The sequence below is a fragment of the Bos grunniens genome, chromosome 1, assembly GCF_055505025.1.
Source record: "Bos grunniens cultivar Pamir isolate PY7600 chromosome 1, Bosgru_T2T1.0, whole genome shotgun sequence".
Taxonomy (NCBI): Eukaryota; Metazoa; Chordata; class Mammalia; order Artiodactyla; family Bovidae; genus Bos; species Bos grunniens.
Window position 1 is genome coordinate 99,643,795 of NC_141165.1, and position 134,450 is coordinate 99,778,244.

At 38.6% G+C, this 134,450-nt stretch overlaps 2 protein-coding genes and 2 pseudogenes across 14 annotated transcripts; 3 read left to right on the forward strand and 1 right to left on the reverse strand.

Moving 5' to 3' along the window:
- The first annotated feature begins 20,533 nt into the window (after positions 1-20,533).
- On the forward strand, positions 20,534-84,670 carry CD200R1 (CD200 receptor 1). Of its 9 annotated transcripts, none has more exons than XR_015165643.1 (10): positions 20,540-20,872; positions 42,449-42,529; positions 51,192-51,248; positions 55,338-55,655; positions 55,775-56,026; positions 59,508-59,613; positions 60,161-60,206; positions 61,393-61,495; positions 77,156-77,388; positions 84,096-84,670. XR_015165643.1 is itself a non-coding variant. In XM_086406436.1 (10 exons), exons 4-10 carry the CDS (start codon positions 51,209-51,211, stop codon positions 63,025-63,027), a joined length of 873 nt encoding a protein of 290 aa, XP_086262562.1. In that variant the 5' UTR covers positions 20,575-20,872; positions 42,449-42,529; positions 50,435-50,510; positions 51,192-51,208; the 3' UTR covers positions 63,028-63,411. The 9 variants fall into 9 exon arrangements, 6 of the variants coding, with proteins under 6 accessions (XP_086262529.1, XP_086262522.1, XP_086262540.1 ...); XM_086406436.1 differs by lacking the exons at positions 77,156-77,388; positions 84,096-84,670 and adding exons at positions 50,435-50,510; positions 63,020-63,411 and having other exon boundaries at positions 20,575-20,872; XM_086406425.1 differs by lacking the exon at positions 77,156-77,388 and adding an exon at positions 50,435-50,510 and having other exon boundaries at positions 20,583-20,872.
- LOC147380000 (protein CRIPTO3-like) lies at positions 72,434-72,995 on the reverse strand (annotated as a pseudogene).
- Positions 84,671-93,413: 8,743 nt separating the features above from the next.
- Positions 93,414-94,396, forward strand: LOC147380001 (histone H3-like centromeric protein A pseudogene; annotated as a pseudogene). Its single transcript, XR_015165659.1, has one exon. The product of XR_015165659.1 is annotated as a histone H3-like centromeric protein A pseudogene (transcript).
- An 8,050-nt stretch (positions 94,397-102,446) lies between these two features.
- On the forward strand, positions 102,447-130,765 carry LOC147380002 (cell surface glycoprotein CD200 receptor 1-like). 4 transcript variants are annotated; one of them, XM_086406470.1, is made up of 6 exons: positions 102,447-102,687; positions 114,919-114,978; positions 117,871-118,188; positions 118,304-118,555; positions 129,677-129,800; positions 130,188-130,765. In XM_086406470.1, exons 1-6 carry the CDS (start codon positions 102,654-102,656, stop codon positions 130,198-130,200), a joined length of 801 nt encoding a protein of 266 aa, XP_086262596.1. In that variant the 5' UTR covers positions 102,447-102,653; the 3' UTR covers positions 130,201-130,765. The 4 variants fall into 4 exon arrangements, with proteins under 4 accessions (XP_086262596.1, XP_086262605.1, XP_086262612.1 ...); XM_086406479.1 differs by lacking the exon at positions 114,919-114,978 and having other exon boundaries at positions 102,533-102,687; XM_086406486.1 differs by lacking the exons at positions 129,677-129,800; positions 130,188-130,765 and adding an exon at positions 121,642-121,781 and having other exon boundaries at positions 102,533-102,687.
- The last annotated feature ends 3,685 nt before the right edge of the window (positions 130,766-134,450 follow it).

The following is a 134,450-nucleotide window of genomic DNA, read 5'->3' on the forward strand; positions in this document are numbered from 1 at the left end:
GTGTCATTTCATTTTTAACCTTGGGATCCCAGGTGTGGAAATAAGCCCAAGCGTGAAAGACTTTTGCTAATTCTTATAAGGGTTTGAGAGGTATTCTAGGAAGCCTGCATGGGGCATTCATTGCCATGAGGCCTGCTAGTCAGAGGGAGAAAGCTAGAAACAGGAGGAATTGGCATAAGGGAAATAATTCCATTGTGGAGCTGCAATGGAAATCTTAGGGTACACAAGGAATTGTTAGGGGAAACACTGACTGAAACCACCGCCTGACCAGGCACCAGAGTAACTATTTGCATGAGTTATTTTATGATAGGAGAGCCTGATAAGGAACATGGAACTAACAAGAATTCATCAACTGGAAGAATTCCGGTAAAGTCAAAGTCAGTAGGAGACACCAGCCCATATGTCCTATCCTCCCAGGAGCCTTCTCAGTGAAATCTGTCTTGGCTGGGTGATGCATGGGCCACCAGGAAGAACCCTGAGTCAGAATGATTGGCCAGAGACAATCTAGAAACTAATCTCATCACCATAAAACCTGAGATTGTGAGCCACGTGACAGAACAGTCCTCCTAGCTCACTTGCCCTTCTGCTTTCCACAGGGTGCACCTTCCCAATAAAATCTCTCCCAATAAAATCTCTTGCTTTGTCAGCACATGTGTCCTCCGACAATTCATTTCCGAGTATTTGACAAGAGCCCACCCTTAGGCCCTGAAAGGGGTCCTCCTTTCTGCAACAGAATTCTCAAAGTCCAGGAATGTCAGACCAAATCAATGTTGATGGGGATCCAGTCTGGCAGATGGATGTTGCAACAGTATTCCCTGTTTTCTGGCAACATTCTGTCTCTGATTGTGGGCAGTACCTTGCCAGGTGGTCTGTCTGGCTGAAGTAGTACCCTGGCTAACAGTTTTGAACTGTGAGTCAGAATCAAACTTCCTGGCTAGGCAGGGTGTCATATGATTCAGAAGAGGATTTAAGTCCTTGTGGGGAAAAGGAGAGTGGACTAAGAAACCAAGCAGCTACTTAGTCAGCAGATTGCAGAGACATAACTAGGATGTGAGAAAGGGCTTGAATTGACCTAGAGGCATCCCAGAGAACTGTGGAAAACCCACCCTTGATCTAGTTCCACAGCACAGAGGTCAAGACATACTCACTAAACTGTGGTAGCCCAGCGAAAGAGAAGTCAAAGTGTTAGTTCCTTAGTCATGTCTGACTCTGCAATCCCATGGACTGTAGCCCACCAGGTTCCTCTGTCCATGGAGTTCTCCAGGCAAGAATACTGGGGTAGGGAGTGATTCCCTTCTCCAGGGGATCTTCCTGACCCAGGGATTGAACCCAGGTCTCCTGCCTTGGGTGTGGATTCTTTACCATCTGAGCCACCAGAGAAGCCCATGGTAGCCCAGGGAAGTTGATAAATGAGGCCTGTATTCATGGTCTGTACTGTTCTATACTCTTTCCTGTGTAATACTGTAGTGTAAATTATTTGACACTGAGAGTGATAAGGCACCCCTGCTCAATTCCATCATTTGTTCATTCATCAAATATTCATGCTAAGCACTGTACTAAGTGCTGGAGATATAAGACGGAGTAAACAAAACAGAAAAGTTTCTGTTCTCATATGCTATAATCTTGAGATAGTAAGATAAGTAAATACAGGGTATTATTGTTGTTGTTTAGTGGCTAAATCATGTCTAGCTCTTTTGCAACCCATGGACTGTCCCACCAAGCTCCTCTGTCCATGAGATTTCCCAGACAAGAATACTGGAGTGGGTTGCCATTTCCTTTTCCAGGGGGATCTTCCCAACCAGGGATCAAACCCTTGTCTTCTTCTTTGCAGGTGGATTCTTTAAGCCACCAGAGAAGCCCAGAGGGTATATTAGATAGTGATAAATGCTTAGGAAAAAGCTAAAGCTGGGTAGGGAGGTTAGATGTGTATGTGTGTAGAGGCATAAGAATATTGCCATTTTAGTGTGATCTTCACTGAGAAGGTGATATTTGAACACCGATGTTAAGGAAGTAAGGAAATAACCACGTGATTTCTTGGGGGAAGTATTCCAAGTGAAAGTGTGAAAGCTCAGAGGCAGGAGTATGTATGACTTGTTTACAACAGTGAGGGGGCCAATGTGGCCAGGATGTAGTGAAAAGATGATGCTGGCAGTGACTCCAGCTATTACTTTCAAACTTTGGCTTTGATACAGAGAGTTAAAGTGAATGTATGTATAAGAAACTTTAGCTGGTTGGCATCCCTTGTGTAGAGAGGAAACACCCCATTCTAATGGGGTTATCACTAACAACTCCACACTTCTGATCACAGGAGGTGGGATTTGGCCATAGATACACCGTGTGTGTTATGACAATAATGATTATTTGAGTAATGTGCAGGCAATCCCAACTGAGCCGGTCATTATGTTAAAGTTGGACAGGCAGCTGGCTCTGCCATTGAGCCTCATGTTATAATGCTGGAATTGAGGCCAACACTCATGATGGCTGCTCTCCACTGCTATGTGAAAGATGCCTACAGTGCTTTAAGAGGGAATGAAGCTGACACAGAAAAAAAACAGTACTGAGAGATGGAGATGGAGTTGGCATGATTCCTGATGACCTATGTTGAATATCATGTTCTCTGTCCCTCTGCTCTCCAATCACACAAGTCAATACGTTCCTCTCCTTGTTTTTACTGAAACTGATTTGACTTGGATGTGATGGCAGCCATGAGTCCTGTTTAACAGAGTATTTTAAGATGATATGTGGTTCCTTGTGTAAATCCAGAGCCATCAGACTACCATGCATGATAGTTTGGGTGCTCTATGTAAATTTCAATCTATTCTAGAGGAGTCATGATGAAGCTTTAGGCTTAGAGTGCCTGTGCCTGCCTACAGGTTAAGTCAGTTCAGTCGCTTAGTCATGTCCGACTCTGCAACCCCAAGAACTGCAGCACACCAGGCTTCCCTGTCCATCACCAACTCCCGGAGGTGACCGTGCAGGGGAAGCAGGCCAAACTATTACCCTCCCTTGAAGTAACAGCTGAACTTTAGGAGTCTTAAGAATCTCCCTTCCACTCATGGTATTTCCTCATCCAGTGGTTACTAATGATCTTTGGTAAAGGTCAGTAATCTGGTTATGTTGTGAAAATTAACAGAGTTCAGGATGTGTTTATGGTCATCCTGAAAAAAAAGTACCTTCTGTTTGACAGTTTAGGAGGTAGTTCACCACAAAGTTAACAAGATTTTACTGTTTAATGTGACTTGGGAAGGTAGTACATACTTAACACACACTCCTTAGAATCGGCCTTTATTACTAAAACCAATCTGACTGAAATGCTATCATGTTTATCTAAAAAGAATGGAAAGAACATAGGCAGAACAGTGGGAGGGTCTTACCATTAGGACAGGATCGTCTCAATTTTTCCTTCAGGATGTCTCTCTATAATGAATGGCCATTGGATCCAGAGTGATCTCAATTTATGTCCAGGTCCTGTAAGTGTTAAGTTTAGGGAATCCATCCAAGATATGAAGGCAAACACTGTAGGCAGAATCTGTGACATCAGAGAATTAGTAAGCATAGAATATATACATAGGTTAACTCTTATTCTAGGCTAGAAATGGTTTGAAAGCTCTAGCAGAAGCAAGGACAGTGATTCTAGAAAAACTTCTAAACATACACAGACAGAATGGATTAGGTTGCAGTGTCCAATTTACACAAGACCTTTCCCCACCATACTTCTCCCCTTGTTTTAAACAATAGTAATTAACATTTATTGTTTGACTGTCATGCCAGGAATTGATCTAGGTGCCAGGAATCAAATAGAAAAACATGCTTACAATCTAATTTGGATCTCAAACTCTTGTATTAGGAAGATGTTAATTTATGATGTTATACTCTCATTATATGAATGAGAGTAACATGGAAGAACTTTCTACATGTAACTTAAGTTGGTTGAATTATAATAACTACTGTCTGAGTGAATGCTATAAGTTAAAAATGCATTTAATTATTTAAACAATATTTATGTGTAACAGCTGATTAAAAAATTATGTTGACAAAAATTTATGGCACACATATGTAACATGATGTATGATTTGCCCACCTAATTCCCTAAAGGAAAGGAAAGTGAAGTTGCTCAGTCATGTCCGACTCTTTGCAACCCCATGGACTGTAGCCTACCAGGCTCCTTCATCCGTGGAATTTTCCAGGCAAGAGTACTGGAGTGGGCTTTCCTTCTCCAAGGGATCTTCCTGACCCAGGGATCGAATCCAGGTCTCCTGCACTGCAGTCAGATGCTTTACCATCTGAGTCACCAGGGAATCCCTCAAAGCATAACCTAATTCCCTAATTAGGTTATAAATTGTTATTCTTGAAATTTATTATTTGACCATCATTCAAGAAACGTACTTCCTATAGTCCTTTTCTTTGGGAGCTCATCGAATCATTTCGTTTCAGTTTGTATTCCATTAATATATCTCTAGAGAATGCCTCTAACAGAGATATATATTTTTTTCCTTCAGAGAAGCTTTTTGAGCTTTTTTTTTTTTTTTTAAGGTTTTGCCTATTGTACTCACAGATCTCTCTAGAGAGATTTGTAGATTAAATATCTACACAGACCATGATCATGTGTAGGAGGTGAGTTCTTAGAATGATTTGGGTTTGGAGGAGGAGGAGTATAGAGCTTCACTTCCTTCAAGGTTGTTTTTTTCAATAAAAACGGTTACTTTAGGTAGTCAGTTGTTCTCACTTGTAACTTCGTGTTTGATCTCTCTGCCATACTAGTGCTTTTAAAATATATTAGAACTCTACTCAACTTGTGTTTTTATATTATTCAGTTTTTGTTGTTGGAAAAAAGCATTTTGCTGTTCTCACAGATTATTGACTATATTTTAAACCTTATTACCTATTAGGCAAGATCATTTTGATGGGCAAGTTTACATTGTAGTATGCCTCTAATTTTTATCTTCGTTGTCTTACTGGAAGTAAATGGTGTGTTCTCTGGCATCCTGAGTAGATTAGAAGACTTTCAAGAGGCAGAGACGTTGAGAGAGATTCAGATAGTTTAATTCACTCTCAGGTAGATTGTGTCAGGGGTTCCCAAGACCATTCCCCAAATTTGATGATTCCCTAGATAGGCTCATGGGACTCAACATATGGGTGTACTCGTGGCTATGATTTATCCCAGTGAAAGAATATGAAGCAAAATTGGCAAAGAGAAAGACACTCAAGGTGAAATCTGGAGGAAACCAGTCATAAATTTCTACAAGTCCTCTCCCAGGGGAGTTGCACAGGAAGCAATTAATTCTGCCAGCAGTGAGCCATAAAACACGTGTCACCTGTCCACCAGGAACATTCGACTGAACCTAGGACTCCAGTGTTTTATGCTAGGCCGGTCATACTGGCACATAGTGCTCATGTGACTGTGGTCACTGAAATTCCAGACTCACAGAAGAAAAGCAGATCTTCAGCATAAACCATATTGTTCTTACAGTCAGTTTAGGTATAGTGAGCTCTTGTTATCATTCAGGGAAATTTTCTGAATCAATTTCTCAGATGGCAACCATATAATAAAGCCTTTTTAAGGACAGCAGTCATAATCTCCTATTTTAACTCTTTTCTGCACATAAATTAAAAGGTAAGAAAGTTGTTTTTAAGTGAGGATTTTCTTATCTGCACTTATGAGATTGTATGCTTGTAGAAAAGCTATACTCCAGGTTCTGCTCTAAATACAAATTATTTTTCTGGAGATTTTTGAGAAAGGTGGGATAAACGTGCTCTAGTTAATTTAGTGAAACATAGCAAAACTAGAACTCTTTATACTGAAGGAGGTTATAATCAACATTGCTGTGCCATCTACTTGTCATAAAGTATGAGGACCCTAAGACCAGTGCAGTGAACATTAGTAATTGAATTAGTGATTGAACAGCAGAGCCTAGGGTGACGGAATGAATCCTGGGCTATTTAGCTGCAGTTGAGTGCAATTAGGTTCTGGACTAGTCCCTCTAACCTCCTTACTCTCCTTCATAAGCTGAACAACAAGTTGAAAAAAAAAAAAAGTTTTGTGATTACTTTTAGAAGGATGCTTGGGGTAAAGGTATGAGGCAGTTACCTGATAGGCAGATCTCATGAATGGAGGGCATAGAAGGAATGGCTGAGCCTAGAATGTAATGCAAGATGGTTTTATACTGTGGGGTACCCCTTTACTGCCCAAACTACTACAAGCTAGGGCCTAGTTCACTCTTCTCCCCCTGTATCTGTTATTTGCCAATGTAACTAACTGATTTTACCATGATAATATGAGCTTACAAACTTGCATTACAAACCCACAAGCCAAAAAAAAAAAAAAAAAAAGATAAAAGTAAAAACGAAATTATCTTCAGGTAATCAGTGAACATATCTGGTGGACAAAGAATTTAAAATAAAACCAGTGAATATTCACAGAGAGATAAGGGAGAACATGAAAAACATGAAACAGGAAGCTTCAAAGAAGAACCAGTTGGAGATACTGGATGTTGTTGCTGTTTAGTTACCAAGTTGTGTCTGACTCTTTGCGACCCCATGGACTGCAGCATGCAGGGCCTCCCTGTCCTTCACGGATCACTCCTCACCCTTCATGCATCACTGCCTTGTCGTGACGAAGGGGCTTACATAACTCAGTTGGAGCTATGAGCCATGCTGTGTAGGGCCACCCAAGACGGACGGGTCATAGTGGCGAGCTCTGACAAAACATGGTTCACTGGAGGAAGGAATGGCAAACCACTCCAATATTCTTGTCGTGAGAACCCCATTAACTGTATAAAAAGGCAAAAAGAGATACTGGATAAGGATTTATTATTTTCAAGTAAAGATCTCAATGGATAGACTTGGTAATGAGTACCAGAATGAATAGAAACCTCCCCGCCCCCGCCCAAAATGGTGAACTGGATAATCAAGTTAAAGAAGAGTCTAGGAAAGCACTGGAAAAACACAATAAAATGAAACATAAAAAAATTAAGAGCTAAAGTGGGATAGAGGAGGAAATGCTGGTCTCAATATTATTGGAGTGACTGTAAAATAAATGGAGGAAAGTTAGTATTTAAAAAAATAACCATTTAAAAACTTCCAGAATGAAAGATGTAAAACCTCTGTTTGAAAGGGCTCAAATAACAGAATAGATGAAAGAAATGTTATACTTAGTCATATTAAGTTTATATTTTAGAGCACTAAGTGCAAAAAACAAATGTTAGAAATTTCCGGAGGATAAATGCAGATCAACTACCAAGTCATAAGAGAGGGACTAAATTTTCTGAGTAGCAGCATTTTTAAGAAAATAATAAAGTAGCATTCTTAAAGCATTGGAGAAAATTAACATCAAGCTCAGTATGTTTTATTGTTGACTAAATAAGCAATGACCCACAAGAGCATATTTTAACTACTCAAAGCTAAAACTAGTCTAGATCACTTCGTCTTGAAGTGCAGCTACAAGAAGAGTTTGTTATCCACTGGATGAGACAAAAAGCATGTGTAGGAATGTAAATGAATACATGGCTTCTTTTTTTATTTGAATAAAATCTTGTTAGAAAAAAAAAAAAAAAAGGAAGCTGTGCTAAACTGTATGCTTAGTAATGCAGATGATTTACACTCTGGCACAAAGTTCCTTTTTAAAAATATCAAAACTGATATCAAACAGTTTGCTGACTAGTGCTGGTTCAGGGACCATATTTTGAGTAGCCTGTTTGCAGGTGATGTTATGGGGTGGGTGTGGGGTGGAAGTGCACAAGACCATTGGAAAATGAACAGAAGCTTGGATATTTGTCTTAGCTTTGTGGTGGAGAGAAGTTTTAGATATTGATAAACTTTAAAACTTTATAGAAAAAATAAGCATAGATATGAATCTTGTTAAGTTGGGTTATCTACTATAAAAATAAAAATAGGATGTAGATTTTTCAAAATAGAATAAGAAAATTGAATTCTAATGGAAGTATTAGAAAAAGATAAATAAATTTTAAAGGCATAATAAACAGTAACTGGAAATAAGATGGCTGAAATAAGATCTAATATCACAGCAATATAATAAATGTAAATAGTTTAAACTAGCTCATAAAGGATGCTCTATTGGTACACAACAAAAAACAAATTCAATAAAAATACAAGGCTCAAATTCATTAGATAATTCTGTATGTTGTCTTTGAGACAAAGTTTAAAATAAAATATGTAGCATTTTAACTTCTTTTAAACTATTGGAAGCAGCAGATGGGGTGGGGCCAAGCCAGGAGGCAGCTAAGGTGATTAATATCTTGAATATGAGGAACTTAGGTATATCAACAAAGAATATAGTTAACTCAAGTAGAAAGAGAAAAGGTTAGGCAAAGCATATAAACCATCAGTTTCCAGTTCAGCCATTCAGTCGTGTCTGACTCTTTGCTACCCCATAGACTGCAACACGCCAGGCCTCCCTGTCCATCACCAACTCCCGGAGTTTACCGAAACTCATGTCCATCAATTCAGTGATGCTGTCCAACCATCTCACCCTCTGTCGTCCCCTTCTCCTCCCACCTTCAGTCTTTCACAGCATCGGGGTCTTTTCAAATGAGTCAGTTCTTTGCATGAGGTGGCCAATGTATTGGAGTTTCAGCTTCAGCATTAGTCCTTCCAATGAATATTCAGGACTGATTTCCTTTAGGATGGACTAGTTGGACCTCCTTGCAGTCCAAGGGACTCTCAAGACTCTTCTCCAACACCACAGCTCTAAAGCATCAATTCTTTGGTGCTCAGCTTTCTTTATAGTCCAACTCTCACATCCATACATGACTACTGGAAAAACCATAGCTTTGACTAGACGGACCTTACTGAGGGGGAAAACTGAGCTGTATGGAAACAAGAAAAGGGTTTATGACATAATTACACAATGGCTTATGAGTTACATAAGTTTTCTGACTCTTACAAACATATATAGACTGGCAAGAGAAGATTCAGACTTACATAATAGTAATTGAATTTGACCATCTCTGATATTTTACCAACATTTGCCCTTATACAAATCATAGGTTTAGAGTTAAACTTTTTAAAACTTATTATTTATTTATTTTTTGTTGCACTGGTTCTTTGCTGCTGAGCACAGGTTTGCTCCAGCTTCCGCTAGCCGGGGTTACTCTTCATTGCGGTGCACGGGCTTCTACTGCAGTGGCTTCTCTTGTTGCAGAGCACAGACTCTAGGTGCACAGACTTCAGTAGTTTCAGCATGAAGGCTCTAGAGCACAGGCTCAGTTGCTGAGGTGTGCGGGCTTAGTTACTCCATAGCATGTAGGATCTTCCCAGACCAGGGATGGAACCTGTGTCCCCTGCATTGGCAGGTGGACTCTTATGCCCTGTACCACCACAGGGAAGTCCAAAAAGCTTTTTTTTGTTTGTTTGTTTTGAAGTTCTACTTGTTAAGGTAGGAGGATAAAACATACTTTATTTAACAATTTGTTACCTTAATTTATAACTTCAAAATATTTAGACATGTGCTATGTGGACCTCCATCTGTACTGTCATGGGAGCCCCCCAGATATTAGGAGTGGACCTGATAAAGGAGGAAGAATATCTGTTACGGAAGATTATACAAGCATCAGTTCAGTTCAGTCGCTCAGTCGTGTCCGACTCTTTGCGACCCCATGAATCGCAGCACACCAGGCCTCCCTGTCCATCACCAACTCCTGGAGTTCACCCAGACTCACGTCCATTGAGTCAGTGATGCCATCCAGCCATTTCATCCTCTGTCATCCTCTTCTCCTGCCCCCAACTCCTCCCAGCATCAGTGGTGGTTAAATGGTATATTAATTTTCTACTGTTGCTGTAACACAATACCACACACTGTGTGGCTTAAGCCAATTTTTGTCTTACAAATTTATTGCCTTACAATTCTCAAAGTCAGAAATCTGAAATGGCTTTAACTGGGTGGGCTGAAATCAAGGTGTCAGCAAGGCTGTGTTCTTTCTAGAAGGTCCAGAGGAGAATCTGCCTCTTTGTCTTGCCTAGTTTCTATAGGCAACCTACAATCCTTGGCTTTTATCTCCTTTCTGCATCTTCAAAGCCAGCAGAGTAACATCTTTCATCTCTCTGACACTGACTTGCTTCCCTCCTTTCGCTTATAAGGGTACTTGTGATTATATTGAACCCAAATAGATAATCCAAAATAATTTCCTCATTTTAAACTCATTAACTTAATCACTTTAGCCATGTTCTTTTTGCCATAAGAAACTTATTCACATGTCCTAAGGATTAGGACGGACCTGTTGGTGTGGGGGCCGGGGGTGTGTGTGCATTTCTCTGTCTATAACAAATGAAGAGTGGGAACGGGAAGACAGGCAGAAATTGAAGCACTTGAAGGAATAGTTTCGCTTTTTACTTTATATAATTTTATACTACTGTTTAAGTTGCTTTAGTAAAGAAGATACTACTTTTATGGGCTTCCCTGATAGCTCAGTTGGTAAAGAATACACCTGCAATGCAAGAGACCCCTGGTTCAATTCCTCAGTTGGGAAGATCCTCTGGATAAGGGACAGGCTACCCACTCCAGTATTCTGGCCTGGAGAATTCCATGGACTGAGAAGCCCATGGGGTCACAAAGACCGAGTGACTTTCACTTCACTTATTACTTTTATAAGGATAACCATTAAAAATACATTTTGCTCCCTCTTCCATTTTTTGTTTCTTTTTATAGAAAGTATATTTTATATTATGTGTCTCTTTGACCTGTAGAAGCATTATTTCAAAAGACCTCTTAAAATCATTGTGTTTAATCCCATTTAATAGAGATACAAACTGGTATACATAAAGCATAACTGAGTTACCTAAATATTTGTACTTGAATAAAGGGACAATCTTTTGGAAGAATAATAACAATGGAGTAAGAGACTATATATGATTTTTAAAAAGGTGTCTTTCAACATATCACTTCCCTCAAATGAGTTCCAATCTGTGTATTGAGTCTTATTCTCAATAACACTGATATCCCAGGGGTCAAAGAGTTGATATTTGCTTCCAAATGCATCCAAGTTAAAATTTAAGTAAACTGTTGTTGTCGTTTAGTCACCAGATTACCCAATGACATTTTCCTGGAAAAGCTTAACTTTTCTAGCAGTAATAATACGTACATGCTAAGTCACTTCAGTCGTGTCTGACTCTGTGCCCCTCTAAGGACTGCAACCCGCCAGGCTCCTCTGTCCATGGGATTCCCCAGGCAAGAATACTGGAGTGGGTTGCTATGCCCTCCTCCAGGGGATCTTCCCCACCCAGGGATTGAACCTGTGTCTCTTCTGTGTCCTGTATTGGCAGGTGGGTTCTTTACCACCAGCTCCACCTGGGAAGCCCAGCAGTATTAATAGCTTCTCTTTTTTTCCTGATCTTCTCAAGTCATCAAAACAAATTTCATCAGTCATAAAATGTGTTATTAAAAGACAAGATTAATTTGGACAAAGGTAAAAGCAGCCTACCCTTCACATCTCTGCCCACCTCCCTTCTCTCAAGAGTATCAATATCCTCCAAGATGTTCTAATGGTCAGGGTTTCCTCCCTCTGAATGGAGGTGTCTTAGGATAGATATTGTGATGATCATTTACTTCAGAAGACGGAAGCATGGCTGCTATGTTCCCACTGCCGTTGGTTCTGAGGTTCTTGTTTTGAAAAATCAGGGTTTAGCTCATTCCTGATTCATTCAAGATTGGTGCATCACCAGCAGGAATTCAGTCATAATTGGCTTAGGACAAATTTGTTAGAATCAGGGCACTATTTCTTATAGGTTTGATTGGCTTATCATATTAAGCTAAGTAAAATATAGAAACATTAAACCAAAAAGATCTTATCTACTTCCTTTTTTCAATACAGAGTATTCAACATCTAAACAGTCTCATAATCTTTTTTCCACCCTAAAGGTGAGATGATCATAAAATCTTTAGAAAATTCCCCTAGACATACTTTCAAATCATATTAAACTACTTCAAAATTGTTGGCAGCTTATTAAATAAGATGAATTAAAGCATACAAGAAAGAAATGTCACTAGCAGGAAAATAATCACAGAAACATAATTTAGACAGATGTTAATATAGCATCGGAGAAGGCAATGGTATCCCACTCCAGTACTCTTGCCTGGAAAATCCTATGGGTGGAGGAGCCTGGCAGGCTGCAGTCCATGGGGTAGCTAAGAGTCGGACACGACTGAGTGACTTCACTTTCACTTTTCACTTTCACGCATTGGAGGAGGAAATGGCAACCCACTTCAGTGTTCTTGCCTGGAGAATCCCAGGGACGGAGAAGCCTGGTGGGCTGCCGTCTATGGGGTCTCACAGAGTCGGATACGACTGAAGTGACTTTGCAGTAATATAGCATAAATTCTTTCAAGGAAAAATAATGTAGGACTTATGACTTAAAATTCTTAAATTTGATGTATGGAATATCTGAGCTTTTATGTTTCATTAATATATTTCTACAAGTGACCAAAATAAACAAAAATTTTAATAGAGCAGATTGCAGAAAGTTGTGATAAAATGGAGCAGTTTCCACATGCAAGGGTTCTTCAGCTTCAGGTATCTATTTATATTTTTCCTGCTGCCCACATGTTAAAGCAAAAAAACCCCACATTTTTGAATTAAGAACTTTAGGCTCTCTCTCTCTTTTTCTGATACAATGCAGTGGAGATTGGTGGAATGGCCAAGATAGAAAATATTTTAAAGGAGGAACCAAAAAGATGTGCTAATGGATTGTGAGCGATAAGGAAAAATTAATAATCAAAGGATGGGACTTCTGTATCAGGTAATGGCAGACAGAAATTTAGACTGACCTTCCCACTGAAGACAAGCAGAAAAGCCAGAAGTAATAACATCTGTTGGAAGGCATCAGAGAACTCACAAGGTGATGAAGAATTACCTGGTCAAGATCCCAAAAAGAAAGAAATACAGATTATTGAGGCTAGCACTCCTGACTACTTTTCCCTTGGTGATATTTGTTGATCTTGAAGAGCTGGCTGAAAAATTAAGTAGAATTGTGATGGTTTCTTGGGGAAGGAGAGGTAGGGAGACAGAAAAAAATAAAACCATTCCTCACATAGGTTGCAACCCAGCTTTCAGGCACCTGGTGGACTAGAGAATCTGTCCTTAACATTGGGTTAAGATGATGCCAGATTACTAATGTTTAGATTCCTTGGGAGAAGTAAATGAGAATCTACTCTAGAGAAAGGTAAAATTGTACAGGGTCTCAAATTATTTCTACAGTTTGGAAAACAAAACTCATTGCTTGACACATGAGTAAACTCAGCATCACAGAAAGAGACAATAGAAAATAGAGATATACTCTTAGCCACCGTGGGGCTTCCCAGGTGGCTCAGTGATTAAAGAATCTGCCTGCAATGAAGGAAATGCAAGAGATGAGGGTTAGAGGGTCCATCCCTGGGTTGGGAAGATCTGGAGTAGGAAATGGCAACCCACTCTTGTATTCTTGCCTGGAGAATAACATGGACAGAGGAGCCTGGCAGGTTACAGTCCATAGAGTCACAAAGAGTGGACGTGACTGAGCACACACTGGCATTCTCAAATACTTTATCCTTTTTACGCTCAAAGAGACAAAAGACAAAATCAAAAGTTTGGTGGAAAACTAGAAATTTTAAAAAATGACAGCAGATTTGAAGAAAAAGAATCCAATAAACATTTCAGAACATGAAGAAAAATGCAGCAACCAAAAACTAAGCAGCAGAACTGAAGTCTGAACCCAGGAAATTCAATTTTAGGGACAAGAATCTTAGCAACTACTCTCAAAATTAGGAAAAAAAGTTGTTAACATTCTTAAACTTCCAAATTTAACAAGAGTTTAACTAACATAAACTACTTTCTGATTAATCATTGAAAACATACCATCTTATAAAAGATAGGCAATATGGTCAAATATGTGGTTTCAGAATACACGTTTTAAGCCACTGATATAATAAACTATGATCAACAGAACATTTGTTATTTCCTTAGAAATGTTTCACTGAAAATTGAATGAAATTGTAGACAGTAACTGGCTTCTATGATTGATACACTTTTCATAGTTTATATGGTTCAGCTTCCCTGGTGGCTCAGACGGTAAAGCATCTGCCTGCAATGCGGGAGACCTGGGTTCAATCCTTGGGTCAAGAAGATCCCCTGGAGAAAGAAATGGCAACCCACTTCAGTACTCTTGCCTGGAAAATTCCATGGACTGAGGAGCCTGGTAGGCTACAGTCCATGGGGTCTCAAAGAGTTGGACACGACTGAGTGACTTCACTTTCACTTTACCAGAAATTTGCACTGAAGTGATTTATTAATTTAATACTGTCTAGAACATTTAAGGAGAAGGCAACGGCAACTCACTCCAGTACTCTTGCCTGGAAAATCCCATGGATGGAGCCTGGTAGGCTGCGGTCCATGGGGTCGCTAAATCGGGCACGACTGAGCGATTTCACTTTCACTTTCATGCATTGGAGAAGGAAATGGCACCCACTCCAGTGTTCTTGCCTGGAGAATCCCAGGGACGGGGGAGCCTGGTGGGCTGCCGTCTATGGGGTCGCACAGAGTCGGACATGACTGAAGCGACTTAGCAGCAGCAGCAGCAGAACATTTAAGGTGACCCCATTTGGCTCAGTCTAAAGATTTTATTTTTAAAAGTTCCTGATTCTTCTCAGAACTTGTAGACCCTTTGACCTATTTCACTATATTGTTTATTCAACAAATTAATAGGGACAAATAATAACATTTGTAATATCTTCCAATAAATAATAATTTCAAAGGCCCACTTTAAGCAACAACTGACCAAATCTTTAATTTGTCTTCATTTTTCTTTTCTGGGGCTTCCCTGATGGCTCAGATGGTAAAGAGTCTGCCTGCAACGTGGGAAACCTGGGTTTGATCCCTTGGTTGGGAAGATCCCCTGGAGAAGGGGATGACTACCCACTCCAGTATTTGTGCCTGGAGAATTCTATGGACAGAGGAGTCTGGTGGGCTACAGTCCATGGGATCACAAAGAGTTGGATGAAACTGAGCAACTAACACTTTCACTTTTCCTTTTCTAGGAGTCAACTTAAAATTCTCCTGCCTAGAATTTCAAATAGCTCTGCACCAGAAACATTGTGTTCCCCGCTGAAGAGCCACTCTCTTCATTTTTTGGTCCTTTGGCCCTGCCAGAGACCACATCCATGGGGTCCATTATTTTTTGACTCTCTCTCAGGCCCCACAAATGTGGAGGCCAACAGATCTGTGGGAGCCAGAGAATTAGATGAGGAAATTTGTCTCCTTAATCTCTGTCTTCCTGGTCCTGACCAGCTGCCACCTCCAACCAAAGGTCCAGCTTCAGGCATCAGGGGCTCTCAGATCTGACCAGTAAAATACACGTGTGTAAGAGACTGAGTATGCCAACCCGGTGGTGTTTCTGCAGCAAAACTTTTGACTGTTTCCAGGGATCAAATCTTGACCTGACAATGAATTTTAGTTTTCAAAAATGCCCCAGTCTGGTGATTAGGGTAAATGGCAAAGCTGTAAGAGGTAGCTATAAAATAAAGAGACTAATTCTCTTTTAGGATCCCTAACTTTGAAGTCAGTGCTTCTGAAAGAGTTCCAAATGTGTTGTGAGTAGGGGAAAGAGGGTTAGAATGCATGCCTTAGATCAAAGGGGGCAAATTTGAGTAATGGTAATAATTTGACAGAACAGAACCTTGTTAAAATAGAGTTAATTGTTGAATATGAAAAAACGTTCCTATTCCTTTTTGACTAGGGCACTTTGGAGATCAGATAATACTTGTCTTTTTTCAAATACTTTGCCTGGATGTTGGGTTTATTTATATATTCACTTTTGGGGGCTTTTCTCTAGTTTTGGCAAGTGGAGGCTATCTCTAGTTTTGGTGCATGGGCTTCTCACTGTAGTGGCTTCTCTCATTGCAGAGCATGGTTTCTAGGATGCACAGGCTTCAGTAGGTGCTGCTCATGCGCTCAGTAGTTGCGGTTCCCAAGCTCTAGAGCACAAGCTCACTAGTTTTTTTACACGGGCTTAGTTACTCCATGGCATGTGGGATCTTCCCCGATCAGGGATCAAACCCATATCTCCTGCATTTGTAGGCGGATTCTTTACCACTAAGCCACCAGAGAAGCCCCTGGATATTGGTTTTTAGACAAAGTATGACTCAACTTTTCATTCTTTTCTGTTCATTTCTGTATTCTTCTGGACTTCCCCTTCTCAGTTGTCACTCATAGATGAAAATAATATAACTTCCTCTAAAGGTTTTTTGCTTTTCTGAGAACTGTCAGGTATACAGAAGTTGCCAAAATCATCACCAAAGATTCATCAAAGGGTGCATGAGGGGAGTTAGGAGATGCAAACACTGGCCAAGGGGCTGGTCAGGAGTTTGAAAGGATAGGAAAATGGGTTGAGCTGTCCCTTCCCTTTCTAATGCCACAGGAAAGGGATATTTCTCTGGACAGCACTTATCCCCTTGCCCCATGTCCAATCTCTCTTTGGGAAATGGAGTAACATGTTAGCATGTTAATATACTTCATAATCAAAATCTGAAAGTAACTTCCTGAATTTGCTAGTAAGTTTATAAAAACATTAGTTTAAGTTTTACCACCAGGGGGCAGCAGAGAGTGATCTTACTGCAAATAGTGATTAGAGACAGCAGTTTCTCTCCTCTGTCTCTCTCCCTCCCCTCCTCTCTTGCTCCATAAGTCCATCTTTCTCTCCCTCTCTCCAAAACAGACAAACTGTGAAGTTGTAAGAGTGCCCAAATGGAAGAAAGAGTGAGTGAACAGATGAACAGATTTAGAAAGTGTGACAAGTATGGGAGATGTATTAGAGTTAAGACAGGGTCAAAAAATAGGTAGTAAAGTAATTTGCTGCATAATTAAAAGACAGATTTGGAATGAGATTTCTTGGGCTTGAATCCTATTTCCATCACTTGTTAGCTGTGTGATTGGATATTTAGCCTCTCTGGCTCGAGTTTCCCCAGCTGTAAAATGGGGATAATAATGATTTTACTTCATAGGGTTGTTGAGATGGTTAAATGAGGCCATATTATAAAATGCTTAGAACAGGACCATGACTATTTACTATGGACATGACCAGTGAAGTCTAGCATCGATATTTTAACAAAATATAAGAATATAAGATATGGTTATTAATTTCTCTGTTCTGGTTTTACTTGCTTATTTGATATCACATACAATTTATTTTCAATTATTTCTAAATTTTTTTTGTGCAATTTATGAACTTATTTTGAAAAATAATAATTAACTCTTATCTTTGTTTTGTCTAACTTTTAAAGGAGAATTATGGAGGTATAGCATCAACTTTATGGTGGAAGTTTTCAAGGTAAATATTAATGACATAGTCAAATGTAAAAAGTAGAAATACATGTTTTGTTAGGCTCTTTTAAGTTACTCATCAGTAATGATTTAGTGATTATGCATGGAAGAAGATCCAGGACTTCAGATAGGTCTTCAGAGCAGGATCAGGGAAGATTGCAGAGAAGTGAATTAGAGAATAGGGAAATAGGATGTGGCTAGGAGAACAGCCATTTTATGCAATCATATGTTGAATTACAGTGCCTCTGTCATAACCATGAGGGCGGGGAGGAAATAAAATAAGGAGTGGAGTGTTGTAGAGTTTGAATTATTTTAAATTCTTCACATTGGGCATTGTTCTTTATACTCCATGAAATAGTTATATTAGCACCTGGGTAGTGGTAGGACAGGGTAAACTGGGGGACTTGGGACTAAGTGTTTAGTAGCACATTTGAGTTTGTGTGTACACGTGTATATACACATGCAAAGGGAAGGGCCCACATATCTAAGCCAGAATGTTCACAGAGAGTAAAAATGACAAGGCAAGTAAGTATTGGCCCATTTCTGCAAGGATGCACATCCAGAAACTTCAGCTAAGGAAGGAAGGGCAGGCAGGGACTTCAATTCTAGGCAGTCAAGACTCAAATCCAAGGGGCAAAAGAGCAGGCAATGGAGAACAGGTGTCAGAAATAAAAGGCTATTAGAATCTGTGCAGTAAATATTCAAGATCCATGCAAAGCCATTATATAATGGAGAGGGGTATTAAGGGCAAGATGAGAACATCTTAACTGGTTTTAGTTGTGGGCTAAGCATGACTCTGACATTGGAGACAAAGAGATATACACCTTCCTAGAAGAAGTTTACTTCAAAAGCATTTATAGGTGGATAAATCATTTTTTAAATAACTCAACAGTACAAATTTGGGGGCATTATGTCTTAAAGCAGCTCTAACTTGCCAAAGCTTACTAGGCCTTTTGTTTTGGCCACTGTAACATTAACCAGCATGACATTGTTCTGTTTGTCTCTTGCGTGCACCGATTCATAGTTAGTATTAAAGAGGAGTTGGAAGACTGCTGGAGTAAAAGGTTTGAGTTTCTGGCTTGAGGGGTATGTTTTTCTTGATCTTTCCATCTTTTGCTTTGCTTTTTGGGACCCCAGGGGCACACCTAATGAGAATCTGTGTCCTTTATATTTTTCAGGGATGTGCATATACTAGACAAGCACAGATTTCTCTTATTCTATTGATTTTCATGGCATATCTTTAGTGTATGGTTGTGCTAACAAGCTCTTAGTCTATTATTTTGCATAAGAGGTCAAAGTGGGAGCTGAGGGGTTAGGTGAATAGGATTTTGGGATGGAAGGGATATAAGAGTGGGGAGAGAGGGTCTCATCCCTCCAAATCTATTCTGAGAATTTTATGAGATTCTTTATTCTGAGAATTCTATGGCTTTTCACACCCCTCACTTGACTCTTAAAACGCTGATTGTACATTGTGGTCAGATCTGAGATGAGTGCGTCTTTAAAGTTGTTGCCTGAAATTTCAAACCAGAGGAGTTAAAGTGGAAAGAATGGAGGGCTGGCAAACATGAAATATGAGTTTTACTCCCCACTGTGTCACCAAGTCAGTTTGGGACCTCAGGCAGATCATGTAACCCTTTTGTGCCTGGTTTTGGCTGTGTCATCGAAAAGGCATTAAAATGAATGATCATCAAGAATTTTTGCTGACCTGAGAAAATGCTCATGTCAATATAATATTAAATGGGAAAGGAAGGTAATAGACTCGATTAAGAAACTTGTCTAGTATCATCCAGCCGAGATTCAATCCAATGCCTCTTCTAGTAGTCCAAGTTTGCAAACACCTGATTTCACTGCCTTAATCAAACTGACTCACCGGAAGAAAAGCTTGAGAAGGGGCAGAGAGGAAGTGTATATATATATATATATATATATATATATATATTACTGTTTGGCAAGAGGCAAGATGGAACCGCTAGCTTCAAAAAAAATGCATGTTGTTTAATTTAATTTTTTCCTGTTTGCAATGGTTTCTTCCCCTTCCTGGAGAGTTTTGCCTTGCAGTAGGGAACTCTTAGCACAGAGAAGAGTTTTTTCCTCCTAAACGTAATCTAAATACATATGATTAGTAACATTAAGACAGTTTTCATTTTTATTTTTTTTGGCAAATCTAAATTTCAAATGTGTGGCAACTAAAGATGAGTTTTTATTTGTAGTTTGATTCATATGACACATTCTAGCTCTTCAAACATGAAAGTGAATGGAAATAAATACCAAATTGTGATAGACAGAATAATGCTCCCCTACAAGATATCCCTCACAGCTTAGTTGCTAAAGAATCTGCCTACAATGCAGGAGACCTGGGTTCGATTCCTGAGTTGGGAAGATCCCCTGGAGAAGGAAATGGCAATCCACTCCAGTATTCTGGCCTGGAAAACCCCATACACAGAGAAGCCTGGCGGGCTACAGTCCATGGGGTCGCAAGAGTTGGACATGACTTAGCGACTTAACCACCACCACCATACTATACCACTACCACAAGATATCCATGTCCTAACCTCTGAAACTTGTAGATGTGTAGCCTTACACAGGAAATGGGACTTTGCAGATGTGGTTAAGGATTTTGAGATGGGGAGGTGATCGTGGATCACAAAGGTCTCTATAAAAGGGAGGCTGGAGAGTTACAATCAGAGAAGATGTAGCAAAGAACACTGGTGGGAATTATGCAGCCACGAGACTCAGAGTCTAAGTGGCCCCTAGGCAAAGAACAGATTCTCTCAGGTGTCTAGAAAGAATGCAGCCTTGCCAATACCTAGATATTATCTGTATGGGATCTATTTTGAACTTCAGACCTCTAGAACTATAAGGTGATTAATTTGTGTTGTTTTAAGCCACTCAGTTTGTGGTAACTTATTACAGTAGTAATAGGAAAGTAACACATTTATGACGCTTCTAGAGTTGTGTGCGACTCCCAAAATCACACAAGAATTTTCAAGCAAAAATCTTTTATTTCAAGCTTGGTTACTAAGACTGTACACCTCTTCAACCTGGAGATAACTTTTAAAATTACGATGACTGGGAAATTTACAGGGATGGGCCAAATATAGATAAATATCTTGTTTTACCTTTTAAACCAAGTTTGTCTTGGACACGTTCAGTGCCTTACTGTAGGGTTTATCTGTGTATAGCAGAAGTGAGAGAAGGACCAATGAGCTGAAAGATAACTCAATCAATCCGCTTCCTCTGTCTTTGCTTCAGTGCTTCATACAGGAAATCTATTGCTGTGTCAAGTTCCAGAGAAGTTTCTTCTGTTCCAAGTTACTAATCTGGCTGAAACACATAGAGGTGAAGGAAGGGGCTAGGAGGAAAGAAGTGCTGAGCTGCTAATGGGCTAAGAAGATCCAGCACGGAAGAGTCAATCAGACAGAGCCTCACCATGTCCACAGCTCCTTTTACACCTGTGTGGACGAACAGTGCTGAGTGAAGGGCAGAAAATAAGGAAACAGAAATGCCCTGCACTTGGATAACTTCTGATCTTCAGCTACGACTAATTTTGACTCTCTTCTTTGTTGCAGGTGAGTTTGAATTTTCTTTGGGAGGGTGACAGGAGAATGACAGGTGAGAAACGTGGTCACAGCTTTTCCTGCGCTCTCTTTGCCTTTCTTATGGGGGCAGAGCACAGCAAATACAATCAGAGTTATGGGGGAGGGGAGAGTTTCCTCCTAGATTAACTTCACTTTATTTTTCTTACTTTCCCCTTTGTCTCGCTTATTTTATTTTTCATCCTACTACACTATACGTATATCTTTACTTTACCCCACTGCCTACTTCCTCATGCCCCCAACACGTTTTTAGGGCGAGGCAGAATAAATTACTTTCTAGTAGCAATCCAAGTCACCTGATGAAAGCGGAATTCTTTTTGTCTCTTCTTAAACCACTTAAATAATAATCCCAATCTATTTATGTCTGTATTGTTAACAGTATAAATTAGGAAAGTTTATTGCTGTCTTGTCACTTTCGATGACCAGGCACTTTTAAAAATATAACACATTCAGAAGTTTGGTGTTGTGTCTGTGATGTAGGTCTGCATTTATTTTAATATGTGTGGGCTGTCAGAAACTCTTTCTGGATTAGAAGACACACTCTTCAACATCTAGGTTCCTGCAAGAGTTGTGGAGAAATTGGGGCTGTTGTGGGGGTGTCCTGGTTTCACTACTGAGGGTTGGTAGGAGTTGATGTAGGAGGGAGTTTTCAGGTTTCACTTTTAGTTGATGGGAGCAGTTGCAAGGAAACATTTGGTTTAAAATTTTATAGTTTAGTAATTCAAAGAGAAAAATTTATTTTTTTCTCATATAAAGGATTTTAAAATACTGCCCGTCTTCCAGGAAAACATCTACTTTTCCTCATGTAGGTGAGCACATGTAAAGTAACTGTGCTGTATCACTGAGCTTTTCTGGGGAGTGCTTTCACATAATTTTTCTCCTTTGATCAGCACAGCAACCCGGCGAAGTAGACATAGAAGACATTTTTCCACCTTACAAAGAAACTGAGGTATAGAGAGTTGAAATTTGTCCCAGTTTATACTACTAGTATATGACAGTCATACCTAGTACTAATATACATTTGTAAGCAACACTAAACATCTGAATAGGCAGTTTTCCTCAATACTTAGTCTTTATGCTTCTCACTAACAAGCACCATTAAGTCAATAGGTAGTTATAAACTGAATGGAGTATTTACTCATTTAAAAAAAATCAAATCAGCTGAATCTTTCAGTAGTTGAGATCTTGTTGTAGAAAGTTTTTATAGAAACCTGTACAATACCCAATTTGGCTGGGAATGTCAGCTAGACAATGAGTTATTTATGTTAAGCTGCAATGTGATTTTGGGGTAAAAGAAAAAAAATCATGATTAAAACATAATCGATAATTTTGAATTTGATAGTTTAAAGGTTTGGATTTTAAAACTATTTCTAACCACAGCTAGGATATACTACCAATGTCAAATCCCTGAGATTTGTGCTTCTATAATTATAGTGTTATCAGAATATTTAAGAGAAAGATATGGAAAAGCAAATTATATTTTGTGCAGTGATTTGACATGATAAATTCACCATGAAATAATTCAGAATAATGATATGCAAAGCCCTTGGGGCATGAGTTTATATCTTTATTACTAATACTGCTTTGTTATTAATACTGCCAAACAGAAATAACTCACTTTATTAGACAAAACAAACTCACAAAGAAGAGAGCTAATGACTTCTCTGAACATGCCATTAAAGAACACATGTATACCTGTGGCGGATTCATTTTGATATTTGGCAAAACTAATACAATTATGTAAAGTTTAAAAATAAAATTAAATTAAAAAATAAATAAATAAATAAATGCCAAAAAAAGAGGAAAGTAAATTTAATATTTTCCTCAATCCAATATGTCTAAAGTACTACCATTTAAACATAAAATCAATATAAATTAAAAAAAAATTATTTACTTTTTTGTTTACTTATTTGTTTTTAAATTCAAGTAATGTGGTAGTTGATGGATAAGATTTATTAAGAAAGTGTCTGAGAGGGAAAAATAAAAACAATGCTAATCATCCATTGCAGAGAAAAGCTCTCTAGCCTTGTATCTAGTATCCTTCCCTCAAACTCCCTTTACCGCACGCCACGTCTTTCTTTTTATTTTATACTATTGTCTTCTAGATTTTTTCTTGTGTTCAGATTATATTTTGATGTCCGCATCAAAATGACTCTTTTCTTTTATAAAAGTCGCTAATATTTAGATTATGAGTTACTGAAAAGAAATCCTCCTTTTTTTTTTTTCTTCTTTGGGCTAATTTTAACCATTTATCATTATCTTCCAGTAGGGGGCAGGCATTCACAAGAGGAGATAAAAATCAAGGGAGGGTTGAGTGGCAGCTTTGGCAGGCTTGCAAAAGATGGAAAAAGAGATTAAAAGCAATGTGGAAAGAAGGTGTTTGTCCTCATTGATTTCAGTCTTCCTTTTCTAATTTGCAATAGCTATGAATGTACACATTTTAGTAATTTTTAGGTGTGGTATCCTTTAAACATCCATGCTTAAGCAATTAATAAATGGTCAATACTGAAATCAGATTGGTTGTATTCTTTGCAGCCAAAGATGGAAAAGCTCTGTACAGTTAGCAAAAACAAGACCTGGAGCTGACTATGGCTCAGAATATCAACTCCTTATTGCAAAATTCAGGCTTAAATTGAAGACAGTAGGGAAAAACACTAGGTCATTCAGGTATGACCTAAATCAAATCCCTTATGATTACACAGTGGAGGTGATGAATAGATTCAATGGATTATGTCTGGTGGACAGTGCCTGAAGAACTATGGACAGAGGTTCATAACATTGTGCAGTAGTTAGTGACTGAAATCATTCTAAAGAAAAAAGAAATGCAAAAAAGGCAAAGTGGTTGTCTGAGGAGGCTTTACAAACAGCTGAAAAAAGAAGAGAAATGAAAAGCAAGGGAGAAAGGAAAGATATACCCAACTGAATGCAGAGTTCCAGAGAATATCAAGGAGAGATAAGAAGACCTTCTTATGTTCACTTCTTATGTGAACAATGCAAAGAAATAGAGGAAAACAATATAATGGGAAAGACTAAAGATCTCTTCAAGAAAATTGGAGACATCAAGGGATCATTTCATACAATGATGGGCACAATGAAGGACAGAAACAGTAAGGACCTAACAGAAGCAGAAGAGATTAAAAAGAGGTGGCAAGAATACACACAAAAAAGAACTGCACAAAAAAGGTCTTAATGACCCAGATAACCATGATGGTGTGGTCACTCACCTAGACCCAGACATCCTGAGTGTGAAGAAGTCAAGTGGCCTTAGGAAGCATTACTATGAACGCAGATAGTGGAGCTGATGGAATTCCAGTTGAGCTATTTCAAATCCTAAAAGATGATGCTGTTTAAGTGCTGCTCTCAATATGTCAGCAAATTTGGAAAACTCAGCAGTGGCCACAGGAAAAGGTCAGTTTTCATTTCAATCCCAAAGAAAGGCAGTGCCAAAGAATGTTCAAACTACCATACAGTTGAGCTCATTTTGCATGTTAATAAGGTTATGCTTAAAATCCTGCAAGCTAGGCTTTGGTAGTACGTGACCTGAGAACTTCCGGATGTACAAGTTGGGTTTAGAAAAGGCGGAGGAAACAAAGATCAAATTGCCAATATTTGTTGGACCATAGAGAAAGCAAGGGAATTCGAGAAAAACATCTGCTTCATTGACTATGCTAAAGCTTTTGGCTGTGTGGATCACAACAAACTGGAAAATTCTTAAAGAGATGGGAATTTCAGACCACCTTACCTGCCTCCTGAGAAACCTGGATACTTTGGCCACCTGATGCAAAGAGCTGACTCATTAGAAAAGACCCTGAGGCTGTGAAAAATTGAAGGCAGAAGGAGAGGCTGATAGAGGGTGAGATGGTTGGCATCATCGATTCAATGGACATGAGTTTGAGCAAACTCCAGGATACAGGGAAGGAGGGGAAGCCTGGCATGCTGCAGTCCACGGGGTTGCTAAGAGTTGGACATGACTGAGCGACTGAACAACATCAACAAATCCTTTTGGCATCTGCAGATTTTGGTGTCTGCAGAATCTCTTATTTTGCCCCTCATACTGATAATTTGTGTCTTCTCTTTGTCAATCTGGTTAGAGGTTATTGATTGCATATATAATGTGTGTGTGTGTGTGTGTGTGTGTGTGTGTGTGTGTGGAGAGAGAGAGAGAAAGAGAGAATAGGGCCTAAAAATTATTTGCCACCTACATTCGAGAGATCAAGCTAAAATGAAACACATGGAGAACATTTTAAATCAGTCAATCTTGAAATGGTGTTGGAGTTATTGAAGGCTTTCTGGAGGAGAAGGGTCTTGAATGATAGGTTTGGATAGATGGGGAAAGAAAGATAGGAATTGGGAGGAGCAGGTGTGCAGCATGATTAAAGGCAGATGATTCAGGGAGAGAAAGCACTGTAGCTTGATGTAACAGAGATTGTTATATGATCTCAGGAAATAAGGCTGCATTTCAGGCATCCTTAATCAGTAAACAAAGGAACTTGGAAACTGTAACTTTTGGGGGAAATAATAAAATAAAATTTTGGAAAAAAAATGTGGCAGCAGTATCTCATTGAGTGGGAGTGGTACTTGGTAAAGCTTTATTTTGAAGCAGGGGCAAGGGTTCTTACCCTTGAGTTTCCATTTTAGGAAGGTCCATGGTATCACTGAGAGTCATTGGTGGCTAAGAAGGGAAGTTTCTTTGCAGAGGAAGATGTTAAATTCAATCTAGAGATGGCAAACACACAGGATGAAAATCTCTATTGGTACTTGGAAGTATAGCACAATCCAGGCTTCGTGAATTATTCATGGTGGAGGATCCCACAAAAAGAGTACACATTGAGATAAAAATGGCAGAATAAGCTCTAGAGATTTTTGGATTTGGGTCCTAGGAATGATAATTATTTCTTCTTCTTTATAACAGAAAATAAGATCTGAGAAGATGTGGGAAAAGAGACACTGTAGTATAGATGGAATGCTTCACTTTAAAAAAGAGGACAGAAGCTCTTCTGAAATTGCAGACTAAGATGAGAAGTTGTATGTAGAGATGCTAATAGGTTGAGGATAGAAATAAGGAAATGGGAACAAATCAGAGAATTCCACAGTAGGTAAATTCCTTTCCAACAAAGTCATGAGTATTTCAGTTAATGGTGCTAGTTAATAAAATAACTCGGTTGTCATTTGGCTTTCTGCTGTATCTGAAAAATCAATCTGTACAGTGATTAAGAATGTAGTAACCATGGATATACTTTTGCTTCTTCCCCTTGTTGTCATCAATACAGATTTGAAAATTCCTAAATAGGATTAGGGAGCAGATCTGTGGCTACAAAATGACTTGGGACTGTGTGATGCTAATTGCTCCTAAGAATCAAACCATTACTTTTTTAAATAGTTATAAACTTTAAAAGTTGAGTTTTGAGCAGAGAAAGTTTATTAGTGAGGACTCTTGGAAGCAGCAGCTGGAAAATAGGGCAACGCAGCAGAGGGGAAAAGGCCAGCAATCCCAATCATGACACCCTCATCTGACTGCATGTGAATTTCTGGAGTTAGAGTGGCTCCAGAGAGGCTCTGCATTGAATCAGAATGTCTTATGGGCCTCATTCTCCAAATCAGTCAACAGATATGGACTGCTCTGGGTAAAGTCTGACTTTGCTTGGGATAACTGAGATGATTTCTGAAGGTGTGAGAACTGAAGGCCGTCTGCTGACAGTGCTCCTAACAGCAGGAGCAAAAAGTCATTCCTAAAATAGGATTCTGGGTACACGTACTATCTCCACCATAGCTGCTGTTTCAAATATTCTTCATCCCTTCCTGAATTTCTGAGTTTCTGTGTGATGCTATTTCCCTTCAACCTAAGTAACTTCTATTATCCTCACTAATAGTGTAGTCCTGCTGGCGAGGAGTTCTCTTGGTTTCCTTTTATCTGAATATGCTTCATTCTTGCATATTTATTCTTGCATATTTTTGCTGGATACAGAATTCTGGTTGACTTTTTTTTCTTTCATCACTTTAAAAATGTTGCTTTACCATTTCTGATGAAAAGTTGGCAGACACTCAAAACACTGTTCCTCTTACTCTAATGTGTCATGTTTTTTCCTGGCCACTTTCAAGATTTTTTCTGTTAGTTCTCACCACTTATAATGTGTCTACGTATGGTTACTTTTATATTTATCCTGCTTGAGGATTACTGAAATTGTTGAATCTGTAAATTTATGCTTCTTGGTAAATTTAGGGAAATTTTTAATCACTATTTTCTCCAAATATTTATCTACCAGCTTTCTAAGTTAGACGTTCTGCTACTTCATTGAAGGCCTTTGTGGCTAACATAGGTTTGTTGTTTTTTTTTTTTCTTCCAGTTATTTTTTTTTTCTCTCTGCTCTTCAGATTGGATAACTTCTATTGATATATTTTTAAGTTTGCTAACACTTTCTTCTCTCATTTCTATTCTTCTGTTAAGGTCATCTTATATTTTTCTATTTTATAGTTTCCATTTATTTTGTAACTTGTTTCTTTCCTTTCTGTTGAGGTTTTTCTGTTTCTTCATTCATTGTGAGCCTATTTTCTTTCATATCACTGAGAATAGTTTAATCTCTACTTTATGGTACTTGTCTGATAATTGCAATATGTGGGTCAATTTGAGGTTGATCTCCCTTTAATGTTTTTTTTTTTTTTTCCCCTCCTAAAAATGGGTCACAATTTCCTGGTTCTCTGTACAGTGAGTAAATTTATTTATATTGTGACTATTACATCTTAGAGGACTATATTCTATTACTTTGTTGATTTTTTTTTTTTTTTCAGAAAACATTGAACTTGGTGGAACTCAAACTAAAAACTCTCTTTTGGACAATATTTTAAATCACAGTGCTTTTACCTTTAGTTGGTTGGCGTAAGTGTGCCCTGCCATGTGGGACTTGGGATTAGCCAGAGATGTGCATACAGTTTATATAAGGAATTTGAACTCTCTCTTTCTGCCTCTCTCAATTTCAAGAGCCCAAGGTTGCCCCGAAATCTATCTTTTTGTTCTTCAGAAAAACTGTGGATTTTTTTTCCTCTTAGAGTTTTAGCTGTCCAGTGTCCTGCCAACTGCAGTATTTCCTGGGACTAGAAGTGATAAATATGGGAACCTTTCCTTCTTTCAAGATTGATACCCCTCAAGAATCTCACTTTTTCTACTTTCCCGTGGCTTCAGATAGCTTTTATACTTTGTCAGAATTTGCGGTTGTTATTGTGTTGAAGCTTATAGGGCCATAAGCCAACTGGAACTTTCTTCGTCTGTCTTTTTAATATCATTGTGATTTTTTAAATATCATTGTGTTTTTATGAACTGATATTGATTTGGTTGGCTGTATTGTCTTAGATGTTGAAATTGAATGTTCAGTTCAGTTCAGTTCAGTCTCTCAGTTGCGTCTGGCTCTTTGTGACCCCATGGACTGCAGCACGCCAGGCTTCCCTGTCTATCACCAGCTCTCAGAATTTAATCAGACCCATGTCCATCAAGTCGGTGATGCCGTCCAACCATCTCATCCTCTGTCGTCCCCTTCTTCTCCTGCCGTCAATCCCTCCCAGCATCAGGGCCTTTTCCAGTGAGGCAGCTCTTCGCATCAGGTGGCCTTTTTGCTTTCTAAATTTCCTCCATGCATTGACTATTTTGTTACCTTTCATTTTTCTAAAAAAAATCTCACTCCCCTTCCCCCCATTTTCTAGATTCTTATGAATCTCTGTATTCAATTTAAAGATCTATAATGAGATATAATTTAAATCACTAGCTATGTCATCTTTAAGAACTTACTTGCCCTCCCGACCTTAAACCGTAATTTCCTTATTTGTGGAATAAAAGAAATGCCTGACAATATTAAGAAGTATTGAACTTTCAAACAGGAAGGATTTTAGAAACCTTCAAATTAAATTCTTTCATTTTATACATGAGCAAATAAAGCCCAGAAATGTTTAAGGAATTACTAAAGACATTACTCAGCTTTTTAGTGCATGAGCTGAGCTTGGAACTCCTCCATAGCAACAAAAAATAGAGGGGAAAACAGATGTGGCAAGTATATGTGGGAAAATCCATGATTTTTTGGTGTGATATACTTGAAATAACAGCAAGCATTTGAGTGGTGAGAAACAGTGGCATAAGGACTGAGATTCTTGTTTAGGAAAAATAAGTCAAGGCTCACAACACGGACTAGCTTTTTCTGTCAATCAGTAGGTAAGGAGGTGTCTGCCGTGTGTCAGACACAATGTTCTGTTGCAGAAACATAGATCTTGCTCTCACAGAGCTTAGAATCTGTTAGGAAAGGTAGACATTAAATTAATCATCACAAATAATTTCATAAAATAAAATGAGTAAAGAGAAATATAGGGTGACATGGCAATGTGTAATTGGTAAGCCTGATCTGTTCTGAAGATCAGGGAAAACTGCTCTTTGGAAGCGAGGTTTAAAATAAAGAAGAGCATAAAACAGCCAGGCAAGGAAAGTTGAGGGGATGAATATTCCAGAAAGTCAAACAGCCTATATGAAGGCCGAGGGAGCTAAACTGTGACTGAAGTGATAAAACAAGGAGAAATCAACTGTGCTGAGGCCCAATTCAAGTTCTGGAGGTGGGGAATGATGGTGAAAGAGGAGCAGGTGAGACCTGGGGAAATACCTTTACAAAAGTGCCTGAGGATACAGGTAGGCTTGTGGAGAAGGAGACAGATAGGGAGAAGCATACGGTGGTGATAGAGGTGCAGGAAGGAAGGGGTTTTAGTTGTTCCCTTGCTCAGTTGTGTCTGACTCTTCGTGGCCCCACCCCATGGACTGCAGCACACCAGACTTCCGTGTCCTCCACCATCTCCCAGAGTTTGCTCAAACTCATGTACATTGAGTTGGTGATGCCATCCAACCATCTCGTCTTCTGTCGTCCCCCCTTCTCCTCCTGCCTTCAATCTTTTCCAGCATCAGGGTCTTTTCTAATGAGTTAGCTCTTCATATCAGGTGGCCAAAGTATTGGAGCTTCAGCATTAGTCCTTCCAATGAATATTCAGGACTGATTTCCTTTATGACTGACTGGTTTGATCTCTTTGCTATCCAAGGGAGTCTCAAAAGTCTTCTCCAACACCACAGTTCAAAAGCATCAATTCTTTGGTGCTAAGTCTTCTTTATGGTCCAACTCTCACATCCATACATGACTACGGGAGAAACCATAGCTTTGACTATACAGACCTTTGTTGGCAAAGTAATGTCTCTGCTTTTTAATATGCTGTCTAGATTTGTCATAGCTTTTTTCCCAAAGAGCAAACAGCTTTTAATTTCATGGCTGCAGAAGAGGAAAGTGGTTAATACTGCTACTGCTGCTAAGTCACTTCAGTCACGCCTGACTCTGTGTGACCCCATAGATGGCAGCCCACCAGGCTCCCCCGTCCCTGGGATTCTCCAGGCAAGAACACTGGAGTGGGTTGCCATTTCCTTCTCCAATGCATGAAAGTGAAAAGTGAAAGTGAAGTCACTCAGTCGTGCCCGACTCTTAGCGACCCCATGGACCGCAGCCTACCAGACTCCTCCATCCATGGGATTTTCCAGGCAAGAGTACTGGAGTGGGGTGCCATTGCCTTCTCTGAAAATGGTTAATAGCATCAAAATATGCCAAGCAGTCCAGGAGCATAAGCACTGAAGAAAGGCCTAAAGGTTGACTGTAAAGGGCCTGATGACGTTCAAAATTGTGGCCTGAATGGAAGGACGTAGGAGCCACAAGATTGCTAACCTTGAGAAGGGCATGGGTGGATAGGAAATGGAGGCTGTGGGCTCACACCACTAATTCTAGAAGTTTGGTAGCAAAGAAAAGAGACAGGATCACAGCTAAAAGGAGAAAGCAGAATCTGATTTTTTTTTTTTTCCTGTCAACAGAGGGGAGCCTAAGTGTGTTCAAAGGGTGTTCTCACATAAAGTTTTAAGTTGCTTAGTGATTTTTCTTTGTCCTTGCCATTTTGTTAATTTACCATGGAATACTATGCCATCTTTCCCTATGGTTTATGAATCTGCCTGCAATGCAGGGAATGCAATTTCAATCCCTGGGTTGGGAAGATCTCCTGCAGGAGGAAATGGCAACCCACTCCAGTATTCTTGTCTGGAAAATCCCATGGACAGAGGAGCTTGGTAGGCTATAGTCCATGGGGTCGAAAAGAGTGGAACACGACTGAGCACACATGAGCTATCTATTACATAATTTGAGAATGTCTGGTCTTATGATTTATTTTTGTGATATTGACACTTTTGGAAAAAAAAATGTTCATGTAGTAAGTAGTGAGTGGTAGGTTCAAAATAATTAAGTCTAGTTGTTTTCATTCTCCAAAAAAAAAAAAAATCATTGTATCTGCCCTTTACTGACTCTCTCTTAGACGTTACTCAGAGGTTGTTCTGAGCCAATAATTTGAAGTTAGTTTCCAGACAGAGTCACCCACAGGGCCTAAAATATTAAAGATGCAGTGATGCTATCTGAAGCCTAAATGCAAATTTCAGGGCATCTGGACTTTCACAAATTTTTGTAGGTGATTCTGATGGGAGCCAAGATTAAGAACACCATTTCAGGTCTTTCTTCATCACCTAAACTATCCCCATTGTCCCAGCTCTACAGGCTGCTCACCTTCAGATTTACCCTTCGTCCAATGTGGAATTTAACTTCCGCAAATGTTAAGGTTTCTGAGAGCCAGCACCTTGCCTTATTCATTCTACTATTCCTAAAGCTCTGCACAGCTACCTGACACTGAGTAGGTATACTCAGAAAGTGTTTGTCCACCTGCGTGTTTGTGTCTGCTCAGTTTCTCAGTCGGGTCCAACTCTGTTATGCCATGGACTGTAGCCCACCAGGCTCCTCTGTCCATGGGATTTCCCAGGCAAGAATACTGGAGTGGGTTACCATTCCCTCCACCAGGGGATCTTCCTGACCCAGGGATCAAACCTGTGTCTCTTGGGTCTCCTGCATTGGCAGGTGGAGTCTTTACCACTGCACCACTCAGGAGGCCCAGGTATACTCAGAAAATGTTTGTCAGCCTAAACTTCCTCAAAATGTCTCTGGTATCTGTAACCACTCTTGCCCTTTATGCTTCGCTCTGAAGAACCAAGTGTCAGCCTCTTCAAAAGCAAACCTTCATTTTGCATTTGTCTCATCCCCTCCCACAGCCTCTAGGATCCTGCCTGCCAGTTAGCCTCCTCCACTCTTGTAACTGCTAGCGCTGCCTCTGTCTACAAATACGCTGTACAACTCAAATACCCACTAGAAAAGTCCTTCTAGTTTCAGACATTGCCCCATCTCTCTCTTTCAGATTTGACATGAAAGGATAAAGTTACTGTCTCATTCTCTGATACTTTCAGGGTAAAAATTCTTGAAAGAGCAAGTCTACAGTTGTTGACAGTTGCTTCTGCTTGGGCCCTTGCCATTGTTCTCTATTGCCTCTGTACTGACACTACTACTCTCTTACAGCTCTTAATGGTCTCTGAATTTTGTTAGCAAATCATAATGTCTCTTACTCCTTACTTTAAAATTTTTCATATATGACTTGGCCTTGATTACTTGTGTCTTGAAAACTTCTCTTTCCCTGGTTTCAAGACCCCACATTTACCTTCTACTTTTCTTCATTGTTTCTGCTAACTTTACTTCCTTCATTAGATCCCTAATTTTAAATGTTTCAAGACTCTCAATTTGGCCTTGTCTTTAATTTCCACATCAAAGACAGTGATGTGGCAGTCCATGGGCTGGATCTGGCTTAGAGACACTTTTGACTGGCTCATGTAATATTTTTGAAATTTTGAATTAGCTGCCAATATTTTTAAATTGGGAGAATTTACCCAAACTCCCTGAGATGGTATCTAGGATTGCTGTGAGGATTGAGTTAAACTATATATATAAAGCACTTAATACTATGTCTGAATTTGACAAACATTCAAAAAATTATATCATAATTATCATTTTACAGTTTCCAAAGCTCTTTTATAGATATTACTTCATAACTTATTTAATTGGCCCCTACAGACCAACTTTTTGTTTTTTTCTAAGAATTATAAACTATATAAGCATTAATATCCTAGAATATAAGGTGTTTTTTGGAGATATTGTGGGTTTGGTTCCAGACCACCACAATAAAGTAGATATCACAATAAACTGGGACACACAAATTTTTGGTTTCCCAGTGCATGTAAAAGTTTTGTCTAAAGAAAAAAATTATGTCTACGCTATACTGTGACTTCCCTGCTGGCTTATCAGTAAAGAATCTACTGGTAATGCAGGAGACATAAGCATTGTGGGTTTGATCCCTGGGTCAGAAAGATCTCCTGAAGAAGGGAATGGCACCCTACTCCAACATTCTTGCCTGGGAAATCCCATGGACAGAGGAGCCTGGCAGGCTACAGTCCATAGAGGTCACAGAAGAGTTGGACACAGCCGAGAGGCTAAATAACAACACTACACTGTAGTGTATAAGTGTGCAATAGCATTATGTATAAATAACAATGTATACACCTTAATTAAAAAATACTTTACTACTAAAAATTGTTAACCATCATCTCACAACACAGGGTTTCCATAAACCTGCAATTTGTAAAAAACATAGTAAAGTGAAGCGCAGTAAAATATGGTATGCCCATATCTTTGTATATCTGATATGTGTATATATTCACTATCTATTCACCAAAAACACTGACCCTTGTGATCACTGATACACATTTGTACAACATCTACCTTGAGTAGGGAACAAATTTGTTTTCATTACCTAGTTTTGGACTGTGTGATGGTAATTGCCTGAAAAAAAGTTAGCCCAACAATATGACTTTTATTAATACTGTGTCCTACTAAAATGATGCAGACTTTGTGACTATTGTCACATACACAAAAATTAGTCCCAGCAATATGGTTTTTATTAGCACTGTTTCCTATCCATATTTTTTCCCAAGTGGCTAGTTAGTTCCCTCAGTATCATTTACCAATGATATAATCATTCTTCCCCTTAGGAATTTGAATGCCTATTCCTATCAGATATTAAATTCCCATAAATGTAGATAGAGCAACTGTTTCAGAGAGTAATCTGTGCAATATTACAGAGGTAATAAATGGAAATTTATTTAACATTAGCCAAAAGGCTAGTTGATTTTGTTACTCTAATTGTGGTGTTTTTTTCTAGTTTTGTCTCTGCTAAAACTTTGGGTTTCTACTCAATGTTTTGTTTACCGAACAGTTAATTAGGTGTTGTGTGCTACTAAGTTAATGTATTTTAAAATGTAAATAACGTTCATAAATTAAAGTATAAGAACACAAATTAGATGTATTGTGTTACCAGGATCAGCTTTTGACATTGTTATTCCATCTTCCCAATTGTTATTCGATCTTCCCAAGCCAGAGATGGAACCCAGGTCTCCCATGTTGCAGGCAGATTCTTTACCAGCTGAGCCACAAAAGAAGCCCAAATCTCTTATTTTACATTTCAGTTTCTTTCCTTTTTGGAAGCAAGGATCATGATAATTGAAATATTAAGCCATGAGACACATAAAGGAGATAGTTTTCATTTTAAAAGACATTTCATTTTTTTTTTAATTTTAAATTTTATTTTATTTTTAAACTTTACAAAATTGTATTTGTTTTGCCGAATATCAAAATGAATCCGCCACAGGTATACATGTGTTCCTGGCAAGCATTTGTTTTTCTTTTCTGTTCTCCTTCCATAGGAAAATACACTTGTCTCAGGAAAAAGATCTGAAATCATTATGGAAGATTAGATTAATAGCAAAAGCTGAAACATTTTTTTTTTTTAGCTCCAGTCTTTCTTCAGATCTTATTCCCTCCAGATACACATTCTCTGCATATAAAAGTACTTCTATTTGGACTGCTCTGTTTCTCATTCTCTTTCTTATTATCAGTATCTTGTTCATTGGGTCTTGTATCAATTACCTCTTGCTGCATAATAAACTACCCGCAGACAAATATTTATTCTCTCACAGTGACCCAAGAGTGAGTGAGAGAGAAACCATGAGGGTAGAAGCCGTAGTCTTTTTCTAACTTAATCTTGGCACTGACATTCTATCATTTCTGCTGCATCGCATTTGTTAGAAGTGAGTGAAGTCTCTCAGTCGTGTCTGACTCTTTGCGACCCAGTGGACTGTAGCCCACCAGGCTCCTCTGTCCATGGGATTTTCCAGGCAAGCGTATTGGAGTGGGTTGCCATTTCCTTCTCCAGAGGATCTTCCTAACCCAGGGATCGAACCCAGGTCTCCTGCATTGTAAGCAAGACGCTTTACCGTCTGAGCCACCAGGGAAGTCCTATCCAGCCCACGTGCAAGAGGAGAGGATTTATAAAGACACAATTACCAAGAAAGTAGGGACCATCTTAGAGGCTGCCTATCACCTCAGTACTACTATAAGTTACTCAAAGTACATTTTATATACTTTTCACTTATTGCTATTACAGTTTCATATACTTGTGTGATTATTTGGTTACTGTGTATTATTCCTATTGGATTGAAAGCTCCATGATACAGGCATTTATTAAGGCTTAGCTATTGTAACTGAATAAATAAGTATTATTAATGCAGCTTCCAGCTTCCCTCCACCAGTCCAAAAGCTCTAATACATGTGATAGGTGGTCACTCAGACACCATCTCAGTGAAAACTAGTAGTGAAAGACTGATCATCATCTTAGGAGGCAGAAAAAAAGAGCTCATTTCCTTTACGTGCAATATTTCTCATAAAATTACTGCATTACTTTTCAGGTAGCTTTAGTAGAGAAAAAAATAACATGAGTCTGTTATTCCAACTGTTGTTTTGTTTTGTCTCTCCATTACTGTTTGCTATTTAGAAAATAACAAAATGTGGGGGGAAATTGGCTATGCTTTCAATTATTCCTACAGGGTGGTAGTACTTTTAAATTATATATCAGAAATAAAATGGTACATTATTGTAAAACTTCTCCCAAAGTTACAAAGTTTATGGATTTTCTGGCTGACTATCATGGATTTCCACTAGTTCCCAATGTGAAAATTATTGCATTAGAGAAAGAAATACAATTAGACTATTTGGCTAACAATTCATCTTATTTTCAGAACTTCTAAAAAAAAGGAGACAATTCAAGGTCTCTTCTTGTTTGAATCCATTCATAACTCTAAAAACTGTTGGGAAATAATACTTGTATGTCTAACCTTTATCCACAACATGCAGTTTTATAAAACACAGTACAAACATACTAACTAAAATGTTAAGGTTGATATTTTAAGTTTTCTGAAGCCAGAGAGTTATGATAAAGCTTTCTGTACTGTATTGACTTTACCATACTGGTGATTAGAAAAAGTTACGTGCTCAGTATAGCTAAATAAGGTTGTTCTAGCAGTGTGATTTTGATTTCCGGGTCTTTGTGTGATTAAGATCTCAGTCTCAGAGTTGCATTTATTTAAAATGAAGCTTGAATCTTTAGGAGAAATGTAGTTTCCTTTTTACTGGCTTTTAAACCTCAGTTTGTAGTGCTCTTCAGATGCCTTTCACTAGTTATTCCTTACTTATTAAGAATGACAGTCTGCATTTTGCAGAGGGGAGAACTAGAGTATATAAATTTAATTATTTTAAGTAATTTGGGAAAGAAGCAGAGTGAAGTAAAACTCAAATCTCTCATATTTTCCCACCATTGCTTTATTCAAAATGATCCAGTTCTGTATTTGTTATGATAATTTGCAGTTTTGAAGTCAGAAGCTTGAAACACCAAATGAAAAATGCAATAATTCTATAATTTGGTCCTCCTTGTGTAAAATATCAGAATATTAGCACAGATTTAAGTGTATTGAAATATATTGAATATATTTTAATGTATTCTATGTTCCTCTTTTTAAAAAGTATTTCGATAGTAAGTTCATTAAATGTTAAATAACGAAAAGATGACAAATAAAGATGTAAATACCACAAAAAACCATAAAAATGACTTTTAATTAGGTCAATACTAGCATAGAAGTTTCAAGTTCTGGAGAGAAATATTAAAAGAAATGTAAAAATAAAGTTCTACATTATTCTCTTTTATAGCTATATGGTCATTTTATTAGAGCATAGCCAAATATTTTAGGCTATAGTTTTGCTTCAATTTTAGGATTCTTTCAGCTTAAATTCATTTGTTCGGGCTCCTTACTGCTTGTTTGTATTCTCCCCAAACCTTGCAAATGAATGAAACAGCAGAAAATCTTTACTTTTTGTTTACCACCTGCATATATTAGAAATAATAATTTAAGCCACTATATTGATTAATTATGGCATAATATATGTTCTACTTTGGTTAATAAACAGTTACTAAATCAGGGATTTTACTAGGAATTGTGAAATATTAGAAATGCCTATTTCTAACTTTTTTAGTCAGTACAGCCCAGCAAAGCACAGGATTTTGTATAGATAAAATCTGTTAAATCACACAAGAAAACCATGTGCTGTTTCTGAGAGCCTTTTTCACTCACTGGAGGAAGGCTTTGGAGTATGTGTTTGCATAGTCATGCCTATACAATGTCTCCTGTGTGGGCGGTGTATAGTTGCTCAGGCATATGACAATGATGATTTGGGAAAGGAAACTCAAAGCGAGTGCTCAAAGTGACTAAGAGGTTTCACTAGTAGTCAAATCACAAAACAATCTTACTTCTACTGATGATTTTGACTTAGATGGAAAAGGTTTTTTTAAACATTATTTCCAGTGCCAAGTGGTTTTCATTTGTATTTTCTTTCATGTTTATTTGTGTAGATGCATGTTCTAATATTATGTGTGTTAAAACCTGATGTTTCTGACATTGTTTTTAATTAAACTGAGGGATAATTTATATGTAATTAACTGGGTACATTTAAAAGTTACAATTTGATGAGGTTTGACAGTCGTATAGTTCTGTAATTACTATCACAAACAAGATAAAAAACATATCCATCGTTCCCCAAATATTCCTTCATGTATGCTAGTAGTCCTTCCTTGTTTTTACACCCATCATCTGTGGGCAACCAATGATCTGCCATTTGTCAGCATAGATTAGTTAGCATTTTATATTAGTTTACTCTTTTTGTGGTGTCTGATATGTGCTCTTTTGTGTCTACTTTATTTCACTCAAAGGAATGATTTTTGAGATTCATCAATTCGTGTGTGTTCCTTTTTACTGCTGAACAGTATTCCATTATACAGATAACTTAGCTATCTGCCGATTGGCATTTGGGTTGTTTCTAGCTTTTGGTTATTGTGAATAAAACTTCTGTGAACATTCATGCACAAGTCTTTGTGTGGACATATAGTTTTATTTCTCTTGGGTAAATACTTAGGATTGAAATGGTAAGGTTTTATGTGGGCATGTGTTTGACTTTTGGAAAAAACTACTATAAATTTTCTAGTGCAGTTATACTTTTTTATATTCCCACTAATAATGTGTGAAAGTTTTAGTTGTTTTACATTTTTGCCAATATATATTATCAGTCTTTTTAACTTTAGCCATAGTAATAGGTGCATAATCATTATCTCACTGATTTAAATCTGCATTTCCTCTATGATTACTAATATTAAACATCTTTTTTGTGTATTTATTGGTAATCTGAATCTTTTTTTTTTTGGTAAAGTGTCTGTTCAAGTCACTTGCCTGTTTTTTTTTAATTGATTTTTAAAATTATTGGATTATAAACATTCTTCACATACTATTGTTTTTTGAGCTGTGCTGTGGCTTGTAGGATATTAGTTCCCTGACCAGAAATTGAATCTGAACTTCTCTAGTCAAAGTGCTGAGTTCTAACCATTGGACAAGCAGGGAACTCCTGAAGAACCAGCTTTTAATTTTGTTAATTTTTGTATTACTTGTTTTCTGTTTTGTTGAGTTTTGCTCTTCCTTTTATTATTTTCATCTTTCTATTTTGTTTTTAACTTCTTTAGGTAATTCCTGCTTTGTTATTAGTATTTAAAGCTATTAATTTTTCTGTAAGCATTGCTTTAGTGTAGCTGCATATCACAGAATTTGATACTATATACACTTTTATCTGTCCTACTTCTTTTATGTAACAATATGTCCTGGAGATCACTCCATAATAGTTTATAAAGATATTCCTCATTCTTTTTAAGGGTTTCATTGTACTTCATTTTGTGGATGTTCTATAATTTAGAAAACTAGTTCCCTATGATTTGGATTATTTCTAGAAGTCTTGCTATTACAGTGTAGCAATGACCTGTCTTCTGTATATATATTAATATATTTTAACTGTTGCCTATATAGCTTTGGGATAGTTTTTGGGAAGTGATATGGCTGGGTCAAAAGGAAAATGCTTATGTAACTGCTATTGTCAAATTTTCCATTACTGAAGTGGTAACATTTTACATTCCAACCAGCAGTATATTGGCATACTTATTTCTCTACAGTTTTGCAGAGTATATTCTCCAGTTTTTTAGTTTTGATGATCTTATAAGTGAGAAATAGCATTTCTGAGTAGTTTTATTTTGTATTTCTTTTACCATAAATGATGTTGAGCTTTTTTCTGAATGACTAGGAGACATGTATACTTCTTTTTCTGTAAACTGTCTGTAACTATAGGGTTGTGTTGACCTTAATTTTTAAGCCAGCTTAAGCCAGCTGCATGCCAGGAAACTGTGCAAACCGCTCTTTTAAGCACTGAGGATGAAGAATGAAAAACCTAGATGAAAATCCCTGCCCCCCTGGAGCTTACAATCTAGTGAGGGAGTGGTGGGTTTGGCCCATGAATTTTGGCAAATGTCTCAAATCTTCTTCCTTAGCTTGGCTTTTCCTATTCAGATTCAGAATTCAAAATGCTTGTGCCCATGTGTCTTTATAATAATCCTGATTCTATGGACTTGCTGTTGATGTGCTCTTTCAGACCTTTGTCTCTCGTTGTTTCTACAGAAACATGGCTGGGACTTGCTTCTCCAACTCTCTTAATTGGGTTAAGTTTGGGTTTCCCAGGTGAGGCTAGTGGTAAAGAACCCTCCTGCCAATACAGGAGACTTGAGAGATACAGGTTCGATCCCTGGGTTGAGAGGACCCCCCTGGAGGAAGGCATGACAATCCACTCCAGTATTCTTGCCTGGAGAATTCCCATGGACAGAGGAGCCTTGCGGGCTACAGTCCATGGCGTCACAAAGATTCAGACATGACTGAGGTGACTTAGCATGCCACGGATAGGTAGTGTATTTATCCTAGTGTATTTCTTAGGAACCAACTCTTCGTTTCTGCCCACTGTCGCAAGAACTATTCACACAAGAAAAATTTGACAATTGGAGCAGCTTATAAACTGGGGTGAAAGTGTAAGTTGCTCAGTTGTATCTGACTCTTTGCGACCCCATGGACTGTAGCCCACCAGGCTTCTCTGTCCATGGGATTCTCCAGGCAAGCATACTGGAGTGGATAGCCATTCCCTTCTCCAGGCGATCTTCCCAACCTAGGGATCGAACCCAGGTCTCCCACATTGCAGGTGGATTCTTTACCATCTGAGCCACCAGCTAAGCCCAAGCTGGGTTACTATGGCCAAATTGCTTCATCAAGGTGAGTCTAAATTTTTTCATCTGTAAAATGAGGATGATATCACCTGTCGACATGGAGAGACTGAAATAAATAACATGCAAATTAGCAAAAATCTATTCCTAAGTGTTCAAAAATTATTTTAAAACAATGTTTTATTTAAGTAAATAGTAGCTAAAAGGGAGTGGGTCGTGTATAAAAGGAAGAAGAAAACTGCACACAAAGAATGGCATTTAGAAGAAGGCATGAAGCCATTTGGAGGTTTCAAAGAACTACACATGGTTGGGTATTGCCATTATATGAGAAAAACTGGATATACGATTAGAACTGAGGCTGGATACTGGCAGGCTCTAACTGTGGCAGGCTCTAATTGTGGAAGGCATAAAACTCAAAGTATTCACAAGGAAATAATACACTTCTAGTGCATCTACAGTATCTGAACAACAAAGAGAAACATTTTAGGATAAAATTCAATGCACAATGGGTTTTTTGGAGAAATTTTGAATACACTGAAAGTGACATTGCTCAGTCGTGTCCAGCTCTTTGTGACCCCATGGACTGTAGCCTACCAGGAGTCAATGTCCCAGAAGCTCAGCTTCCTTATTGGCAAAACGGGAATAATGCTATCAAGTGCATTTTGTGTAAACACTTAGCCTTGTGCCTGGCACATATTTCTATTCCAGGTAATTTGCTCATCTTTGATCACTGGTCAATAACAAAGCCATCATATTTAAACTCTAAAGGCTACAGTCCATGGGTGGCAAAGAGTCAAACACGACTGAGCGAATTCACTTTCAGTGTATTCAAAATTTCTCCAAAAAACCCACTGTGCATTGAATTTTATCCTAAAATGTTTCTCTTTGTTGTTCAGATACTGTAGATGCACTAGAAATGTATTATTTCCTTGTGAATACTTTGAGTTTTATGCCTTCCACAATTAGAGCCTGCCACAGTTGGAGCCTGCCAGTATCCAGCCTCAGTTCTAATCATATATCCAGTTTTTCTCATATAATGGCAATACCCAACCATGTGTAGTTCTTTGAAACCTCCAAATGGCTTCATGCCTTCTTCTAAATGCCATTCTTTGTGTGCAGTTTTCTTCTTCCTTTTATTTTCCTAGAAAACTCCTCATCTAAGATTGAGCTCAAATATCGTTTATTGTAGGAAGTCTTTCCTAATCCTTTACCCCTGCTGTTTTAGAGTTAAAAACATCTTCTTTTAAACTTCTGGACATTATGTATATATCTACCTCACACTAAAACTTTATGTTATCATTGTTTATACAGATAGTTTCTTCCCTGGACCTCAGGCTCATAGAGAGAAAAGGGTATTGTTCATTATGATGTTTCTGTGCTTAGCGAGTACTTTGCCAGGAGTTGCTACTCAAAAAATGCTTACTAACATTTTTCATTTGGAGCTTGCCTTGTAAAATTTGAACTTAATAGACACTTGTCTATATGATGTGATTTCAACAGTGTTTAGGATACTCCTTTGTTGCTCTGGCTCAGCTGGTAAAGAATCCTCCTGCAATGTGGGAGACCTTGGTTTGAACCCTGGGTTGGGAAGATCCTCTGAGAAGGGACAGGCTACCCATTCCAGTATTCTGGACTGAAGAATTCCATGGACTGTATAGTCCATGGGGTTGCAAAGAGTTGGACACGACTGAGCGACTTTCATTTGTTGTTCTATATCAGCATCCAGTCAACACATCAGTGCTAAACTTCTCCTTCCTCACTGGTGCCTGAAATGTCTGTAACATAGTAAAACACCTTTTCACAACTGGAGATAGACTAAGTGCATTGAAGTCTAGAAGAAGAAATGCTTTGACTTGGATATAAGACCGGAGGGTGGTGAGTGGTACTGTGGGCCTAAAATGGGGGTATGCCAAATAGGAAGGAAGATCAAGTGAAAAGTTCATACCAGGATAAATTTTTTTGAGATGTTTGCTTTCCTGTCATAATTCATGTTTTTATTGGCAACTGCAATCCCCAAATGGCCCAAGGAATGTGAAAAAAAATGTGATTTTCTCCGGGAGTGAGAAATGCTAATGTGTATTTCTCTCTTTACCCCATGTGTCTTTTCAGAATGCTTAAGTGCAGGAATGGAAGGAACTAAAACATCAAACAACTCAATGCAGCAGCTGGACAATGGTAATTACAGTTCAGGTAATGCTCATCTTTTAATAATAATTCTAATAGAAGAGTGCTTGATGTTTTTGCAGTTTTTACACTTTGAGATCTTGAATTGTCTTAAGTTATTTATAGATTATTTTAGCTAAAATTGTCAAAATGAAATACTGCTTATGTTTTAAAATGGTAAATTTTTCATTCTGAAATTATTTTCTGTGCTTATTTAGTACTTATTTCAAGACTGTCATCATGAAGTAAATCAAGGGCACAGCACCAATTTTTTTCATTCTATTTTTAAATCATAGTTTTACTAGGTTTACTCTAGAGAACTTAAAAATATTGGCCTTCGCAGATGTTACTAATTTACTTTCTGTGTGCCCTTGTCCAGCTCTATTGTCTCCCAAATTTTTGTTTCTCATTACAGTTAACTTTTTCTTTGTATTTTAAAATATTATTTTTGTAATATATTTTACATTGAGCACTTCATGGAAAAATAATTCTAGTGATTTCAAAATGCATTCTTGGACTCAATAAATATCCTTTTTAATTACACTTACTTATTTACTATTTAGAAAAATTAGATTTCAGGTCAACTGCAGACTCAAATAAGTAAAATGACTATATAAATTATTAATCTGAGGGGTGGGAAGGCACTCATAGTGCTTGAGTTTAGTGAGTTAAATGGTGCCTCCACCTCAAGATCTGTCCACCAGGAACCTACAAATATGGGTACATTTGGACAAAGGGTCTTTGAAAATGTATTTAAGCTAAAGCTTTCAGATGAGATCATCCTGGATTAGTGTGGGCCCTATGTCCAATGACATAGAAAAGAAAAGGAGAAGACACAAGGGAAAATCCAATGTAAAGATGGAGGCAGAGGTTGAAATGATACATCTACAAACTAAGGAACACATAGGATTTCTGGTAGCCACTCAAACCTGGAAGAAACAAAAAAAGGATTCTTTACTAGAGACTTTGGAAGGAACATGGTTGTGCTAACACTTTGATATATTTCTGACTTCCAGAAATGTGAGAGAATAAATACCTATTGTTTTAAGGGATCGAGTTTGTGGATACATATCAAGACAGTTCTAGGAAACTAATATAATGAATAACTAATTTACTTTTCTACTGTAAATATGTCTTTAAAAACAGTCCACATGTGATTCAGTCTATATACAGATCTTCCATCACTTATGATGGCATTATGCCTCAATAAACTCATCCTAAGTTGAAAATATCATAAGTCAAAATACCTACTTAACAGGAGGAAAAGAGGGCAACAAAGGATGAGATAGTTGGATGGCATCACCAACTCCATGGACATGAATTTGAGCAAACTCCTGGAGATAGTGAAGGACAAGGAAGCCTGGCATGCTGCAACCCATGGGACTGCAAAGAATTGAATGCTACTTAGCGACTGAACAACAATAATAACCTAACATCAAAACTTAGCTGAGCCTTCTTTAAACAGTTGGGCAAAATCATCTAACACAAAGCCTATCTCATACTAACATGTTGGATAACTCATGTAATTTATTGAATACTGTACCTTTTGAAAGTGAAAAAGATGGTTGTATGGGTACAGAATAGTTGTATCAGTTATTTACCCTTGTGATTGTGTAGCTGACTAGGAACTGTGGCTTACTGTGCTGCCCAGCATCACAAGAGAATACCATAATGCATTATTGTTATCCTAGAAAGCAATCAAAATCCAAAATTCAAAATACAGTTTCTACTGAATGTATATGGCTTTTGCACCATTGTACAGTGAAAAAAAGAAGTCCTAAATCACACTATCCCAGGTTGGGGACTGTCTGTATATGTACATATTGAAAGAGTTAGACTTCTTATGTTAATGTGAAACTATAATCTTTCTAAACTTAAAAGAAAATTTGGTTTCATATGAAGAAATTGAAGACAGAAATCATAGAACCATAAATCAGAAGCTTTAAATGATTATTGTACTACTTTGGTATATACAAATCTTCAAGAAGGACTAAATAAGAGAGATGCTTTCTTTTATAATTGAAGACATGATACTTGATGTGAAATTGAAATTCTATAGGAACTAGATACCAAATGGAGATAATAAAACTGAATGACTTATTATAGCAATTAACTAAGTTTAAAAGATGTATCCAGTATTATAAAAATGATCATAGGACTACTTCTGAAAACAAGCATAATATTTTTCTTTTCTGAAAAATATAATTTTAGCACACTTAAGAGTACACTACAACTTGTGGGTTTTATCTCTGGTATGAGAAATTGCAGGGAAAATTGACTTTCCTACCAAGGTATTTTTCTTTAGACAGTGAATGTTGCTTAGTTGTAGGAGAATTTTGTGTCTGGTTTAAGAGGCAGAATTCTCCATGGGCCTCCAGTTCAGTTCAGTTCAGCCACTCAGTCATATCCGACTCTTTGCGACCCCATGAATTGCAGCACACCAGGCCTCCCTGTCCATCACCAACTCCCGGAGTTCACTCAAACTCATCTCCACCGAGTCAGTGATGCCAACCAGCCATCTCATCCTCTGTCATCCCCTTTTCCTCCTGCCCCAAATCCATCCCAGCATCAGAGTCTTTTCCAATGAGTCAACTCTTCGCATGAGGTGGCCAAAGTACTGGAGTTTTGGCTTTAGCATCATTCCTTTCAAAGAAGACCCAGGACTGATCTCCTTTAGAATGGACTGGTTGGATCTCCTTGCAGTCCAAGGGACTCTCAAGAGTCTTCTCCAACATCATAGTTAAAAAACATCAATTCTTCAGCACTCAGCTTTCCTCACAGTCCAACTCTCACATCCATACATGACCACTGGAAAAACCATAGCCTTGACTAGCCTGACCTTTGTTGGCAAAGTAATGTCTCTGCTTTTGAATATGCTGTCTAGGTTGGTCATAACTTTCCTTTCAAGGAGTAACTGTCTTTTAATTTCATGGCTGCAATCATCATCTGCAGTGATTTTGGAGCCCAAAAAATAAAGTCTGACACTCTTTCCACTGTTTACCCATCTATTTCCCATGAAGTGATGGGACCAGATGCCATGATCTTAATTTTCTGAATGTTGAGCTTAAGCCAACTTTTTCACTCTCCTCTTTCACTTTCATCAAGAGGCTTTTGAGTTCCTCTTCACTTTCTGCCATAAGGGTGGTGTCATCTGCATATCTGAAGTTATTGATATTTCTCCCAGCAATCTTGATTCCAGCTTGTGTTTCCTCCAGCCCAGCGTTTCTCATGATGTACTTTGCATATAAGTTAAATAAGCAGGGTGACAATATACAGCCTTGATGTACTCCTTTTCCTATTGGGAACCAGTCTGTTGTTCCATGTGCAGTTCTAACTGTTGCTTCCTGACCTGCATACAGGTTTCTCAAGAGGCAGGTCAGGTGGTCTGGTATTCCCATCTCTTTCAGAATTTTCCAGTTTATTGTGATTCACACAGTCAAAGGCTTTGGCATAGTCAATAAAGCAGAAATATATGTTTTTCTGGAACTCTCTTGCTTTTTTGATGATCCAGCGGATGTTGGCAATTTGATCTCTGGTTCCTCTGCCTTTTCTAAAACCAGCTTGAACATCTGGAAGTTCACAGTTCACGTATTGCTGAAGCCTGGCTTGGAGAATTTTGAGCATTACTTTACTAGTGTGTGAGATGAGTGCAATTGTGTGGTAGTTTGAGCATTCTTTGGCATTGCCTTTCTTTGGGATTGGAATGAAAACTGACCTTTTCCAGTCCTGTGGCCACTGCTGAGTTTTCCAAATTTGCTGGCATATTGAGTGCAGCACTTTCACAGCATCATCTTTCAGGATTTGAAATAGCTCCATTGGAATTCCATCACCTCCACTGGCTTTGTTCGTAGTGATGCTTTCTAAGGCCCACTTGACTTCACATTCCAGGATGTCTGGCTCTAGGTGAGTGATCACACCATCGTGATTATCTTGGTCATGAAGATCTTTTTTGTACAGTTCTGTGTATTCTTGCCCCCTCTTCTTATCTTCTGCTTCTATTAGGTCCATACCATTTCTGTCCTTTATTGAGCCCATCTTTTCATGAAATGTTCCCTTGGTATCTCTAATTTTCTTGAAGAGATCTCTAGTCTTTCCCATTCTGTTGTTTTCCTCTATTTCTTTGCATTGATCGCTGAGGAAGGCTTTCTTATCTCTCCTTGCTATTTTTTGGAACTCTGCATTCAGATGCTTATATCTTTCCTTTTCTCCTTTGCTTTTCACTTCTCTTTTTTTCACAGCTATTTGTAAGGCCTCCCCAGGCAGCCGTTTCATTTTTTTGCATTTCTTTTCCATGGGGATGGTCTTGATCCCTGTCTCCTGTACAATGTCATGAACCTCCATCCATAGTTCATCAGGCACTCTGTCTATCAGATCTAGTCCCTTAAATCTATTTCTCATTTCCACTGTATAACATAAGGGATTTGATTTAGGTCATACCTCAATGGTCTAGTGGTTTTCCTTACTTTCTTCAATTTAAGTCTGAATTTGGCAATAAGGAGTTCATGATCTGAGCCACAGTCAATCCCCATCTTGTTTTTTCTGACTGTATAGAGCTTCTCCATCTTTGGCTGCAAAGAATATAATAAATCTGATTTCAGTGTTGACCATCTGGTGACGTCCATGTGTAGAGTCTTCACTTGTGTTGTTGGAAGAGGGTGTTTGCTATGACCAGTGTGTTCTCTTGGCAAAACTCTGTTAGCCTTTGCCCTGCTTCATTCCGTATTCCAAAGGCAAATTTGCCTATTATTCCAGGTGTTTCTTGACTTCCTACTTTTGCATTCCAGTCCTGTATAATGAAAAGGACATCTTTTTTGGGTGTTAGTTCTAAAAGGTCTTGTAGGTCTTCATAGAACTGTTCAACTTCAGCTTCTTCAGCATTACTGATTGGGGCATAGACTTGGATTACTGTGATATTGAATGGTTTGCCTTGGAAACGAACAGAGATCATTCTGTCATTTTTGAGAATGCATCCAAGTACTGCATTTTGGACTCTTTTGTTGACCATGATGGCTACTCCATTTCTTCTAAGGGAAACCTGCCCACAGTAGTAGATATAATGGTCATCTGAGTTAAATTCACCCATTCCAGTCCATTTTAGTTCACTGATTCCTAGAATGTTGATGTTCACTCTTGCCATCTCCTGTTTGACTTCTTCCAATTTGCCTTGATTCATGGACCTAACATTCCAATTTCCTATGCAATATTGATCTTTACAGCATTGGACCTTGCTTCTATCACCAGTCACATCCACAACTGGGAATTGTTTCTGCTTTGGCTCTGTCCCTTCATTCTTTCTGGAGTTATTTCTCCACTGATCTCCAGTAGCATACTGGGTACCTACTGACCTGGGGAGTTCCTCTTTCAGTATCCTATCATTTTGCCTTTTCATACGGTTCATGGGGTTCTCAAGGCAAGAATACTGAAGTGGTTTGCCATTCCATTCTCCAGTGGACCACATTCTGTCAGACCTCTCCACCATGACCCGCCTGTCTTGGTGGCCCCATAGGACATGGCTTAGTTTCATTGAGGTAGACAAAGCTGTGGTCCATGTGATTAGATTGACAGTTTTTGTGATTATGGTTTCAGTGTGTCTTCCCTCTGATGCCCTCTCACAATACCTACCGTTTTACTTGGGTTTCTCTTACCTTGGACGTGAGGTATCTCTTCACGGCTGCTCCAGCACTCACTGGAATACCTTTATTAAGCATAAAGTCTCTTCTACACTCTAGTCCACTGAGAACACTGAAACTCAAAATGCTTGAAGACCTTATTCAATTATGAAGACACCACTTAATGTAAGACCAAGCTCCTCCAATAGAATCCCCTGGTACTCACACTGATTTTGTTATGTCTCATAAAAACTAATGTGACAATATTCCCAGACAAGATGACTAACATGAGAATTCACTGATATGGCAACAGCTTAGTTCGGAGCATGAAGATCATTTTGCTGTGTTACTAAAAGTAACAATTTCTATGGGGCATATGAAGTGAAATCCAAAGGATAAGAAGAAAAGTCTTTAAATATCTCCTAGAAGACATCAATCAAGGCTAGGTTCTTTGAAGTTTCCATTGATAACAAACAACCTATATCTTTAAAATAAGGAGCATGGTACTTCCTTGGCAGTCTAGTGGTTAAGACTCCTCACTTCCACTGCAAGGGATGTGGGTTTGACCTGTGGTGGGGGAATAAGATTCTGATTGCCATGCACTGAGGGAAAAAAAAAAAATTAGGGCGAATGATTGGTGACAGCCAGACATGTGAAGAACTGATGCTGAAGAAGAATTCTGTTTAACAAGAACCAGAGAATATTATGGTTGTGACACTTTCTTCCAGAAACAGCAGGTCTCAGGGCTGCAAAGGCCAAAGTGCTCACAAGAGAAAGCCTTCATAGGCTTCAGTAGCCTTTGTCTATTATGGTAGCCATCTTGGAACCACCAGACAGCTCCCTTTTAGCTGGGAATGGGCAGGGTTCATTGTAGTTTTCTTACTCATCAGAATCCTATTGGGTGTCTTCAATATTGCCATTCTTCACTCAAAGTAAGGAAAGAAAGAATGCAAGAAAGAAAGGAAGGAGTTGCAACATGGTGAAAACAGAATGACTCCGCTGGTAGAGAATCTGTCTGCAGTGCAGGAGACCCAGGTTCAATCCCTGGGTTGGGAAGAGCCCCTGGAGAAGGAAATGGCAACCCACTCCAGTATTCTTGCCTGGGAAATCCTAGGACAGAGGACCCTGGCAGGCTATAGTCCATGGGGTCACAAAGAGTCATACACGACTTAGTGACTAAACCACCAACACAGAAATAGAATAAGAAATTTATTTAATTTGAAGGAGAACTTGGAGTTGTCACTGGAGATTTAGTTTATCTTTAAAAGGCAAAGTAAGCAGAATAAAATAGAATATTCAGTGGATGTTTATTGTTTGTATTTATAAATGCTGTCACTGTAAGAAATTACAACAAACAAAATACTGTACTTTAAGTCAAGAGTTAGCAAACTATAGCCCATGGGCAAAATCCAGCTGGCTGTATATATTTGTAGATAAAATTGTATTGGACAAAGCCATTGACACTTGTTTCTTTATTATATGTGCCTGCTTTCTTGCTGCAACAGCAGTGTTGAATACTTGCAACAGAGACCATATGGAATGCAAAGCTCCAGATGTTTCCTTTTTCAGTCCTTTGGCAAAGCTACACTGTGTGTGATGATAGGGCTTCAGAATCTAGACCACCTAAGACATAACTTGATTTCAGTAATCCCTCTGAGGTCAATTTTGATTTCTTATCTGTTTCTGGAATAGATACTTAATCCCAGTATGAACTAAATTTAATAGTTAGAATCTCATTCTTTGCCTTCTTTCCAACCCAGTCTAATGATACTTAGCTACCTAGAAAAGCCAAATTATTTTAGAAGCCTATTCACTGCTGGCTTCTAAGACCTTTAATTTAATTTCTCTGTTTATTATGTGGTAGAATTGAGTGGAAAATTAGAATGGGGAGCATAAAGAATATTTTTAAAAGCAGGAGAGCACATTGAATGGTGGTCTTAAAAACTCAGAGGAAGGTATTTTTCAGGTTTTTAAGTCATAAGAAGCATTCTGAAAGTCATTGTTTCTCTTTAAAAAGATAGTAATACAAACATATTTTTCAGAAAGCAAATTTGAAGTAGATTGGGACTATCTTCAGGAACTCTATAGAACTCAAGAGAAGAAATGCATGTACATCTTAAGAACTAAGGAATTGGGAACTTGAGTTAGGTTAAGTCTGCCATCTCTCTCTGCTTCTGCTTCATTCTTCCCAAGGTTTATTAGTCAGGGTTCTTCAGAGAGACAGAACAGGATGTATGTGTGTGTTGGACATCCGAGAGAGAGGGAGAACGAGAGAAAGAGGAAGAGATTGATTTACTTTATGGAATTGGTCCAAAATCTGCAGGATCTTTGGAGACCCAGGGAAGAGATGCAGATCAAGTCTGAATGCAATGTGCTGGCAGAATTCCCTTTCCCATGAGGTCAGTCTTTTCTGTTAAACCCTTCAACTGATTGGATGAGGCCCACTCACATTATGGAGGGTAATTTACTTTACTCAAATTCTACCAATTGAAAAATATCTTTGTAGAAACATCTAGAATAATGTTTGACCAAACATTTGGGTACCATGGACTAGCTAGGCTGACAATAAAATTAACCATCATAGCAGGAAATTGGGGAAGAAAGAGGGATGAACTATTCTTCTCACTGTTGGTTCTTGAGAAAGTACTTGATTTGTCCAGCTGTTTGAGATGCCCACTACTGGTCTAAACAATTTTAATCAAGTAGTGGCATCTGTAAAAAAGACCACATAATCAGCCCAGCTCATGAGAGGTGTTCATGATGGACCAATACATTATGGCTAGGTAAGGATAGAGGCAGTGTTACCTTGTACAAAATCATTTTAAGTATAAAATGAGATATTGTGTAAATGGGAAATCATTGATTAATAGCTTACAATGTAATTTCCAAATGTTAACATGTTTTTCCATATAATGATGTAACAGCTTCTAATTTCTGTATTTCAAGGATTTTTGTGTAATTTTAGTTATGGTTCATTGATTTTCTATCATGTTGTACACAAGCTCTTGTGGAGAAAAGAATGGTTTTTACTCTAAGTTTCTAAAATTGATTTCATCTATTTCTCTCTGAATATTTTCTAGTTTCAACAACTTCATCTATGGAAAGAAAGCAGAGCACTGTAACACTTTACGCAGAAGGTAGTATGCCTGTATTTTTTTGTTTCTTTACTTTGAGGCCAGTACTGAAGCATAGAATGCTGAGCTTCCTTAGAAACATAGTGGTCTAGACTCTGTTCTAGTCTTGTACCCAGTTAAAGAATATGGTGATCTGAATGCTGTAAGGTAAGTGACTTGAATGACTCCACCAATCCTCCCCTAAAGCAATTCGATTCCACTGAAAGATTATGGAGTTTTCTCTGTCACGCACTGTGCTGGGCTTTGTGGGGACCATAAAGATGAGCAAGATGAAGAAGACTCTCTGATCAGAGAGCCCTCCAGGGAGCTCTGTTCTGTGGGGAACCCAGACGGAAGCCCAGATATCACACAAGCAGAAGAGGTAAGCACTCACATCAAGTGTACCAGGAGTGCAGAAAGGGAGTGGTTAAACACCAAGGCTTAGACAAGGCTTCACAGAGGATGTAGCATGTGAATCAGGTCTTAAAGAAAGAGTTATTTTAATAGAAAAATAGCATTATGTTGGGCACCTTAGAGAGTGAAAACAGTGTGAGAGATGACATGGAGGTGGAATTGTGCTTGTTTTTTTTTTTTTTTCTGCAGTGAGGGTACAATGTAGTGGGTGATAAGATTGCAAAGTGAGTCAGTGTGACAGAGGGCTTTTGAAGCCAATAGGAAGACATTCAAACTTATTCTTCAGGCAGTGAAAGATGTCTGGAGGTTTTAGAGTTGAAGTAATCTCATTATGTTGTGGAATGATGCATTTTAAGGTATGAACTGAAAGGAGAAGAGTTTTGAGACAGAAACAGAAGTTAGGTGCCTGGCGATGGGGGCTTAATCTAGGGTGGTGAAAGTCACACAGTCATGTCCAACTCTTTGCGACTCCATGGACTAGTCCATGGAATTCTCCAGGCCAGAATACTGGAGTGCATAGCCTTTCCCTTCTCCCAGCCCAGGGATCTTCCCAACCCAGGGATCGAACCCAGGTCTCCCGCATAGCAAACAGATTCTTTACCAGCTGAGCCACAAGGAAAGCCCGAGAATACTGGAGTGGGTACCCTATCCCTCCTCCAGGGGATCTTCCCTACCCAGAAATTGAACCAGGGTCTTCTGCACTGCAGGCAGATTTTTTACCAACTGAGCTATCAGGGAAGCCCTAGGGAAAGGTTGTGAGAAAAGAAAGGAAATGCCTCAAAGCCAATAAGAATTTGTGTGCAAAAGGCTGAATGAGACTGGAAGAGATTTATAGAAAAAGGATGCAGAGAAGATGGGATGTGGCTGCTGGTTTGGGGGCAAAGAAGAGACTCTATTGTTTTCTCAGGAAGTAGGAAGTGCAATCACCCTAGCTGATCTTATATGGAGAATATATTTGTTAAGTGCCAAACCCACTGAGTGTTGTGGAGGTACTGGCCATTGGTAAATTATCATTTGCTGCTGCTGCTAAGTTGCTTCAGTCGTGTCCAACTCTCTGCAACCCCATAGACGGCAGCCCACCAGGCTCCGCTGTCCCTGGGACTCTCCAGGCAAGAACACCGGAGTGGGTTGCCATTTCCTTCTCCAATGCATGAAAGTGAAAAGTGAAAGTGAAGTCACTGAGTCGTGTCCAACTCTCGGCGACCCCATGGACTGCAGCCTACCAGGCTCCTCCGTCCATGGGATTTTCCAGGCAAAAGTACTGGAGTGGGGTGCCATTGCCTTCTCCAAAATTATCATTTACTAATGATAATTTATCATTTTATCATTTTAATCCTGATAATTTATGAAAAAGTATGAAAAAGGAAAGGTATGGAAAAGGAAAGAAGAGGATGAAGAAAGGGGGGGAAATACCAATAACATTAGAACTATCGATATAGGTGAAGGGTGATTGACTTGAAGGTCACAGAATGGAGGAAAGTGAAAGAACACAGAATATCTGCTGTGCTTGGAATCCTCACTGATGGAGTTATTTCTTGATACTGTGCCCCTGTTCAAATGTGTGCTTATTTGATTACCAAATACTTGCCTTTAAAAAACAGATCTTGAGGATATATATTAGCAAAAACATTAAACCTTATACTGTTTACCAAGGTAAAGTTCGAACATATGAGAACACAAAAGAGCATTCACAGCTTGCTATCTCACTGGTCTCTTATTTTTCTGGTTTTATTTTAAGCATCATTCCTTTATGCACATATATGCTTCCCACATCCAACCTCTAGCAGATTTCTAACAAGCCATGTTCTTGCTTGTCTCCAAGCCTTTGCCAAGCTGGAGGTTCTCACTATGAGCTGATGTCACTTGGAGTGATGGAAACAGCATGGGTTTAACTGCCCTTTTGGCTGGCTGGCTAAGTCGCTTTAGTCGTGTCCGACTCTGTGTGACCCCATAGACGGCAGCCCACCAGGCTCCCTTGTCCCTGGGATCCTCCAGGCAAGAACACTGGAGTGGGTTGCCATTTCCTTCTCCAATGAGTGAAAGTGAAAAGTGAAAGTGAAGTCACTCAGTCGTGTCCGACTCTTAGCGACCCCATGGACTACAGCCTACCAGGCTCCTCTGTCCGTGGGATTCTCCAGGCAAGAACACTGGAGTGGGTTGCCATTTCCTTTTCCAATGCATGAAAGTGAAAAGTCAAAGTGAAGTCGCTCAGTCGTGTCCGACTCTTAGCGACTCCATGGACTGCAGCCTACCAGGCTCCTCTGTCCATGGCATTTTCCAGGCAAGTGTACTGGAGTGGGGTGCCATTGCCTTCTCAGATCTACTTTAAAATCCTCCTCCTTCCTTTAATCTAGTAATATGATATTTATTTGGCCATGAAATGAAAAGGCTTGAGTACATCACGGAGGAGGCAGATGACATCAAAAGAGGAGAGAGGAAATACTAAATGCAAAGCTTAGAAACATAAGCTTAAGCTTCATTCACATAAAATTTTTGTCACACCACAGCTGGTTTTGTTCATGTCAAACTGATGAAATCACTGACACTCACCTTTGTTACAGGTGACTTGTAACAGATACACGTCTCAGCAAACCCCTTTCAGTCAGGGACATGTCAGTTTATGGGAAAGCATGAGCTTCTACATTGGGAAATGCTTGCCAGTCTTAATTTTTATTTTAAAATATGGATAAATAGGTCAATGCTATGTTTAATCCTGACAATGATATTAAATGTATGAAAACAAGATCTGTGAACAAGGTTCACAGCAAACTATCAGCGAGTATTTATGTGAATGAATAGAACAGAAGGAGAACTCATTGAAAGACTATATATTATACTATCACACATTTGCAATGAAATACTTTTATAGAAAATTTATAGAGGAAAATAATCCTTGTTTTTCATTTGATTTGTATTTATATACTATACTACTTTTTTTTTCCCCTAGAAAAATACTTCTAAGCATCTCTTACAGCTTGGCATTGTCATTTTTTCATTTATGTGAGATGGTCCAACTAATGAGATTACAGATTATTTTAAAATCTGTTGATTTAACTGATTTTATGATTCTCTGAATAAAAATTAAATAAAAAATTCCAATTTCTTCAGCGTTAATGTCATAGCTATTTTTAATGGAAGTACCATATCTTTCCAGACTTATGTTTGTCTGAAGTGCCACCCTTAAGAGTACGTGTTTAGTTCTGATGTTACTGATTTTTCACTTTCATCAAAACTTGGGAGGAGAAAACCACATTATTAATAATTCCATTTTACCCCTTTAGAGCATGAGTTGTATAGTAAATCTCATAGTCTCTTTGTCCAAAAGATTAGATTTAGAACACTGTCTTTGTCCTTTAATTCAGATTCTCTTTTCTCATCAGTTTGTTTCATAGATATCAAATCTTCTGATTTAATTTCATAACACTTAAAAAATCATCATACATATAATACATGTTATTTTCCTAATGATACAGGAAGAAGTTGGTTAATCATTGGATGGATTTAATATTATACTTTATATATATATTTCATGAATGTTATTTCTTATGTAAGTCTAGTATTTCTGGAAAAAGGCCACCTGCAAAGTAAATTTTAAGTACAATTTCATGTAATATGTTGTGAATAAATTTTGACACATCAAGTATTATAAAGCTTTTCTCTTATTATTCTCTGTTTGTGTGTTTATGTATGTGTTTCCAGTTAAAACTTCACTATCAGTACTAGTGGATACAAAAGCTGTGCTCACTTGCCCTCCTGTGCTGTGGCCAAGTGTGTTGGTAGTAACATGGGAAATAGTCCTCAGAGACAAGCCGCCCTGCTTCGGAGCCTACAGACGTGATACAAATCAGACCACGAGAGGAAACTGTACCGACAAGAGAATAACCTGGGCCTCCAGACCTGACGAGAATCCTGCCCTTCAGGTTGATCCAGTGGCCATCACTCATGATGGGAATTACACATGTCAAATAGTAACAAGTGATGGGAATTTCCATCATGAGTATCACCTCCAAGTATTAGGTAAGGAACGTCATATATTAAGGTGTTTCAGAGAACCAGATTTTGGGCTGAAACAAATCTCTGTCTAAATTCCATGTCCCATGTGTTAAGACTGAAGCATTTCCCCTACATTTCTGCAGTGCCCCCGGAGGTGACCCTGATCCAAACTGAGAAGGGAACTGCAGTGTGCAAGGCAGCTGCAGGGAAGCCGGCTGCACAGATCTTCTGGACCCCAGAGGGGGATTGTGTCACTGAGCAAGAGCCTTACTGGGGTGATGGCACAGTGACCGTCCAGAGCACATGCCGCTGGGGGAGCCGCCATGTGCTGAACGTGTCCTGCTCTGTCTCCCACTTGGCTGGCAACAAGAGTCTGTTCATACAACTGAGTCAAGGTTAGTAATTTTTCTAGTCTTATTTTTGATTTTTCCATTCTTTCAGAGGAGTTACCTTAAGAAAGAAAAAGGAGTTTACAAAGAAATTTCATTCAAGGATGTCCTTTCCACCCTCCACTTTATCTCCGTCTCCTCCTCAAAGTAAAGGATTATCTAGAAGAATATTACAAAAATTTGTTGTAAAAAGCCATATTATAGAATAAAGTTTATTCTACTTTTTTTCTTCAGTTGTGTAGAGCAGTTTCCAGGATTTCAGTTGCCCTACGAGGGACTGAACCTGGGCCATGACAGTGAAAGCCAGAATCCTAACCACTAGGCTACCAGGGAACTCCCAATTTATTCTTCCTGTAATGTTCTCTTCTGTACTAATAAATTGACTGGTATAGTGTACTTTTACACAAATACTTAAATGGTTTTAATAGAAGGATAAAGGGTAATTTTAAACAACTAATTATAATTTTATTAGAAGAATAAAGTTGCTCATAAATTACCTTCATGAATTTTCAGTCTGGTAGAGTTTTCTCCTTACGGTTTTCCCAATGAAGTTTCTTTAATGTTTTATAATAACATCTATGATTCAGTTCATTACAGTTTAGTTTCTCTGCTCTCTGCACCCATTCTACTCTAATTTCTTGTTATAAAAATATTGTTCTAATCAGCCTAACTCATATAGTTTAAAATCTGTGTTGTCTATCATGTGTAGACAAGTATATCATGTAAAATGTTAGCCCTCTCTGATTCTCCATCCCCCCTGCTCCATTATAAACAACTCTCCAGAGACAAGTACTTTCAGATCTTAAAGTGTTTCTTCTAGTATTTGACTCAGTTTTTATTAACAACATGGTTATGTTGCTATTTCTTAATATAGCTAATTTAAACCTAGTGTACATGTGTGCGTGCTAAGTCATTTCAGTTGTGTTGACTCTGTGCAACCCTATGGACTATTAGCCCCTCAGCTCCTCTGTCCACGGGATTCTTCAGGCAAGAATGCTGGAGTGGGTTGCCATGGCATGCTCTCCTCCAGGGAATCTTCCCAACCCAGAGATCGAACCCGTGTCTCTTATGTCTCCTACACTGGCAGGCAGTTTCTTTACATCTGAGCTACCAGGGGAGGTCTTTTCTCTGAGGCTATTCAGACTCTGTAGAAAACCTCTCCAATCTCTTACCTTGGAGAAATAATCCTGACTATCTGAGAGTGTTCTGAGAGAAGGGAGGAGAGGGGTGTGTGTAAGTGTGTGTGTGTGTGTGACTATTCAGAACTCAAACTTTCCTTTAAAGACACTTCATCTCCACCCTACATTATATCTGAATCTTTGACTCTGGAATTTCTCCAGTTCATCTTCTTTGGGCCAAACTTCCCGTTTTCTGCTGGTTGGGGAAGTGTGGTGACCTGGTTGAGTGGGGTGGGAGGAGAGTTGGCAGCCTATCTGTTCTTCATACAGAACTTTAAGGAAGCTTCCAACTTTTAGCTCCACACTTCACTCCTGACATTCCCCTTTCTCCATATCTTTTCCTCCCTATTCTAGAGCCTTCTTGGATTCACTAAGGTTTATACTTATTTCACTCTGAATTATTGGCCATTCTTCCGTTCATCTTTCACGTTAAAACAAGTTGAAATCTTTCATCTGCTCTTATCTTCATCCATAATCTCTTTGTCTTTGCAAGTCTATACTTAAAAAAAAATTCTGCGCTCAGGGCTGGTGCACTGGGATGACTCTGATGGATGGGATGGGGAGGGAGGTGGGAGGGGGTTTCAGGATGGGGGACAGAGGTACACCCATGGCTGATTCATGTCAATGTATGGCAAAAACCACTACAATATTGTAAAGTAATTAGCCTGCAATTAAAATAAATTAATTAATTAAAAAAATTATCTACTGATATTTTAGTGTTAAGAAAGGAGAAGAGGAAAGTGTTGGGTTTAAAGTATGATTTTCTAAAGTCCATTCTTATAGTTTGTATATATATATATATATAGTTTGGCAGTGTTTACTGAGAAGAGTAATGCTCCCGGTTATGTATGAAGTCCAACCACTCCGTATTACAATATGACATCATATTTATAGAATCTCAGAATTGGAGCGAGTCTCTAGTCCAGTCCCACCCAATGCAGGTATGTCTCCCACACAGGGTGGACCTTTACCTCTGCTAGTACACTTCCAACAAAAGACAGCTCATTAGTTTGAAAGAGAGGGCTTCAAAACACTATTGTAGTTTTTAACTGTAAAACAAAAATTTTCTTCTTTAAATAAAAATCCAGTGTTTAAAAACAAAGTATTGAAAGAAGGTGGATTGCAGCCTCCACTTACCTCTCTCTCTGTCCCAGCCACATTCACGCAACTTCAGGAGCACAGTCTTAAAACCTCTCAGAGTCGGCCAGGTCCTTTGCTGACTTCTCCTCTTGTCAGATTGAGCTTATATTTCTACCAGCAGTAGTGAATAGTTTAAAGTTGCTGACATGCATTCAGTTCAGTTTCAATGCCTTGGAATAGAGGTGACTTCAGAATTAGGGTTATTTTTCCAAATACTTTTCTTACAATTCCCTGTTCATTTCTGAATATTGGAGAAGACCAATACTCTGTTACTGTAACAGAGAGATCTAAATTTCACATCTCTCCTACAGGAATTCACTAAATGAATCCTTAAGGCAACAAAATCCTGATCCAAGATAATGTCTGCTAAAAACTCAAGTGTCTGAAATGATAAAGCAATTTTATTATAACAATTATTTGAACTATTAATGGGGCAAAAGTTTTAAAAATTAAATCACAGAAATAAATTTCATGTACTATAAGACATTCTTGTAGATGTAAATATATATACGTATAATTTTAAAGTAGACTTTTATTTTTTAAATAGAATGATAGCAATATTGAATAGGAAGTACAGAGAGTTCCAATAAAACCCTTGTCCCTACACATGCATGGTCTTTCTATCTATCTATTGATCATCCCCCACACTGCAGCGGTACATTTGTTATAATCAATGACCCTATCTTAATGTACTATTACCACTCAAAGTCCATAGTTTACATTAAGATTCACTCTAGGTACATGTTCTATGAATTTTGAGAAATGCATAAATGACATACATTCACCATTGTTGTATGGTATAGAGTAGTTTCATTGCCATAAAATCCTCTATGCTCCACCTATTCATGCCTCCATCCATCCTAACCTTTAACAATCCCTGATTGTCTTACTCCATAGTTTTGCCTTTTCCAGAATGTTATGGTTGGAATCATGCAGCATTTAGCCTTTTCAGACTGGCTCTTTTCATTTAGTAATATGCTTTTAATAGTCCTACATGATTTCATGGCTTCATAGCTCATTGCTTTTTACTGCTGAATAATGTTAAATTATTTTATTATGCCAGGGAAGCCTAGCATGCTGCTGTCCATGGGGTCACAAAGCCCATACACGGCTGAGTGACTGAACTGAACTGAGTGTTAAATTATATATTCTTGTGTCTATATTTACAGGTGCTGAAATACCAGCACACTTAAAAAATTTATATATCACTGCCCCTATTTTTATTATCTTGATCGTCGTGGGATCCATTTGGCTTTTGAAAATCAGTGGCTGCAGGTACTGACTGATGCCTTCTCTTCTCCAGCTTTATTGGGTTAAAAAGAAGTCAGAAATATGGAATTAACTAGGTAAAATTAAGATTTTAACATCAATTCTCCCATAATCAAGAAGTATACCCTGAAAATAAAATATATGGTCTACTCTGAATGACATGGGGGATTTTTCTAGGTTATTTAGATATGCAAGCATAGTGAATTAGGCTGTCTGGGGCAGGATCTTGGGAAAGACAGTGCCTGCTATTTTGTATTAGGGAAAAGAATTACAATAATTAATTTCATATACCAAAGATGAGGTGTTGCATATATTCCATTACACAAGGTTCTTTGCATAATTTTACTTATCTTTCCAAAATTCAGAATTATCTTATTTGGATGTGTTAACTGCAAGCAGCATTCTTTACTCATATCTGATAGTTCATTTCTGACTTATTATAGTTTCTATCAAAATGAACCATAATTGTCAACAGCATACTCTTTTGTTTTCTCATTTTCAATCTGAATAATCATGGTTTGATATTTATTCTAGCTTATTTTTATTTTTGCAGAAAATGTAAATTGAAAAAAACAGAGCATACTCCAGTTGTTCAGGAGGTAAGATTAAAAAGAATATTTGCAAACTTTTAAGCCATGTAGTCTGAAAATCTAGTCAGTTAGTTCAGTTTAGTCGCTCAGTTGTGTCCGACTCTCTGTGACCCCATGAACCGCAGCACGCCAGGCCTCCCTGTCCATCACCAACTCCCAGAGTCCACCCAAACATATGTCCATTGAGTCAGTGATGCCATCCAACCATCTCACCCTCTGTCGTCCCCTTCTCCTCCTGCCCTCCGTCTTTCCCAGCATCTAGTCATATAATTTGTAATTTGCATCAATATTAGTATTTTAATTAAAAAGAAAAAAATTCTAATCCTACAATACTGTCAGATGTACTTATTTTGTTAATTATCCACCAAGCACTATTTAAACACACCCCAAATCCATATTTTTAAGAACTGCATCCTACAAAAGACATCATGTTAGCCTCGTTTGGACTGTAATCTTTGGAGAAATTGAGTTAGTATTTCTTCCTCCTTTAAACCATCTCTAATTCTTGATTTCCTTTTTTCAATACCATCATCATTTCTGTCTTACCTAAAGTGAAAATGAAAGTCACTTAGTCGTGTCCCACTCTTTGAGACCCCATGGTCTATACAGCCCATGAACTTCTCCAGGCCAGAATACTGGAGTGGGTAGCCTTTCCCTTCTCCAGGGGATCTTTCCAACCCAGGGATCAAACTCAGGTCTCCCTCATTGCAGGCGATTCTTTACCTGCTAAGCCGCAAGGGAGGCCCAAGAATACTAGACTGGGTAGCCTATCCCCTCTTTAGCGGATCTTCCTGACCCAGGAATTGAACCAGGGTCTCCTGCATTGCAGGTGGATTGTTTACCAACTGAGCTATCAGGGAAGCCCTTTTTACCTAAGTTTAATACCTATCCAGCTCTAGAACCTACTATAACAAGTAGTTTATTAAATCTTTGACACTCTCTTCTGAAATACTCCTCACGTCACTTCACTCTTCTACATTCCTACTTTCAGGCAACTGTTATCATCTGACACTGAGACATAAATAATCAAAAATTTTTTGATAGTATATTAGAAAAGTCTTGCTTTTATGTTCATGCAGACTCAGAGACCACTATTGGTAGACACTAAAGTTGTGAGCACTTGTTAGAAGAGCACAGGTCGTTAGGATTTCTGTTGTTTTTTTTTAATTGAATTTAACGTTGGGTTATATCTTAGGATGAAATGGAGCCCTATGCCAGCTACACAGAGAAGAACAATCCACTTTATGATATTACAAACAGGGTGAAGACGTCTCAGGTGTTACAAAGTGAAGTTGATGGTATGAATCTCCATACTATTTATGTTCCTAGAGTGTAGCACCAGGACAAATGAATCAAGATGCAGTTACAGATACTGTTCTTATTTTCTTAGAGTTCTGGAATGAAAAGCCTATTTTGAAACTAGCTTTTCAAAGATTCTTAGAAGACAGAGACATTATAGAGGATTTGCATTTATATCTTTATACAGTTGAACTTTTAGAATTTTAGCTGTTACTGGCTAGTTCTTTAAACTGATATTATTACAAAGAAAGTACACGCTCCTGATAAAATATTAAAATTGTTCAGTACGGTAGATGATGAAAATTGAGTTACTTCAAATAACTTCACAGAAAGAATAATTACGAAAAGTTTTATGTAATATTTGAGGAAATTTCTATGTGCACATGTCATACCTGTAGGTGCATTGTATATGTATACACTTATATGTCCACTTACATATTCATACACGTATATCCTTGTCAAGACAGAAATAGAAACATAGCATAATTTGTTCTGTACTTATAGAAAGTTAATAATATAGTATATCTTAAAGATCTTTTGTATCAACACAAGCAGAGCTACCTCATTCTTCTTAATGGTTACATATAATTCCATTGTATGTAATGGAATTGAATTTAATTAACCCTGTGGTGGACATTTCGATTGTTTTGTTTTGCTATTATAAACAATACTACATAGAATGTTTCTTGTGGATTTATCTCTTTGAATGTGTTTGAACATATTTGTAAGATAATTTCCTTGAGTGAAATTGCGAGGTTAAAAGTTTTGAGCATCGTTATTATTGACCGATATGTCAATATTATTGACTGCTATGTCAAATTGTATCAATTTATATTCCCTCCAATCCTGTTTGAAGGTGCCTTTTCTATTATTTCAATATCTGTTAATTGTCAACCTTCTGTTAGCAAATATAGGATTATAATAAGAATTTCACTATTTAATAAAACTGAATTTATATTTTCCTTCCGTGTGTGCATGTGCGCATATGTGTGTGAGAGAGAGAGAGGAAGAACACACATGAGGACATTAGCTTTTTCTGAACTTATTAAATCTCTAGAGCAGTATTGCTATCTAATACCTAATAATGTGATCAATTGGAGAAGTGTGTTTTTATGGTATACATTTTATTGTGATACATTTATCAAATAACAAATGTTGATTGACTATATAATCAGTTAAATATGCATTCTTGAGGACTTGGGATATTTACTAAGTATGATCTTATATGCTAAAGGAATAACCATGGGATGACATGACCCTTTCCTCTATTTTTCTAAGGAATAAAATATTGGGAATATATTAATAATTTTTAATATATGAAAAATATATTTCATTATGAAAAATAAATCTGTTTACTTCATAGCAGGAAAAATGATACTGAAAATTAAATTTCAAAAACTGAAAAAATTTAATTTTCAGTATCGTTTTTCCTGCTATGAAGTAAACAGATTTATTTTTCATAATGAAATATATTTTTCATATATTAAAAATTATTAATATATTCCCAATATTTTATTCCTTAGAAAAATAGAGGAAAAACTGGAAATAGAGCTGCCTTATGACCCAGCAATCCCACTGCTGGGCATACACACTGAGGAAACCAGAATTGAAAGAGACATGTGTACCCCAATGTTCATCACAGCACTGTTTATAATAGCCAGGACATGGAAGTAACCTAGATGTCCATCAGCAGTTGAATGGATAAGAAAGCTATGGTACAGATACATAATGGAGTATTACTCAGCCATTAAAAAGAATACATTTGAATCAGTTCTAATGAGGTGGATGAAACTGGAGCCTATTATACAGAGTGAAGTAAGCCAGAAAGAAAAACACCAATACAGTATACTAATGCATATATATGGAATTTAGAAAGATGGTAACAATAAACTTGTATATGAGACAGCAAAAGAGACACTGATGTATAGAACAGTCTTTTGGACTCTGTGGGAGAGGGAGAGGATGGGATGATTTGGGAGAATGGCATTGAAACATGTATAATATCATGTGTGAAACAGGTCGCCAGTCCAGGTTCCATGCATGATGCTGGATGCTTGGGGCTGGTGCGCTGGGACAACCCGGGGGTATGGTGTGGGGAGCGGGGGGGAGGAGGGCTCGGGATGGGGAGCACATGTGTGCCTGTGGCAGATTCATTTTGGTGTGTGGCAGAACCAACACAATATTGTAAAGTTAAAAAGAATAAAATAAACATGATTTAGTTAGAAAGCTACTATGTCATGTCATGCCACAAGCATTATTGAACTATGTAAGAAGGTTTTACATATTCATTTTCTCTGCATTATAGTTAAAAATCTATGTGTTTTTTCGTAATCTGAGGAAGTAGCTGGCATAGGGCCCTGGACTCAGTAAGAAAGTCATTGGCTTTCTTACTTCTTTTATAGAATTACGAACTTTGCTTAAAACATGACTCTCATACCTTAAAAAAGGTTTGTTTTTTTTTTTTCAAAAAAAATTTTTTTTCTGTGGAACCATATTATATAAAACTGAGATAAGTATAAAGCCTTTTAGCCAAAGGAGTAGCCAGAGGTCCTGAACTTGTGACTTCTCAGTTCCTCAACCCTGCAGTGACCCCTGTGGGATCTTCCCCTTCTATGGGACATAGTTTGGAAACTAACAGTTATGTGTTAATCCTTCTCACTAAACACCTGTAGAATAAAAATTTGCTGGTACAGTACCATACCATACTGTCTTGATAACTGTGGCTTTGTAGTAGAGCCTGAAGTCAGGTAGGTTGATTCCTCCAGTTCCATTCTTCTTTCTCAAGATAGCTTTGGTTATTCGAGGTTTTTTGTATTTCCATACAAATTGTGAAATTATTTGTTCTAGCTCTGTGAAGGATACCGTTGGTAGCTTGATAGGGATTGCATTGAATCTATAAATGCCCAGAGATAAATCCACGCACATATGGACACCTTATCTTTGACAAAGGAGGCAAGAATATACAATGGATTAAAGACAATCTCTTTAACAAGTGGTGCTGGGAAATCTGGTCAACCACTTGTAAAAGAATGAAACTAGAACACTTTCTAACACCATACACAAAAATAAACTCAAAATGGATTAAAGATCTCAACGTAAGACCAGAAACTATAAAACTCCTAGAGGAGAACATAGGCAAAACACTCTCTGACATACATCACAGCAGGATCCTCTATGACCCACCTCCCAGAATACTGGAAATAAAAGCAAAAATAAACAAATGGGACCTAATTAACCTTAAAAGCTTCTGCACATCAAAGGAAACTATTAGCAAGGTGAAAAGGCAGCCTTCAGAATGGGAGAAAATAATAGCAAATGAAGCAACTGACAAACAACTAATCTCAAAAATATACAAGCAACTCCTACAGCTCAACTCCAGAAAAATAAATGACCCAATCAAAAAATGGGCCAAAGAACTAAATAGACATTTCTCCAAAGAAGACATACAGATGGCTAACAAACACATGAAAAGATGCTCAACATCACTCATTATCAAGAAATGCAAATCAAAACCACTATGAGGTACCATTTCACGCCAGTCAGAATGGCTGCGATCCAAAAGTCTACAAGCAATAAATGCTGGAGAGGGTGTGGAGAAAAGGGAACCCTCTTACACTGCTGGTGGGAATGCAAACTAGTACAGCCACTATGGAGAACAGTGTGGAGATTCCTTAAAAAACTGGAAATAGAACTGCCTTATGATCCAGCAATCCCACTGCTGGGCATACACACTGAGGAAACCAGAAGGGAAAGAGACACATGTACCCCAATGTTCATCGCAGCACTGTTTATAATAGCCAGGACATGGAAGCAACCTAGATGTCCATCAGCAGATGAATGGATAAGAAAGCTGTGGTACATATACACAATGGAGTATTACTCAGCCATTAAAAAAAATACATTTGAATCAGTTCTAATGAGGTGGATGAAACTGGAGCCTATTATACAGAGTGAAGTAAGCCAGAAAGAAAAACACCAATACAGTATACTAACACATATATATGGAATTTAGAAAGATGGTAACAATAACCCTGTGTACGAGACAGCAAAAGAGACACTGATGTATAGAACAGTCTTATGGACTCTGTTGGAGAGGGAGAGGGTGGGAAGATTTGGGAGAATGGCATTGAAACATGTATGATACCATGTATGAAATGAGTCGCCAGTCCAGGTTCGATGCACAATACTGGATGCTTGGGGCTGGTGCACTGGGAGGACCCAGAGGGATGGTATGGGGAGGGAGGAGGGAGGAGGATTCAGGATGGGAAACACATGTATACCTGTGGCGGATTCATTTCAATATTTGGCAAAACTAATACCATTTTGTAAAGTTTAAAAATAAAATAAAATAAAATAAATTTGCTGGTACATTGAAAAAAAATTAAATTTTTTAACATGGTAGAAATTAAAACAAAATCCATTCATGCTTTAATTGTGCCATTAGAAACATTTGACAGCTATTTTGTTTTACTAATATGTTTGTCTCCCTGAAGATATTTTGGTTACTCTAAACTTTATCCTTAAAATGATTGTTAATTTATTTTGGATATAAAACTACTATAGTGGCTCTTGACGTGATATTTTAACCAAACCATTTTGATGAGGTCAAGAAAACAGTCCATTAAGTTTCTGCATATAAATATTACCAAGAAGTGTGCACAATAGACATTATAACCTTGTCTTGACATTTTCTTAATTCTTCATCCATCCCTTTATTGGGATGAGGTTCACTCTTAGGTTCAATATGTGTTTAAATATTTTACATTTTAACTTGATAATGTCAAAACAATCATGTCAAATAACATCATAGTGAAGGTGTCAAGATAATTTATAATGTCAAATTACACTTTTTAGGAAATAAATGTATTAAACTCTTCTACTACAGGGGTGTTAAACATAGTTGAAAATCAGAATTATGTGGGGAAATACAAAATAATAAAGATTCCCCAATTCCTCTCTAGATCTGCTGAACCAGAAAATCTAGTGATTGGACTTAGCGTGTCATGTTTTCCAAGAAGCAGAAGGTAATATGGAGTTCAGTTCAGTCGCTCAGTCGTGTCCGACTCTTTGCGACCCCATGAATTGCAGCACGCCAGGCCTCCCTGTCCATCACCATTTCCCGGAGTTCACTCAAACTCACGTCCATCGAGTCGGTGATGCCATCCAGCCATCTCATCCTCTGTCGTCCCCTTTTCCTCCTGCCCCCAATCCCTCCCAGCATCAGAGTCTTTTCCAATGAATCAACTCTTCGCATGAGGTGGCCAAAGTACTGGAGTTTCAGCTTTAGCATCATTCCTTCCAAAGAACACCCAGAGCTGATCTCCTTTAGAATGGACTGGTTGGATCTCCTTGCAGTCCAAGGGACTCTCAAGAGTCTTCTCCAACACTACAGTTCAAAAGCATCAATCCTTTGGCACTCAGCCTTCTTCACAGTCCAACTCTCACATCCATACATGAATACTGGAAAAACCATAGCCTTGACTAGACAGACCTTTGTTGGCAAAGTAATGTCTCTGCTTTTAAGATGCTGTCTAAGTTGGTCATAACTTTTATTCCAACAAGTAAGCATCTTTTAATTTCATGGCTGCAGCCACTATCTGCAGTGATTTTGGGGCCCCTAAAAATAAAGTCTGCCACTGTTTCCACTGTTTCTCCATCTCTTTGCCATGAAGTGATGGGACCGGTCAAGCAGGAGATGGCAAGAGTGAACGTTGACAGTCTAGGATTCAGCAAACTAAAATGGACTGGAATGGGTGAATTTAACTCAGATGACCATATTATCTACTACTATGGGCAAGAATTCATTAGAAGAAATGGAGTAGCCATCATAGTCAAAAAAAGAGTCCAAAATTCTATACTTGGATGCAATCTCAAAAACGACAGAATGATCTCTGTTCATTTTCAAGGCAAATGATTCAATATCATGGTAATCCAAGTCTATGCCCCGACCAGTAATGCTGAAGAAGCTGAACAGTTCTATGAAGACATACAACACCTTTTAGAACTAACACCCAAAAAAGATGTCCTTTTCATTATACAGGACTGGAATGCAAAGTAGGAAGTCAAGAAACACCTGGAGTAACAGGCAAATTTGGCCTTGGAGTACAGAATGAAGCAGGGCAAAGGCTAATAGAGTTTTGCCAAGAGAAAGCACTGGTCATACCCAACATCCTCTTCCAACATAAGAGAAGACTACACGTGGACATCACCAGATGGCCAACACCTAAATCAGATTGATTATATTCTTTGCAGCCAAAGATGGAGAAGCTCTATACAGTCAGCTAAAACAAGACCGGGGTTAACTGTGGCTCAGATTATGAACTCCTTGTTGCCAAATTCAGACTTAAGTTGAAGAAAGTGGGGAAAACCACTAGACCATTCAGGTATGACCTAAATCAAATCCCTTATGATCATACAGTGGAAGTGAGAAATAGATTTAAGGGGCTAGATCTGATAGACAGAGTGCCTGATGAACTATGGACGGAAGTTCGTGACACTGTACAGGAGACAGGGAGCAACAATCCCCAAGAAAAGCAAAAAGCCAAATGGCTGTCTGAGGAAGCCTTACAAATAGCTGTGGAAAAAAAGAGAAGTGAAAAGCAAAGGAGAAAAGGGAAGATATACCCATTTGAATGCAGAGTTCCAAAGAATAGCAAGGAGAGATAAGAAAGCCTTCCTCAGCGATCAGTGCAAAGAAATAGAGGAAAACAATAGAATGGGAAAGACTAGAGATCTCTTCAAGGAAATTAGAGATACCAAGGGAACATTTCATGCAAAGAAGGGCTCAATAAAGGACAGAAATGGCATGGACCTAACAGAAGCAGAAGATATTAAGAAGAGGTGGCAAGAATACACAGAAGAACTGTACAAAAAAGATCTTCACGACCCAGATAATCATGATGGGACTGGATGCCATGATCTTCGTTTTCTGAATGTTGAGCTTAGGCCAACTTTTTCACTCTCCTCTTTCACTTTCATCAAGAGGCTCTTTAGTTCTTGTTCACTTTCTGCCATAAGGGTGGTGTCATCTGCATATCTGAGGTTATTGATATTTCTCCCTGCAATCTTGATTCCAGCTTGTGCTTTCTCCAGCCCAGGGTTTCTCATGATGTACTCTGCGTAGAAGTTAAATAAGCAGGGTGACAATATACAGCTTTGACGTACTCCTTTTCCTATTTGGAACCAGTCTGTTGTTCCATGTGCGGTTCTAACTGTTGCTTCCTGACCTGCATACAGATTTCTCAAGAGGCAGGTTGGGTGGTGTGGTATTCTCATCTCTTTCAGAATTTTCCACAGTTTATTGTGATCCACACAGTCAAAGGCTTTGGCATAGTCAATAAAGCAGAAATAGATGTTTTTCTGGAACTCTTCTTGCTTTTTCGATGATCCAGCAGAAGCTGGAAATTTGATCTCTGGTTCCTCTGCCTTTTTTAAAGCCAGCTTGAACATCTGGAAGTTCACAGTTCACATATTATTGAAGCCTGGCTTGGAGAATTTTGAGCATTACTTTGCTAGCGTGTGAGATGAGTGCAATTGTGTGGTAGTTTGAGCATTCTTTGGCATTGCCTTTCTTTGGGATTGGAATGAAAACTGACCTTTTCCAGTCCTGTGGCCACTGCTGAGTTTTCCAAATTTGCTGGCATATTGAGTGCAGTACTTTCACAGCATCATCTTTCAGGATTTGAAAGAGCTCCACTGGAATTCCATCACCTCCACTAGCTTTGTTCATAGTGATGCTTCCTAAGGCCCACTTGACTTCATATTCCAGGATGTCTGGCTCTAGGTGAGTGATCACACCATCGTGATTGTCTGGGTCATGAAGATCTTTTTTTGTACAGTTCTTCTGTGTATTCTTGCCACCTCTTCTTAATATCTTCTGCTTTTTGTTAGGTCCATGCCATTTCTGTCCTTTATTGAGCCCTTCTTTGCATGAAATGTTCCCTTGGTATCTCTAATTTCCTTGAAGAGATCTCTAGTCTTTCCCATTCTATTGTTTTCCTCTATTTCTTTGCACTGATCGCTGAGGAAGGCTTTCTTATCTCTCCTTGCTATTCTTTGGAACTCTGCATTCAAATGGGTATATCTTTCCTTTTCTCCTTTGCTTTTTACTTCTCCTCTTTTCACATCTATTTGTAAGGCTTCCTCAGACAGCCATTTGGCTTTTTGCTTTTCTTTTTCTTGGGGATGGTCTTGCTCCCTGTCTCCTGTACAGTGTCATGAACCTCTATCCATAGTTCATCAGGCACTCTGTCTATCAGATCTAGCCCCTTAAATCTATTTCTCACTTCCACTGTATGATCATAAGGGATTTGATTTAGGTCATACCTGAATGGTCTAGTGGTTTTCCCCACTTTCTTCAACTTAAGTCTGAATTTGGCAACAAGGAGTTCATAATCTGAGCCACAGTTAACCCCGGTCTTGTTTTAGCTGACTGTATAGAGCTTCTCCATCTTTGGCTGCAAAGAATATAATCAATCTAATTTAGGTATTGGCCATCTGGTGATGTCCACGTGTAGTCTTCTCTTATGTTGGAAGAGGGTGTTGGTTATCACTCTTGTGTTCTCTTGGCAAAACTCTATTAGCCTTTGCCCTGCTTCATTCAGAAAACTAAGATCATGGCATCCGGTCCCATCACTTCATGGCAAATAGATGGGGAAACGGTGGCTGACTTTATTTTTTTGAGCTCCAAAATCACTGCAGATGGTGATTGCAGCCATGAAATTAAAAGATGCTTACTCCTTGGAAGGAAAGTTATGACCAAGCTCAGTTCAGTTCAGTCGCTCAATCGTGTTCAACTCTTTGCAACCCCATGAATCACAGCACGCCAGGCCTGCCTGTCCATCACCATCTCCCGGAGTTCACTCAAACTCACGTCCATCGAGTCGGTGATGCCATCCAGCCATCTCATCCTCTGTCGTCCCCTTCTCCTCCTGCCCCCAATCCCTACCAGCTTCAGAGTCTTTTCCAATGAGTCAATTCTTTGCATGAGGTGGCCAAAGTACTGGAGTTTCAGTGCTAGAATCATTCCTTCCAAAGAACACCCAGAGCTGATCTCCTTTAGAATGGACTGGTTGGATCTCCTTGCAGTCCAAGGGACTTTAGACAGCATATTAAAAATCAGAGACATTACTTTGTCAACAAAGGTCTGTGTAGTCAAGGCTATGGTTTTTCCAGTAGTCATATATGGATGTGAGAGTTGGACTATAAAGAAAGCTGAGTGCCGAAGAATTGATGCTTTGAACTGTGGTTTTGGAGAAGATTCTTGAGAGTCCCTTGGACTGCAAGGAGAGCCAATCAGTCCATCCTAAAGAAGATCAGTCTTGGGTGTTCATTCGAAGGACTGATTATGAAGCTGAAACTCCAGTACTGTGGCCACCTGATGTGAAGAGCTGACTTGTTTGAAAAGACCCTGATGCTGGGAAAGATTGAGGTCAGGAGGAGAAGGGGATGACAAAGGATGTGATGGCTGGATGGCATCACCAACTCAATGGACATGCATTTGGGTAGACTCCTGCGCTTGGTGATGGACAGGGAGGCCTGGCGTGCTGCATTTCATGTGGTTCAAAGCGTCTGACATGACTGAGTGAATGAACTGAACTGAACTGCTTCATTCTGTACTCCAAGGCCAAATTTGCCTGTTCCTCCAGGTATTTCTTCCTGCTTTTGCATTCTAGTCCACTATACTGAAAAGGATATCTTTTTTGGGTATTAATTCTATAAGGTCTTGTAGGTCTTCCTAGAACCGTTCAACTTCAGTGTCTTCAGCATTACTTGGGGCATTGACTTGGATTACTGAGATATTGAACGGTTTGCCTTGAAAATGAACAGAGATCATTCTGTCATTTTTGAGACTGCACCCAAGTACTACATTTTGGACTCTTGTTGACGATGATGGCTACTCTGTTTCTTCTAAGGGATTCTTGGCCACACTAGTAGATATAATGTTCATCTGAGTTAAATTCACCTATTTCAGTCCATTTTAGTTTGCTCATTCCTAAAATGTTTACGTTCACTCTTGCTATCTCCTGTTTGACCACTTCCGATTTGCCTTGATTCATGGACCTAACATTCCAGGTTCCTATGCAATATTGCTGTTTACAGCATTGGACCTTGCTTCCGTAAAAATGAAAAGGCAACTTATAAAATGGAAGAAAATATTTGCAAACCATATTTATAAGATGTCAATATATGAAATATAAATAAAGAATTCATCCAACCCAACAGCAAAAACAAAGCAAAGCCAACTACTTCAATTTAAAAGTGGACATAGGACTTGAGTAGACATTTTTCCAAAGACATAAAACTGACCAGATAGAATTTTTTTCAAGGAGACTTTATTCTCTACAAATCTTTGAGAGAACAGGTGTTCTTGTCTTATACAGCTTCCTATAGATGATAGAAACTTGCCCTTCAACTTTGCTTTTTGACTTGCTTCTCAGTACCCATCTAATCAACTAAGTAATCCATTTATTTTCTCAACTCTCTCTCATTTGCTCTCCGTTTTCTACCTAGTCTCCCAGGGACACATGTACACTTCTATTACTCCAGCATCCTGTCTCTCACCTCTTAAAACTGCTCCTTCTCTTCTCCTTTGCTCCCATTACAGATTTTCTTTCCTTTCCAAGATATTGCCTTAATTAATTTGTTCAACTCTATTCACTGCTTTATACTCAGTTTCACATTGGGAGTAACCCTTAATAATCTGAAGATAGAATTCAATTGTTTAAAGGAAACTCTTTATAAACCCTTGCTAGAAATACATGTATCAGAAACACAGAAGTTCGGCATAATATATGGCTTACTTTTTTAAAGTAGTTTTCTGGAGAGGGCAGGGCAGAGGAAAGTAGCTGGTACTTTAAGGAAATGTTAGAGACCATAGGGAAATGTATTCACTCTTTCAAGACAACTAACGAATGAATCATTGTCTCTCAGTTGGGTCATTGGAGGGACAGCCTCTTCAGGTCATGAAATTTGCATGACAAATGTTGATTGCAAATGTGGGTTAATAACTGTATAGCAAGGAAGATTCCAGGTAGCAGAAAAGCACATGCAGACAATGTTAATTCTGGAGTTCCAGCAGTGATGAGGTGTTCATCACAGCTGGGTAGGAATCACTGAGGAATGCAGCGAAACTGGCCATGCCAGCATTTACACATGGAACACTTCATGGCAACCAGGTGTCATGGGGCATAGACCCACACACTTCCCTTAGTGCATGTCAAGCTCACAGTTCTCTCCACAGAGGGAGGATAGGTACAAAAGGACCCCAGAATGCAGGTTCCCCCATTCAGGCAGCAGGTTCTGTTTAGCCCCTTACTGTTCTGGATTCCCATGGATGATATAAACTGGGAAGGCCAATGATGAACCATTATCTCTGAAGGGCTGGTCTCCCTGTACTGGATGGGTAAGTTTACAGTGGCTCAATCCAGCAACTAATCCCAGTTCAAATGCTTTGGAAAAGGCCATGATCAAAATCACACTGGAAGAGATGTGCTCCATCTTCCTTTGGTCCATGGCCCACAGATCAGTGCTAATAAATGTTTTGACTATAATCTTCAGGGAGATTCTCCTTCCTCAGCCATACTTGACTTTCAATTTTTTTTAATTGAAACTTTTAGTGAGATAATTATAGATTCACATCCAGGTGAAAGAAATAACACAGAGATCTCGTGCACCATTCCCGGTTTGCCCTAATGATAACATTATGCTAAATAATAGTATAATATCACAACCAGAGGACTTCCCAGGTGACGCAGTGGTAAAGCATCCATCTGCCAATGCAGGAGACATGAGAGACGGAGATTTGAGCCCTGGGTCTGGAAGATCCCTTGGAGTAGGAAATGGCGACCCACTCCAGTATTCTTGCCTGGAAAATTCCAAAGATAGAGGAGCCTGGTGGACTATAGTCCAGGAAGTTGCGAAGAATCGGACATGACTGAGCACACACAACCAGAATAGTGACAGTAATAAATTTAATTCACCAATTAAAAAATCCAAACTTTTATCTTCAGATGTATTGAGGAATGATCTATCTGGTGACAAGAATCTGAACCCAATGCTTTTTTTCTACAAGAAATTTTCATTAATTGTTTCTTTGGGTAATCAAACTGAAACCTATGTTAACCATTTGTTAATAAAACAAACCCAAAGGAAAGAATTACTGTCTGTTTAAGTAGATGTAAGGAGAATTTATCGGAGAAGGCAATGGCACTCACTTCAGTACTCTTGCCTGGAGAATCCCAGGGACGGCGGAGCCTGGTGAACTGCCGTCTATGGGGTTGCATAGAATCGGACATTACTGAAGCGACTTAGCAGCAGCAGCAGTAGCAAGGAGAATTTATAAGCAGAAACTCATGCCCCTCAGTCTTCACTGACCCCTTTCACATAGAAAACCCATGTTAACACTGCAGTGAATCTGTAGATTGCTTCTCCCACCCCACCACCCTCTATTTTGTGGCAGAAGGCACCGTATTCTAAAATGTTTTAACCAGAAACAAACAGAATAAAGAAGGAAAAAGAAATAAAGCAGAAATTATGAAGTAGAAGAGGGTAACATCATCTGCAGGGTGTGAACGTGTGAGGGTGAGTGTGCAGGCAGGTCAGGCAGAGGCAATGAGGACCTGGCCTGGCTACAAAATATCTGAGCTTGTGGAGTGGGCAGAGGTGTCCCTGTCAGGGATGGCATAGCACTAAGGCCATGTTCAGAAAAGAGCAGTGGGGCAGCTGTGGCTGGAGCCAGGTTGGAAGTGCCTGAGAAACGTCAGGTGCAGCATTATCATGGCACCTGGTCCCCTCCCTATCTGTGGAAGTGCGGGGCTTGTGCATAAGATTTGCTGGATGGATCAGAGTAAAATTGCACCAACTGGGCTTTAATTCCAGATTGCAGACTGGTCCCTAACCCCAGCCCAAGTTTGGCAGGGGGTCATATGAGTGGAGAATTATTAGTATTATGGTCTTTATGAGCGTTTTAAATACTCTGTGTTTTTTGTATTAAAGTGTATACTTCTAGAATGAGAGATCATGTTTGGCTTCTGTCACAAACCATGCCACAAATTACCAAACACACACACACACACACACACATGACACAATGCAAGGGAAGGAAAACTATCCATGAAAAGATCATCGTGTCTATCCTGGTTGTACAGCTCTGTCATTGATCAAATTGGGATAAGTTACTTCTCTACTTCCCCATTTATAAAAATGAATATACTGATGCATGTTTCATAAGAATCATTTAAACATTATCTGGGATATAACTCAATTGATTACAATTAGATCTGAATAGTGGGTCAAATGCATATGTTTCTCTGGAGAGAAATAAATGTATATAAGCACAAATCAGGAAGTTCAGTCATTATCACCTAACTCACCAAAGAGGAAATGCTTCCTCTTAAGTTTCTCGTGAGCTGCAAACACAGTGGAGTTAAGAGAGCAGGGGATTTCTCATTAGTGCTTATGTGGGAGATCAGGAGAAGAAAAAGACTACAGCTAGGTATATGGAAGGAAAAGAGAGAGGTAAGGATAGGAAGAAGAAGAAGGGAACTCCCTTCAGAAAATGTCTTCAGCTTTTGGGATACTTTTCACAATTTTTCTCCCTTTCACAGCTGGTGAGTCTGTTGGGAGTGGTGGTGGGGAAGGGCGAAAGGTACTGGAGTGAAGTAGAGGAAACCATGTTGAGAAAGATACTTTAGATTGTTTTCCACCAAAATTTTTATGTCTTTTAAAACTCTCAATTTCATTCTTCTCTTTCTAGTTTCCTTGGGTAACAATTTTAGAACAGTCCTTGCATGGGGATCTAACGCTCTGCATTTCTAATGAGCTACCAAGTGATGTTGATATTGCTGATATGTAGATCAACACTGAGTAGCAAGGTTTTAAAGAAGTCTTGTTTTTTGAAAAAAGACACTTGTGATAATTCTAAGACTGCATCTTTATGCCATTTGCAACAAACAAACAAACAAACCAAAAAACCAACCCTAAAATAAAGCAAAAACCAAAAAGGAGTCTAAGAAAGAACTCACACATAAATGTTAAATTCCTTATAAGTGGGTACAAGCTATTTAAGCCACGTTAGGGGATCTTTTTAAGAACTCCAGACGCCGTGTGATGTAGAAAAGGTATGCTTGCTCCCTGTACTTCCCCTTCCTGACTGTGGAAGCTTTGAGTTTGAGTCTCTGCTCTGCCCTTTAGAGGTAGATTTCTCATCTCTACACAAGGAGTAGCCATTTCTCTCTGTAGAGAGTTCGTGAGTATATTAGTGCCTCTCACATAGTATAGAAGTGGCTCTCAAGCAGAGGATGCTCAGTTAAGATTAGGTTTCTTGTCTCTTTCCTATTTTATCTTCTGAAGAATCTATTTATAAATAACTACCAGTTTTGCACTCAAGATAATTTTAATTTCTTATCTTTTTATTCATTCTTAGTGCATTATGACAATGCATTTTAATCATTAGGCTGTGTTACTGTACATAATTAAAGTTAATAACACTTCTCTTATTTTAAAAAGTGTTTTACAAGTGTTTTTGAACTAACCTAGAGTGATCTTCTTTCTAGGTATTTCGGATTATTAGGGAAGTTTTGATATAAGAATACTGGGCTTCAGGTCAAAATATCTGAATTTGAGATGTAAACGTGGTCACTTACCAAGACTACCAAGATGCTTGAAATTGTGTTTTGTCTTTTATCTGTCTCTGCATAATTCATGGTACCTATCACAATACTTCAAATATACTAATGATATTTATTGAGCACTTATTACATGCAAGATGCTTTTCTAAGTACTCTACATGTATTAGTTCTTTTAATCATAATAATCCTAAAAGGAATATTACTTCTATTTAAGGGAAATTAAATTGAGACACAGAGGAGCTAAGTGATATATTTCACTATATCTAAGCTGCAATATTTTTTCACATTTTAGCATCTCCACAATGGGATGTGTATCAGTCAGAGTCCCAGCAGTAAATAACCAGCACACTTTGAGTAACTTAGGGAGAGTTTTACAAAAGCATGCATACTTTAAAAAGATGTGGTTTCCATAACCGGTAAGAGGTAAGGAAGGACCTGGTGTCTTGCAACTGCTGGAAGGCATTACACTCCTTGACCTGAAGTTACAAGATGAAGGAATCTGAAGAAAGCAGTGTTTTTGAGAGCTGCCTATAGGACGATGGCTATGGGAGTGGTATATATGCAAACTCTAACACCCCCACAGGAAAAATGTAGTACTCCGACCTCACTCTCCTTCCACCTCTGATCTACATTTGCTGTCAATGCCTCCAAGAAGTCGGCCTCTTAGGACCTAGAGAATGGCAGAAAACATTGGAGAATTGATCTGGAGGGGCAAATGGAGCATATTCCAGCACAAGATGCATCCTACAATAGAAATCATGTCATGAGTAATTGGCAGAGCATTTTGTCTCCTACTGTTGCATAATCAATATGTTATAAATTAGTATCATTCTTTTATTTGATAAAGCACAGAAACTTGTTCAATGTTACACATTAGAAGGCAGTTGTGGCAGAATTTGCACCCAGATAATCTAACTCAAGAGCCCATGGCCTTAACCAGCATGCACTATAAGTAGATCCTTATTAAACAGTCACAGATAAAACTGTATTGCTTTTTTGATTTTTTTTTTTTTCTGTTCTGATTTACAGCATCTCCAGAAGTAACACTACTTTAGAGGAAGAATAAAACTTCAGTGTGCAAAGGTTGCAGGGAAGCCAGCTTGCACAGATTTTCTAAGCCCCAGAAGATTGCATCACTGAGCATGAATCTAGGATTAACAGGGCAGTGACTGTCCAGAACACATGCCACTGGGCAGGCAACATTGTATATTATGTGACCTGCTTTGTTTTACATTTGAACAGGAGCAAGAGTCTAACCATAGGTGAGCAGGCTTGCGGTGACTGATCTAATTATCTTAACTTCTTCCCAAACAAGTGTCATAACCTACTGACATACTTGGTTATCACCTCAGGAAATTCTAATTGACTTACATTGAATTTTTTCATTCTGTCTTATTTCCTCTTTCAAGTTTTCCTTTGCCTTCTGTCTTATTATTGGCCTGAGGTTGATTTTCTCAGATAAAATTCACTCTATTTTTTTTATCTCTTTATTGGTTCATAGTCCATTCTGACAGTGCATTTTAAGTATTAGGTTGTTGTGTCACCACTTAATTTTCTTTTTGATTATGTCTAATCAGGTTTTTAACCTACCCACTGAGATATGATTCCAATAATTGTATTTTTCTTTTTAAAAAGTTTAGTTCTTTCATTTTATTTCCTTTTTCCTCTTTTCTTTTTTAACCATGTTAATCACATGTTATTTTCCATAGTGGAAAACCATAGTGGTTTTCACACTGTCTCATTATTTCTAGTTATCGTGTTGCCAATTCTGGTGGTTGCTGTAATAGAAAAACAGAATTATAGAAGAGGTAGTGACCATTAAATGGTAAATGGGAGTGAGAAGAATTTAGAGAGTACTTTGTACAGGGGATAAAATTTGAATGAGGTCTGAAGGATAGACTGAACTTTAAAAAGTTAATTAGGCTGACAAAGTAAAAGAGGGCATTTTATTTTATTTATCAATAACAGCAATAGTTGATTTACAGTGTGCTAGTTAGTATCTGCTGCTCATCAAAGTGATCCAGTTATATATACACATATATCCACTTTTTTATAGATTTTGTTACCATAAAGGCTATTACAGAGTACTGAATAGAGTTCCCTGTGCTATACAGTAGGTTCTTATTAGTTATCTATTTTATATATCGTAGTCCGTATATGTCAATTCCAATCTCCCAATTTATCCCTCCACTTGCCCTTCCCCCCTTGCATTCAGTCGCTCAGTCATGTCTGACTCTTTGTGATCTTATGGATTGTAGCCTGCTAGGCCCCTCTGTTCATGGGATTTCCCAGGCAAGAATACTGGAGTGGGTTGCCACTTCTTATTCTAGGGATCTTCCCAACCCAGGGATCGAACCTGTGTCTCTTGTGTCTCCTGCATTGGCAGGAGGATTCTTTACCACTGAGCCACCAGGGAAGCCCCATCCCTTCACCCACGGTAACTGTAAGTTTGTTTTCTATATATGTTACTGTATTTCTGTCTTGTAAATAGGTTCATTTGTACCGTTTTTTAGATTCCACATATAAGTGAGATCATATGATATTTGTCTTTCTCTATCTGACTACTCAGTATGACAATCTCTGGGTCCATTCATGGCACTGCATATGACATTATTTTTATCTTTTTTTATGGCTCAGTGATTGGACTGCAAGGAGATCCAACCAGTCCATTCGAAGGGAGATCAGTCCTGGGTGTTCTTTGGAAGGACTGATGCTGAAGCGCCAATATCTTGGCCACCTCATGCCAAGAGTTGACTCATTGAAAAAGACTCTGATGCTGGGAGGGATTGCGGGCAGAAGGAAAAGGGGACAACAGAGGATGAGATGGCTGGATGGCATCACTGACTCCATGGGCGTGAGTCTGAGTGAACTCCGGGAGTTGGTGATGGACAGGGAGGCCTGGAGTGCTGCAATTCGTGGGGTCACAAAGAGTCAGACATGACTGAGCGACAACTGAACTGAACTTATATTCCACTGTATATATGTACCACATCTTCTTTATCCATTCCTCCATTTATGGGCTTCAATGTCCTGGCTATGGTAAATAGTCCTGCAATGAACATTTTTGAACTTTGGTTTTCTCTGAATATATGCCCAGGAATGGAACTGCAGGATCATATCATAGCTTTATTTTTACTTTTTAAAAGAACCTCCATACTCTTCTCCATAGTGGCTGTGCCAATTTACATTCTCACCAACAGTGTAGGAGAGTTCCCTTTTCTCCACATCCTCTCCAGCATTTACTGTTGGTAGATTTTGTGGTGATGGCCATTCTGACTGGTGTGAGGTGCTACCTCATAGTTTTGACTTACTTTTCTCTGATAACTAGTGATGCTGTGCATCTTTTCATATGTCTCTTGGCCATCTGTCTTCTTTGGAGAAATGTCTATTTAGATCTTCTGCCCACTTTTTAACTGGACTGTTTGGGTGTTTTGATATTGAGCTGCATGAGCTGTTTGTATATTTTGGATATTAATCCCTTGTCAGTCACTTCATTTGCAAATATTTTCTCCCACTCTGAGGGTTGTCTTTTCATTCTGTTCATGGCTTCCTTTGTTGTGCAGAAGCTTTTAAACTTAATTAGGTCCCACTTGTTTATTTTTGTTATTCTAGGAGGTGGATCAAAAGAGATATTGCTTGTGATTTATGTCACAGAGTGTTTTGCTTTTGCAAAGACTGTTTTGCCTATGCAAAGAAAGAAGTGGAGATAATTTGTTTGGAATTAATATGTTTTACAGATGAGTTGGAAACACAGATTCAAAGGAAATTAGAATAGGATTCAGATTTTGAAGTCTTCTTCTTACAAGCAATGAATCAAATTTTTCTAGACAAAGATGTTGAGTTGGATAGAGAAGCAACCACAAGATAGAATCTGGGAAACACCACATTTTCAGGAATGGTCCAAAGAACAGAATCTAATAAAAGACGCAGAGTGGAGTCCATGGGGAAGGAAAATCAGTGGAAACCAATGAAAGAGTTTGAGGGAGGAAGGGGCAAAAATGTCAAATTCCTTCAAGATGTCAGGTAGAATAAAAATTTTAAATGTGCTTTGAATTAATCACTGGATCATTGATGACTGTCATAAAAGTAATGGGGAAGGCTATAAAAAGTGCTCTCTGGGCAGTTTTTGATTATATATATATATTTTTAAAAAACCTTATTGTGAATCATATCAGGAAATATCCCCAAATATCTTACTGAGGCTCTTTTTCTATAATATCATAATATTAAGTAGCACATTGGTCAAGGAGTTTTTTTTTTATCAGAATGCTGACATTTGATGTCTTATTTGCAGAACCCTTTCCAAAGAACTCTCATGGAACATTCGGGTAAAATTTCACTAGAAAATTCTTATATTTCTTAGAGAAAAGCAAAATACCTGATTTTTTCCAGATTCCTTTGCTACTTTGAGCAAAAAAGAATTATTAACATCAATAATACACTATAGATTAACCTGACTTGTCAATAAGGAATGTACTTTAAAGATATTACTTGTAATTAAAGTTCTTGAGCCTCCAGCTTACTCCACCCCTTGGACTCAGCCTTAAGGTTCTCTTTCCTTCTGGGCATTCTGACTATTGTGGGATCCATTGCTTTCTGGAAGTTTACTGGATGCAACTTATCTGTTAGTTAATCAAAATGGACTTTACATTCAAAGTTTATTTATTCAAATAGGAAATTCATAGGCAGCAAAATTTATGGTCCTTCTATGCTACCTCGGTAGTCCTTGTATTCAATACTAATGGCACTGGTAAAAACAACTACTAAAACAAACTAGTAGCAACAGCAGCAACCAACAACAAACAGCAATAATTGTCACTATTTGAATGTTTACTACTCCGCCAGGCACTGTACCATATGCCGCACATATCACTTAAACTATTACTTTTCTTATTAACAAGGACAGAAATATATATTGGAAGCAACTGATCATTTATGTGAAAAGCTTTTATGTCTTTTATGCATGCATTTTTGGATATGTCAAGGTATAGCAGTGAATTAACACATAAAAAAAAGGAATATATTTTATTCCTTTTAATAAAAAATATAACACAACACATAATAAAAAAAAAGGTTTTTCTTTAAAAGTGTAAATAGCTTTTTATCACAATTGCTTTGCCAACTAGAATTGGTAAAAGAGGAACAACAAGTACTAAATCAAATTACAAGGACTTCCCTGGTGGTCCAGGAGTTAAGAACCCACCTGCCAATGGATGGCACATGAGTTTGATCCCTGGTCTGGGAAGATTCAACATGCTGCAGGGCAACTAGGCCCCTGCAACACAGCTACTGAGCCCCAGCTCTAGAACTTGGCAGCTGCAACTACTGAAGCTCGAGCACCCTAGAGCTCATGCTCCACGATAAGCAAAGCCACCACAGTGTGAAGCCCGAGCACCACAACTGGCATACCCACCACTTGCTGCAACTAGAAAAAGCCCAAGTGCGCAGCAGTGAAGACCCAGAGCAGCCAAAAAATACAAATAAACAAATCAGATTATTTTTTTCTTTTTCCTACATTTCCTGACTCCCTAATGTTTTTGACACACACATAGATAAAAGAACGTTTTGATATTTGGCAAAACTAATACAATTATGTAAAGTTTAAAAATAAAATAAAAATTAAAAAAAAAATGTAAAAAAAAAAAGGAAAAAGAAAAAAAAAAGAAGAACAGTCTTTGAGCTTTCAAGCTTGTTTTAGCTTAGCTCTACTTGAAATGTGGTCCTAGGAGCCCTTGCAGGAGGTCCTCAAGGTAGGTTCTATTTTCATAATAATACTAATATGTTTGCTTTTTGCACTTACATTCTCTTGCATTCATTTTCGAGATGCTACATGGCATATGTTGATATTGTTGCCTTGATGGCTTATGGAGTAAGTACTTATGTATTATTAGTGTGTGTGTTTCTAAATTTTCCTATGGCAAATTCTTTGGGATCCTCAACAATTTTTAAGGGTAGAAAGACACATTGAAACTAAAAAGCCCAAGAATTACTGTTTTAGATGAAAGAAAATATGAATTAAGACCACTTATTATTGAATTAGTCTTAATTTGGGGGAATAAAACTTTAGAAAATTATATAAAATTATAAGATATTATCAAATGTGAAAAAGTAATGAAAATTCGTGAGCTGTATCATTTGGCTTACCTAAATTGACTATAAATTACTGAATTAACTATAAATTCCTAGCTGCGGGTCTCTTTCATTTTCTAGAGTTATAACAAGGTTCTGATGGTTAAGACTCAGACTCTTAAGCTGCAGAGCTTCCTCTCTTTCTTTGTTTTTGTCTTGTTTTGTCAATAAATATATATATTTTGCCCATCTTCTTTAAAATTAACACAAGCCTAACTTTGGTTTTTGTTGACTACTAACAAACACACTCTCTAGCCTTGATAACCAACCTTTTGGACAAACACCATGTGGTTAGCCCAAACAGTCAGTCCGTGGTATTTTGTTACTGATGCCATAGCAGACTAGTACTCTATGGGACTTGGTCTAAAATGCCTTAAATATGTTATTTTTGATGTAAATGCTTTCAATTATTAGCCTAAATAAATATTTGTTGAAGTATTCTACTTATCCCACTTATTATTCTTACCTTCCCAAATCAAATTGTTTACTATATCTTTTTCTCTTTTTTTTTTTTTCAAGTATCCTGTTTTTCAAGATACCTTTCTAGGTCAATTCTGCCAAATATGGTATAAGTCAGCATTAACATATACTGTGGAAATATTTATCAGAGGTTCCTAGGACATACAATTTTCTCTTTAGTTATTTTAAAAATAATATATTTTATTTTATTTTGGTGAAATGTCCTTCTTATAGGACATTCAGGCAATACAGAAAATGTAACTGCTTCAAATTCCACCACTCAAAACAACCACTCTTAACATTAGCTGAACAGTTTTCTATGAATATGTGTAAAAAGAAGGAAAGACAAATTATTGTATGAAAATTATTTCATATGAGCATGTTACCTTAAATAAAAATTATTACATTTATTGTTACTTTATTTTAAGCTGGCAAAAGGGGCAGATGTAATTACTGAATGTGAGATAGAAATGTCCCTACCATATACAAATGTGAATGTGAACTATGATATTTGAGTGATAATGCTGCATCATTGTTTGTTCATCAATCACAACAAATGTACCACTCTGGTAGGGATGATGAGGGCGGCTACATACACGTGGAAGTAGGGGACAAACAGAAACCGTTTGAGCTGTAAAGTCGCTTTCAGTCGTGTCCGACTCTGTGCGACCCCATAGACAGCAGCCCACCAGGCTCCTCTGTCCCTGGGATTCTCCAGGCAAGAACACTGGAGTGGGTTGCCATTTCCTTCTCCAATGCATGAAAGTGAAAAGTGAAAGTGAAGGCGCTCAGTCGTGTCCAACTCTTTGTGACCCCATGGACTGCAGCCCACCAGGCTCCTCTGTCCATGAGATTTTCCCAGGCAAGGATACTGGATTGGGTTGCCATTTCCTTCTTCAATATATATTTTTACATGTTGAAGATTAAAACACTTGTGTTCTTTATAAATAATTCTCTCATGTTTAAACTATATATTTAAATGGATTTATTGTTCATCACAAATCATGATTTAAAATTTTTATTTATTTATTTATTTTTGTTATTGGGATATATATGGCAGAAAGAGAAGAACTAAAGAGCCTCTTGATAAAAGTGAAAGAGGAGAGTGAAAAAGTTGGCTTAAAGCTCAACATTCAGAAAATTAAGATAGTGGCATCCAATCCCATCACTTCATGGCAAATAGATGGGGAAACAATAGAAACAGTGAGAGACTTTATTTTCTTGGGCTCCAAAATCACTGCAGATGGTGACTGCAGCCATGAAATTAAAAGATGGCTGCTCCTTGGAAGAAAAATTATGACCAACCTAGACAGCATATTAAAAAGCAGAGACATTACTTTGCCAACAAGGGTTTGTCTAATCAAAGCTATGTTTTTTCCAGTGGTCATGTACAGATGTGAGAGTTCAACTATAAAGAAAACTGAGTGCTGAAGAATTTTTAACTGTGGTGTTGGATAAGACTCTTGAGAGTCCCTTGGATTGCCAGGAGATCCAATCAGTCAATCCTAAAGGAAATCAGTTCTGAATATTCATTGGAAAGACTGATGCTGAGGCTGAAACTCCAATACTTTGGCCACCTGATGCAAAGAACGGACTCATTTGAAAGACCCTGATGCTGGGAAAGATTGAAGGCAGGAGAAGGGGATGACAGAGGATGAGATGGTTGGATGGCATCACCAATTCGATGGACATGAGTTTAAGTAAGCACTGGGAGTTGGTGATGGACAGGGAAACCTGGCGTGCTGCAGTCCATGGGGTTGCAAAGAGTTGGACCCAACTGAAAGACTGAACTGAACTGAACTATCTAGTGCTTTTGTTGTATGTTTTACAACTGAAGAAGTATGAGAGGAAAGATTAAAAAAATGAGTGCTTGTATCTGTTTTTAAATTCTCTCCTGTCCTCTTTGGTTTTGACCTACAGGTAAGATGAGATAAAACCTATTGTAACTCATTCTAATCCAGAGTGTGTCTGTCTCTCTGTTATGCCACTCATTGAATGTGTAGTTGGATCTATTATCTTACAGTGTAACCATGGAGTTATTAGCACCACTAGTTTTCATTCCAAGAAAAAAAAAGATGAAAAAAAACCCTCCCAGAAGCAAAATAAAATAAGACAGAGTAACAAAGTCTTACTCATAGTCATAACCACTTAGAGACTTCTGATAAAGTAAAATATTGCTAAAATGTTAGAACAGATACAGAAACTGTAGCATTTTCAACATAATCAACCACATTGCCTGTGGTTCAGATGTGAAATAAGCAAAAAACAGTTTCTTCTGAGCCCTGATATTTATGACGGCCACAATTGACCACACCGTGAAAACCTAATGCTTGGTTTGTGTGTATATGGTATATTTGCATTCACGTTTAATACTATTGACACAATGTTTGTATCAGTGGTGGAAATGTTTGTGATAAGAATCAACCTGAACAGGAAATTCATGTGAGTAACTATTTCAGTGCTAAATAGGCACTTTAGAAAGACAGTGGAGAAGGCAATGGCACCCCACTCCAGTACTCTTGCCTGGAAAATCCCATGGGCGGAGGAGCCTGGTAGGCTGCAGTCCATGGGGTTGCTAAGAGTTGGACATGGTTGAATGACTTCACTTTCACTTTTCATTTTCATGTATTGGAGAAGGAAATGGCAACCCCCTCCAGTGTTCTTGCCTGGAGAATCCCAGGGACGGGGGAGCCTGGTGGGCTGCCGTCTATGGGGTTGCACAGAGTTGGACACGACGGAAGCGACTTAGCAGCAGCAGCAGCAGAAAGGCAGTAGAAGAGAAAGATGAGAAAGACTGCCCAGAGAATTGGGGGGAGAAGTGCAATGAGGTAAGCTGGCTATGGAGGGTGATGGAAAAATTGGAGCCCAAGGTATGTCCAAGCAGAAGCAGCTTAAGCCATGCTGATGAAAGGCTGTAAGGTCTCCACAAGTGACCTTGAAAGTGAACAGATTTTTGCACATAGCTTACCACCAATGTAAACAAAAAGGTCTGACTTCTGAGAATAAAGTCAGTATGTGGGATATAACATATTTAGTTGCTAAATCATGTCCAACTTTTTTGTGACCTCATGGACAATAGCCCGCCAAGCTCCTCTGTCCATGGATTTCCCAGGCAAGAACACTGGAGTGGGTTGCCATTTTCTTCCCCAAAGGATCTTTCCAACCCAGGGATCTAACCCATGTCTCCTGCATTGCAAGCAGATTCTTTACTGCTGAGCTACCAGGGAAGCCATGATACATTAATAACATATACAGGATGTAATTATTATAAGAAAGTGTTAGTCACTAAGTCGTGTCTGACTCTTTGTGATCCCATGGACTGTAGCTCTCCAGGCTCCTCTGTCCATGGGATTTTCCCAGGCAAGAGTACTGGAGTTGGGTGCCATTGCCTTCTCCGCACTAGTCACTAATGAAATACAAATCAAAACCAAATGAGATATCACTTAACACCCACTAGGATCCTACTACTACTACTGCTGAAATGAAAAATAGGTGTAGGCAAGATTATAGAGGAACTGGAACTCATATATTACTAGTAGAAATGTACAATTGTGAAGTTGCTGTTAACAGCAAATTGGTGAGTCTTCAATAAGTTACACACAGAGAGGGAGACAGAGACAGTAGAAAAGGAGGATGCTGAGCTCAGCTTCCCCATGAACAAATCAGAAATACAATTATGTGTGGAACAATTATTACTGAAAACAACATGGAAACTGTCAGAAAGGCTCTTCTATAACCAGCACTGTAAAGAAAGATCCACAACCAGTACTATAAAGAAAGATCCACATGAAGTTAGTTAGAAAGAGAGGAGACGCCATCAGGTCAGAACCCAAACCTTAGCAGGAAAACAAAAGAGAAGGGGGATGTCATGGGCTCAGGGATCCTCCCTGGAAGGAGCAAGGACTTTAAGGTGCCCCAGCACAAGGGTCCAACACCGGTAAGACGAGTCTTTTTAGCTGTTTTGAAAACCAGTGGGACTTACTAGAGAGATGAAGGAAACCAAGATAACACTCTTTTTTTTAAAAATTATTTAACTGGAGGATAATTACTTTACAGTATTGTGATGGTTCCCACCATCATTCATGTGTGATTGTCCATAGATCAGCATGAATCAGCCTTAGGTATACATGTGTCCCCTTCATCCCCAAACCCCTCCAACTCCCCTCCCTCCCATACCACCCCTACAAGTTGTTACAGAGCACTGGCTTTGGGTGCTCTGCCTCATACATCAAACTCTCACTGGTTATCTGTTTTACATATGGTAATTTACATGTTTCAATGCTATTCTCTCAAATCATCCTACCCTCTCCTTCTCCCACTGAGTCCAAAATTCTGTTCTTTATGTCTGTGTCTCCTTTGCTGCCCTGCATGTAGGATCATCAGTACCATCTTTCTAAACTCCATACATATGCATTAATATGTGGTATTTGTCTTTCTCTTTCTGACTTATTTCACTCTGTATAATAGGCTCTAGGTTCATCTACCTCATAATTGACTCAAATGTGTTCCTTTTTATAGCTGAGTAATATTATATTGTGTGTATGTATTATAACACTCTTGAAGAGCATTGCACATGCTTGCTTACTCCTAGGAACAACATACAAGAAACAGATAGAAAACTGCCTGGGGCTCTGGCCAGTTTGCCAGAAAAGCCCTTGTGTACACCCAGCCACACTGGGTGCCAGCTTTATCCCCTCTTGCTCTGGCACTGCTCTCCATTGTGAAGGCTGTCCTTACCAAGAAAAGTGTGTACACTTAGAGGAAACAGAACCAGCTCAGACCCAACCCTGCTTCAGACAAGGGTGGAGGCAACCTTTACCAGCACACAAGTTCCTGCCCACATTTATGGGGAGCTAAACTAGTTCCCTGGATGACATCACCAACTCGATGGACATGAGTTTGAGTGAACTCCGGGAGTTGGTGATGGACAGGGAGGCCTGGCGTGCTGCAATTCATGGGGTCACAAAGTAGGACACGACTGAGCAACTGAACTGAACTGAACTGAAGTGAACTGAAACTAGTTCCATGGTAGACACTAATATTTTCAGCAGGAGCAAAATCAGCTCAGTAGTGTGACTCTAAACCCTCTGACCTGACTCAAGTCTCTAACCAAGGAATGCACAATGGGGAAAACATGACCCAGCACAGACATGAAGTCACTAGTCCCCGGGTCCCTTCCACTATCCCAACCAAGGCAGAGAGTGCCCTCACACACTTGGGGAGAAACCCAACTCGTCAGAGCTTCTGTTCTGAACCCTTGGGCCTTGCCCCTGGTTTGCACCCTATCTGCCCACTCAGATAGGGTGGTGACTTCCATTAGGCACAGGAGAAGCTCACATCTGGCTCTGGCTCTACTCCTCCACCTCCAGCCTTACATCCCACCAAAGTGATGGTTGCCAGGACACCTTGGGGATATATGTGATCCATGCTCACTTCAGTTCCAGCTATCTCACAAAAACCACCAGGCACACACAGGCGGCATTGGGTGGTAATGCTCCCACCCAAGAACATCCCTTTAAGATAAGGTAGGTAACTGTTTCACCTAATTTCATAGAGACAGAGAAAGTTAAACAAAATAAGAAGACAGAGGACTATGTTTCAAAATAAAGGACATGGGAAAAAGCCCTGAAAAAACCTAGTGAAACAGAGATAAATAATTTACCAGATAAAAGCATTGAAGCACTAGTAATAAAAATGACAACTGAACTTAGGAAAAGAATAGATGAATACAGTGAGAATTTTAACAAAGAACTAGAAAATGTAAAAAAGAACCAGTCACAGCTGAAGAATGCAATAACTGAAATAAAAATTACACTAAAAAGAATTAAGAGCAGATTAGATGATAGAGAAGAATGCACAAGCAATGTGGAAGACAGAAAAATGAAAATCACCCAATCAGAGCACCAAATAGAAAAACAAATTAAAAGATAAATTTCAAGAGAGGTCTCAGACAAAATCAATCATACTAACATTTGCATTATAGGGTTCCCAGAAGGAGAAGAGAGGAAAGTGTTGCAAATATATTTGGTGAAATTATGGCTGAAAGCTTCCTGAAATTGAAGAAATTCCCAAACAAAATGAACCCAAAGGGATCCACATCAATTATGACCACTTTGACCAGTGTGAGCTGGTAACTCACTGTAGTTTTGATTTGCATTTCTCAAATAATTAGTTATGTTGAGCATCTTTTCATGTGCTTTTTGGCTATCTGTGAATCTTTGGAGAAATGTTTATTTAGGCCTTTTACCCATTTTTTTAAATTGGGTTATTTGTTTTTTTGTTATTGAGTTGTATGAGCTGTTTGCATATTTTGGAAGTTAAGTCCTCATGAGTTGCATCATTTGCAAATATTTTCTCCCAATCTGTAGGTTGTCTTTTCACTTTGTTTATGGTTTCCTTTGCTGTGCAAAAGGTTATAAGTTTGATTAGATCCCATTTGTTTATTTTTGTTTTTATTTCTATTGTATTGAAAACTGACCTAAGAAAACATTGGTATGATTTAAAACATATCATATTAAAACGGCAAAGTTAAAGACAAAGACAGAATTTTAAAGGCAGCAAGGGACATACAAAGAGTCACAAATAAAGGAGCCCCTATAAGGATCATCGAAAAAGCAAGAGAGTTCCAGAAAAACATCTATTTCTGCTTTATTGACTATGCCAAAGCCTTTGACTATGTGGATCACAATAAACTATGGAAAATTCTGAAAGAGATGGGAATCCCAGACCACCTGACCTGCCTCTTGAAAAACCTATATGCAGGTTAGGAAGCAACAGTTAGAATTGGACATGGAACAACAGACTGGTTCCAAAGAGGAAAAGGAGTACGTCAAGGCAGTATATTGTCACCTTGCTTATTTAACTTATATGCAGAATACATCATGAGAAGCGCTTGGCTGGAAGAAGCACAAGCTGGAATCCAGATTGCCGGGAGAAATATCAATAACCTCAGATATGCAGATGACACCACCCTTATGGCAGAAAGTGAAGAGGAACTAAAGAGCCTCTTGATGAAAGTGAAAGAGGAGAGTGAAAAAGTTGGCTTAAGGCTCAACATTCAGAAAACAAAGATCATGGCATCTGGTCCCATCACTTCATGGGAAATCGATGGAGAAACAGTGGAAACAGTGTCAGACTTTATTTTGGGGGGCTCCAAAATCACTGCAGATGGTGACTGCAGCCATGAAATTAAAAGACGCTTACTCCTTGGAAGGAAAGTTATGACCAACCTAGATAGCATACTCAAAAGCAGAGACATTACTTTGCCAACAAAGGTCTATCTAGTCAAGGCTATGTTTTTTTCAGTGGTCATGTATGGATGTGAGAGTTGGACTGTGAAGAAAGCTGAGCGCCAAAGAATTGATGCTTTTGAACTGTGGTGTTGGAGAAGACTCTTGAGAGTCCCTTGGACTGCAGGAAATCCAACCAGTCCATTCTGAAGATCAGCCCTGGGATTTCTTTGGAAGGAATGATGCTAAAGCTGAAACTCCAGTACTTTGGCCACCTGATGTGAAGAGCTGACTCATTGGAAAAGACTCTGATGCTGGGAGGGATTGGGGGCAGGAGGAGAAGGGGATGACAGAGGATGAGATGGCTGGAAGACATCACTGACTCGATGGACGTGAGTCTGGGTGAACTCCGGGAGTTGGTGATGGACAGGGAGGCCTGGCGTGCTGCGATTCATGGGAGTTGCAAAGAGTTGGACACGACTGAGTGACTGAACTGAACTGAACTGATAAGGCTATCAGCTTATTTTTCTGTAGAAACTTTGCAAGCCAAAGGGAGGGACATGATATATTTATAGTGCTGAAAGGGGAAAATCTACAACCTTGGACACTCTACCCAACAGAGTTATCATTCAGAATTAAAGGGGAAATAAAGAGCTTCTCAGAAGCAAAACCTAAAAGAGTTCATCTAAATGGATCTTACAAGAAATGTTAAAGAGTCTTCTTTAAGCAGAAAAGAAAAGGCTACAGCAAGAACTAAGAATTTATAGAAAAGGAAAATTCTCACTAGTAAAGGCAAATATATAAAGAAGGTTAGGTATCAACCATTTAAATAAGCAAGGTTAACAGACAAAAATTGGAAAATTAAATATAATTATAATAAATAGGTGACAGACAAAAGATGTAAAATATGATATCAAAAACACAAAACAATGAAATTTTGTCATTTGAAGCAATGAAGCAACAGGGATGGACCTGAAGGGTATTATGCTGAGTGAAATAAGTCAGACAGAGAAAGTAAAACACTGTATAATGTCACTTAAATGTGGAATCTAAAAAAATATAAGAAACTAGTGAATATAACAAAAAAGAAACTGACTCACAGATTTATAGAGCAAACTACTGGTTACCAGTGCAGTGAGCAAAAGAGGAGGGAAAAATAGGGGTAGGGAATTTAGAGATACAACTATCATGCAAAATGAGCTATGAGAATATATTGTACAACACAGGGAATATAGCCATTGTTTTGTGATAACTATCAATGGAGTATAGCCTTTGGAAGTTGTGAATCACTATATTGTACATTTGTTACTTATATAATATTGTACATCAACTATATTTCAATGAAAAAAACACAGACTGAAAGTTAGGGAGTGAAAAAAGCTGTTTCATGCATTGGAAATGACTAGAAAACAAAGGTAATAACACTCATCTCAACAAAGTAAACCTTAAAGCAAATTCTATAACTTTTTGTCAATGGCATTGTATAATGATAAAAGGTTCAATACAAGAAGAAGATATAACATTTGTTAACATACATGCACCTAATATAAGAACATCTGAATATATAAAGCAAATATTAACAGATGTAAAGGGAGAAATGGACAATAATACAATAACAGTAGGGGATTTTAAACCACAATTACATCAATAGGTATCTTCTACACAGAAAATCAATAAGGAAACAATGATCTTTAATGACACATTAGATTAGTGGGACTTAACAGGTATCTATAGGACATTTCATCCAAACCAACAGAATACACTTTCTTTTCATGTGCACATGGAACTTTCTCCAAGACAGATCATAAACTAGGCCACAGAACAAGTCTCAATATGTTTAAGAGGACAGAAATTATATCAAGCGTTTTTTCCAACCATAGCAGTATGAAAGTAGAAATCAATTACAGCAAGAAAATGGGGGGAAAACACAAACATATGGAGGCTAAACCACATGCTACTAAAAAACCAATAAAGAAATCAAAGAGGAAATCAGAAAAAAAACCTTGAGACAAATGAAAATAAAAACACAGCTTTCCACAATCTATGGGCTATAGCAAAAGCATTTCTAAGAGGCATGTTCATAGTGATATAGGCTTATCTCAAGAAACAGAAAAAAATCTCATGTGAACAACCTACCTTACCTAATTCCTTTAAAGGAATTAGAATAGGATGAGTAAACAAAGACCAAAGTCAGCAGAAGGAAGGAATAATAATAAAAATCAGAGAGGAAATAAACAAAATAGAGAACTTAAGAAAAAGGAAAAAAAGAAAGCAATAGAAATGGTCAGTGAAACCAATTTTAAAAAGATAAACAAAATTGATAAACCTTTGACCAGGTTCATAAAGAAAAAAAAGAGGATTAAAATAAACAAAATAAGAAATAAAAGAGGAGAAATTACAACTGATATCACAGAGAGATGCAAAAAACATTGAGAGAATACTGCAAACATTTATATGCTAAAAAACTGGACAAACTAGAAGAAATGAATAAATTCCTAGAAACAGACAATATTCCAACACTGAATCAGGAAGAAAAGGATAATCTTAACAGGCAGTTCGCTAGTAATGAAATTGAATCAGTAATCAAAAAGCTCCCAGGAAACAAAAGTGCAGAACCAAATAGTTTCACAGGGAAATTCAACCAAACATAAAAAGAAAAGTTAATATCTATCCTTCTCAAACTATTCCAAAAATTGAAGAGGAGGGAACACACCCAAATTCATTCTAAGAGGCCACCATTACCCTGAGACCAAAACTAGACAAAGACATTACAAAAAAAGGAAAATTACAGGCCATTGTCTCTAATGAATATAGATACCAAAATCTTCAACAAAATATTAGCAAACTGAATTCAACAGTACATAAAAAAGTCATACATCATGAACATGTGGGTTTTGTTCTAGGAATGTAAAGATGGTTCATTATCTGCAAATCAATGTGATAACCATATTAACAAAATGAGTGATAAAAAGCACATGAGCATCTCAATAGATGCAGAGAAAACATGTAATAAAATTCAAAGTTTATTCATGATATAAATTATCATCAAAGTCAGTACATAGGGAACATAGCTCAATATAATAAAGGTCATTTATGACAAACCCTTAGCTAGCATCATGCTCAATGTTGAAAATCTAAAAGCTTTTTCTCTAAAATCAGGAATAAGACAAGGATGTCAACTCTCACTTTTTCTATTTAACATAGTACTGTAAGTCATAAACCACAGTAATCACCCAAGAAAAAAGATATAAAACATCCAAACTGAAGGGAAAAAGCAAAACTGTCAATACATGCATATGACATGAATATATCAACCCTAAAGTCTCTACCCCAAAACTATTAGAATCAATAATTGAATTCAGTATAGTTGCAGGATACAAGATTAATATATAGAAATTGGTTGCTTGCCAACACTAATAATGAACTATAAGAAAGAGAAAGTTTAAAAGAAATTGTTTAAAATCACAACAGGTGGATAATTTGAACACCACCCAGCCAGGACATGTGGCCAGAGCACTTCTGGCTTTCCCAGCCTCTGCCCCCAGAGTAGAAAGCTGAGAAGGAGCCGTGGGCCTACGACTCTGTGTGTGTGCCATGGGCCAGGGCTGCCAAAGCCACAAGCCCGAAACACCAAGGAGGCACACCTGGAGTCTGGCTCCCGCTGCTCACTGGCCGGCCCAGTCCTTAGGTACTTCCTCCCGTCAGCTTGCTCGCAGGAGACATGGGGTCCTGAAGGAGATCTGAACTCTTCAGAAGAGCACATACCTGCTGTTAAGAAAGAACCTCTTCTGCCTCCTGGCAAGAGAAACGTGTTATATTCACTCATGGTATGGACTTCAATTGGCAAGCCCAAGCCCTGTTGACCCTACCAGAGATGGCAGAAGTATTTCTAGTTCACCTCTTTGAGGATGTTTATTTCTTCTCCTGACATGCTGGCCACCTCATGCTCTTCCCAGAGGATGTGCAACTGGCCAGGGGGGATCCAAAGCATTTAGGAAATGCTCTGCTGAGCTCCTGACACTGGCCCATGTCTCCAGTTGATACCAGAGACTCTGCCCATAGCTGGGACCAGAACCACGCAGTACAAGCTGCTGCCTGCCTGGACTTGTCTCGGAGCAGACTGTGTATACTGCTTTCTAGTAAGGTTTTTTTTGTTTTTTTTTTTTTAAAGAAGAAGACTTCGTGGCTTTCCTCTGTAACAGAGGTAAAATATGAGAGAATCAACAATTTCTAAAAGTCCTGAGAATAATTTTCAGATGAAGAGACTCCAAGGTTGACTTCACTTTGAAGATTATTCATGTGACTGATGATTTGGAAGACATCAGATTTTCTACGTTATGAAAGAAAAGGGTATTTACTGAATATTTTAAATCTTTCTGTACCATTTAATTTTTTTTTTTTTTTTTACCATATGTGTATTTACTTTTATTTAAAACATAAGGGAAAAAGTAAGAGAAGACCACTTCAATCAGTTGCATGGAAGAGCCTGGTGTGTCCAGGATACAAATCTCTATCCTTCAGACTGACCATGTCATTAGTGGCAGAAGCAAGTTCCTATGTGAACTATGCCTATCAACAGTTTTTATAGCTTTTCAAAAACTCAGTTGGGATGAAAATAGAAAATTGCTAAGGTTTGATGTTCTGCCTCCTTCTGGAAAATTCCTGTCAAAATCATTCAGAAATTCTAGCTTGAAGAATGTATTTTATTCTTATTTGCAAATCATAGAAGATGTACTATAATTTATACTTCAGAATTTTTCATTCCAGGATTTTTAAAGAACCTTTTCAATGTTTTCACAGGTATATTTACAATTTCTTATAGAGATATAATAAAAATAATTTTTTAATGAGAAAAATTTAAAGCCAAGTTACTGTTATACAGAGATTATACTGTGTTCTTTGTGTGTTAGTGTTAAGTTCTTCATTTGGACACTGCCAACATCCATAGGGTTTTTTTAAAAATTTAATTTATTTATTTTAATTGGAGGCTAATTACTTTACAATATTGTAGGATGGAGGAGCCCAGTAGGCTGCAGTCCATGGGGTCGCTCAGAGTCGGACAGGACTGAGCTACTTCACTTTCACTTTTCACCTTCATGCATTGGAGAAGGAAATGGCAACCCACTCCAGTGTTCTTGCTGGAGAATCCCAGGGACAGGGGAGCCTGGTGGGCTGCTGTCTATGGGGTCACACAGAGTCAGACACGACTGAAGCGACTTAGCAGTAGCAGCAGCAGCAGTGGTTTTTTCAAACATTGACATGAATCAGCCAAGGGCACACATGTGTTCCCCATCCAGAACCCCCCTCCCACCTCCCTTCCCATCCCATCCCCCAGGGTCATCCCAGTGCACCAGCCCTGAGCACCCTGTCTCATGCATTAAACCTGGACCGGTGATCTGCTTCACACATGGTAATAACACGTTTCAACACTACCCTCTCAAATCATTCCCTCGCCTTCTCCCACAGAGTCCAAAAGATGGTTCTTTACATCTGTCTCTCTTTTGCTGTCTCGCATATAGGGTCATCATTACCATCTTTCTAAATTCCGTGAATGAAGTTGCTCAGTCATGTCCGACTCTTTGTGACCCCATGGACTGTAGCCCACCAGACTCCTCCATCCATGGGATTTTCTAGGCAAGAATACTGGAGTGGGTTACCATTTCCTTCTCCAGGGGATCTTCCCGACCCGGGGATTGAACCCAGGTCTCCTGCATTGCGGGCAGATGCTTTACTGTCTCAGCTACCAGGGAATTCCATATATATGCGTAGGTATACTGTATTGGTGTTTTTCTTTCTGACTTACTTCACTCTGTATAATAGGCTCCAGTTTTATCCACCTCATTGGAACTGATTCAAATGTATTCTTTTTAATGGCTGAGTAATACTCCATTGTGTAAATGTACCACAGCTTTCTTATCCATTTGTTTGCTGATGGACATCTAGGTTGCTTCCATGTCCTAGCTATTGTAGACAGTGCTGCAATGGACATTAGGGTACATGTGTCTCTTTCAATTCTGGTTTCCTCAGTGTGTATGCCCAGCAATGGGATTGCTGGGTCGTATGGCAGTTCTATTTCCAATTTTTAAAGGAGTCTCCATACTGTTCTCCATAGTGGAACAGCCATAGTTTAAACAAGAGAACTGAGGGATGTATTTTGCCTCCAATGGAATACAGTATGAACATATAAAAACCTTGTCATTCTCGTGTAACTGAAAGTAGTTTAAGAGATATCCAGAGAATGGTAAGTGACACCCAAAGTCTTTTAAATATTGTGTGAAAATGATTAGTGAGGGCGGATACTAATAATGATGTGTTGGTGAACTGAATTCAGAGATAAACTAAGAGGAAGGATCAAGTTCCATTGTTTGATAAATTTTAACCCTTTGGGAAAACATTTTCCTGTTCAACGTCAATTCATTTTTATGTAAACATAGGAATAAAGTTTATCTATCTATGAATATAAAAAAAATCACATCAAAAAGAATAAAATACCTAGGAATAAACTTAATCAAGGAAGTGAAAGGCCTTTGAAAACTATACAACACTGATGAAGGAAATTCAGGATGATACAAAGAAATGAAAAGATATCCCTTGTTCATGAACTTTAAGAATTAATATAGTTAAAATGTCCATACTACTCAAAGCAATCTGCAGATTTAAGGCAATTCTTACCAAAACACTGATGACATTTTTCACAGAACCAAAACAAAGAATCTTAAAATCTTTCAGTTCAGTTCAGTCGCTCAGTTGTGTCTGACTCTTTGCGACCCCATGAATCGCAGCATGCCAGGCCTCTCTGTCCATCACCATCTCCCGGAGTTCACTCAAACTCACATCCATCGAGTTGGTGATGCCATCCAGCCATCTCATCCTCTGTCGTCCCCTTTTCCTCCTGCCCCCAATCTGTCCCAGCATCAGAGTCTTTTCCAATGAGTCAACTCTTCACATGAGGTGGCCAAAGTACTGGAGTTCCAGCTTTAGCATCATTCCTTCCAAAGAAATCCCAGGGCTGATCTCCTTTAGAATGGACTGGTTGGATCTCCTTGCAGTCCAAGGGATTCTCAAGAGTCTTCTCCAACACCACAGTTCAAAAGCATCAATTCTTCAGCACTCAGCTTTCTTCACAGTCCAACTCTCAGATCTATACATGACCACTGGAAAAACCATAGCCTTGACTAGACGGACCTTTGTTGGCAAAGTAATGTCTCTGCTTTTCAGTATGCTATCTGCTAAGTCACTTCAGTCGTGTCCAACTCTGTGAGACCCCATAGACGGCAGCCCATCAGGCTCCACCGTCCCTGGGATTCTCCAGGCAAGAACGCTGGAGGGGTTGCCATTTCCTTCTCCAATGCATAGAAGTGAAAGTGAAGTCACTCAGTCGTGTCCAACTCTTCGCTACCCCGTGGACTGCAGCCTACCAAGCTCCTCCATCCATGGGATTTTCCAGGCAAGAGTACTGGAGTGGGTTGCCATTGTCTTCTCCAAATATGCTATCTAGGTTGGTCATAACCTTTCTTCCAAGGAGTAAGCGTCTTTTAATTTCATGGGTGATCTTTATGGGACCACAAAAGACTCAGAATTCCCAAAGCAATCCTAAGGAAAAAGAACAAAGCTGGAAATATCATGTTTTCTGATTTCAGGCTATACTACAAAACTACAATAATCATACTGGCACAAAAACAGATACATAGATCAATGGAACAGAACAGAGAGCTCACAAATATACCCAAGAATTTATGATCAATTAATCTGTGACAAAGGAGGAAAGAATACACAACAGGGAAAATACAGTTCCTTCAATAAGTGGTGCTGATAAAATGGGACAGCTACATGTAAAAGAGTAAAATTAGAACTTTCTCTCATATCATTTACAAAAATAAACTGAAAATGGATTAAATATCTAAAGGTAAGACTAAACCATAAACTTCCTAGAAGAAAACATAGGCAGAATACTCTTTGACATAAGTCTTATATATTTTCAGATATGTCTTCTCAGATAAGGGAAACAAAAGTAAGAATAAACAAATGGGACCTAATTAAATTTAAAGCCTTTTGCACAGAAAAGTGAATCATTGACAAAATGAAAAGAACCTACCAAATGGAAGAAAGTATTTGCAAATGATATATTTGATAACGGGTTAAATAAATATATAAACAGCTCACATAACTCAATATCAAAAAACCAGATAACAATTAAAAAATGGGCAGAAGACATGAATAGACATTTTTGCAAAGAAGACATTCAGGTAGCCAATAGGCACATGAAAAGATTCCCATCCTCTCTAATCATCAAGGAAATGCAAATCAAAGCCACAATGAGATATTACCTCACACCTGTCCGAATGGCTATCATCAAAAGACAATTAATAACAAATGTTTGAAAGGATGTGGAGAAAAGGGAACCCTTATACACTGTTGGTGGGAATGGAAATTGGTTCAGTTGATATGGAAAACAGTACTGAGATTCCTCAAAAATCTAAAAATAGAACTATCATGTGATCCAGCAATTCCTCCTGGTACATATTTGAATAAAACATAAAAACTAATTTGAAAAAGACATATGCACCACAATGTTTTTAGCAGCAGTATTTTCAATAGTCAATATATGGAAGCAACCGAAGTGTCCATTAACAGATGAATGGTAAAGAAGTGGTGCATACATAGCATTCCTCAGCCATGAAAAAAGAATGACGTTTTATTTGCTACCACATGGATGGACCTAGAGGATATTTTGCTCAGTGAATATGTCAGATGGAGAAAAACAAATACAGTGTATTTTTTGCTGTTAGCCTGTCCCTAACCCTGTGTGGCCCTGTTTGGCAGACTTCTCTCATCTGGAGTTTTAAGTAACAAAGAATTCTGCCTCTTATCTGTGTGAGTGTTGTGTTCTGTTGTCAAAAAAATCTTTCAATCTTATAAAATACTTGACACTGTCAGAAGGATAAAGTGGTCATGACTCTGACTTGTATAGATTCTTGGGGGTCTGTTCTTGCTTACTGATTCACTCAAAACCATGAGAAGAATAGTTTGGGAAATCAGTGTGCTTTACTTTAATCTTGTTGCTTGCTGTTGTGTCTGCTGTGGTTTCCTTGTCTCTCCTTACTCCAGTTTCCAAGCTGTTGGAATATTAAATATGAGCAATTCTAATTGGCTAAATGCCATAGTTAGATACTAGCCCAAGTGGGAGCCACCTTAGGGCAATAGAAGTGATTAGCCACTTGTGGCACCAAATTCATGTGTTGAAACCTGTTCCTTTAAAGTGATTGTATTTGGAGGTGGGGGCCTGGAAAGTGATTAGGTCATAAGGATGGAGCCTTCATGGACAGGATTGTGCCTTTATAAAAGAGGTCCCAGTGAACTAGCTTATCCCCTTCACCATGTGAGAACACCATGAAAAGACTGTCTATGAGCCAGAAAGCTGGTCCTCACCAGACACCAAATCTATCAGTGCATCCATTTTGGACTTCTCAGCCTTCAGAATTGTGAAAAAAATTTTTTTCTGTTATTTAAAAGTCACCCAGTCCATGGTATTTTTTTTTTTTTTTTACATAGCAGCCTGAACAGACTAAGAGAGTGGGCATAAACATTCGGATACAATAAGTAATACATTAAAATTAAATTAAACTTTCCTGGTGGTCCAATGGTTAAGAATCAGCCTTCCAACACAGGGGACATGGGTTTGATCCCTGGTCAGGGAACTATAATCCCACATGCCATGGTGCAACTAAGCCTGCCTGCCACGACTAGAGAAAGTCCATGTGCCACAACTACTGGCCCATGTGCTCTGGAGCCTGTGCAGCACAGGAAGAAGCCCCCAAGAGAAGCCCATGTGCCACAATTACAGAAAAGCCCGCATGCTGCAACAGTGACCTAACTCAGCCAAAGTTTTTTAAAAATTAAATCAGAGACAACACATTCCTCATTTACCAATTTTGCTTAATCTCCCTGATGCTTCTACTTACAAATGAACTCACATTAAATGGCACCCCAACAAAAGGCTCTAATGTCTAAGTTAAAATCAATAGGTACTTTGTTAGTGCTCTCAAAGAGTGCTACTCATTGTGCAGGTTTTAGGATTTTCTGTCATAACTCTAAAGTCTCTGGACTATGTATGATGGCCCATAAACTTCTTTTTTAAGTATTTATTTATTTGACTGGTTTGTTTGTTTATTTATTTGACCAGGTCTTAGTTGGCAGGTGGGATCTATGATCTTTGTTACAGCATATGGAATCTTTTATTTATTTTATTTTTAATTTATTTTATTTTTTAACTTTACAATATTGTATTGGTTTTGCCATATATCAAAATGAATCCGCCACAGGTATACACGTGTTCCCCATCCTGAACCCTCCTCCCTCCTCCCTCCCCATACCATCCCTCTGGGTTGTCCCAGTGCACCAGCCCCAAGCATCTTTTTTTTTTAAATTTTAGTTACAGCATGTGGTATCTCTTTAGTTGCAGCATATGGAATCTTTCAGTTACTATATGAAAACTCTTAGTTTCAGCATGGGGGATCTAGTTCCCTGATCAGGGATGGAATCTGTACCTCCTGCATTGGGAGCATGGGGTCTTATCCACTAAACCACCAGGGAAGTCCTGCCATGAACTTCTGATGCAAAAAAACTGCCCCTCACTGTTTGCTTAGCCCACAATCCCGATACACTCCTTGTGCTCTGTAAAGACATGGTTCCCTACACTCCCTATACTCTCATGTCTAAAGGGAAATCTATCTGTGTCATTCTAAAAATTAATGGAGAGTATTGCTTTCTCCAGGAGGCCTCATATAGGTTCACCCCTAGGACCCCTAGGGAGGGAAATCATTCACTCCCTGGTGCCTTCTCCTACTTCCCATCTCTAGTTTGCCACTACAGCCTCCCACCCTGCATCTCTGATAATGATCACAACAACTACTTATTTCACTTGGATACAAATATCACTAACGATTACATATACCTTTCTGAACTACAAGCTCAAACCCTCCAACAATGGACTTGCCACCTTGAATCAATGAATATACTGAGATAATATTGTCATAAAAATATAACATGCTTTTAACATACTTTACAACTCAACATTACTTTGTCAACAAAGGTCTGTCTAGTCAAAGCTATGGTTTTTCCAGTAGTTACATATGGATGTGAGAGTTGAACTATAAAGAAAGCTGAGCGCCGAAGAACTGATGCTTTTGAACTGTGGTGTTGGAGAAGACTCTTGAGAGTCCCTTGGACTGCAAGGAGATCCAACCAGTCCATCCTGAAGGAAATCAGTCCTGAATATTCATTGGAAGGACTGACGCTGAAGCTGAAACTCCAATACTTTGGCCACCTAATGCAAAGAACTGACACCTTGGAAAAGACCCTGATGCTGGGAAAGATTGAAGGCAGGAGGAGAAGGGGATGACAGAGGATGAGATGGTTGGATGGCATCGACTCAATGGACATGAATCTGAGTAAACTCCGGGAGATGGTGATGGACAGGGAGGCCTGGCGTGCTGCTTGCCGTCCATGGGGTCTCAAAGAGTCGTACACGACTGAACGACTGAACTGAATTGAAGATATTGTTATAGGTTCTTAGAATTTTAGATTTGTTTTCTTGGCTAACACTACATAATGGAGAACTTGGTTACGGACCAACCTACAAGAACTTCTTATACTTCACTTATTTTCATAATAAAATATTTTTAAGCTGTTTAGGAAACTTAGGCACTACTCTTTAGAAGTCTCCTTTACTATTGTTTCCTTTACTGTTTGGGCCACTCAAATACTACCTACAATCAAGCTCAAAACTGATGTGAAGATCAGTGGGTCAGTTTTAATGTAGTTTTTAGTTTTTTAAAAATACTGATTAGGGGCTTCCCTGTAGCTCAGTGGAAAAGAATTTACCTGTCAATGCCAGAGACATGGGTTAAATCCCTGATCTGGGAAGATCCCACATACCGCGGAGCAACTAAGCCTGGGCACTCACAACTACTGAGTCTGTGGTCTGGAGCTGGAAGCTGCAACTGCTGAGCCCATGTGCTGCAGCAACTGAAGCCCATGCTCCCTGGAGCCCGTGCTTGCTGCAACTAGAGGAAAGTTCATGCAATGATGAAGACCCAGCACAGCCAAAGATAATAAATAAATAAATAAATAAATAAATAAATAAAAACAACAACAAAAAAAAACCCTACCTAAACCAAATTTTCATGCCCTGACTAGAGGGTGATGGTGACAGAATTCAGAGTAGTGTTCATTTCTGAAGAAGGATATTGACAAAGACGGAGCATGAAGGAAACTTCTTAAATAATGGAAATGGCCTTATCTTGCTTTTGGTGTATACACATATAAAAATTCATCATTCTGTAAACTTAAGCTTTGTGCATTTTACCTATGTAATTTATACTTCCAAAAATGCTAACTTTAAAAAAAATTGCTGTGTAATTTATCTCATCACCTCAGTACCGTGGGAAAACCAATGAATAGTAAGCCTTGTTTTTTTTGCCTTATCACTTAGCAAAACTCACAGACATTTCCTGTCAGTTGTTAACCAGCCAAAAGCATATAGAACAGAGATAAATTAAAATGGCTAGGAAAAATGATGCATCATACTGTTGAATTGAGAGTAAACAAAAGTGATTGAAAGATAGAGATCTGGACGGATTTAAGTGGATTTGTATCAAAGTAAACACCGACTACCCCAAAAGCAGAAGTTTGGGGGGACTTCAGCTGAGATGTTACTGATCTCCTTCATTATCACGATGTCTGGTAAGTCTGATTCTATGACATTTTTAGCAAAAATTAAAGCTATCTTTCAATAGTGATGAGGATGCTCTTGATCCATTTATAAGATGTTTTATGGTTTGCTCTAGTAGCAATGATAGATTTGTGCATTATCTAGCAAACCTGCTGATTTTACTTTATTCCAATGTTGCACAGACTAGTGAAGTCCAGAGTAATACTGGGGACCCTCGAATGGAATAAAACTAAACTTCTATATTTAGACAAATGTAGTATTTTTTCTCCATTTTTTTTTGGTTTGTAGTTTTATTGAGTCAATTGAATTCTTAATTTTCGGATGTTAATATTTACTGGTGTGTAGCTTTTCCTGCTTTGATATTTCTAGCCCCAAGGCTAAAAAGGAAACCTTAAATTTCTATTTGGGGTTTTGCAGTTTTTAAATAGAGGTAAGAAAATTGTGGGTACAATTTTCAGAAAATGAGGCTCAGGGAATATAAGAACATATAAATGATAAATAATTAATCTTGATTTAACTTTCAACTTCCAACCAGAATTCTTTGTACAAACGGAATCTTACTCATAAGTGTAAACACGCAGAATAAACGAGTGAAGTGATACTGATTAGAGCATACTTGGGTAGCCAGAAATAAACCTTTGAATCCTATTTTTTCTTGCAATGATCCCAATGATAGTTCACAATATTCTGAGAAACACTGGCTTCCACGCTTCTGTATTATATCTAGTCAAGGGAGAAAATAACCTGTTCTTTGAAGAAAGAAAGAAAGCAATCTAGGGCCAGGGAAAGCGGAAAGAAATTGGGAGTGGGGAGGAACATTTTGGATGAAGTCAAAAGTCAGTAGCAGATTCTGACTCATGTAAAGGGCTAGAGAAATATTTAGGTGCGGCAGGAAATAAATGGCCAAAAACAAGGTAACTGTGCTGCTATTCTAAGTTGTTTCAGTCGTGTCCAACTCAGCGACCCGGTGAACTATAGCCTGCCAGGCTTCTCTGTCCAAGGGATTCTCCAAGCAAAAATAATGGAGTGGGTTGCCATGCCCTCCTCCAGGGGATCTTGCTGATCCAGGGATCGAACCTGAGTCTCTTATGTTCTCTGCATTGCAAGCAGATTCTTTACCTCTGAGTCACCAGGAGGAGAGTTTAATTAAAACCTGTTGATGTAATTGACTCTATTACCTGTCCAAAGGAAGAAAATCATAAGGTTGCCTTATGTATTTGATAACATTAAACATTCACTAATTATAAAAAAGTGTTCGTGTTTTAGGATTTATTTTTTTAAGGGTAGTTTTATGTTAACAGCAATTAAGAGGAAGGTACAGAGATTTCCCAAATACTGCCTAACTCTTCACTTGCATACCCTCTCCCCCAATATCAACATGCCTCACCAGAGCATTATGTTAATTTCAACTGATGAATTTAGATCGACGCATATCTATCATCTGAAAGTCCATAGTCTACATAAAGTTCACTGTTGGGGTTGTACTTTCCATGGATTTGATCAAGTGTATAATGTCATATACTTATCATTATAGTATCATACAAAGATTCAGTGACCTAAAAATCTGTGTTTTGCCTCTTTCTCTCTCTCTTCCCCTCTGAATCCTGCTAATCACTGATTTTTTTAATGTCCCCATAGTTTTACCTTTAAATAAAACCATGTAGTTGAAATTGTACAGTATGTAGCCATTTCATATTGGCTTATTTCACTTTAATATTATTTAGGATTCCTCAGTATCTTTTCTTGGCTTGAGAGCTCATTTCTTTTCAGCACTGGATAATATTCCATTGTCTGGATGTACCAATTCATTTAGCCATTCACCTACTGAAAAGCACCTTGATTGCCTCAACATGTTGGCATTTATGAATTAAGTTGCTATAAACATTTGTGTGCAGGTTTTTGTGTGGACATGTGCTGTTCAGCTCCATTGGGTAAATACCAAGGAGTACTATTGCTGGATTGTATGATAAAAGTATGTTTAGTTTTCTGAGAAACCACCAAACTGTCTTCTAAAGTTGCTGTACCATTTTGCATTCTTGTCAGCAATGAGGGTCCATGTTGTTTCACATCCTGGCCAACATTCAGAATTACTAATATTCTCAACTTGGGCCATTCCTTGTATTAATGTTGTCATTCATTTCACTTATATATAAACAACCAATAATTCAATTGTATAACTGAAAACAGTGTGGCTATTATTATTTTGAACCCTGTTAGCTATTAGATCAATTAAAAGTAAATAAAAGAAGTTTTTATTTTACCTTCACTTAGTTATTCTCCAATAGAGGTCTGAGTCGGAGAAGGCAATGACACCCCACTCCAGTACTCTTGCCTGGAGTATCCCATGGATGGAGGAGCCTGGTAGGCTGCAGTCCATGGGGTCTCTAAGAGTCAGATATGACTGAGCGACTTCACTTGCACTTTCATGCATTGGAGAAGGAAATGGCAACCCACTCCACTGTTCTTGCCTGGAGAATCCCAGGGACGGGGGGAGCCTGGTGAGCTGCCGTCTATGGGGTCGCACAGAGTCGGACACGACTGAAGCGACTTAGCAACAGTATTTCTCATATGGCAGGGCTACTGGCAATAACTTTCTCCAATTTTTATTTATATGAGAAAGTCTTTATTTCTTCTTTAATTTTGAAGGATAATTTCACAAGGTACAGAATTCTAGGTGGGAGGGGTATTTCTCTATCAATATTTAAAATATGTTCACTCCACTCTCTTTTGTTTGCACAGTTTCTGAGGAGAATACAGATGTAATTCTTATCTTTGTAAGTAAGATGCTTTGTTTCTCTGGCTCTCCTCGGGATGCTTTTCTTCATTTTTTATTTCGTTTGAATATGATTTGCCTGAATCTGGTTGATATGCCCCCTAGTAGTTGTTTGTTTGACATTTATCCTGCCTGGTGTTCTCCAAGTCTCCCTGAACTTTGGTTTGGTTTTGACATTAATTTGGGGGAAATTTCCAGTCATTATTGTTTCAAATATTTCTTCTTATCTCTTTTCTTTTTCTTTCCTTCTGTGTTTCCATTAATGCATTGCAACTTTTGTATTTGTCCCACAGTCCTTAGACACTCTATTTTTAAAAATCTTTTTTCTCTTTGCTATTCAATTTTTGAAAGTTCTACTGATATGTCCTCTAAATCATAGATTCTTTCCACAGCATTAATTATTAATAAACTATTCATAAGCTCATTAAGGGTGTTTTTCATTTCTGTTCCAGTTTTTTTGATCCCTAGTACTCTTGCCTGGAAAATCCCATGGACAGAGGAGCCTGGTAGGCTGCAGTCCATGGGATCGAAAAGAGTCAGACACGACTGAGCAACTTCGCTTTCACTGTTCACTTTCATGCATTGGAGAAGGAAATGGCAACCCACTCCAGTGTTCTTGCCTGGAGAATCCCAGGACGGGGGAGCCTGGTGGGCTGCCATCTATGGGGTCGCACAGAGTCGGACACGACTGAAGCAACTTAGCAGCAGCAGCAGCAGCGGTATTGCTTTATGGTCCTTTCTTAGAGTTTCTATCTCTCTGTTTACGTTGCTCATTTGCTCTTGTATGTTGTCTGCTTATCCATTAAAGCCCTTAGCATATTAATCATGTTGTAGTTGTTCAGTCCTGTCTGACTCTTTGCCACCCCATGGACTGCAGCACATCAGGCTTCCCTGTTCTTCACCATCTCCTGGAATTTGCTCAGACTCATGTCCATTGAGTTGGTGATGTCATCCAACCATCTTGTCCTCTGTCATCCCCTTCTCCTCCTGCCTTCAATCTTTCCCAGAATCAGGATCTTTTCTAATGAATCGGCTCTTCACATCAGGTGGCCAAAGTATTGGAGCTTCTGTATCAGTCCTTCCAATGAATATTCAGGGTTGATTTCTTTTAGCATTGACTGGTTTGGTCTCCTTGCAGCCCAAGGGACTCTCAAGAGTCTTCTCCAGCACCACAGTTTGAAGGCATCAGTTCTTTGGTGCACAGCCTTTTTTATTGTCCAGCTCTCACATCTATACATGACTATTGGAAAAGTCATAGCTTTGACTATAGGGACCTTTGTTGACAAAGTAATGTTTCTGCTGTTTAATGCTGCTGTCTAGGTTTGTCATAGCTTTTCTTCCTAGGAGTAAGCGTCTTTTAATTTCATATCTGCAATCACTGTCCACAGTGATTTTGGAGCCCAAGAAAATAAAGTCTGTCATTGTTTCCATTGTTTCCTCTTCTATTTGCCATGACGTGATGGGACCAGATGCCATGATCTTAGTTTTGTGAATGTTGATTTTTTAAAGCCAGCTTTTTCACTCTCTTCTTTCACCTTCATCAGGATGCTCTTTAATTCCTCTTCACTTTCGTTAGGGTGGTGTCATCTGCATATCTGAGGTTATTGATATTTCTCCCTGAAATCTTGATTACAACTTGTGCTTTATCCAGCCCAGCATAAGCAGGGTGACAATATACAGCCTTGACGTGCTCCTTTCCCAATTTTGAACCAGTCTGTTGTTCCATGTCTGGTTCTAACTGCTGCTGCTTGACCTGCATACAGGTTTCTCAGGAGGCAGGTAAGGTGGTCTGGTATTTCCATCTCTTTAAGAATTTTCCAGTTTGTTGTGATCCACACAGTCAAAGGCTTTAGCATAGTCAATAAAGTAGATGTTTTTCTGGAATTCCCTTGCTTTTTCTAATAATTGTTTGAATTCTAAGTCTGATAATTCCAATATATCTGCCATGTCTGGTTCTGATAATTGCTCTGTCTCTTCAAACTGTGTTGAAGAGTATGTCTTGTAACTTTTTCTTGATACCCAGATGTGATATACTGGTAAAAAGAACTGCTGTAACTAGACCTTCAGTAATGTGGTGATAAAATGGTGTAGGAGGAAGCATTTTAGAGTCCTACAATTAGGTGTCTGTCTTTCAGAGAGCCAATGCCTCTGAACTGTGAACTTTACAAATGCTTCTCAGTTTTTGTTCCCACAACTCAGATTGACCAGGATGAATGAAGTAGGATATTTCCTTTCTCAAATAAATTAGGCTCTGATTAAACCCCAGCAGGGGAGGCTCTGGTTAAATGATTTCTCTTGAAATCAAACTGGTAAATTGGTATAGCCACTGTCCCAAACAGTATGGGGTTTCCTTGACAAACAAAAAACACAGCTGCCATATGGTCTAGCAATCCCACTCTTGGGCATATATCCAGAGAAAAACATAGTTCAAAATGATACATGCACTCCAGTGTTAATTGCAGCACTGTTTACAACAGCCAAGATATTGAAGAAACCTAAATGTCCATCAACAGATGAATGGATAAAGAAGATGTGGTATGGGGTCTTCCCTGGCAGTCTAGTGGTTAAGATTCAGTGCTTCCACTTCAGGGGGCAAGGATTCAATTCTTGGTTGGGGAACCAAGATCTGCATGTTGTGTAGCAAGACAAAAAAGAAAAAAAGAAAAATTGGTACATATATACAATGGAATATTACCCAGCAATGAAAAAGAATGAAATAATGCTATTTGCTACAATGTGGATGGACCTGGAGATTATCATACTAAATGAAGTAAATCACACAAAGAAAGACAAATGTCAAATACTATAGCTTATATGCAGAATATAAAAAATGATACAAATGAACTTATTTAATAAACAGAAACAGACTCACAGACTTAGAGGATGAATTTATGGTTACCACAGGTGGGAAGGGTGGAGGATGGGGTAGATGGGGAGTTTGGGATCGATATGTACACGTTGCCAAATTTAAAATAAAATGCCTTTCCAAGAAAAAAAAAGAAAATTGTCTGCAAGGTTATGAATCCATGTTGTAATTCAGCCACTCACAGTATAAAGTTTGATTTTTCAGAATCTTAGTCCTGCTGCTATAGAAGATAAGACTTTTTATTTTCAGAGCAGATATAGGAACTTTCTGGTCAGAGCTTGAGCTAGTAATCTGAAACCCTGGACTAGAGATCTCTTCAAGAAAATTAGAGATACCAAGGGAACATTTTATGCAAAGATGGGGGTCAATAAAGGACAGAAATGATAGGGACTTAACAGAAGCAGAAGATATTAAGAAGAGGTGGCAAGAATACACAGAAGAACTGTACAAAAAAAATCTTCATGACCCAGATAATCATGATGGTGTGATCACTCACCTAGAGCCAGGCATCCTGGAATATGAAGTCAGGTGGGCCTTAGGAAGCATCACTATGAACAAAGCTAGTGGAGGTGACGGAATTCTAGTTGAGCTATTTCAAATCCTGAAAGATGATGTTGTGAAAGTGCTGCACTCAATATGCCAGCAAATTTGGAAAACTCAACAGTGGCCACAGGACTGGAAAAGGTCCGTTTTCATTCCAATCCCAAAGAAAGGCAATGCCAAAGAATGCTCAAACTACCGCACAATTGCACTCATCTCACACACTAGTAAAGTAATGCTCAAAATTCTCCAAGCCAGGCTTCAGCAATACATGAACCATCAACATCCAGATGTTCAAGCTGGTTTTAGAAAAGGCGGAGGAACCAGAGATCAAATTGCCAACATCCGCCTGATCATCGAAAAAGCAAGAGAGTTCCAGAAAAATATCTATTTCTGCTTTATTGACTATGCCAAAGCCTTTGACTGTGTGGATCACAATAAACAGTGGAAAATTCTTAAAGAGATGGGAATACCAGAACACCTGACCTGCCTCTTGAGAAATCTGTATGCAGGTCATGAAGCAACAGTTAGAACTGGACATGAAAAAACAGACTGGTTCCAAATAAGAAAGGAGTACATCAAGGTTGTATATCGTCATCCTGCTTATTTAACTTCTATGCAGAGTACATCATGACAAATGCTCGGCTGGAGGAAGCACAAGCTGGAATCAAGATTGCCAGGAGAAATATCAATAACCTCAGATATGCAGATGACACCACCTTTATGGCAGAAAGTGAAGAACTAAAGAGCCTCTTGATGAAAGTGAAAGAGGAGAGTGAAAAAGTTGGCTTAAAGCTCAACATTCAAAAAACTAAGATCATGGCATCTGGTCCCATCACTTCATGGAAAATAGATGGGAAACAGTGGAAACAGTGGCTGACTTTATTTTTGGGGGCTCCAAAATCACTGCAGATGGTGACTGCAGCCATGAAATTAAAAGACGCGTACTCCTTGGAAGGAAAGTTATGATTAACCTAGACAGCATATTAAAAAGCAGAGACATTACTTTGCCAACAAAGGTCCATCTAGTCAAGGCTATGGTTTTTCCAGTGGTCATGTATGAATGTGAGAGTTGGAGTATAAAGAAATCTGAGCACCGAGGAATTGATGCTTTTGAACTGTGGTGTTGGAGAAGACTCTTGAGAGTCCCTTGGACTGCAAGGAGAGCCAAACAGTCCATGCTAAAGGAGACCAGTCCTGGGTGTTCATTGGAAGGACTGATGTTGAAGCTGAAACTCCAGTACTTTGGCCACCTGATGTGAAGAGCTGACTCGTTTGAAAAGACCCTGATGCTGGGAAAGATTGAGGGCAGGAGGAGGAAGGGACGACAGAGGATGCGATGGTTGGATGGCATCACCAACTCAATGGACATGAGTTTGGGTGAGCTCGGGGAGCTGGTGATGGACAGGGAGGCCTGGCATGCTGTGGTTCATGGGGTTGCAAAGAGACAGACACAACTGAGTGACTGAAATGAACTGAACTGAACTGAACTAATCTCATACTTTTCCCCTTTACTTTCCAGGGCAGTGAGGAGAAACCAGCCAATCTCGCTAGGCTAAAATGTTCTAAAGTGTAAATACATGGTCTCTCAGAACATTTTAAAAGAATTTAATGAGAAGTATCCAATGGTGATACTTCGCATATCTCTATGACTAAAGGTTGTGGATTATTAGTACCCTCTTCATCACTAGAAATAGAATCATTACAGTCTTTAAATGTAACCAGATTAGAGAGCCAGTTTCAGATATCTGATGTGAACAATGTAAAGCCCAATGTTTCTAAACTTAAAAGAAATTTTAGTTTCATCTGAAAAATTAAAGAAAGAAGTCTCAGGACCTTTGATCATTTGTTGTAATACTTCAGTGCATGCAAAGTTTCAACCAAGACTCTAAGAAGATGCTTTCTTCTCTCAGGGAAGACATGATACTTGATATAAAATTGACATTCTGTACAAACTTGCTGCCAATGGAGGTAATGAAACAGAATAACTCATATTAGCAATTAAGTTTTAAAATGAATTCACTATTATAAAAATAATCACAGGAATATTTGTGAAAGCAAGGACAATTTCTTTTCTCTTCTAAAAACAACTGTTTTAGTACACTTAAGGGGTATGTTCTAAGTTGCAGGCTTTATCTCTGGCATGAGAAGTTGCAGAGATAATTTACTGATTTACCTTCTCAGTGTATTCTTTGGAAGGTGGTATTTTGTTTACTTGTAGGAGAATTTTGTGTCTGGTTTAAAAGGCAGGACTCTCCACGGGCCTCCCTTCCCTAAAATACCTTTATTAACCATAAAGTGTCTTCCATTCTCCAGCCAGTAAGAGATCACTGAAACTCAATATACTTGAAGACTTACTTAAGTCAATTTTGAAGACACCACTAATGCATGACAAAGCTATTACAACAGAATCCTCTAGTATTAAGGCACTGATTTAGTTATATCTGATAAAAACTAACATGCCAAATTGTCAATACTCTCAAACAAAATGGCTAAAATGAGAATCTACTGAAATGGCAACAACTTCACTGATAGCTCAGTTGATAATGAATCTGCTTGCAATGCAGGAGACCCCAGTTCGATTCCTGGGTTGGGAAGATCCCCTGGAGAAGGGAAAGGCTATCCACTCCAGTGTTCTGACCTGGAGAATTCCATGGACTGTATATTCCATGGGGTTGCAAAGAGTCAGACATGACTGAGCGACTTTCACTCTCACTTAACAGTTCATGCATGAAAATCATGTTTTATCACTAAAATTAATACTTTCTATGGGGCATTTGAAATAGAATCCATAGGATAGAAGAAAAGCCTTTGAGTATCCTTTGAAAGGCATTAATCAAGGCTGGGTTCTCTGAATTTTCCATGGACAACAACCTATATCTTTAAAATAGGGAGCGCAATGGGTGACAGAATACGTGAAGAATTGACACTGAAGAGGAATTCTATTTTGCAAGGACCACAGGATACCATATTCGTGAAACACTTTCTTCCAGAAGCATTGGGTCTCAAGGTGCACAGACCAAAATACCTATACGAGAAAGCCTTCATAAGCTCCAGTAACGCTACGCTATCATGGCTGCTGTCTTCTGACCAGCAGACAGCTCCCTTTTAGCTGGGAATGGGCAGGCTCACTGTAGTTTTATTATTCATTGGAATCCTGTCAGATGCCCTCAATACTTGTCACACTTAGGGTAAGAAAAGAGGGAAGGAAGGAAAATAAGGAGGGATGGAGAAAGAGAAGAAAGGAAAGGAGGGAAGAAAGGAAGGAAAGAAGGAAGGAAATTGTGACATAAGTCAAAAACAAAATAGGAAGTTAATTTGAGGGAGAACTTGAGGTTGTCACTGGAAATTTAGTTTACTTTTAAAAGGCAAAGAAAGCAGAAGAAAATAGAACATGCAGTAGATGATCATTGCTTATTTTCAGTTGTGATAAATGCAAGAAATGGCATTAGGGCAAGTGAAATACTATACTTTAAATCGAGGCAGCAAATTGTGGCCCATGGACAAAATCTAGTCATATTTTTACAAATTAATTTTTTTTGGACAAAGCCATGCACATTTGTTCCCTTATATGTGGCTTCTTTCTTGTTGCAACAGCGGAGTTGAATACTTGCAACAGTGACCATATGGAACACAAAGGCTCAAAAGTTCACTCATTAGCCCTTTGGAAAAGCTACAGAGTAATCCCTCTGAGGTCAGCTCTCACCTCTTATCTGTTTCTGGAATAGATATTTGAGCCTAATATGAACTAAATTTAATAGTTAGAATCTCATCCTTTGTCTTACTTCCAGCCCAAACCAGTAATATTTAGCTGTCTAGAAAAGTAAAATTATTTCAGAGACTTGTTTACTGTTTATTTTTAAGAACTTTATTGAATCTATTTTTCTTATGTCAACATGTTTTTAAAAATTATTTTTATTCAAGTATAGTTGATACATAATATTATTTAAGTTACATGTGTGCAAAAGTTATTCAGAACTTTTAAATGCCTTGCTCAATATATTGGCTATATTCCCTATTTTACAATGTATCCTTGTAGCTTATTCTATAGATAATACTTTGCACCTGGTAATCCCCTACTCCTATATTGCCCCTCCCCATGTTCCCTCTACCCACTAGTAACCAGTAGTTTCTTCTCTGTATCTGTGACAGGCTCTTTGTTTATTTTTTTAATGTGGTGAAAATGGATATAAAATTAGAATGGGAAGTAAAATGTGTATTTTTATAAGCTTAGGATTCACAAATGCTTATTTTCTATAATTTTATTTATTTATTAGCTGTGCTGGGTCTTCGCTGCTTGCTGACTTTTCTCTAGTTGCTGAGAGCAGGGGCTGCTTTCTAGGAGGGTGAGCTTCTCGTTGTGGTGGCTTCTTTTGTTGCTGAGCACAGGCTCCAGACACACAGGCTTCAGCAGTTGTAGGCTGCTGTAGGCTCAGGAGTGTTGTGGTTCCTGGGATCCAGAGCACAGGCTCAATAGTTGTGGAGCATGGGCTTAGTTGCTCCGCAGCCTGTGGGGCCAGCAATTGAACCCATGTCCCCTGCATTGGCAGGTGGATTCTTTGCCAGTGAGCCACCAGGGAAGCCCCCAAATGCTTATTGAATTGTGGTCATATATAAGAAGTATTTTTTAAATCATTGTTGTTCAGAAAAATACTATAAAAATATTTAAAATACTAAATACTAAAAATACTATAAAACAGAGTGTTTTCAAAAACCAAATTTGAACTAGATTAAGACTATTTTGACTGTCAGAAACTGCAAAATTCAAGAGAAGGAATGCATATAGGTCTCAAAAACGATGAAACTGAGAATTTGGACAAAGTAAAGACTATTACCTCTCTCTCTCTCTCCGTACCTCCCTCTGTACCTCTCTCTACTGGATGTATGTCCAACACACATACACACATCCTGTTCTGTTTCTCTTAGGAACCCTGACCAATAGACCTATTTTAGGAAGAATGAAGCAAAAGCAAGGTAGGGATGTGGAGGGGAGATTAATTTACTTTAAGAAATTCATTCACATGATTGCGGAGACTTGGCAAGTTCAAAATATGCAGAGTAGGCCATAAGGCTGGAAACCCCGGGTAAGAGTTGCACTTGGAGTCTGAAGGCCGACTGCTGGCAGAGCTCCCTTGCCTACAAGGTCAGTCTTTTTCTATTAAGCCTTCAAGTGGTTGGATGAGGCCCACCCACACTTTGGAGGGTAACTTGCTTTATTCAGAGTCTACTGACTTTTAAGGGATTCTCTGGTGGCTCAGATGGTAAAGAGTCTGCCTGCAGTGTGGGAGACCCAGGTTTGATCCCTGGGTCAGGAAGATCCCCTGGAGAAGGAAATGGCAACCCACTCCAGTATTCTTGCCTGGAAAACCCCATGAATGGAGGAGTCTGGCAGGCTACAGTCCATGGGGTCGCAAAGATTCATACACCACTGAATGACTTCACTTTCTTTCACTGACTTAAATGTTAATTTCATCTAAAAATACTTTCACAGAAATATCTAGAATAGCATTTGACCAAATATTGGGATAACATGGCTAGCCCAGCTGACACATAAAATTAACCATCGCAGTAGGAAAAGTAAGGAAGGAAGGGGATGAACTACTCTTCTTAATTCTGGTTTCAAAATTCTTTGAGAAAATACTCTGGTTTGTCCTGTTGTGTGCAGTGCCCACCACTGGGCCAAATAATTTTAAGCAGGGGGTGGTATCCGGTAAAAGGATTATAATCAGTCCGGCTCACATGAAGTGCCCACGATGAACCAGTACATTATGGCTTGGGAGGAGGTGGGGTTACTTTGTACAAAATAGTTGTCAGGTACAAAACAAGGTGTCTCATAAATGGGAAAATCATTAATTAGTACCTTATAAAGGTACTTTTCATACGTCAGCATGTTTTTCCAAGGAAAAACCTTGAATTTCTGTCTAAGGATTTTTATGTGATTTTAACTATAGTTAATTGATTTTCTATCATATTGTATATAAGCTCTTATGGAGAAATAATGGTTTTCACTCCATTTATGTATCTAAAATTGATTTCATCTGCTTTTCTCTGCATATTTTCTAGCTTCAACAATTACTTCCTCTGTGGACAGAAAGCAGAGCACTGTAACACTTTATGCAGAAGGTAGTATGCTTTTTTATCTTTTTGAGGCCACTGCTGAAGCATGAAACGTTGAGCTTACTTAGAAACAGAGTCAATGGTCTGGACTGAGTGCCAGCCTTGTGCCCAGTTGAAGAATATGGTGATCTGAACCCTGTGGGATAAGGAACCTGAATGACCCCACATGTCCTCCCCTAAAGCAGTTCAATTTCACTGGAAGATTATGGAATGTTCTCTATCAGGCACTGTGCTGGGCTTTGTGGGGAATATAAGATTAATAAGACTATCAAAGAGCCCCAAGGGAGCCCAGTTTTGTGGGGGAACCCAGCCATCAGGAGCTCAGCTATCAGACAGACAGAGGAGGTAAGCACTCATAGCAAGTGTATCAAGGGAGAAAGGGCATGGTTAAGCACCAAGGCTTAGGAAAGGGTTCACAGAGCATATAGCAGTAAACTGGGTCTTAAAGAAAGGGTTTTTAAACAGAAAAAAAGCAGTATACTGACCACCTTAGAGAGTGAAAACAATGTGAGAAATGACATAGAAATAGAATTGTACTTGGTGTTTTTTCTGGAGTGTGGAGGAAATGTAGTCAAATGTAAAGTGAGTCAATGTGAAAAAGAGGGCTTTCAAAGCCAATATTAAGACATTTAAATTTGTCCTTTTTAGGCCATGAGAGATGTTTGGAGGGTTTCAGAGTTGAGGGAGTGACATCTGTGTTGTAGAATGATATACTGGCTGCAGTGTAAGGTATGAACTGAAGGGAGAAGAGTGTTGAGACAGAGACAGAAGTTAGGAGGCTTTGCAGCAATCTAGGTACACGGTGACAGGGACTTAACCTAGGGTGTGGTAGTGAGAAAAGAAAGGGAATGCCCCAAAGCCAACTGGAATTTGTCTGTGTGCATATTTATAGCCAAGGGATGCCGAAAAGATGAGATATGACTGCTGGTTTGGAAACAAAGATGAGACTCTATCCTCTATCTTCTCTGTGAAGTAGAAGGTAAAAATCCCTGTAGCCGATCACAGGCGTGTACAAAGAATATATTTGTAGATAGGAGCCAAATCCACTGTCTGTGGGGTTGGCTCTGGCCATTGTGTAAATTATCACAACAGGTATGAAAATGAAAGAAGAGAATGAAGAAAGAGTGAAATAATAGCAACACCATAAGAGCTATCATACGTGAAGGGTGATTGAAGTTCAGAGAATGGAAGATGAAAGGGCATAAAATATCTGCCATGCTTGGAATCTTCACTGTTGGAGCTATTTTTTTTTGGATATTGTGCCCCTGTTCAAGTGTGCTTAATTGACTGGCAAGTACATTCCCTTAAAAAAACAGTCAGAACTTGTGGATAAATACTAGCAAAAACATTAAACTTATACTGTTTACAAGGTAAAGTTCAAACTCCTGAGAACACAAAGGAACATTCACACCTTGCTATCTCATCAGTCTCTTTATCTTTCTGGTGTTATCTTCATCATCTTTCCCTTGTGTACAGATCTGTTTACCCACACCCACTCTAGTTGTTTTCCACAAAGGTTTAATACTTTATATATTTCATGTGATTTCTTATGTAATTAGAAAGTTCTTGCTTGTATCTACATCTTTGACAAGAGGTTCCCTCTGGAAGGGAATACTTTTTGGAGTAATGGGAAGAATATGATTTAACCGCCTTCACTCTGCTTTTAGAATCTTCCATCTTCCTTCATTAGTTATGTGATCTTTATTTAGCTATAAAATGCAAGGACTTGAGTACATCTCTGAAGAGGCAGGTGACACCAGAAGATGAGAAAGGAGATATTAAATGCAGAGTTTAGTACAGACAAGTTTCATCCATATAAACTTCTTGTCCATTATAGCTGATTCTATTTATGAATAAATAACTGACATGCACTTCTGTTAGAGGTGAGTTGTAACAGACACACCTAATTAGCATATCTCACCAAACCCCTACCAAGCACAGAACATTATGTGAATTTATGGGAAAGAGTGACCTTTTAAATTGGAAAATATCTGTAGGTTTGCAGAGCTGAATTTTTACTTTAAAAGATGTACAAAAGGAATCAATTTCTTTATTTAATTCTCATAATTACATTTAATGTCTGGAAATAAAATCTGCAAGCAAAGTTCACAGTTGAATGGGTCTGGTAGTATAACTGAATAGGAAAAAAGGAAGGAAGGAAAGAAGGAAGAACAAGAGGGAAGGAGCGAGGGAAGGAGGAAGTAAGGAAGATCTGTTGATTTTACTGACTTTGGGATTCTCCAAATAAAAATAAACTTAAAAAGTTTCCAGCTTGTTTAAAAAATTCCCAGCTTGCTTAACCTAAATGCCACTCTATTTAATGCTTGTCTGAAGTGCTACTCTTAGGAACAGGCATTTAGTTCTGAGGTTACTGATTCATTTTCTCATCAAAACTTAGGAAGAGACTAAACATCACTTATTATGCCCTTTTCTATCCTGTGGAGTATGAATTACAAGATAAATCTGCTAGTTACTTTATGACCAAAAGATTAGATTTAGAACACTGTCTTATAGATTCTATTTTCTCATCTGTTTGTTTTATAGACATCAAATCTCCTGAACTAATGTTATAACACTTGAAAAATTTTGTTGCATATATAATTCATGTTGCTATCTTAATGATTCATAATACAGGATGAAGTTGGTTAATCTTTGGATAAGTTTAATACTTTATATATTCTCCGGGCAAGAATACTGTAGCGAGTTACAATTTCCTTCTCCAGGGTTATATATATTTCATGTAATTTCTTGTGTAAGTCTAATATTTCTGGAATATTACCACCAGCAAAGTTCAAGTACAACTTCATGTAATATACTGTGGATTAATTTCAACACATGAAGTTCTATGAAGAGCTTTTCTCTTATTTTTTTCATGTTTGTGCCTGTGTGGGTGTCCAGTTAAAACTTCACTATCAGTACTAGTGGATACAAAAGCTGTGCTCACTTGCCCTCCTGTGCTGTGGCCAAGTGTGTTGGTAGTAGCATGGGAAATAGCCCTCAGAGACAAGCCGCCCTGCTTCGGAGCCTACAGACGTGATACAAATCAGACCACAAGAGGAAACTGTACCGACAAGAGAATAACCTGGGCCTCCAGACCTGACGAGAATCCTGCCCTTCAGGTTGATCCAGTGGCCATCACTCATGATGGGAATTACACGTGCCAAATAGTAACAAGTGATGGGAATTTCTATCATGAGTATCACCTCCAAGTGTTAGGTAAGGAACATCATATATTTTGGTATTTCCAATTACCAGATTTGGTACTGAAACAAATCTATGAATTCTATGTCCCAGGTTTTAAGACTGAAGCATTTCCCCTACATTTCTGCAGTGCCCCCTGAAGTGACCCTTGTTCAAACTGAGAAGGGAACTGCAGTGTGCAAGGCAGCTTCGGGGAAGCCGGCTGCACAGATCTCTTGGACCCCAGAGGGGGATTGTGTCACTGAGCAAGAGCCTTACTGGGGTGACGGCACAGTGACCGTCCAGAGTACATGCCGCTGGGGGGGCCGCCATGTGCTGAACGTGTCCTGCTCTGTCTCCCACTTGGCTGGCAACAAGAGTCTGTCCATAGAGCTGGATAAAGGTAAGTGCCTGTTCCTATAGTGAACTTGATGCTCTATAGAAGATTGTGAATAACCAAGCAGAGGGTAAGAAAACTTATGCTTCTAATTCAGAGATAGTCTCTAAAACTTAACTGAGTAATGCATTAGTATACTAGAGAAATTGTATTCCTTTATTACATAGAAGGAATTATTTCAATAACTCCTTACTAATATATTCTCCTAATATCTTTTATTCTGGCACTGTAAAAGTACTTTGAGATTAATTATTGGTTGTTGCTGTTTAGCCACTCATTTGTGTCCGATTCTTTGCAACCCCATGGATTGCAGAACTCCAGGCTTCCCTGTCCTTCACCATCTCCCTGAGTTTACGCAAACTCATGTCCATTGAGTCAGAGATGCCATCCAACCATCTCATCCTCGGTCGTCCCCTTCTCCTCTTGCCCTCAATCTTTCCCAGCATCAGGGTCTTTTCCAATGAGTTGGCTCTTTGCATCAGGTGATCAAAATATTGGAGCTTCAGATTCAGCATCAGTCCTTCCAATGAAGATTCAGGGTTGATTTGCTTTAGGATTGACTGGTTTGATCTCCTTGCTGTTCAAGGGACTCTCAAGAGTCTTCTCCAGCACCACAGTTTCGCTCAGCTTTCTTTATAGTCCAACTCTCACATCCATACATGACTACTGGAAAAACCATAGCTTTTATTATATGGAACTTTGTGGGCAAAGTGATGTCTCAGTTTTTTTATACGCTGTCTAGGTTCATTGTTACTTTTCTTCCAAGGAGGCAAGCATCTTTTAATTTCATGGTTGCAGTCACCATCTGCGGTGATTTTGGAACCCAAGAAAATAAACTTTGTCACTGTTTCCATTTTTTCCCCATCTATTTGCCATGAAGTGATGGGACCTGAAGCCATGATCTTCATTTTTTGAATGTTGAGTTTTAAGCCAGCTTTTTCACTCTCCTCTTTCACCTTCATCAAGAAGCTCTTTAGTTCCTCTTTACTTTCTGCCATTAGTGTGTTGTCATCTGCATATCTGAGGTTATTGCTATTTGTCCCAGCAATCTTGATTCCAACTTGAGCTTCATCCAGCCCAGCATTTCGCATGATGTACTCTGCATAGAAATTAAATAAGCAGGGTGACAAAATATAGCCTTGACATACTCCTTTTGCAATTTTGAACCAGTTCATTGTTTCATATCTGATTCTAACTGTTGCTTTTTGACTTGCTACAAGTTTCTCAGGAGGCAGATAAGGTGGTCTGGTATTCACATCTCTTTAAGAATTTTTCGGTTTGTTGTGATCCACACAGTCAAAGGCTTTAGTGTAGTCAGTGAAGCAGAAGTAGATGTTTTTTTGAAATTCTCTTGCTTTTTCTATGATCCAACTGGTATTGGAAATTTAATCTCTGGTTCAGCCACCTTTTCTAAATATAGCTGGAAGATCTGGAAGTTCTCAGTTCACCTATTGTTGAAGCCTTGAACCCTATCTTGAAGGGTTTTGAGCATTACCTTGCTAGCATGTGAAATGAGTGCAACTCTATGGTAGTTTGAATATTCTTTGGCACTGCCTTTCTTTGGGACTGGAATGAAAACTGAAATCTTCCAGTCCTGTGGCCACTGCTGAGGTCTCCAAATTTCCTGGAATATTGAGTGCAGCACTTTAACAGAATCATCGTTTAGGATTTGAAATAGCTCAACTGGAATTCCATCACCTCCACTAGCTTTGTTCATAGTGATGCTTCCTAAGGCCCACTTGACTTCACATTCCAGGATGTCTGGCTCTAGGTGAGTGATCACACCACTGTGGTTATCTGGGTCATGAAGATCTTTTTGTGTAGCTCTTCTGTGTGTTCTTGCCACCTCTTCTTAATCTCTTCTGCTTCTGTTAGGTCCATACCTTTTATTGGTTCAAAATATCAATACTTATATATCATTTAACAATACTAACTCAGTAGATAGTCAAGAACAATAACTTCTTTGCTGATATTTTATTTTTTATAGTAGTCACCGCTTTATTGCTACTCTGAGTAACAGAGCTTTCCTTCTCCCTTGCTGTCTGAAGCCAATTCATTGACCAAACATTTTTTCAATGTTATTATGTATTTAAATCTGATGATACAGAGATGAAAAGACAAAACCCATGCTTTCTTATTGTTCCAGGGAACATAATATGTTGATTAGGAGCAATGTCTTTGGTAACACATGGCTCTCATTTACCAAATGTGTAACTTTGAACAGCATTTAAGTTCTCTGTCTCAAGATTTTGTTTTTAACTGATATATAACATTATATTAGCTTCAGATGTACAGCATAATATTTAATGCTTGTTTTTGTGAAATGATCATCTAAATAGATCTAGTCTCATGGTTTCTTCATCTGTTAAATAGGATAAAAGTATCCACCTCACAGAGTTATTATGTCCATCAAATAAAATAATATATGTATTTAACATGGTGCCTAGCACAAAATCAGTACTCAATAAATATTAGCTGCTATACTTATTATATGAAAAATTATTAGCTATTATATTAATTATATAAATGCATTAGATATTATACTCTATTCCATTATTAAAATAATATATATTAATTATTCATCATAACATCTCTCATATTGATCTGTGTTTCTGCAACAGCTTTATATAGCATGCAATTCACCCATTTAAAGTGCATTATTCAATGGTCTTTGAACATAGTTATATAACCATCACTACAATCAATTTTAGAACATATTTATCACTTCAAAACGAAACCCTTTACCTTTTAGTTATCACTCCTTAATTCCAACATTCCTCTAGTTTTAGGCAATCACTTAATCTACTTTCTGTCACAATAGATTTTCCTATTTTGGACATTTCATATAAATGGAACTATATAATATGTGGCCTTTGTGACTGGTTTCTTTTACTTAGCATATTTTTTCAAGAATTACCCATGCTGGGATTTCCCTGGTGGCAAAGTGGTTAAGAATCCACCTGCTAATGCAGGGGACACCGGTTGGACCCCTGGTCCAGGAACTAAGATCCCACATGCCTCAGGGCAACTAAGCCTGTATATTGCAACTACTGAGCCCATGCATTGTAACTGCTGAAGCCTTCACACCCTAGAGACTCTGCCTCACAAGAAGAGAAACCAATTCAATGAGAAGCCTGTGCACCACAACTAGAGTGCCCCCACCTGCAGCAACTGGAGAAAGCCTCCATGCGGCAGCAACAACGACAAAAAGAATCACCCATGTTGTAGCGTGTATCGGTACATTCGCTTCTTCTTTATATATATTTATGTTATTTATTTTAAATTAGGTTTTTGAAATGACACAAATATATGCTTTTCTCATCGTAGAACAAATTAAATACAGATAAGAAAACAGCCTGCATTTACCCTTCTGGATTTTAATATACAAATAGTCCATTATTCAGTATAGAAAAATCAGGAAATACAGACAAGAAACAAGCAAACACAGTCCCAGCCCAAAATAACCATAGTTAACATTTTGGTGCATATCCTTTCACAAGTATATTTATACATACACACACACACACACACACACACACACACATATATATGTATGTCCACATATAGATAAATATGGGCTTCCCTGGTAGCTCAGACAGTAAAGAATCTGCCTGCAGTGCAGGAGACCTAGGTTCAATCCCTGGGTTGGGAAGATCCCCTGGAGGAGGGCACGGCAACCCACTCCAGTATTCTTGTCTGGAGAATTCCATGGACAGAGGAGACTGGCAGGCTACAGTCATAGGGTCGCAAAAGAGTTGGATATGATTTGGTGACCAAACAACAACAACAAATACATCTATATATTTATACATTTCCCTCCAACCCCAGCAATTAACTTTGTGTGGGAACAGAGATTATAGGTTCTAATGGACAATACTACTCCATGAGTTGATCTGCTGGACTAATTCCTACTAGCTCAGGTATTAATACAGCTTTTAATTAATTGTTTTATAATTAATGTTTTATAATGTTACATAATGTTTTTATAATGTTTTATAATGTTCCATTGATATTTACAGCTTCTACTCATTCTAGTAGTGAAATAAAATATATAGATAATATTTATATGAGTATACCCACTTCTAATCTTTATTTTCTGGTATCCATCTCCTAGTGATGGACAGAGAAGCCTGGAGCACTGCAGTTCATGGGGTTGCAAAGAGTTCGACACAACTTAGCAACTGAATGGCACCAGCAACAATCCATCTCCCACCAACTCTAGGCTCTTATTTTATACTTATTGATTCCAGACTGAATCATTTATTTCCAGGCTCACCTGACCTTCTCTTCTGTAGACCAAACATAACCTGTACTCTATTTTCCTCTTCCATGTCCTCAGAAGCTTGGCTTCATTAATCATCCTTGCTCTCCTTTGTTCAGTCTTTTCTGTTTCACAAATCCTTTCCCTAAGCCTGATTATATAAACATGCCTGTTTTCCTTTCATACTTAAAACAAGATGCTATGAATTCCTCAAGCTGTTAGGTCTTGCCTTTTACTCATATCCAGTATTTGAAAAAGAGGATTCTAACAAGGTATTGATTTCTGAAATATACAAACAGCTCATACAGCTCAATATCAAAAGAACAAACAACCCAATTGAAAAGTGAGCAGAAGACCTAAATAGACATTTCTCTAAAGGAGACATACAGATGACCAATAGGCACATGAAAAGACACTCAACATTGCTAATTATTAGAGAAATGCAAATTAAAACTACAATGAGGTATTACCTCACACCAGTCAGAATGGCCATTATCAAAAAATCTGCAAATAATAAACACTGGAGAGGGTATGGAGAAAAGGGAACCCTCCTACACTGCTGGTAGAAATGTAACTTGGTACAGCCACTACGAACAGTGTGGAGATTCATTAAATATCACAATCCCACTCCTAGACATATGTCTGGAAACAATGGAAACTCTATCTTTGAAAAGATACATGTACCCCAATATTCATAGCACTATTTACAATAGCCAAGACATGGAAGCAATTTAACTACATATATACAATGGAGTATCATTCAGCCACAAAAAAGAATGAAATAATGCTATCTGCAGCAACATGGATGGACTTAAGAGATTGTCACACTAAGTGAAGTAAGCTGGACAGAGAAAGACAAATATCATATGGTATCACTTATGTGTACAATCTTTAAAAAATGAAATGATATAAATGAACTTATTTACAAATAGGAGTAGACTCATAGACATAGAAAACAAATTTATGGTTCAGTCAGTTCAGTTGCTTAGTCATACTGACTCTTTACAACCCCATGAACTGCAGCACGCCAGGCCTCCCTGTCCATCACCAACTCCCCGAGTTCACCCAAACTCATGTCCATTCAGTCTGTGATGCCACCCAACCATCTCATCCTCTGTCGTCCCCTTCTCCTCCTGCCTTCAATCTTTCCCAGCATCAGGGTCTTTTCCAATGAGTCAGCTCTTCACATCAGGTGGCCAAAGTATTGGAGTTTCAGCTTCAACATCAATCCCTCCAATGAACACCCAGGACTGATCTCCTTTAGGATGGACTGGTTGGATCTCCTTGCAGTCCAAGGGATTCTCAAGAGTCTTCTCCAGCACCACAGTTCGAAAGCATCAATTCTTTGGCACTCAGCTTTCTTTATAGTCCAACTCTCACATCCATACATGACTACTGGAAAAACCATAGCCTTGGCTAGATGGACCTTTGTCGGCAAAGTAATGTCTCTGCTTTTTAATATGCTGTCTAGGTTGGTCATAACTTTCCTTCCAAGGAGTAAGCATCTTTTAATTTCATGGCTGCAATCACCATCTGCAGTGATTTTGGAGCCCAAAAAAACAAAGTCAGCCACTGTTTCCTCATCTATTTTCCATAAAGTGATGGGACCAGATGCCATGATTTTCGTTTTCTGAATGTTGAACTTTAAGCCAACTTTTTCACTCTCCTCTTTCACTTTCATCAAGAAGCTCTTTAGTTCTTCACTTTCTGCCATAAGGGTGGTGTCATCTGCCTATCTGAGGTTATTGATATTTCTCCCAGCAATCTTGATTCCAGTTTGTGCTTCCTCCAGCCCAGTGTTTTTCATGATGTACTCTGCATATAAGTTAAATAAGCAGGGTGACAATATACAGCCTTGACGTACTCCTTTTCTTATTTGGGACCAGTCTGTTGTTCCATGTCCAGTTCTAACTGTTGCTTCCTGACCTGCATACAGGTTTCTCAAGAGGCAGGTCAGGTGGTCTGGTAATTAAGTTAATTTATGGTTACCAAATGGGAAAGCATGGGGGAGGGATAAGTTAGGAGTTTGCGATTAAGAGATACAGACTGCTGCTGCTGCTGCTAAGTCGCTTCAGTCGTGTCTGACTCTGTGCAACCCCATAGACAGCAGCCCACCGGGCTCCCCCGTCCCTGGGATTCTCCAGGCAAGAACACTGGAGTGGGTTGCCATTTCCTTCTCCAATGCATGAAAGTGAAAATTCATAGTGAAGTCGCTCAGTCGTGTCCGACTCATAGCGACCCCATGGACTGTAGCCTACCAGGCTCCTCTGTCCATGGGATTTTCCAGGCAAGAGTACTGGAGTGGGGTGCCATTGCCTTCTCCGGAGATACAGACTATTTATTAAATAGGTAAACAAGAAGGAACTACTGTCTAAATAGGAACCATATTCAGTATCTTGTAATAACATATACTGGAAAAGAGTCTCAAGAAGTATATACATAAATCTGAATCACTTTGCTGTATACCTGAAACTAAAATGACATTGTAAATCAACTACATTTCAATTTAAAAAAAAAAAGAAAAGGAAGATTTTATATTCACTGTCTTTTCTATGCCACCTCACATCTGCTCCTTAAATCACATGCATCTCTTTGCACATAAAATGTTCTAACAGAAGGTACTAGAATTCTCTCAGATGCCAAATAAAATATAAAAATTTCATTCCTTGTTATTAATTAGCTTCTTTATGATATTTGATGTGGTCTCTCCTCCCTTTTCATCTGTTTTCCTTCCATATTCACTTTGTTCTCTTATTAACTTACAGCCAATTTATTAGTCTTCTTTAATAGATACATTTTCAACTACTCATTCCAAGAAGGAAGGTATTTCAATGCGTTCCATCACTGATTCTCTTCTCTTTTCATTTTTACATCTTTTCTTTGAGGGATCTCATCGAGACCCATGACTTCAGCCACATCTAATTCTTGACTCTTAAATCTATATTTTGAGCCCAGATTTCTCTCCTTGGCTCATTGTTGTTTTAGTCACTAAGTTGTGTCTGATTCTTTTGCAGCTCCATGGACTGTAGCCCCCCAGGCTCCTCTATCCATGAGATTTCCCGGGCAAGAATACTTGAGTGGGTTGTCATTTGTCATTTCCTTCTCCAGGGGATCTTCCTGACTGAGGGATCGAGCTCGGGACTCCTGTATTGCAGGTGGATTCTTTACTGTTGAGCTACCAGGGAAGCCCCTCTCCCTAGCTACCCATGATCAAAATCAATTTCTAATTGACCAGCTTCACCCAAATGCATCAGGGGCACCTCAGTGTGCATGTATTCTCAACCATAATTCCTCTACTCTAGTTCAGATGGTGAAGAATCTGCCTGCAATGTGGGAGACCCAGGTTCAATCCCTGGTTTGAGAAGATCCCTTGGAGACAGGAATGGCACCACTCACTGCAGTATTCTTGCCTGGAGAATTCCATGGACAGAGGAGCCTGGTACGGTCCATGGTGTCACAAAGAGTCAGACAGGACTGAGGGACTAACACCCCTTCTGAAGCTCCACACCTATATTTTATGTCTTGATAAATGATTTAAGCCAGAAAATTAAAGACATCATCCTACAATAGCACTCTTTCTTATTTCTCAGAATGAAAGTCAGTTCCTATCTTTCACTGATTCTGCTTTAAATTCTTTCTTAAATCCAGACGTTTTTCTTTCTTCTGACTGCACTAATTGAGCACATGATCATCTCCTTCCAGGATTATTTCATTGCCTTTGTAACAGGTCTTCTGGCCCTAACTTACCTTCCTCCGTTCTCCTACACTGTGGCCAGTGACTTCCAAGATGAAAAACAGGCTTCTCCCCTACTTAAATGTGCCCAGGGCCTTCTCTTTGCCGCTTGGAAAGTTAAGCCCCTTCGGCCTGCTGCTCTGCTTGCCTCGTATCTTGCTAGTCTCCAGCGTGTACCCTAAGCATGTGGGCCTCTTTGGGCTCCTCAAAAGTGTTATCCTCTTTCAGGCCTCTCCTCTTTACAAGCAACTTCTACCGCTTCACAGTGTACTTCTTTCCCTAACTCTCTTCTATTCCATTCAATCAATTGCTATTGCAGTTTTAAGACAATTTGATATAATTCTGTGATAACTTCTTTCACCCTGCAGTTTGGTTAACTGTTCCTTCTCTGTGCTCACATAATGCCTCATGCATGCCTCTGAGTACTTCCATAGTCTTTTAATTAACTGCCCATTTCTCTGATTCCCAGTACAGTGTAAGCTCCTTGAGAATGTTGTTGTTGTTGTTGCTAAATCATGTCCAACTCCTTGTGACCCCATGGACTGCAGCACGATAGGCTTCCTTGTCCTTCACTGTCTCCCAGAGTTTGCTCAACTCTTGTCCACCAAGTCAGTGATGCTGTTTAACTATCTCGCATCTGCCACCCCCTTCTCTTTTTTGCCTTCAACCTTTCCCAGCATCAAGGTCTTTTCCAATGACTTGGCTCTTCACATCTGGTGGCCAAAATATTGGAGCTTTAGCTTCAGCATCAGTCCTTCCGATGAATATTCAGGATTGATTTCCTTTAGGATTGACTGGTATCAAACCAGGGACTTTCAAGCGTCTCCTCCATCACCACAGTTCAAAAACATCAATTCTTGGGCATGCAGCCTTCTTTATGGTCCAACTCACACATTCATACATGGCAACTGAAAAAACCATAGCTTTGATTATATGGACTTCTGTCAGCAAAATGGTATCTCTGCTTTTTAATACACTATGTTTGCCATAGCTTATCTTCCATGAAGCAAGCATCTTTTAATTTCATGGCTGCAGTCACTGTCTGCAGTGATTTTGGAGCCTAAGAAAATAAAGTCTGTCACTGTTTCCATTGTTTCCCCATCTATTTCCATAAAGTGATGGGACCAGATGCCATGATCTTAGTTTTTTGAATGTTGAGTTTTAAGCTAACTTTTTCACTCTCCTCTTTCATACTAATCAAGAGGCTCTTTAGCTCCCTTTGAGAATGGGAACCATACTATTCAGTTCTACATCCTCAGAGTTTGACACAGTGTGTGGCAGTTACAAATAATTGCAGACTTAAATTCAGATCATCACTGACTTCTCTATAAATTACACTCTATGCTCCAGGTATGATTGAAGTTAACTCATCTTCAAATCTTTGCTCATATTGTTTCTTTCCCTTGAAAAGTCTTTTTCTTCTGCTTTTAGCCTATTTAATTCTTTTATCAGCAAGGCTCAGTTCAGATTCCATTATGACCTCCCTGTTAGAGCTGACTAAGCTTCTTTATTCCTTAGATGATTTACTATCTATAATACTCACTTAGCACTGCTTTTTTCTCTTATAGGTTATCTTTTCATTGTCTAGATCTGACTCTCCAATTGATTTGTGAGCTTTTTGAGGGTTGTGACATGTCTTCTTCCATGACAGTGCCTGATAATCAAAACACCTTCTAAATTACAATTTGAATTCTGCTAGTGTATCATTCTTTCAGGACAGAATTTAGCAATGGTATCTTTGTTTTTGTACGTGGTATGTTTTTAATAAACATTTTCTGAATGAATAAATGCATAGTAAGCATTGTTAATTGAGAAGGCAGTGGCACCCCACTCCAGTACTCTTGCCTGGAAGATCCCATGGACGGAGGAGCCTGGTGGGCTGCAGTCCATGGGGTTGCTAAGAGTCGGACATGACTGAGCTTAAAACTTCCCAATTCTATAAGAAGAAAGTAAAATGTACTTTCTGACTTCCTATGTAAATGTTAATCTTTGAGCATTATTCTTAAATATTTTGAGCACTAGCCTGCTAGGAGATAGTCTGCTAAATTAGACCTTGAGCAGATTATTTAACAGGATGACATAACCTTTTAAATGAAAACTTAGATTAGTACTTAGACTTCACACACTCTTTTGGCTGCCATTTTTGTAGGAGAAAAGACTTCAGAATGATGGCCCCAACTATTCCCATTTTATCTTTTCAACAGTTCTTGGGGGCATTTTACAGATGAATAAATTAAAGCAGAAAGACATAAAATACCCTACTAATGGCGTTACAGCAACTCTGACAAAACCACTTCACTGTGGGGAAAGTACTATCAAAGAGTACTCAAAATATTTAAGAATAATGCCCAAAGACTAACATTTACATAGGATGTCAGAAAGTACATTTACTTTTTTCTTATAAAATTGGGAAATTTTAACGATGCTTACTGTGTATTTATTCATTCCGAAAATATTTATTAAAAAGATAACATGCACAAAAGCAAAGATACCCTTGCTAAATTCAGTCCTGGAAGAATGATATACTCAGTTCAGTTCAGTCGCTCAGTCGTGTCCGACTCTTTGCAACCCCATGAATCGCAGCATGCCAGGCCTCCCCGTCCATCACCATTTCCAGGAGTTCACTCAGACTCACGTCCATCGAGTCAGTGATGCCATCCAGCCATCTCATCCTCTGTCGTCCCCTTCTCCTCCTGCCCCCAATCCCTCCCAGCATCAGAGTCTTTTCCAATGAGTCAGCTCTTCGCATGAGGTGGCCAAAGTACTGGAGTTTCAGCTTCAGCATCATTCCCTCCAAAGAAATCCCAGTGCTGATATCCTTCAGAATGGACTGGTTGGATCTCCTTGCAATCCAAGGGACTCTCAAGAGTCTTCTCCAACACCACAGTTCAAAAGCATCAATTCTTTGGTGCTCAGCCTTCTTTACAGTCCAACTGTCACATCCATACATGACCACAGGAAAAACCACACTAGCAGAATTCAAATTGTACTTTAGAAGGTGTTTTGATTATGATGATCTGTAAACTTTCAAGAATATTTTAAAAGGCTCTTTTAAACTATAGACTCTGATTTGTTCGTTAGAAGAATTTTTGAAATGGCTCTTCACCTCTGCCTGTGTTATCTATGTTTAAAGGTGTCAGAACCCTGGGATTTCCAGGATCAGACTTACTGATCATTCTCTGCGTGAAATTCTCTCTTTTGTTGGTTATCCTGGTCTTTGTGGGATTCATCCACTTCCAGAGAACAAATGATTGCAGGTAGGAAATGAAAAGTGAAAATTGTAGATCCATTAGAAAGAAAACATTATCAGAAGACTTTGAGTTTACAATGTCCTGGGGAAAGCCTGACCCATTTTTTTGGGGGGGGGCACATTGTTTGTATCTTGGCTCATTCTTTGATATAAAAGCCTTGTTAACAGTTGAGAGCCCAGGCAGAAGTGCCTGCAGCACTAGCGCAAGACAATGAAAAACTACTACTTCACTGTGGTTTTTTCCTGAGAGAGACTTGCCTAGTCCATGCTTTGAGAATTCTGTGGGGGAAATGAAGTTTTACTGGCGCTCCTTCAGTGTTTGCTTCCCAGTTTCTATACTTCTGAAGGCTTATATTCATTTCTGCTTAATTATATACTTTATGTTTTTTCCTAGATCAAGAAAATAAAAAAAAATCTGGATGTCAATTTAGACTTGAGTTATCACAGAAAAGCAGCCAGCTGAGATCAACCTTCGTTTCAACATCTAGCTCAACTGCTCTTGTTACTACTGGAAATCTTTGTGTTTAGAATCTGTGTGATAGGTGTCAGGCTGGTTTCAAATTCTTAGTCTACATATATACACACATGCAAAAGCTTGTCACTTGCCATTATAATTGCCTAGGATGAGTCATCTATTTTCCCCTTTGCCCTAGGGAGTTCTTATTTGCCAATTAGAAACAACCCTGCTTCTCAGCCTAAAGAGAAAGATGGCTCAGTAAAAGGCAAAGAACAATGCTGTGCAGTTTTTCTATGCACGTTGGATTATTGGGTGGTGCTTTCATCCTGTCTATTAATAGTTGTTTCCTCTACCCACTTGAGACGCTAATCAACATTGCAATAGCAGGACCCACTCCAAACACTGCCTTCAAGTCACCCCATAGCTAACTTTACATTGTTGCTTGCTTGCTAGTAATTACTGAGACATTTGTATTGAATGTTTGACCTGATCATTAAATAAATGTCCAGAAGTTGTTTTTAGTAGTACCTGTATTTTTGAAGAAACTATTAGTTGATTCCACATAAGAAACTGCTAGCCATTGGAGAGAGTGCTAAATGTCGCCTCACCTTTTAGAGCTGCAGTGTCTGGATTTCTTGTCTGCATTACAAAATGTGTTAATTGTGATAAGAGTAAGAGTACTTGGTGGAACTGTAACAACTTCTAGGGCCACTGTAAACTGGAACCTTATCATCATTGATATTTATGGTAATATGTATTAAAAAGTATCCTTTTATATAAAGGAAAAATTTATTGTGTAAAGTGGCAGGTGATTTGGGCTATTACTTTTATTTTAAGCAAAACTCTAAGGGAGAAAATGAATGCATACTACCTGGAGAATACTAAAATAAGTAGAATAGTCTAGTGGTTGAAACGAACAACTCCAAAATCTCAGTGTATTCATGCACAAAAGTTTATTTTGCTCACTTCACATACCAATGCAAGCTAGTGGGGCTAGGGCAGGTGGTAGGAGGAATTTTGCTGGAAGCTAGAATTTTATGGCACTGCCTTTCTCAGAGTATTTTCTGTTCAGCAAGTGAATAGGAAAAATATGGAGAGATACAGAGACAGAGGACAGAGAGAGACAGAGATAGATGCAGGATTTTAGTGGAAATCGCTTTTGCTCACACTCCATTGACTAGTGCTTGTCACATCGCCACACTAACTGCTATGGAGCTAAAGAATGTATTGTAGCTGTCTTGGAATAAATAAAATCAGGTTTTGGGTACATATACCCAATCTCTGCCTACAGTAAATAATAAGACAAATGCGAAGTTTAATACCCTGTTAGTAACCAAACATGAGTCAAGAAATACATTAGTAAACAATGTCATGTATAACTTATATTAGTTCTTTTCTCTCTCTTTTTAAATCATAATTCCCTCACTTTTAAGATAGGGCATAAAATGGAAGAAAGTCTAATACTACAATTCAATTACAGCCTCAAAAATACTGTTGCACATATTGCTAGCTGCCTGGTGCAGTGTTCATTTCCCCTTTCATCTCATAGTAGATGATTGTATTCATGATTCCAAATTTTCTCCTCTCCCTCTATCCATGTAATTTGTCAATAACCTTAGACTTCTTTCCATAAAAAGTCTTTATGGAAAATTCTTTCCATAAAGAATTTTATTTGCATTAGCCAATAAAATGAGGCAGAAGTGGCAGTGTACCAGTTCTGAGCCTAGATCTAAGAGGTCCTGAAAATTTCTATTGCTACTCCATTAGAACATGACTGAGCTAGTCTTCTGGAGGATGAGAAAGATGTAGAAAGCTGAGACACCCCAGGATCATCCCCCACTTTCTGTCAAGGCCAGCCTACACAATTCAATAGCTATTAGTCATCTCCCCCAGAAGTGTGAAGAAGCTGAGTCAAGGTCAGAAGAGCTGCCCACCTGACCTTCAGTTGATCTCAGACATTTGAGCAATTGTCACAGAAGTTTTTGTGGTTGTTTGATACACAGCATTGTCATGTTAGGTTTCTGACACATGCCTAGTAATAAAACTCCACTTTTCTTTAGTGTGGAGACATACTTAGCTAAAAGACATTTCTCAGTTTCTCTTGCAACTCAGTATGACCACCCACAAAAGTTTTCACAAGTGTAAACACACATATTGTGTGATATTTTTGGAATCGTTCTTTAATTAAAGAGAAAGAAGAAGCCCTTTTTTGCTTTTTATTCTTACCTCTTAGATTGCAACTCTGGTGTGATGACTGGAAGTCCACCAGCCAAAGTGGGTCTTAGGTAACTTTGAGGATGGAACCTAACTTAATGAGGGTGAAAACGAAAGACAGAAGGATCCCGGCGCCTCATGACCATGAAGTAGCCATAGACTACCTACCTCTACATTTTTGTGTGAGAGAGAATAAACTATTTTGTTCATGGCACTGTTGTTTTCAGTTTTACTCCATGTGCAGTTGAACTTAATCTGATTGATATAAATATCTAGCTTATCGACCATAAGATTGGCTCTCGGTCTTGCAACATAGATTATGCTCTATTCATGTGCATTTTCATGGCCTATTTTTGTTTTCCTGGATTATGAAGCGAGTTGTATTCTATTCATGTGCATTGTCATGGTCTATTTTCATTCTTCCCTTAAAGGTAATCAATCAGACGTAACTTCAGAATATAGTAATCATAAGCAAGAAAGCCATCTCTATGATAGTTGCAAAAAAATCGCTAGTTGTGTAAACTCAAGGAACGCTGTGGGCTTATGATAGGAAACGGTGTGGGAAGCCGGGGGTGGGCAAAGATGACCCAATAGTCAGCCAATCCCTAGACGTGTGAGGACATGTCTGCATTATAAGATTGGGAAGATAAAGACACTGTTGTGGGCTCTTAGAGAGGATGTGAGCAGAAAAACAGGAACTGAACTCTATGGGATTTTATTATGTTCTTTTTCCACAGAAGAGACTCCATTGCTGCCTGAAGAGGTTTACCCAAGTTCATGTTTGTCTATTCCACCCTCACTGCCCTGATTTCCTGGGAAGAGTAGAAAGCTAAACTATTTCCTCTCAACATCCTACCCACATATAAAGATTAAAAAAAAAAAACAGCTTTATTTTGTTTTCTGAACATACATATACATATACACGCACACAAATTAACTGTGGTCCTAAATTGAGGGAAATTGGAGGCAATTTTTATCAAAACACAATTGAGAGCCACTAGATGGTGCTTCAACTTAATTTTTTTTTTTTAACATTTCTAAGCAAGCTAATATCTTACCTCAGACAGTAATCTTGAATTTTTTTCTTTAATTTTTCTACAAAACTGTCCCTCCCTATTCCCTCCTAATTCTTGCATCTTCTTGGGTAGTTCTGAAACAATTATAAAAGAAAAGGAAAATGGTTTAAATTAAACTTAAGGAGAAAACTTTTTTCATACTTCAATTGTATTACCCCTATCATTTCATTTTAGTTGAAACATTTTGTTTCTCAAATGTTAGTGTTAATGGCAGCAGATGGTCAGAGGTACAAATAAGATTAGCTGGCCTTTTCCACTTCTTGGGTCCAAGCCCTTTTCTCCTCCCCCATCATCTTTAAGAGGCATACATGATTTCTAAAGCTGGAAGGAAGCTACAGAAAAAGCCGGCCAACTTCCTCATTTTACAAAAGAGGAAACTAAGACTCTCAGAGTAAGAGACCATTGGGTGTTACTCAGAAGCCAGCTGGAATGTGGACTTGCTTTGCTTGCTGATGAGAGCACTCACAAAGTGGACTTTGTAGTTTGTTTTGTTTGGATTGAGAGTTAGGGTTCAAGAGAGAATTTATGGTGGTGGTGGTTTAGTCACAAAGTCGTGTCTGACCCCATGGTCTGTAGCCCACCAGGCTCCTCTATCCATGGGATTTTCCAGGCAAGAATACTAGAGTGGGTTGCCATTTCCCTCTCCAGAGAATTTATGGGAGTCCTTAAAAGGATCACAAGACGAAAAAGGAAAACAACACATGAACTATTCATGAGATTAATTGCTATCTTCAAAGAAAGAGTGAAGATTACTGTTGTTAAAGATTGAGTTTCACCACGTGCCAAGGACCTCACATGCCAGGTACATCACATCTAAACTGAGAAACAAGTGTAATGTAGAGATTTTAAAAATTGCCCTTTTAAGTCTTACTTTAGTCTTTTTTACAATCTGGATGCAAAAAAAAAAAAA

Coding starts and splice junctions, on each gene's coding strand:
- CD200R1 (XM_086406396.1), top strand. CDS start 20,806: ATGCCCTGCACTTGGATAACTTCTGATCTTCAGCTACGACTAATTTTG. Junction 55,656..55,774: donor GTATCACCTCCAAGTATTAG/GTAAGGAACGTC, acceptor ACATTTCTGCAG/TGCCCCCGGAGGTGACCCTG. Junction 56,027..59,507: donor GTTCATACAACTGAGTCAAG/GTTAGTAATTTT, acceptor CTATATTTACAG/GTGCTGAAATACCAGCACAC.
- LOC147380002 (XM_086406470.1), top strand. CDS start 102,654: ATGTTACTGATCTCCTTCATTATCACGATGTCTG. Junction 102,688..114,918: donor CTTCATTATCACGATGTCTG/GTAAGTCTGATT, acceptor CATATTTTCTAG/CTTCAACAATTACTTCCTCT. Junction 114,979..117,870: donor TGTAACACTTTATGCAGAAG/GTAGTATGCTTT, acceptor GTGGGTGTCCAG/TTAAAACTTCACTATCAGTA.